Source organism: Acanthochromis polyacanthus, chromosome 8, assembly GCF_021347895.1.
Source record: "Acanthochromis polyacanthus isolate Apoly-LR-REF ecotype Palm Island chromosome 8, KAUST_Apoly_ChrSc, whole genome shotgun sequence".
Taxonomy (NCBI): Eukaryota; Metazoa; Chordata; class Actinopteri; family Pomacentridae; genus Acanthochromis; species Acanthochromis polyacanthus.
Genome location: NC_067120.1, coordinates 28,030,335 through 28,170,091, shown reverse-complemented (window position 1 = coordinate 28,170,091; position 139,757 = coordinate 28,030,335). Strand labels below are relative to the sequence as shown.

At 41.9% G+C, this 139,757-nt stretch overlaps 1 protein-coding gene across 1 annotated transcript; it reads left to right on the top strand.

Moving 5' to 3' along the window:
* Positions 1-20,897: 20,897 nt before the first annotated feature.
* Positions 20,898-134,472, top strand: LOC110961801 (anoctamin-1-like). The gene is given in 26 exon segments (XM_022209545.2): positions 20,898-21,261; positions 29,790-30,170; positions 38,726-38,824; positions 41,522-41,673; positions 42,501-42,555; positions 50,222-50,270; positions 61,000-61,049; positions 61,051-61,056; positions 61,304-61,345; positions 63,532-63,596; positions 72,658-72,792; positions 78,330-78,490; positions 80,880-80,962; positions 87,001-87,012; positions 92,827-92,901; positions 102,861-102,929; positions 103,046-103,247; positions 104,437-104,548; positions 104,694-104,751; positions 112,334-112,434; positions 115,324-115,466; positions 122,329-122,481; positions 122,649-122,701; positions 128,309-128,493; positions 129,271-129,376; positions 132,766-134,472. Coding segments are annotated over 26 exon segments (2,940 nt in total). The 5' UTR covers positions 20,898-21,156; the 3' UTR covers positions 133,054-134,472.
* Positions 134,473-139,757: the final 5,285 nt, after the last annotated feature.

Sequence of the window (139,757 nt, the reverse complement as noted above, 5' to 3'; positions counted from 1 at the left end):
AAATGATATATATTTAAAAAATAATCTACCAACTGGTACGGCTCTGTAACTGTCCACACCATTTGTTGGTAGGGCCTTGAGAGGTTTCTCAAACACCCAGTCATGTTTACATCCTTTTACTTGACCAAACCGAACCTATGTTTACACATCCTTGAGCTTTCATGTGTTGTACAAGCCATAAAACATTTATACAGCAGATTTTTTCAAGTGTTTTAAACCTTGCACTGTTTGTAAGTGTTGTATTTGCTCACTATGGACACTGGCCACTAGCCTAGCCTAGCCGCGCTAGACCCAGCTCTTAAGACACAAGGGTCTAGGAACGCTCGACAGGGAGGGAGGCGGGCTTAAAGGTTGTCTTTCAAATCACTCTGCAGCAATTGGGTAGGTATACAACCAATCAGTGCAACGAATAGGCTGACATAGTTCCTAGAGCGCCAGCGGATTGTGGCTAAGTCCCATTAGCTTCCCAACCAGCGGAGCCAACTGGTATATTAAGGATTTGCCATATCCCGTCGGCATCCAAATACGTCTTTCTTCTCAATGAAACACTTCAGTGCCGTCCTTTGTTTATCTTTCAAGTTGAATTTTAGCTTCAAATCTTTAAGGGCTGTGGCCAAAGCCGAGTCGGAAGATAACTGTTTATTGTGCACTGGTTGTTTCTGTCAGAATCGTCGCGCCTCTGTCGTCACTTAGTTATGCCCGCCTTCTGACTCTACACTTCATGGTGATTCATCCGGCCAGTTTTAGGAGCATCCAACCTCAAGCCTTATGGAGGGTAACTAGACCCACCCTGGCAGAGAATTAAATTCGTTGCCGTGGGTTGTCTAGCGCGGCTAGGCTAACTGGCCACAGTTGCCCGGAGACAACTGATTGATTTTCCATAATTTCAGATGGCTGTTACAAATCTATACATGGGGTGCCCCTGTAGCTCAACAGGTTGTGCAGGCGACCCATACACAGCTGCTATAGTCCCGATACAGTAGTTGTGTTCGAGTCTGACCCATGGCCATTTGCTGTGTGCCTTTCCCTCACGTTTCTTGCCTCTCTGTCAACTGTGCACTATGACAAAAATAACTTCAAAGTATAACTTAAAAGTAACTTTATACATGGTAAGACAGGGCCTACCTATGACGCCTGGTAAAGTGGCTTCCAAGTCACAAGCTTGGTTGCACCTCTTGATCAGGCGGAAAAAAGTCTCCATGGGCGCAAAAAACACTCTGTGCGCGTGAGGCAATGTCTCCATGCGCGAGGAGCCTCTTACGCACGTGGAGACATTGCTACTCGTCTGTGTATGGTGCCATAATTATCCGTGGAGCTCTGATTTACACGCGCGGGGAAAAGACTTTTGACCCTTTTGGGCAGATACCAGTGCTCGCCACAACCTCCCTATGATTGGCTGTCTGCGACAGCAAGAACTCACCACCCACGTGGGATGCCACGGTATACAAGAGAGGAAATGACACAGTCGGCTGGAGCCCCTTTCATGCTGCTGCCGCTGTTCTGCAGCTCCGCCGAACACACACAGAACCGAGCCCGGATCTCCAACTGCCGGTGGGTGAGTGTCTCCACATATTTCTGCCCCTTAACGGGAGGTCTCAGTGCTCCGTTGCGGGGCTGTCAGCCTTTAGTACAGCGAAGTTAGCTCCATTGCTAACGGCAGTTACCCAGGTGGACTGACCAGAATCGGCCCAGAAGCCCAGGGTGTCTACACCCCATGGACTTGAAATGTACCCCTAATTATAGAATCACTCTTAAACTCCCTGTCAGAATCACTGGAGTAGACACGTTGGGCTTCTGGGCCGATTCCGGTCAGTCCACCTGGATAACTGCCGTTAGCAATGGAGCTAACTAACGTCTAATCGCTGTACTAAAGGCTGACAGCCCCCCCGTTTAGAGCCAGAAATACGTGGAGACACTCACCCACCGGCAGTTGGAGATCCGGGCTCGGTTCTGTGTGTGTTCGGCGGAGCGGCAGCAACATCAAAGGGGCTCCAGCCGACTGTTCCCACGTGGGGGGTGAGTTCTTGCAGTCGCAGACAGCCAATCATAGGGAGATTGTGGCGAGCACTGGTATCCGCCCACAAAGGGTCAAAAGTCTTCTCCCTGCGCGCGTAAATCAGAGCTCCACGGATAATTATGGCACCATACACGGACGAGTAGCAATGTCTCCGCGCAAGTAAGAGGCTCCTCGCATGCGGAGACATTGCCACGCGCCCGTGGAGACTTTTTTCCGCTCGCGCGGGGTACGTGTTTCGCGCGTGCGACTTTTGACCCAAATTTAACGCCATAGTTGTATCTGTTTTTTTTTTTTTTTTTGTCTTTTTAGTAAATTTAGCAAAAAGTTTCAATTATCATACACATGGACATTTTTTGTTGACAGGATCTTTATTTGAGCAAGTAATACACATCGCAACATTTGCACTTTTAAAACGGGATGCGCTGTACACCAACAGATGCACAGTATAATCTTTTGTAACAGGACATGGGTGCTGCATTCGGATGAAGTTCAATTGTGTTGCCATTTTCAGTCCTCCTCTTGTGGGTCTTTTTTTCTATTGTTTGTTTGACTTTATTGTATTTACAATCATGAATCCAATTTCAGTGTAGCCAAATAAATGGGAGTCTCGGACGTGCTCTTCCGAAAGTTGTCCTTATAATGTTTATTGCATGGAAGCTAATCAGTCCCACCAACTCAACTGATCAAAATTATTCCTTTTCAAGTATTTTCCAGTGCACACAATTTCAGATTCAAAATTTTTTGTTTAAAAAATTCAGTGCATGAATATTCAAGTTACCTAAATTTGATAGGCTGAACTCAGAGTCCAGAAGTCAGGCCACAAATTCAGTGCTAAAATTTGTTCTGATTAAGTATGAAGTAATGACTGATGCACAACCCATTACAACTACATATTAAGTGGTGATCGTGTTTATTTGTGAGGTTTGTTAACATATTCCTCTTATTGTGCTCAAGATGAAGCAATTTACAAGTTTGTTTCAAGTAAACCTGCCTTGTGTGTCTGTGAGGTGTGACAAGATTTTGAAGGTCTTGCTGAAAACAGCTACCCCCACCCCTGAAATGTCAGTGGCTGCCCCAAATCTACTAGGTCAAGTTACTTCCCTGAAACTCTGATGTCCAAGTGTTGGTGAATGCATATGGTGTCTGTGTGCAGGTGAAAGGAGAAGAGTACCTGTGTGGTTGTTTTCTCTCAAAGTATTTTTCATCCATCCATCCATCATCTATACATCGTTTAATCCACATTAGGGTTTCAAGGGGGTGAGTCTGTCGCAGCTGACTTAGGGTGAAGGCAGGGCACACCCTGGACAGGTCACCGGTGTATCACAGCGCTACACACAGAGAGAAACAATCACACTCACATTCACACCTATGGACAATTTGAATACCAGTCACAAATTAACCTCAGCATGTTTGTGGACTGTGGGAGGAAGCTGGAGGATCAGGAGAAAACCCACATTGGGAAAACATGCAAACTCCACACAGGACCTTCTAGCTGTGAGGCAACATTACTAACCACGCTACCACCACATAATGTGAGAACTGTAAAATCCGAACAACTTGCAGACAGCTGTATGGTTGAAATAGTTTAGGAATGATTTTATTGCCTATTCTTTGATCATATAACTCCCATCCTCCAATCCCTCTACTGGCTCCCCGTGCACCTCTGTACTGATTTTAAACTTCTTTTATTTGTTTTTAAATGCCTTCAGAGTTTGGCCCCCATGTACCTGTGTGACCTGCTGGTTCCCCACAACCCATCTTGGTCACTGAGGTCGGCAGATCAAGGTCTACTGGTGGTGCCAAAGATCACAAAGAAACTGAGAGGTGATCGTGCTTTTTCTGTGGCTGCTCCTAAACTGTGGAATGAGCTCCCACTAAATATCAGACTGGCTGATTCTCTCCCTATTTTTATATCTCTTTTAAAAACACATTTTTTTTAACTTGGCCTGTGGCTCAGCTTAGAGCTGACTTTTACTGTACAACCTGAGTCTTATGTCTTATTTTTATACTCAAACTATTTGTATTTTTATTTATTTATTTTGTTTTAATGTGTACAGCACTTTGGTCAACGGTGTTTTTAAAATGCTTTAAAAATAAAGTTGGATTGGATGGATTCTTTCGCACCGATGAGGGGTTTTCTCGTGTAGTCTTTGCCGAAGTCTAAACCAAAAGCTGACGTTTTCATTTTAAAACAGCTTCCATCCAAATGCCATTTAGTACCATTTTAGAAATCACCTCCATACATCCATACCTGTAAATACTTACCACATGACTGCTCATGTACACTAAGCATGTAGATACTTGTATGCAAATGAAGCTTATTTTGAGAAAATATAACGGACAAACAGCAATGGTAAAAAGTAAGACAGTTGTGAACATAGGCATGAATGCTAGCAGCACATTTCATTTGTAGTCCTTGTTGAAATAAGCTGTCTTAGTCAAAGCTGATGTCTTAGAAAAGGATATGAGCTTGTCAAATCATTGAACGGCATGAACTGTTAGGATCAAATTGTCCACATGGTCACTCACTATTACATCCAGTGTACTAATGGCTCTCATATAGTTTTAAATTTTGTCCATCAGTTATTTAATGAAGTGAACATTTAATTTATTCAAGATGCATTACATGTGAACTGAAAATTTTCAAGTCTTTTATGTTTTGATTTAGATGTTTATGGCTTAAAGCTCATGGAAATCAGGAACCCAGTATGACAAATTATTAGAATACATTGTTTTTAAACGCATTTACAATACAGAAGTGTTAAACTTCTGAAAAGTATGTTGCTTAATTTATACACTCAAGGCTTGGTTAAGGCTCCTTTACCACAAATTTCTGCATCAATGCAGTACAGCAACTTGGAACTTCCCCAGCATCACAACATGACAGACCTCAAAAGGTTTCCGGGGATGGTCAACTATCTGGCAAGGTACGTGCCAGAGCTTTCAACTGTGGGTAAGCCATTTTATGATCTACTTAAAACAAAGATGGAGTGGTTGTGGGGGGCAGCACAACTGGAGGTGTTCCAAGAACTTAAAGCTGCATTAGCCTCTGCTCCTGTACTTACCTTCTACAATATCACCAAGCCAACCGTGGTATCGGCAGACGCCAGCAGTTACGGGCTGGGAGGCGTCTTACTCCAGCAACATGGGGATCACTGGAAGCCCATAGTCTACATGAAGAGTTTATTTGCAAAAACAGATAACTCTGTTTTGATAAATTTTCAGAAAACTTTTTTTTTATTGTTTACTTGAGATAATATCAATTAAACTTAAGTTGAGTGGATTTGACTTAGTAGAAAAATACATGACAAAATAGAGAAATAATAAATTATCATTGTTATTATTATCTCAAGTAAACAAAAAAATGTTTTCTGAAAATTTACAAAATGAAGTTATCTGTTTTTGCAAATAAACTCTTCTACTGTTCCAGGCACCTGAGCAATGTTGAGACCAGGTACACTCAAAAAAAATTTAAAAAGTGTTTGACCAGTGTTGGGGCTTGTGAACATTTTGGAAGTACTTATACCACCTTGATATGTTCAGGCTTGTAACTGATTATAAGCCTCTTGTTTCCCTTATGAACAATGAATACCTAGACAGTGCTCCCATCAGATGTCAGAGACTGCTGATGAGGCTTATGCATTTTTAATGCTGTTGCTGAGTACTCTCCAGGCAAAACACTAACAGTGGCAGATGCTCTCTTCTGGAGCCCAGAGCAACGGTTCGGGGACGGAGCTTCTCATGAAGATGTGGTGGCACACATCGATGCTGTCATGAAGCAAGTACCAGTCACACCTCTTAGGATGAGGTAGATTCGGCAGAATGCAGGAGAGGATCCACAGCTCCAGACCATCTTGGGCTTCATCAGGCACGACTGGCCTTATTATGCCGAGAGAGCGCCTGAGTCAGTCAGAGACTTCCATCAGATGAGTGGAGAGTTGTCTGAGACACAGGGCTTAGTCACTAGAGGGAGCCGCATAGCCATTCCTGTAGTCATTAGAGAGCTGATTTTGGAGAGAATTCATGATAGGCACCAGGGCCTAGTTAGGAGTAGAGAGAGGGCTAATCAGTCTATTTGGTGGCCCAAAATGTCAGAACACATCACCAGGAAATTTAAGCAGTGTGCATTCTGTACACAGAACAAGCACACACAAAGGAAAGAGCCATTAATGCCAAGTGAACTTCTGTCCAAACCATAATAAAAGGTTGTCATAGATCTATGTGAATTTAAAAAGCAAAGCTATTTGATAGCGTCTGACTGTTACTCAAGGTATTTAGAAATCCTACATCTGCCAACAACCACAGTAAGGTAGTGGCCAGGCTCAAAGTCACATTTGCACACCATGGCATTCCAGACGTGCTTGTCAGTGACAATGGCCTCCAGTTAACACCAATAGAGGTGAGGGAGTTGAGCAAAGTGTACAATTTCAAACATATTACAACAAGCCCACATCATCCTCAGAGCAACGCACCTGCTGAGAGGACTGTTCAGGTTGCAACAGGGATACTTCGACAGGAAGACCCCCTCCTTACTCCAAGCCACACCTACCGCTTCCACGTGAGTCAGCCCAGAGGAACTGTTGATGGGGAGGAAACTCAGAACTACCTTATCTACTTTGCAGGACAACCTTAACCCAAATCAGGCCAACCAAGATGTCATGTCACGGAGCTCAAGAGGCTGCGTCCAGGTAAAGGCCCTGTCACACTCTAGCGTATAGGAGCCAGCGTCTGAGGAACGTATGGACTTTTTGGGAATACGCTGACATACGCTGAAACACGCTAGGGGTACGCTGGAATATGTTTCTACTATAGGTGTACGCTGACGGCCAAAACATTTTTTGAACATGGACAAAAATTTTCAGCGTATGCCGACATATGAATTTTACGCTCCTCATACGTTTCTCATACGCTGAACATGCTAGAGGTATGCTGAAGGTACGTTACTCATATGTCAAGTACGCTTCTCATATGTTGAAATTGAGTGGGGCAGGAAACCTAGCGTTAGAGGAGCGTATAATGAACGTGTGTCTGACGTGTGTCTAACGAATGGCTAACGTTATGATGGTAGTTCTAACGACAGTCTAACGCACTCAACTTATGCCTAACGTGTTCTGAGCGTACAGCCAACTTATCCCATGCGTATTACATGCGTATTTCCAGCTTATGGGGGGTATATAAAGTCTCACATTTCCAAATCTGTATCAGTTTGTACCAGCAGTTCAGAGATGAAGGTTGCTGTGCTGCAACATCACCAAGATTTGTTACAGTTGGCAGTTGAGTATGCTAGACACAGAAGAAGAAGGCGTAGAATGAGACGTGCAATCTGGGTGAAACCTTGGATTGGAAGGCGGCGTCAATTTGGCCTTTATGACCAGCTTATGGTTGAATTGAGAAATGAAGATCAGAGAGCCTTCAGGAACTTCCTACGCATGCCTCCAGAAATGTATGATGAACTGCTGGACAGGGTTGGTCCCAACATCACCAGCTGTGTATGCTCCTCATACGTTAGGCTGACGTTCAGCACACGTTTCTCATACGTCGGAGGTACGCTGATATATGTTACTCATACGTTGGTATACGTCCAACTCAAATACACATCACATCACATACGCTCACATACGCTGACATACGCTATGTGTACGCTACTCATACGCTGACGGTACGCTACGCTCACGTTACTCTAACGGTCATTAACCGAAAATCAACCCCATACGCTGAAAAGTTGTGCATGTAAACAATTTGTCGAAATATTCGATACGTTCCTCAGACGCTGGATCTATACGCTAGAGTGTGACAGGGCCCTAAGGCGGTGGGGCCGGACGGTATTTGTACAAGACTGCTGAAGGACTGTGCAGGAGAGCTAGCCGAACCCCTCCGGTATCTATTCAACATGAGCCTGCAGCAGGGGAAAGTACCGGTTCTGTGGAAGACGTCCTGCCTTGTGCCAGTCCCTAAAGTAGGGCGCCCGGTACAGATGAATGACTATAGACCGGTGGCTTTAACATCACATGTTATGAAGACACTGGAGAGGCTGCTACTCCGTCACTTGAGGCCTCAGGAGGATATGTCAGAATAATGTTCTTCGACTTCTTGAGTGCGTTCAACACCATCCAACCACTGATACTCCGGGGCAAACTTGAAAAGATGGGGGTGGACAGCTATCTCACCACCTGGGTCTCTGACTACCTTATGGGACGACCACAGTACGTCAGGCTTGAAAACTGTGTATCGGAGACAGTCCTGAGTAGTACGGGAGCCCCACAAGGGACAGTACTGGCACCATTCCTATTTACACTGTACACGTCAGACTTTCAATACCACTCTAAGTCCTGTCATGTTCAGAAGTACTCTGATGACACGGCAGTCATGGCATGTATCAGGAAGGATGGTGAAGGGGAATACAGGGAGCTGGTGAGGACCTTCAGTCAGTGGAGTGTAGAAAACCACCTCCTCCTTAACACCGCCAAGACAAAGGAGATGGTCACTGACCCCCGTAAGTTCAAATCTCGCCCCCTGCCTCTTAACATAGATGGTGCTGACATTGAGGTGGTGTCTAGCTATAGGTACCTGGGTGTCCACCTGGATGAAAAGCTGGACTGGTCCTTCAACACAACTGCCATCTACAAGAAGGGACAGAGTCTGCTTCACTTCCTCCGCAGGCTGCGCTCGTTCAGTGTGTGCAGTGACATGCTACACATGTTCTACAAATCAGTGGTGGAGAGTGCCCTGCTGTCTGCTGGGGTGGCAACCAGATGAACAAGGACAGGAGGCGGCTGGACAAGCTTATTAAGAGAGCTGGTTTAGTGATCGGGAGAGGTCTGGACGATGTGGGGACAGTAGTTGAGAGATGCATGAGGGGCAAGATGCAGAGCATCCTGACAAATCCCACCCATCCTTTGTACAGTACTGTCTCCGTACAAAAGAGCAGCCGCAGCAACCGTCTGCATTCAGTGCGTTGCAGGACGGAGCGCTTCAGTTGATCCTTCATCCCTTCAGCCATCAGAACCCATAACTCCTCATAGCTCCCCTACTCTCAACTCGGTTGCCCTTTTTTTTTAATGTTTTATGTTTTTACATGTGACGATGTTTTTTTGTGTTTTGTTAGGTGTTTTATGTGAGCTGCCGGATACAACAATTTCCCTATGGGGATAAATAAAGTATCTGTCTATCTCTATCTCTATCTCTATCAAGCAGGCTGACGCCACCGCCAAACAGAGAAAGGCATCCTTCTATAACTGCAGGACTCTCCCTCCACTGAACCCGGGAGATGCAGTTCTCATGAAATTGAGTGGACAAAAACAATGGCCAATGCCAGCTGTTGTCCATAGCCCTGACTCCACGCCCAGATCCTACATAGTGGACACAGCCCAAGGTGAGTGCTACTAGAGGAACAGGTCCCACCTGTTGGCAATGTCTAGGCCATCACCCACGTCTGTCAGCCAAGAGGATGAAGATGTTGAAACAGCGCAGGTTCAGAGCACCGCTGTGACCCAAACCACAAGGACACCGGTCGCTGCAACACCAGGGACTGGTCCTGTTACTCCCTCTGGCAAGAGTGAGCAAACCAGTAGTCAAGCTGGATTTATAAGGACTGTGAACTGTGAGAGATTTTTTTTCTCCTCTTCTTGTCGTGATTGTTTTCCTATGTAAAAGGAAGGCATATGCCAGATGAAGAGCAGAAGAAATAGTGCTGCTCAGTTAAAAAGTTAACTGTGAAAAAAAATTGTTTGCTTATGAGGCACACCTGCCAACAGTGCATGCAAAGAAACGTTATTGTGTAGCTTGTACAATTAAACATTGTTGAGTACAATTCAGTTGTGTTACAAGCTGGAAGCTGATGTTAGGGTCTTTGCATCAATAGAGTTTTTCTTACTTGATGGCTGTTCCAAGATGACGATGCCAAGATTCATTGCGGATGAGTGGATCAGGAAGACTGAGACATCATTTTCACACATGGATTGGCCTCCACAGAGTCTAGACCTCAGCCCCACTGAAAATCTTTGGGATGTGCTGGAGAAGACTTTGCGCAGCGGTCCAACTCTCCCATCATCAATATAAGATCTTGGGAGAAAATGAGTGCAACTCTAGATTGAAATACATGCTGTGACATGGCAGAAGCTTATCAAAACAATGCCATGGCAAATGTGTGTCATTGTCAAAGCTAAAGGCGGTTCAATGAAATACTACAGGGTGACCCAAAAGTTTTGAAACAAATGAAGTCTATAATCCAAATAATATAATGATATTTCAATAAATCAGTACCACAGATATATTCAGAAGAGTATAAGATTAGTGTAAAACAAACATATTTCGACATGTTCATGTTTGTTTCTTATACAAAGTTGTGAACGTTTCCACCAACTGGTTACACTGGTATTTCTGGAATGTATCTTCATTCATGCTTATGAAGGTTCCTCAAACTGGCCAGTAAATGTTGCCTCATAATACTTTTGGATGTTTAAAAAAATTAAACTGTCAGATACTTTGCCATCAAGAGTTTTGAAATCTGACACTGATGGCCTGCATTTTGAAGTTATGCTCCAGCATACCTGGACCTTATGGTTCTATTAATTTTCTTCGGAGTTATTGCACTCGGCAAATACTATGCTTTTAAGTTATTTTATTATGCTATAACAAAAATGGGTAAAAATAAGAGTGAATTCATGCACCCCCAACTCAAATAGATACTGCAGTTAAACTTTGTTTCCAAACTTTTGGGTCACCCTGTAGAGTGTGTGACTTTTTTTGGTGAGCACTGTAGTTCCTAGGAAAGCCAACTGTGGGTGTGTCTTTCAGGGTCTTGATCTGATATTGTTCCTGTGACTCTAACAATGTTTTTAAAATGCTAAAAAGCTAAAGAAATTTGTTGTAGTATTTTCACCTAACAGGAGCATATACAAATTGAACAGCAGATTTGTGGAATTCCTTGCCTTCTTAATACGGTTGGGACCATCAATTGGGTTGTGCAGAAGTCAGGTTGGTACACAGCTGACAACCCTTTTTGACAACCTTTTAGAATTCATATTATGGCAAGAACCAATCAGCTAAGTAAAGAGAAACAAACGTCCAGCATTACTTTAAGAACTGAAGGTGAATTAACCTTGCCAGCAAGTTGATTTCTCGCGATATTTGTGAGTTCACAAATCTCTCAAGAAAGCATCTTGTACCGCTCCCGCTTTCACTGTTCGGACAGAGCCAAGTTGGCACGGGCCAATCACGCAGCAGTATTCGTGTGTGGGGCGGGATATCCGGGTGTGAAGACGACAGCACTCTAGACGACACCAAGCGCCAGTAGATCAAAACAAACATGGCAATGGAGGACAACAATCGTGTAGATGCTGCTATTAAGTCAGTTTTAGCCGAATCTCGTATCGCTTCTTTGAAGGAAGAACAACGAGAGGCTCTTTGCGCATTTCTGGGTGGTAAAGATGTTTGTGCTTTTTTACCAACGGGTTTTGGTAAGAGTTTAATCTACCAATTGGCTCCGCTTGTTGTGAAGATCCCGCGATTGGCGAAGAACAAACCTGTCAGAGGCGGGACATACTGTTGCATTGTCCAATCCGTGCCTCTTTCCTCCAAACGGATTTACATGGAGCGGTCCCAGATTGATATTGTGGAGTACTATCAAGTACTACACAATTATTAATCTGGCTATTGCCAGGTTAAAGGTGAATCAAACTGGAAAATTGCTAAAACTTTGAATGTACTGTATCTCCAATTGCAGTTGCAAAAACCATTAGGTGTTACAACAAAACTGGCTCACATGAGGACCGTCCTAGGTAAGGAAGACCATAAGTCACGTCTGCTGCTGAGGATAAATTCATCCGAATCACTAGCCTCAGAAATGGCAAGTTAACAGCACCTCAGATTAGAGTCCAGATTAATTTCACACAAAATTCTAGTAGCAGACAGATCTCTACACCAACTGTTCAAAGGAGACTGTGCCAATCAGGCCTTCATTGTCAAATAGCTGTGAAGAAACCACTACTAAGGAAAAGCAACAAGCAACAGAGATTTGTTTAGGCCGAGAAACACAAGGAATGGACATTGGACCAGTGGAAATCTGTGCTTTGGTCTGATGAGTCCAAATTTGAGATCTTTGGTTCCATTTGCCATGTCTTTGTGTGACGTGTCACAGTACCAGTTGTATTTTTGTTAGAGTTTGTATTTTAGTTGCATGGTTTGGAGTGGTTATTTTAATTGTTTAGTTTTTATTTTATAGTTGCATGGTTTTGTTTGCAGTGGTCATTTTGTTATGTTTCTATTTTGTAGTTGCATGGGTTTATTGAGTGTGCATGTTTACTAGGTGGAGTGATTTTCTTTCTTTGTTGTGAGTTGTAATTAGTGAATACAGCTGGCACTGATTAGTGAAGACTGCAATTGATCAGCCCGATCTCACGAGGATTCGTGAAACTGTCACGTAAGTTTTAGTTTCGGTTTCGTGCGCACCAACACGATTTCGTCATGTTTTTCGTGCCGCTCACCACGAAATGCGCACCAATGTATTTTAAACGGCGGACTTTTCGTGCCACTCAGAACGTATTTCAAAAGAATGTGTATATTATATTTTTAATGTAAAACCGTGGCGAATCCAACGCTATATTTTGCATGACATCGTTCCTAAACATAACCCTAACCATAACCATAACCATAACCTAACCATAAGCCGGTGGTACACTTACCAATTTGCATAGGAATTTCAAGAATGTCCGGCGGCCGGCGGCCGCAAACGCGATCACACAAGCAGTATACGCCGATGGACAGCTTAGATCGTCATGAATCCGCCGGTATAAACCACTTTCAGATGTGATTACCACAGCGAAAAACATTTCGTGGTGAGCGGCACGAAAAACATGACGAAATCGTGTTGGTGCGCACGAAACCGAAACTGAAACTTACGTGACAGTTTCACGAATCCCCGTGAGACCGGGTTGAATTGATTGGACAGAGCTACCTGAGCTGATAAAGAAAAGAGGGACACATGTGCAAGAAAGGAGAGGACTAACAGAGAGCGCACAGGGGGAAAACAAAGCAGAGGAGTAACAGGGCGGCCGTGAGTAGAGCTGGGGACAGACAGGGAACAAAGTGGAGCGACACAAGAGTGGACCGAGCCAAAGAAACTCCACGCTACATGCAGTAAGCAGCGCTGGTTCGAGGGGAGAGGACGGAGGCGGACTGAGTCGGGTCGTGGCTGCACGGAGGCAGGAACGGAGGGCTGAAGTGAGCGACGGATGCCAAGGAGGATTGATACAACGCAGATTCCCAGAGCGCTGCATCACGTCGGACCAGCCGTGAGGAGGACTCGGAGGTGCGGAGGCCAAGGAGGAAGTGTGCTGCCCTGCGTCACCTGTTCCCCGGAGAAGATTCCCTTTAAAGGACTATTACACCGGCCAAGATAAGCATAGCCTCAAAAAGACCAGTGTGCTCTGTTTTACTGATCTGATGCCCCCAACGGGACTTTTTTTTTAATAGATTTTAGTAGGATTTTAGTCTATTCTTTTTAAGAGATTGTTTTGTCTTGTGTTGTTGGTTTTAAATTTAGGAAATAAATTTCCTTCATTGCTCACTGCATTTGTGCATGTTCTTTTTAACAGTGGAAAATCAAGTCTTTTGACTGCTGGTAAAAAGTTATTTGAATCTGTGCAGTCCATGTGACATGACGCAGAAAAGGTGAATGGGCAGTCTGTACATGCATAGTTCCCACCATGAAATATAGAGGAGGAGTTGTAATATTGTGGGGTTGCTTTGCTGGTGACACTGTTAGAGATTTATTCAAAACTGAAGGCACACTGAACCAGCATAGTGACCACAGCATCCTGCAGCAACCGGCAGCAAGCCCGATGGGAACTCTCTGGAGGCCGAGCTGGGAACCGGCAGCTGGACCGACGATGGAGCCCCTCCGGTGGTTGGGCCGGTGGCCGGACTGGAAAGCGGCGACAATGGGACCCCTCCGGGGGTCGGGCCGGTGGCTGGACTGCAAACCGGCGACGATGGGACCCCTCCGGGGGTCAGGCCGGTGGCCGGACTGGAAACCGGCGACGATGGGACCCCTCCGGGGGTCGGGCTGGAGCCGAGGGCCCCTCCGGGGGCAGAGCTGGAGCCGAGGGCCCCTACGGGGGCAGAGCTGGAGCTGAGGGCCCCTCCGGGGGCTGGACTAGGCTTGGAATTGGGGACCTCTCAGGGGACAGGACAGGAGGCAGAACGGGAAAAGGGACAGAAGAGATTGGAAGCACTGGAGGGACAAAAAAGGACTGGAGGGACTTGAACTGGACCAGGTTAGAACTAGACTGACTTAGAGCTGGACTGGACTCGAATTGGACTGGACAAATACCGGGCTGGACTAGTTTAGGGACTGGTAATTTTTCAGGGAACAAACCTGGGGACTGAATAAAACAAAAGGCTGAGGACTGAACTAAACAAAAAACAGGGGACTGAGCTAACCTAAGACCAGTGGACTTCTTGGGGAGTTGGACTGGGGACAGGACTGGGAATTTCACGGGGTGCAGGATTGGACATGAGACTGAGGAGACCACCACTGCAGGAGGACCAATTGGGAAGGTCGCTGCGGGGGCGCCACTTGGTGTTGCTGTGGCGTGACTCCAATTTGGGACTGGTGGGGAGGCGCTAAGCCTCTTCCGGGTTAGGGGGGAGGCGCTACGCTTCCTCAAGGCTGCCGAGAAGGAGCTATGCTCCCACACGGCTGCCGAGGAGGTGCTACGCCCCTTCAAGGATTCGGGGGAGGCGTCTCGCCACCCCAAGGCTGCCGAGGAGGAGCCTAGCCCCCTCAAGGCTGCCGAGGAGGCATCACACCTCTTCAGGGATTCGGGGGAGGTGGTTTGCCTCAAGGTTGCAGGGAAGCGTCCCGCCTCCCCAGCGGCCCTGGTGAGGCGGGACGCTTCACCAAGGATGCTGGGGAGGTGGGACGCTTCACCAAGGACGCGGGGGAGGCGGGACGCTTCACCAAGGACGCGGGGGAGGCGGGACGCTTCACCAAGGACGCGGGGGAAGCGGGACGCCTCGACAAGGACACGGAGGAGGCTGAATGCCTCCTTGAGGCTGCAGAGGAGGCGGAGCACCTTCTTAAAGCTGCAGAGGAGGCGGAGCGCCTTCTTAAAGCTGCAGATGGAGCTTTTTGCTCCCTAGACACTGCAGCGGGAGCCTGTTGCTCCTTTAGAGCTGTGGGGGGAGCCTGTTGCTCCTTCAGAGCTGCGGAGGGAGCCTTTAGCTCCTCCAAAACAGCAACAAGAGCCATAAGCTTCTTCGAAGCTGCAGAGAGAGCTTCTAGCTCTTCTAAAACTGCAGGGGAGGCTGGGAGCCTCAACACTGCAGGGCCCACATGGACCGGAGACGGGGCGATGGGCCCCACAGGAGCAGGAGATGGGGCGATGGGCCCCACGGGAGTAGGAGACGGGGCGATGGGCCCCACAAGGACAGGAGAAGGGGCGATGGGCCCCACAAGGACGGGAGACGGGGCGATGGCCCCCACAAGCACAGGAGACAGGGCAATGGGCCCCACAGGAACCGAAAGTAGTGAGGCGGCTTGGGGCCTCTCCTCAGCTGGAGGGAGTGGAACGGCACAAGGCCTCTCCTCAGCCGGGAGGAAGGCGGCACGGGGCCTTTCCTCAATGGCGACTACAACCTGCTCTGGAGTTGGAGGGTGCAGAACCCCTCTGGAGCAAGAACCGGGGAGCCACAGCGCTTCCTGGCGCCGCGCCTATGGCGACCAGGTTTCTGCTCAGTGGGTGCTATGGATGGCGAGGAAACAGGGTTGGGCTGGCTACAGGGTGGATTGCTAGGGATAACTGAGCCAATTAGTTTAGGAGTAGGCAGACTGGCAAACTGGGAACAGGTGTGGTGAGAGGCGGGAAGGGTGACGTATGGTAAAGGCGTGTCTAACAATTCTCTAATGTAATCTGGCAGGTGGCACATGAGCCAGGGTTTCTAAGCTGCCAATTTTCAAACCCGAGTGACCAGAATATTTTTATGGTCCCCCCACCAGTCCCAGTACAAGTCACTTAAAGCATAAACATACTGCTTATTCTCCTCGCAGGAAAAAAAATATCTCCAGGGAGGCACTTGGGGACCTCCCTGGAGATTTTGGCCAGGAACCCTTTCCTTGGGACCCACGTTGTCCCCTGGATGGCAGCTTTATCGCTAGCCGAGTTCCCCAAAAGGGAGAGTTCTGGGGCCTCATTTATAAAACATTGCGTAGGATCCATACTAAAGTTTGCGTACGCCGATAATACGAAAAGGGCGTATGCCCCTCGCCCCTGATTTATAAAACTTTGTGTAAGCACAGCTGCATGCAATTTCTTGATAAATCACACACCAGCTGGAACATTGCACAGGTGGATCCACCTCACATTCCGCCCACAACACACCCACATTTTACCATGAATGGTCAATGCAAAGTAACTCATGAATGTATCTGTATATAAATAAGCTGCTGATCCACGGCATTTCACGCAGCGCCGGCCGGCAGTCTTCACTGCTGTGTGTCAGGATGAATGAATCATGTGTTGACCCAGGCCACCCTGCCACTAAATTTGTTATGATCATGTCCGATGTACACATAATTTGCACACTGATTGAATGTAGATTTTTTCGGTTCACATAGAGAAATTCATTTTCACTCGGGAGTTGTGGTGTGAAGCATGTGTGCCTGCGTGCCTGTACAGGGCTGATTAATGGTTGGACGCTCATCCCATTCAACCGCATATGGATAAATAAACAAAATTCTTTACTTTTTTTTGCCTTTTTACTGTGATAGTTGCAGTGAAGAGTGACAGGAAATGGGGAGAAGAGTAGGGGGAAGACATGCATAAAAGTGCCGCAGGCAGGAATCGAACCCGAGCCACTGCGTCAGAGACCACCCCTACAAATGGATGAGCCATACAGGCGCCGGGTGATCAGTAAACAAAATTATTTAATAAAGATCACCGCACCGGCCCCAGATACCGGCCCTTCGGTCAAACGACCGAATGAAATAACGTTCAATCCGCTCCTGTTAATATATGAACATAGTTCTGCAAATACAGTCGTCAGCCGAATGGCGCACTATAGGAACATCTACAACAATGAGGGTTTATGATTATCAGGCTCTACAAGTCTAATATGTGATAACAATAAAGGTTTGAGATCAATCTGGTTTCAATTCGCCACTTCATCCTCCGGCACTGCCGTTCCCTCTGTCTCCAAAATGTGCTTAAGCAAGCATCAAAGTTGGCGCACCGGTGCGCACATTCTCACGCCAAGTTTTTTTTAGAAATCACAACGAACACAGCGTATGCCACTTTCTACGCAAAGTTTGTGATTTACGCCCTGTTTTGTGCGTAAAGAAGCATCAAGAATCAAGGTTGGTGCACCGGTGCGCACATTCTCACACCAAGTTTGTTTTTATAAATCACAACCTTTGCGTAGAAAGTGGCGTACGCCACTTTCTAGCCCTGTTTTGTGCGTACGCAAGCTTTATAAATGAGGCCCCTGGTCATAATTAGACATGGTGTTAAGAGAAGAGAGAAAGAAAAAAAAGTCCGGGGTGCCTGCTGGGTTCTAGGGTGGCTGCATCATTCTGTCACGCAACAGGCAGAGTAGAACCCAAGCAGCAGGCACAGACAGGAGGGGGCATTTATAATGATTTAATTGAGTTACAAATAGACCAACAGAAAACTCTTAATAAATAAAGCAGGAGGGGAAAAAGCAAAGGAGAACTGAATTAACAGAGGGCGGACCCGAGGGCCGAGGTAAAAAAAACAACAACATAAAACTAAACTAAATCGAAGGGGAAGGTGGCTTACGGATTGTCCCGGGTATGGAAGATGGAAAAGGCAGAGCTGACAGAGCAGGTCAGGGAGTGTGGCGATGGCTGGGAAACAGGGAAGATCATCCGGGGGGGTGACAGGGTCAGAGGAGTGGGGACGTAGCAAAGGTTATCCAGGGGAGAAACAGAGTCCAGGGAGAGACGTGCAGAAGACTGTGAACGGCGAGTAGCAGGGCGCGTTGTGTAGCGTGGAAGATGGATCAATGATGCAGCTGAGGAGCAAACCAGGCTTTATACTGAGCTGATTGTTCATCGCTCTCAGCTGTGCTTCACACCAGCTGCTCCCAATCAGCAGAGTCAGAGAGCTGGCATGGGAGGGCGTGACAATGTCTAATATACTGCATATTTAGTTTTCTCATGTTGCCAATTCTATTATAGAGATGTTGTGTACTGGAACAACAAACACTTACCCGCAATGCAAATTTTGTTTCAGTGTAGTGCATTGTCTGGCAGTTGAACACAATCAGACATCTAAACATAATCAGTCCTTACTCCACCCCTCAGTACTTACAATTGCTTGTACCCACTTCTCTATTGTTTAAAGCCTGCCGATAGCAAATTCTCTTGTCAACAAAACTGCTAAAGAAGTGTTAAATGTCACCTGTAAAATCATAATTTGTCACACCATAATTTTACTGATTCACACAAAGTCTTGATCATTGTATTAGAAAAGCTTAGTTACAGTATGTGAACATAAACACCACTTCCTCCTGTTTCCTGTGAGAACTGACCTTCGACTTCAACATTTTGCTCCCATGTATGTCCTAATAGTCAGACACGTGGTATCTCTTGGGAGCTTGACAGCCTGTGCTCTACAAAGTCTCTGCTTTCCTTTGCTTGATTTTCTGTATATTTTTTTAACTCTTAAAGTCTAAAAATACACTTGAGTGCGGATGTTGCTGCTATGTTACATAAGCTAATACGACTGAAGTGTCAGGAATGTGAGGTTGTACAGAAACTTTCTGGATCTTAGTTCTTACAAAAGTAAACACTTATGGACGAAAGGACAGTTTCTTGGAACAGCTTCACAGAGGAAAATCTAGACAGAATTGCCTTTACGTTTTGTGTTTTGGTTACTTTTTAACAAACTTCAGGAAAAATTTATCAGCTATCGCTAAAAAAAACCCTCAAATTATTTAGTCTATATTCCATATTTTATATACCACAGCAGTATAATTAATCCTGCTGTCAACGAGAATGGTTCTTATTCCTGTGAATCTTGGAAAATGTCAAGTTTTTTACTTGTTCTCCATACAACTACAGATTTAAAAACCAAATGCTATTATGACTTATATTACTATTACAGTATATATGTCCTCCTATGTCATCTTATGAATAAAGATAATGGGTAACACAATTGCTGTTTTTTTGTTGAAGGCTGTACTACAAAGCCAAATTAGTGGCAAGTTATGTTGAGCTTGAAGTCAGAGTTTTTGGTGTCACAAAGGTTGCTCTTTTTACCTGGCTAGATCTCCACGGCAACTTGTACCGTGGAGGTAACCTGGTAGCAGGTTATTTTCACAGTTTTGGAAACTGGCTGGAAGGACTGTCTCCTTTTTGCCAAATCATTTCCTGATGATCCTCTATGAGCAGTACAGATTCTCAGATGAAGGAAAATGTTTTATGTGCAAATATGAGCTGTGCATTACTAACATCACTAAACAAAGCTGTGTAGTAACTGTATGCATAACACACTATATCCATTGGGCTGCACAGTGCAGTAGTGGATAGCACTTTCGCCTTGCAGCAAGAAGATCCCCGGTTCAAATCCCGGCCTGGGCCTGGGCCTGGGATCTTTCTGCATCGAGTTTGCATTTTCTCCCTGTGCATGGGTGGGTTTTCTCCGGGCACTCCGGCTTCCTCTCACAGTCCAAAAACATGCTGAGGTTAATTGATTACTCTAAATTGCCCATAGGTGTGAATGTGAGTGTGATTGTTTGTCTATATATGTAGCCCTGTGACAGACTGGTGAACTGTCCAGGGTGTCCCCTGCCTTCGCCTGAGTCAGCTGGGATAACCTCCAGCCCCCCCTCGATCCTAATGAGGATAAAGCGGTGTATAAAGAAAGGATGGATGGACTATATGTATCGCGTTAACATCTGAACCTGACATGTAGTCAGTTGGTGATGCAGTGATTGCATAAATGGGTTTTAACGTTTGGTCTCTGTGCGCTGCTGGTACTGCTGCTAATAGAACACAGATTGGAAAACGGATTATTCTGCTATTATGCCCCTTTTATATGAATGTGCACACAGTGTAAGGCAGAAAGTCTGAGTTATTAAAGGGATCTTGGCAGCATCCCAACAGCCTCTATATATATATGTATATGTTGTGTGAAGTGAGTATCTCCTGGTGTGTGACAGAAATAGTAGCATGTCAATGTCACAGCAGAGAAAAACAGAATACAGGCACCTCTGTTACTACAATGTCCTCCTGCATACTTTTAAATGTTAGCAGCAGAAGCCCAGAGCTAGATATAGCAATCAGAACAGTAGTGACAGTGGTCTCCTTTCTGGTTTTTATTTCTGGGTGTACTTCAGCTATTTAACTGTGAAGATAGAGTTTTGTAAAGCATTTTGTGGCAGCATTTGATAAATTATAGGGTGTTCGTTACAAGACAGTTTGTGCATTTTAACTGCTAATCAAGCAGCTCAGCAACAGCTTGAACCCAGTGCCCAACCCAAGCGTCCACCACAGAAAAGGTTACAATCATCCGTCTATTTTCTTGTATGGCCACTGATGCCTCTGGATCACTGAGCTGCCACTAATTCAGCCTGAAGCCTGATACTATTTAACACACATGCAAGCCTTCATTGACGAAGATTGTTGAGAAATGTTTTCAGATCATGAGCCATGCTGTCATTTCTTTTACATGTAATGCATCAAATTTGACCTTGCAAGTCGTAGGCCTTGAAAGAGTAGGATGATGGCTATACTGAGGTGGCTGATATTTTAGTGATTGAAGTCGAGCAAACATTGAGAGACAGAGGGAGGGAACTTAGCGTTCATCAGTTTTATAGTTGTCTAAGTTTAGATCTTGGCTAACAGATGCCTTCTCAAGTAACAAGACTGCTGGCTCACTTTAGAGACCACAATCCAGAAAGAGAGCTCCACACAGAACTTTGAAGGGGGACAGGCACAGAAAAAGTGGCAAGTCACAGGAAAATTTAAGACAGAGGAGGGGCTATTAACACCAGACACTGTCACTAAAGAGACATTTCAAACAGGAGACACAGAAGAGACATAGGGCAGGAACAAGGCCATTCTTGCTGGAAACAGTTCTTCACCACATCAGTGATCTCTGTTTTATAACTGGACAATGACAGAGGAAGCAGAAGTGGAAATCGACCCGCATCCAAAGTCTGGATCTGAGCAACAAGCTCCGCAGTTTCTACGAGATGTCATCTTCCACGGCAAGTTCAAGGTGAGTGTCTTGACAAGAGAAAAAAGAACAAGATACTGACAAAAGAAAAGTAAAAGGAAAGATAAGGGAAGAGCCACTGAATTAGATTTTTTAATGCAGAGATACAAAAGTATGGACTGTCCACAGACAATATATTTTCAGTGATGCTATTACAAGTATATTTTGATTAAAAATATGGGATTGTCCAACATACTTGTTTTATTGTAAGTTAAGAGCCAACAGACCATCTGCATTGTTTTTAACATTACATGAACAGGTCCATTTCATTGATTTTACTCTCAAACCTCACACACCCCCAAAAAAAGAGGATGTTGTCTGGCCACAAATTAAGACACACAAAACTAAACTCATTAAGAATTATAGTGGATATCCCACAGATTTAAGCAAAGACAAATATGTTAAGTTGATTTTTGGGAGAAAAAAAGGATTCATAAGGCATAAGATTCCTCTATTTAACTGCAGTTGCAGTTGTGCGGCCATTGAAACTACTTTTGAAAAATATAATAGTACAGAGGATTTACATATTACTGATAATGAAAAATAGCAATATGCGTTTTAGGTCTTGTCCAGAGATGATTCCACCACAGTTTTGCTCACATGCAAAGAGTAAGCCTGAAGTAATTTGCCTACCGATTCCCTGGACTGTGTCGTGACCTCGGCACCATCACTGCTACCTCATCCATGAGGAAGAGCAAAACAAAGTTTTTTCTACTTATTAATAGAGGAACACACTGTTACAATTAAACATTTAACTGTTTAATTGAATGACCTCTCAGGTAGTCTGAGAAGCAAAGAATTCCTAAAAGCAGAACTGATAAAACATCACAAAAATAAAGTTTGAAGTAAAATAACTCTACAGAAATAGAACTGATAAAATGCTGTAGGTGTAGAGCAAAGAACAAAAAAGATAAAGGTTTTCAAAAATAGATCATGATCTCCATCCCAGGTGGCAACGAAACATGTACAATCCAACAAAAGCTCACTATCTCAATGAACCTAGCTAACATAGGCTGCTACTGCATCATAAAAAGTCTGCCCATATACAGTGCCTATATAAAATATTGACAGCCTTTGGAATTTTCCCCTTTTATTGTTTTGCTGTTGATTTACTGAATTGTGATCAATATAATTTGACTTTTTACACAGGAATTGACAAAACAATAATCATACAAGGCAAAATAAATGATTACATAAGTATTCAACATGTTTAAAGTGACTCACCTAATTCAACACAGTGCAATCAGAAGTAGAAGTCACACACTTCGTGAAATGGAGATCATCTGAGTGCAATGAATGTGTCTCAAATTACTAATTAATTAATGACCTAATTTTTTGTCAAGCTTGAAAAGAAAAGGTCTTTAATAACCCTGTCTCTAAACCAACATGGGAGTACAAATAAACTAAATAAGTGTGATAACACTGTAAGATTTTACATTTACTTAATCATCTCTGTTTTAATTATCTTCAGAGAGTATCCTGGACACTTCAGCAATTCTTTCAAATCTCCACCACTTGTTGTGGATTTCCTTTCAGTGAAGTTTGATCTGTAGACATGTTGCCTCATATCTGTCGCCTGATGTTATAAGTAGGCTTTATAAAGGGAAACATGACCAGAAAGGCTCAGGTCTTGACACAGCTCATAATTCACACACTATTTATGTCATATAGAATTTTCTTGGAAACGCTACAGTGAACATAGCAGTTGCCACCCCTACTATTACATACAACTGGTTTTGATGAGATCATGATGATGCTATATTGCATGGTGTTTGAGTGGTTTCATACTGTGGTCATTGTGCTTTTGAATGGTTTTTATATTTTGCTCAATGTTCAGTAAAATTGAGTTGAGCTACAGTGCTGTTCTTCAAGCTCGTGTCCGGAGTTTGAATCGCAGCGTCTCCCAAAACACTGTTGGTCCCACCCTCCCTCTGATTTCGCCCCTTTATTTGTGCACGCGCGCAGTACATGAGAGAAGTGCCCGGAGTGCTGCAGCGTCTTGCCTGTTTTGCTGTTTTCCACTCTTCTACATTTAGTACATTTAGTAAATAATAAAGGAATTACGTTAGAATTCTGTATTGAGTCTAACTTGTCCTAATACCAAAATAACATGAATCTGCTAGGACGAACGAGTAAAGTTTCAATATGTGATTACACTCGTGTATCCCTCTCGATGATGTTTTTATCAAACTTAGTGCATTTACGCGTGTATATGTGTTACATTGTTTATTTATTTCTATCTAGAGTTCAGAATTGCATGACTCCTCTGACGAAGAGTATGTCCCAGACGCCCCAACATCTTCCTCCAGAGATCGGGCATCTAAACGAAGCCGTCAGGCGGGCTATGGAGGCCGTGGCACCCCGAGCCAAAAAACGTCCTGTAGTCTCTTGGGCTGACAAGCCGTGGGATTGGTAACTTTTCTGGAAGTTGCTGATCCCTGATGCTCTCTCCTCCACAAGCAAAACAAATGTGCGTGCGGTTGCGTAGTGCGTAGCTCACGCACCTCTGCATGGGCATGCTTGCTGTGCGCGTAACCGTTGATTGACAGCATGACAAAGCGGAAGCTCGAACTTGATTGGCTAGCTGTCGACCGGCGGTTTTTGGAATAACATGGGGGTCTATGAGAGGAAGGCGGAGCTCATGAATAAATTTTCATATCGCGTCATACTAACATTATATTATAGTATCGAACTAGACTAACACATTTAAGCTTTGTTAAACAATGATACATAAATTGAAAACAAACGGAAACTCCGGACACGAGCTTTAAGTGCTGTGTTGCAAAGGCTTGTGCTGTTGACAGTTGTCCATGAGAATATCACATAGTGTTGGATAATCCCGTGTGTTCTCTTCTGCTCCATGAAGTAGCAGTGCCTGTATTTGCAGTGAAGTGAAAAACCTGCACAGTGCAGCCCACAATGACTAAGACCCTAAAAAGTACAACTGTGCCAAACATGAACTGCACAGTTACTCTGCCAGCCAAAAACTGACAGTATGCTGCATGACTAAATCTGAAACTCAGCATACATGTCAGAGCAGACTGTATATATTAAGACTGACAAACCCTCTATGACTGCACCCATAGGTTTCCAGTGGTTTTAAAATACACTGTGGTGACTTAGGCTGTTGCCATTTTGGCAGCGTCTGACCTCATTTAACTCCTGGCAATCCAAAAGTGAGCAAAGAAATGAATTGGGAGTGGAACTGAAGCGAGCCATGCAAATATTCCTGGGCTACAGACTGTTCTGTGATTCCACTCATACATAATTAAGGGGATGACCACTTATAGTAATAGATGACTTTTTGTCGAAATAGAAATTAAAGTGAGTTCTATAAAGAATGACCTCCCTTGCAGTTGTCATTAGAAATCCTTTGGAAACTGACTTGATTTTGTAGCCGGCCTCATGTGGCCATTGAAGGAGCTGCAATTTTGGGGGCTTTCATGTGGGCTTCATTTATGAGCCCCGAAAGTTTCTGCTTGGTTAAAAAGTGATGGATTTAATTTATTGTATGCTACAATGGATGGTTATTAACATTAAATGATTCAATAATGCAAGTACATTCATCATTTACATTGCATTACAGAAAATGTAAATCGCAAAATATGTTTTAAAACACTGCTAAAGAGCTAAAGAGAGTATGTCCAAAGTTGTAGTGGTTTAGACATTGTATTTGATGTAGTGCCAGAAGGTTTGAGTGTCGTTTACCCACAGTATTTATAGGCTCTGGACTTCTAAATGCATTGAGTATTCAGTTACTATTTAAATTTTTGAGTCTTGGGTGTCATATTCCTTGAATGCTTTAAAATGTAGTGCCCACCTAAAAGTGATACAGGCTCCCAAATGCCAGTCGAAGTAAAGTAACAGTTACATTATCCTTCCAAAGTATGATGCTGTTTTGCACTTACATATGCATCACTCTGACCCTAGGCAGCTCGCTGTCTGAGCTGAGAATTGCCTTTACTACTGGCCCTGGAGGCCACTTATTTTGCCTTGCTTGAGCTTCCTTTATGAAAGACACATCACCATCCATCCTGAAGGTTGTGCTGCTCTCAGCATGAGTTTTATTTTTAAGCTCCTAGAATATGTATGTTTTTTAAGAATACAAAATGACATACAAACACATTTGCTTGTACTTGACTAACTAGTTATAATTCGGAACTTCTTGTTTGGCAATGACATGGTAATCAGACTATGGTTAAAATTAAACGCAATGACAGTAAGGCAAAGGGCTGAAGACTGAGATCAGAGCAGAGCAGAAGGAAAAAACAACAACTACAATGCAACAAAGTGGATGTGGCAGAGCCGAGTTTTTGTAGGAATCTTAATTGCAGAAATAGATTCAGCTGACAATCACTCATACACAGACACAGGAAGGGATAGAAAGAAAGCTCATCTGATTTCACTGATTTCAGCGTCCTCTACTCCTCAGTCCTTCTGTCTGTGACCTAAAAATCTATCTTGGTTCACCATCACAAAAATTGTCTTACTATGTACAAAGCATCTTGAGGACAATGAATAGAGGACTGACGAGGCTTGCTGGAGAAGCGAGGAGGCACAGGTGTAGTCTTAATGTGTCCTGACTGAAGTCTTTTCTTCCTTGACATCAAAGAGGTGTGGCACAGCTGGGATAGGTGAACCATGTTAGGAACAGGACTGACAAATGTGTGTATATGATATATATCATATAGTTTATCAATCCAAATATGTCTTACTTTAAATTTTATAGTACTCTTTTGTGTGCCACAACATTTTTAAACCCTACAGCGCATGTGCAGGCCAAATTAAAAAAAAAACTCTATACATGCTTGTCCCATTCTGGTCTGCTGTAACTTGAATTAAAAGTTAATATATACTGTAAATTGTCATGAACACTGTTCTGCTCATCCGACAGAGATTAGAAAACACAATGGTAGATTATAATAACAAAGGACAGCTGACACAGCTGTGACACCTGTCATATTCCACTAACGCAGCTTTAAAACAACAGTTGCGAGGTGAGGATGTCTCACTTTGTGAAATGCTTGTTGCCTCAACTCCTCTATCTGTGACTCCTCTAATTAAAGAATTCCTATTCAAATTATGACAATTTTCACACAAGTGTCTCATAGTACAATAGTATGAAATGATCATTTCAGAGCATTTTGTTTCCAAAATGTCAAAGATCATTTCATTGTGACATGATAACATTCTGTTAGTTCTGTTTGTGGACTGCACAGTGGCTTGGTAGTTAGCACTTAGCATTGCAGTGAGAAGATCCCTGGTTTGCTTTCCCCCCTTCCTGGGACCTTTCTGCATGGAGTTTGCATGTTCTCTCTGTGCATGCATGGGTGTTCTCCGGGTTCTCTGGCTTCCTCCCAAAATCCAAAGACATGCTGGGTTAACTGGTGATTCTAAATTATCCGTAGGTGTGCATGCGAGTGTAATTGTTTGTCTGTATATGTAGCCCTATGATAGACTGGTTACCTGTCCAGGATGTCCCCTGCCTTCACCCTAAGTCAGCTGGGATAGACTCCAGCCCCCCCCCCCCCCCCCACACACACACACACACACACACACACACAACCCTAATGAGGATTAAGCAGTGTATAGATTATGGATGGATGGATAGTTTTGTTTGTTTTTTAGGCACAAACCTGGTGTGTTTTTTAAGTGCTCTTAAAGAAATTTGATCTTGACCATGAACTTGTAAATATATTAGAGACACATAATCCTATGAACTTCCATATAAGGCAGTCCAGAATTTATTTTCGGTTCTTGAAGGTGTTTGTCTGTTTCATTAGAGAGGCTTCTTCAGATCTAACTTGCTGAAGTCCCAGATATACCCCCAAATCAACAAATCTTTACAAACCCGTTCATTTCCTGCTGGATAGCCATGACTTGGATAACTAAGAATCTACACAGACAGGTAAAAAAAATTTCAGAAACAATCTGCCATCTTAGCCATCAGCAACATTTTGAAAACATTTTCTGAAAGTTGCATTTCAAATGTTCTGTCTCTCTCTTTTCTTGGGAGCTTCAATAGAAATCAATTGAACTTCTCTTTAAGGTTCTTGCAGAAATTTCACTTCTCATTTGAGAGGCTTCTTCAGTGACTCTCCAGCTCACATGGCTAATGGCCAGTTTAGAACTCAGAGCTCACATGCCTCAAGGTGTGAATTGTTAGGAAGTTAGGTGGCCCAATGCCAATGAGAGAAACATAAATGGATAAGAGTCTGCCTTGTCAGGAGTGATTTGCATTCACTCCAGGATCTTTGCTTTCGGATTGGAGTGTCTACATTACTGTCCCCAAAGGAATGTCCTTCATCCTTCACATGCAGCTGAGTGTTGTCCTGATGAGCTGCTCTCCTGTGTTGAGACATGCGCTTGTGGATCTGCTATTTCGTCTCCCATATGTACAAGTCTGTGCACTCTTTGCTGCATTTGACTGCATATACAATGTTGCTTCATTTGTGTGTTGGTGTTTTGTCCTCGTTTTTTTGTTTTGTTTTGTTTTGCCTCAGAGTGTTACTGGGTCTGAAGTACATTGGTATATGATGTTTGGAGAAAATCCTCCTGAGTTGCTCAGGGACACCACATATGGTATAACAACGTTGTTCCTCCTGTTCCTTTCATTTCTATTTGCAGCGATGCTGTGTTTTTCCAGATCTTTGTCATGACTTGATGAAGGCCCAGTTGGGATAAACACAGTTTATCAGTGCTTTCTTAAAGTGTGTGTTACTTGTCTTTTTCCCTGCATTAGTAGGGACATCTTGGGGAGTATTTTCTTTTGTTTCCATGTAACATAATCTGGCCCCCACACCCTCATATTGATGGTGGTGATGGTGATGGGAGGTACTGGCGATGGGCCCTTCCTGAAGTCTATTGTCATTGCCACTGTCTTCAGAGCATTGAGCTCCAAGACGTTTTGCCTGCACCAGGTCATCAGATGATCAATTCCCCATCTGGAGGCAGAGTCGTCCAAACCGGAGATGAGTCCAATGAGGGTGATACCATCTGCTAACTTCAGGAGCTTGACCGACTAGTGACTGGAGATGCAGCTGTTGGTGTACAGGGAGAAGAGCAGAGGTGAAAGGAACTAGCCTTGTGGTGATCATTTGTGGATGATTCAGTAGTCAGAAAAAAATCTTCTTTTGCTGCCCCCACCCCAACTTCCACTACTTCACCTACCCACTACTTTCTAGGTGAAGCACTTTGAGATTACATATGCTGAGAATTGCCGCTATATAAATGAAATGAAACAGACCTTAATTGAATTAAATTGAATAAAGTGATAGAAACTGCATTTTGTAATTCAGTGAACAGTGCAAATGCAGCAAATGTTAATACCCTGTGCATATAAGTATAGATTTACTGCACAGCCTTATTTTCTTGGTGGGCATCTTTAGCTTAATAAATTTTGCTTCTTGACAGAGAATGTTCCAGGGAACATCAATCTTCACAAAGCCAATCACTGGAATCTTAATCTAAGAGGCATACAACATAGAAAGACAAGTGCATACAATTTTGATGTCATATTCAGTATTCGACACAAGAAAAAAAATGAATTAAACCTTGCATCTCAAACACCTTCGTACGAGCTGTGACAAACAAAAATGCCCTAAAGTACACTGTGGCCAAGTAACTGAGTAATTTGAAACACGAAAGGAGAAGGTTATGTAGAGAGCAAGTTTTGCTCATCTGTGTTTCACTATTTCACTATCTTCACTGCCTTTACATGCAGGCACACCACAGAATTTGTCCTGGGGAGTGAGAAATTCAGTAGGTAAAAAACAGGTTTGATGTGTGTGTGTGTGTGTGTGTGTGTGTGTGTGTGTGTGTGTGTGTGTGTGTGTGTGTGTGTGTGTTCTTGTACTTGCTACATGGTGAGTACCATTTTCTGCATTTAACTATCAAAGTGAGGACATTTTTACAAAGTGAGGACATTTTGGCCGGTCCTCACTTTGAAACACCCATGTTTGAGGGTGAAGACTTGTTTTTAGAGAACAGGTATGAATTGAGGTTTGGTTGGGGTAAGGATTAAGTTTAGGCAATCAGTTGTGATAGTTAAGGTTAGGGTAAGGCTCTAGGAAATGCATTACGCCTATGGATGTCCTCACTAAGATAGAAGTACAAACGTGTGTGTGTGTGTGTGTGTGTGTGTGTGTGTGTGTGTGTGTGTGTGTGTGTGTGAGCATCAATATCATTTCCAGCTTTTTCCCTTTCATTTCCTGTCATCTGCTCTCTAATGTGAACTTAAGAAAGCCATGTTTTCCTGTACATGTGCAGAAAGGCTTCAAATCTTTTTCCATACAAATAGGAAGAAAGCTTAAAAGCTTTACATTGTATTGTCCTTAATCAACATCTGTATATCATGCTGAATTTGCTTGACCATGTGTTGATCTTTATTCCCATCCTAACAACAAAGCAAAAATCATTCATCAATGAAATTTGAAAGAAATACAACTGTTCGCATAAACAAATACCTACAAGCTATTTCCTGTATCCTAACTACTTATTCCGCTTGCCTGTCCCCATGTTCATTTTGTCAGCTGCTGAAGGCTCTAACCCCAGAGGAAAACACCCACTGCCAGAATGGCCTCTTCTTCCAGGATGGTCAGCGGCGTGTTGATTATGTTCTCACCTACCCTGTGAAGAAACCAGGTGGGGGCCGCTCCAGTCGGCAGTCAGTGCAACTACTTGCTGAAAATGCAGTTGCCTGCAGTCTACGCCGTGGCCCTCACAACTGTGGCGAAGATCTCCGACATCATCAGGCACAAAGGGCAGGAAACCCATCATGCTTGCAGTCACTGCCGATGGCAGACATGGAGGGAGGAGCCCTTAACGGCCATGAGGATCACAAGGCATTCCGGAGGGAAGAGTTCGAAGGGAAACTGAGAGACATGGGCCTAGAGTTGGAGAAAGAGGAAGTTGTAAGTTTGTGTCTTTTTCTAATATATTTTTCCTGACACACTCAACTGTACAAAACAATACTACAGAGTGTCCATTAAGTCTCTTTACAATTTTAAGACTTTATGACAGAGGCAGTTGATAAGATATCTTAACCAGATTTGTTCTATTGTAAACAGTAGTTGTAAAAGTTTTTTCTACCTCATTTAATACACCTCTATATGGGCACCATTAGTTGAATGAAGCACATTCAATTCAATTCAATTCATTTCAATTCAATTTTATTTATATAGCGTCAATTACAGTTAAATTGTCTCAAGACGCTTTACAGAACCCATATGCCTGACCCCCAGACCAAGCCCAAAGGCGACAGTGGCAAGGAAAACACCCTTTTAACAGGGAAGAAACCTCGAGCAGAACCCAGCTCTATATAGGGGGGACCCATCTGCCTGCTGGCCGGGCGGGTTGAGAGGGACAGAGGAGGGCAAGGGGGAGGGATGGGAGAAGAGGGAGGGGTGGGAAAGCAAGGAAAACACAACACACATTTGGATACATGTAAGACAGGATATGTGACTCAAACAAAGTTAAGCTAACATTGAAAACTGACTCATAGTTTACTCTTATGATGTACGGTTCTAACATTAAACATACTCCATATATAGCTAGCAGTAAAATTCAAACAGTATGTAAGTTAGCATAACAAGTATAGTGAAGGCGATGCAGAGTTGACTGGTGGAAAAGGGGAGTTGGAAGCGGAGGGCTGGAGGAAGGTCAGCAGCAGCATCCCACAGTGGACATGGTGGAGACTAGACCAGTTGGTGGAACATCAACCGCAGATCTGAAGCATCCAGCTCTGGGACCAGGGACACTCGGAGAAATAGCACAGGGGGAAACAGAGTGAATGTACTGCAATAACGGTATACATATTAAATGTAAAGGTAGATAGAGAAGGGCTCAGTGCGTCAAGAGAAGTCCCCCAGCAGCCTAGGCCTATAGCAGCATGACTTCTCTACATCAAGACAGTACTTGATTTCTTGCCATTTTCACGGTAGAATTGCTTCATCAATGGTGGCAATGGCATCAAAAATCTTTCGCTTCAAGTCAGTAATGTCCCGTATCTTTGTTCGATACACGATATCTTTAACACAACCCCACAGAAAGAAGTCCAAGGAAGTGATATCTGGTGAATGTGGTGGCCAAGGAACTGGCCCATCCCTTCCAATTCACCAGTCTGAGGAGTAGCCATTTTTTTAGGGTTTCATTAAACGGTACCTTTTTCACCCACAGAATACCTGAAACACACAGTTTCAATGTGGTTACAAACTTTAATAAACACTAATAACAATAAAATAAATGTGGTTAAGATATCTTACCAACTGCCTTTGCAATAAATTCTTAAAATTGTAAAGAGATTTTATGGACACCCTGTACTTCAAACTGTTTGCATAAATAATGCAATATTTCACTTAAGATGATGTACTAAAGGAAAAAAAATGAATGTTTAGAGGTAATAACCCACCACATGTGAAGAAGAGAAACTAAGCTCCACTGGAAACAGTTGTTATTGTCACCTTTAATGTGTCAGCTATGTGTCTGTTGTTACTGCAACACAGGTTGTGGAAAAAAAATGTTGTCACGTGATAGGATTGCTGTTTCACCCCAATGATTATACGTCAAACTAAAAAGTAAATTCACACGTTGGCATCAGAAGGTATTAAAGAGTTTTAGAATATGAAGTATTGTTGCAACTGAAGTATCACTATTGATTTAAAATAGGTGAATAGGTTTAAGAAAGGACAATTAAGTAATGAAGGTGAAAAAATAAGCTCAATTCTTCTATTATCCTCAAATATTACTAACACATTTTACCCTTGGGGTCAATCTGACAAATATCTGACAAATATCCCTTGGGGTCAGATATTTGATATATGATTTACATAAAATTGATGACCACGTTTTTGTGTCTGGTCCTCTGTTTATTTATTGAATACATAAATAAACCCTTGACAATGAAACCTATCAGTGAGTTGACCTGTTCTCCAGCACCACCATCAGGGAAAACTTTTACATGAGAAATAATGTAACTTGAAAAGTTTTCATACAAATCTTATCAAATTTACTGACAACATTAATGACCACAGGAGTTTGCACCTTATTGGTTTTGGTCAGAGGTTGGCGACCCAGGGCTCCATAGCCACATGTGGCTCTTTCAACCCTCCATTGTGGCTCTCATTATTTATCTTCCCTTCGGCAAATAAATAATGAGCATTTAATTCAAATTTGTTTCATTTTAGTTCATTAATTTTTAGATAGTAATTCTAAATTTAGAGATTATGGTGATCTTGTAACAACAAAATGAAATGTGTTTAATTTTTTCGTTGGTCAAAATATACGTCGCAACAGTCAACGTGTGACACTCACCAGTGCGTAAGTAGCCTGTGGATTTGTAGTCTGTCGACGTTCAGATCCACATACAGTGCCTTGTGAAAGTATTCGGCCCCCTTGAACTTTTCAACTTTTCGCCACATTTCAGCCTTCAAACATAAAGATATAAAATTCTAATTTTTTGTAAAGAATCAACAACAAGTGGGACATAATCGTGAAGTGGAATGAAATTTATTGGATATTTTAAACTTTTTTAACAAATAAAAAACTGAAAAGTGGGGTGTGCAATATTATTCGGCCCCTTTACTTTCAGTGCAACAAACTCACTCCAGAAGTTCAGTGAGGATCTCTGAATGATCCAATGTTGTCCTAAATGACTGATGATGATAAATAGAATCCATCTGTGTGTAATCAAGTCTCCATATAAATGCACCTGCTCTGTGATAGTCTCAGGGTTCTGTTTAAAGTGCAGAGAGCATCATGAAGACCAAGGAACACACCAGGCAGGTCCGAGATACTGTTGTGGAGAAGTTTAAAGCCGAATTTGGATACAAAAAGATTTCCCAAGCTTTAAACATCTCAAGGAGCACTGTGCAAGCAATCATATTGAAATGGAAGGAGTATCAGACCACTGCAAATCTACCTAGACCCGGCTGTCCCTCCAAACTTTCACCTCGAACAAGGAGAAGACTGATCAGAGATGCAGCCAAGAGGCCCATGATCACTCCGGATGAACTGCAGAGATCTACAGCTGAGGTGGGAGAGTCTGTCCATAGGACAACAATCAGTCGTACACTGCACAAATCTGGCCTTTATGGAAGAGTGGCAAGAAGAAAGCCATTTCTCAAAGATATCCAAAAAAGTCTTGTTTGAAGTTTGCCACAAGCCACCTGGGAAACACACCAAACATGTGGAAGAAGGTGCTCTGGTCAGATGAAACCAAAATCCAACTTTTTGGCCACAATGCAAAACGATATGTTTGGCGTAAAAGCAACACAGCTCATCACCCTGAACACACCATCCCCACTGTCAAACATGGTGGTGGCAGCCTCATGGTTTGGGCCTGCTTTTCTTCAGCAGGGACAGGGAAGATGGTTAAAATTGATGGGAAGATGAATGGAGCCAAATACAGGACCATTCTGGAAGAAAACCTGTTGGAGTCTGCAAAAGACCTGAGACTGGGACGGAGATTTATCTTCCAACAGGACAATGATCCAAAACATAAAGCCAAATCTACAATGGAATGGTTCACAAATAAACGTATCCAGGTGTTAGAATGGCCGAGTCAAAGTCCAGACCTGAATCCAATCGAGAATCTGTGGGCAGAGCTGAAGACTGCTGTTCACAAACGCTCTCCATCCAACCTCACTGAGCTCGAGCTGTTTTGCAAGGAAGAATGGGCAAGAATTTCAGTCTCTCGATGTGTAAAACTGATAGAGACATACCCCAAGCGACTTGCGGCTGTAATTGCAGCAAAAGGTGGCGCTACAAAGTATTAATGCAAGGGGGCCGAATAATATTGCACGCCCCACTTTTCAGGTTTTTATTTGTTAAAAAAGTATAAAATATCCAATAAATTTCGTTCCACTTCACGATTGTGTCCCACTTGTTGTTGATTCTTGACAAAAAATTAAAATTTTATATCTTTATGTTTGAAGGCTGAAATGTGGCGAAAGGTTGAAAAGTTCAAGGGGGCCGAATACTTTCACAAGGCACTGTATGTATGTGAGCAAGTCTTCTCCAGCATGAATAATATTAAAGATGACAGCTTACAGCCCCTGATGTGCAGATACCGAGGTTCAGGAGCAAAAATCACATCAATCAAATAAGATCAATATTAGTGGTGGGACGATTAATTACTGGCTTTGTGATTGATTAATCACATTTTGTCAAATAGCAAAATTTAGCACAATAAGCAATGGTTTTCAATTCAAATACATTTTGGTTGATGACTGAATCGATGGGTATACATATATGTGAATGTAAACAGCAAAAGTGTTTATTTAATTTATATCTATCTGTGCATTTTTTTTAATCTGTGCATCTGTCTACTACATTCACAGATTACTACAAACTCAAAGTGCAATTGTAGCTGTTACATTCAACATTTTAAGACTTTGTAAATGCAAGCACTTTCAATTTCTTGAAAAGTGGTCTACTATAGGATGGCTACACTGTTTGACGATACCAGGACTGTGGTAGCTAATGTTACCTCTGGTGCTCGCAGCGACATGTTTTACATTGAGATGATCAGAAAACTCTCCGTCGCACAATTTAGCACACAGCCATGCTTTTATCAAAGCTGCCATCGGGAAGTTTATTGTATGAAAACTTTCTGCCCAACAAGCTCAATGCGGTCTCATTTTTCTTCAGCAAACTTTCTTGTGTGCTGATATCAACAGATTTTATGTTCATTACTGCCACCTACTGGGCTGGAGTGTTCATCAGTGTTACCGGTGTGTCAGAAATTAGGAAACTGAGGAAGGTGCGATTAAATTATTTATTTTTTAAGTAATTAATCAAAATTTAATGAGTTAAAGCCCCAGCCCTAATAAATATTTTAGTTGCCTATCATTTTGCATATATTCATAGGGTTACAGTTAATGTAACTTCATATTCTCTGTATAAGTTCATTGATTTCATAAATGCAACACTATAGTTTTTTATACATAGCATGAGGATAACAAACTATACAGTGTTATCTTCATTTTAAATGTCAGAAGAGTTATGTTGCTCCCGGTGTTTTCTTTTATGTGGGAAATGGGTCTAAATTTTGAATTTCCCTCAGGATTAATGAAGTGTCTGTCTGTCTGTCTGTCTGTCTGTCTGTCTGTCTGTCTGTCTGTCTGTTTCTTTGAGTGTTTAAGGTTGCTGACCTCTGACCATACAACCAGTTGTTTTAAAACATGATATATACAAGTTTACTATGAACATTTCACATCAAGCTTGTCTAGAATTAGGTCATTCTCACAAATGAACTGCATTTATAGAAAAGCTTGGACATGGACAAGCTTTGTTTGTAAGTAACTACAAGAAGTTAGGGCACATCCACTCCTTAATGTCTTCAACAAATTAAGTGGCAGCCAATTTCTATGAAACTATTTGCAGGGCTGCAGTTTTACACGTATCTGTGTATCAGGCATGTAAAAGTGTAAACTGATATTCTGTCTATGTATGAAATATCGTAATGCCAGGATAAAAATAGAAAATAACCCTAGTCACAGCAGTGACTTGAAATGACTGACCTTGAAAGTCAACACAACCCATGCATGACCAACAATTTTCTAATGTTTTGGTGATCAGTGGTAGATCAAATGAGATTTAGTCAAATGTAGAATAAATAAATAAATAAATAGAAGGATGATTTAATCACAAGGTGGAGTCAAGGTTCAATAATGGCCCATGAGGCCCTCTCATCCTCTTAAAATCAGTATACAGATTAAATTAGATTAAAATTCAATTCACTTCAGTAATTTATTTTTAATTTAAATAAATTGAATTCAGTTGACTTTAATTCAGTTTTAAGAACACACATTATCTATAATGAGGTGAAAACCCTACAGTATTTTATTATAGAGGAAGGTCCAATGACTCACAATTCCCTTTGAGCAACAATTTGACAAAATAGAGGGACAGATTGTGAACTCAGTTTTCATGAAGGAAAATGCAGATGGTGATGCGAGCACAAGTCTAAACACTAGACACATTCCCATTTGCATGAAACCAGTAATTTTGCAACTTTAGTGGTCACAGGTGTTGGCACAAACCAGACGTACATCGGCACAACATGGATGACAGACTCAGTGCATTATTATTAGCATTGGAAACACTGAATTAGCAGATGGAGTCGGGACATGTTTTCTGCAGTGACCAGCCACATGAACTCCTCTCATGCCCTTTCAAACAAATTATATAGAAACAGATAACACAGATCCCAAAATTTAAAATCAGAAAATCCCACATATACTGTAATATGCGTCACCAAATGGTCCATGTGACACTAGAAGGGTCAGGTGATTAATAATTGCACTCTCATTACTCTCATTGCTGAGAAATACTATTTTATTAACAGTGTTATGACAATATGTAAACAAATGAAACACAGCTTCTTCAGGTAATTGTTAACTGAATTATGCAGAGTAGCACAATGCAAACAATATGATATGACATAGACCTCATATTTGCATATATGGTTTTATTTAACTTAGATAAAATGAAATAAAATAAAGACTCAAAAATAAAATTTAGATTTAAATAATAAAAACCATTTACATTATGACATTAATCAAAAGCCACTGAAGTTTTAATTCTACTGTATTTCACATCATAAATGGCACCATAACATTGTAAGATATGAAATAAAAGTGTTTTATCCTGTGTCCCATTGCCTCCTTCCACCTTTTTAGCATTGTTATATCATTTAATGGAGCAATGCACCTCCATAATTCCAGTGTCTCTCACATTCAAATCAAATCAAATCAAATCAAATCAAATCAAATCAAATCAAATCAAATCAAATCAAATCAAACTATTTTTATATAGCACTTTTCATGCAGCTCAAAGTGCTTTACAGATTAAAAACAATGCCTCACCATCCGAGTATTGAACCCCCCCTCCTCCCGATCCCATACAGTACAGGAACACTCATACCTCCCCACCACCCATGCCCGCCCCCAACCCACCCCGCAAACATGCAGTGGAGCAACAGACATTAAAATAGTTGACATAGGGCTGGGCATTCAAAGCAAACCAATGCCTTCTCACTGATCAGTCTAATGTATATGGAGGAGTGTATGGTTATTTTGTTGGCTGTGTGCTATCCAAGTGGTAAAATAAAAATAACCTAAAAGGAAGACTTTCTGTTCTGGCTCCACACTTTGGTGTCACACTGCTCAAATGAGAGACTTCTAATTAATCACTATATGTGTCTTGATATCGTCAAACGGCTGCAGCTATCTGCAGTACTCAATATAGAGTAAATCCCTTTTAGATGGCGGATAGTCTAATAATTTCTTACTATGTTTGGATTGTTACAGCCCCAGAGCCTTTGTCTGCTGCTGCTCTAGTTACAGGTCTCTGTCTGGGTGTGGCTGTAATCATCTAACCAGCCACACCTAGGAAGTGCACCAGGCTGTATAAGCCAGCTGGCTGAGCTAGAGCTGTCTCTGCCTCTGCTGTGCTTTGCACCGCTCAGCTCCTCACTGCTCCACTCCACACCTCCAGCCAGCCACGAGGTCCTTTGTGGTATTCGGTTTTGTTTTACACTGACAACATGCACTGCACATTTTCCACTACCACCACACACCCTCACACACTATTGATCCCAACTACCACACCCCACTCCTATGTACTTTATTAACAAATAATCTTGTGGTTCACTGAAAACCCTCTGTGCATTTCCTTCTTTGTTGTGGCCTACAGAGCTGGTCGTAACAGGATAAATGCAGACTCATGCACCAGCGTTTTGCTTTTACCCCATTATAGGTTAATTTTGATTTGAGGAATGCCATACTGGAATGTAAAGCCATTGCATACAACTGACCACTGATCAAATCACATGGAAATGACACTCTATAGCTGGGTGATGAGATGCTGCAGTGTACAACATGTGATAGATTAGACTTCTGATTATTAATCAACCCCCATTCCCAAAACACACACACACACACACACACACACACACACACACACACACACACACACACACACACACACACACACACACACACACACGTTTGTTTATCTATACTGGTGGGGACTTACCATTGACTCCCATTCATATCTAACCCCTAATCCTTACCCTAAGCCTAACCTTAACACAGACCAAAACAATGCCTAACCCTAAAGAAACGTTTTTGCACTTTTACATTTTTTAGTAACAACAACATGGCCAAGAAAACACTGTTGCCACCCGTGGGGACCTCATTTTAGGTCCCCACCGTGAGACGAGTCCCCACCTATATAGCAATATTCAGGTTGAAGTCCCCACCGGGTCCCCACCGTTATAGATAAACACACACACACACACACACACACACACACACACACACACACACACACACACACACACACACACACACGCATGCAGGTGCGTGCAGACAAACAGACAGACACCTTATCTCACCTGGAATGAAGACATTTGAAATGCAAAGTTGAATTAATTTTTATGCTTTTTACGTTGTATGTCTCTTAGACCAAGATTCCAGGTGTGGGCTTTGTGAAGATTCATGCTCCCTGGAACGTTCTCTGTCGAGAAGCTGAATTCATGAAGTTAAAGATGCCCACCAAGAAGGTAAATTTTATATCTATATTTTCGTTGCTTCATTATTAGAATATCTGCATAAAGCAAATCTAAATTCAACTTGTAGGTGTAAATGGGGTAAATAACATCTTGTCTTTCACATAAATGAATTTGGGAACTCACTGATAAAAAATCAGATTCAGTGCTGTTTATTAATACTCCACCTGTCATACTGTAATACAGTATGTCAGCCTTTTTAGGTCCAAACAGGCATTATTTAAACAGAACATTTTTGTTTTCACTTTGTTGTCATGCTTTCTTAAGATCAAAATGACACCAGAGAAGGTAGTTTCTACTTTCAATATTTCCCGCTCCATGAAATGCACTAAGAGATGGAAATATCAAAAATGTCAACAAGCAATACTGCAAAGAGCTGGGGAGCTAGCTCTCATGTCAAATCATTGAAATTCTGAATGATTGTTTAAAACTTTCGAGATCATCAACCTAATATTTACATTTTTTAAATATTAGACAGGGAGAAGCCACAAGACACAAATTGCAGTTTATAAATGATATGTTTAAAAAAAATTAAAAAAAAAACTCTATCACTTCTTTCAAAAAAAATAATTGCCCCCCTAAACCTAAGGACTGTTTTTTCCCTTGGCAGAAACAACTACAGTTAAATTACAGCTTGTCATCAGTCTTTTACATCACCATGGAGGTGACCCACTCTTCTCTGCAGAATAGTTGTATTTCAGGCACATTTAATTCAGATGTTTTCAATCATGAACAGCCCTTTTAAAGTCTTGCCACAGAATCTGAATTGGATTTAAGTCAATCCGGTCAATCCAAAACCTTCATCTTGTTCTTCTTGAGCCATTCAGTGGTGGACTTGCTTGTGTGCTTTGGGTCATTGTCATGCTGCAGACTCAATTTGTTTTGAGCATTAGGTTATGACCTGATGGTGGATATTCTCCAGGAGGATTTTCTGACAGAGAGCAGAATTCATGGCTCCATCAATGATGACAAGTCGTTCAGGTCTTGTGCAAGCACAGCAGCCCCAAACTATTACACTACCACCACCATGTTTCTGCAGAATGCAGTATTAGCTTTACACCAGATGTAATGAACCCATGTCTTCAAAAAAGTTCCACCTTTGGCTCATCAGTTCACAGGGCGCTATCCCAAAAGTCTTGAACCTCATCTAGATATTTTTTTTTTGCAAATGTTCTTTTTGGTCAGGAGTAGTTTGAGCCTTGCAACTCTCCCATGATGTTTTTACACCCAGTGTTTTTCGTATAGTGGAATCATGTAGACGGATCATAACTGAGTGATGAGATGGCTCATTTGCATGGAGTAGACTCGACTCTGGCGTGCAGAGATCCCACACATCGTGAAACTGTCCTCAACTACTTTTCGCTGATATGTTTTTGTAATATTAGACAAAGTTTGCAGCTGAGTCGCCATGTTGGTCTGGCTTGAAATCCAGGAGCAGACCACCCCCCGAGTTGAAGCGTTTGTGCAATCAGGGGCAGGCAAGGTGCTTAAAGAAGGTGTTGAACACAGTTCGCCATGGAGGAGAAGTTTATAACCGCTGTATCTGCGCACGCATCGTAACCATTAGTGTTTTCGAAATAAAAGGGAAAGTTTGCAGCTGAGTCGCTGTGTTTATCCGATGCATCTGCTGGACTGTCAAGCTAAAAGCGCAATCACATGATAATGTTGTGGCCCGCTCGCCGTCTGTACGATTTTCAAATGCGGTGCATTGCCGTGCAGGAAAATCGCATCTGGCGGACATGCACCTTAAGTTCAGCTGTTGAGACTATTTATCACGACATTTTGATTAAGAAACATAGGCAGTGTTTCGGAGTGGTTCATGTCTTATCTTTCAGTATCACATTCTCCCTATATTTCTGCTACTGCTGCCCTATCTTGTGGTGTTTTTTCTGAGATATCTCCTACCACTACTATGCCGATGATATTTCGCTGCATGTTTCCTTTAAACCTGAAGAGACCGATAAACTGATGAACTGCTGAGGAATCGTCTGAGTGCTATGGGATTGGACTGGATGGCAATCAATTATCTGCAGTATAATCTGGACAAAACCCAAGGTTTTCTTTGTTGGTTAAGACAGCATAACCTCTAAGATAGGTCCCTATCTTTCACATTGCAGTTTTAGAAACCCTGGTGTCATATTTGACCCATTATTGCAATAATCAATTACAAAAAAACATATAAAATTATTAACATATATATGTTTCCTTCACTTCAGAAACATTGCCAGACTCAAGTCTGTTGTGTCACAGTCTGTGTTAAAATAGTCGAATTGATGCTCCTATATCATCACAGTTAGACTACTGTAATTCCCTTCTCATCTGCCTCAGCAAGTCATCTTAGACTATCATCAGTTAATTCAGAATGCTGCTGCAAGGCTGCTAATGAGGTCCAGCAAGATGTCACACAAGTAATTAATCATTATATTATTTGTAAAAACCACTTTACTTGACTGGCCTATACCTTACTTGTACAAATATGAAACACTGTGAAATGTTATTGAAAATACTATCGAGAAACATTCATACAATTAAATTTAAAGTACTTCATGAGTAAAATTGCTTATATTTTTTATGTGTTCATTCAGTATTGCTGAAATCAAACTTGCTCAAATATTTGCAACAAGGTGTTTCTGTGTTCTAAATGTGTGATATATATGAAGAAGATTTGATTTATTTTGTTGGAATTTGTAGGTGTATGAAGTCAAACAATCAAGCGGTATTGTGGAGAAAATTAGCTCTCTGGTCAGTAAAGTTCTGGAGCCCCTCCACCCTCATGTTGAAGAACATCAACTCAAGAACATCAAACACCTGTCACATACATTCTCCAGGGAAAAACAACACCTGTAAGTAAACCTTTTATACTTTTGTGTGTGTGTGTGTGTGTGTGTGTGTGTGTGTGTGTGTGTGTGCATGTCTGGTTCTTATATCCCCGTGGGGACTTACCATTGACTCCCATTCATATCTAACCCCTAATCCTTACCCTAACCCTAACCTTAACCCAGACCAAAACGATGCCTAACCCTAAAGAAACTTTTTTGCACTTTTACTTTTTCCAGGGACTTTTCCAGTCTCCACCAAGCCCCACCGGTATAGATAAACACGCACATGTTTATGTGTGTGTGTGTGTGTGTGTGTGTGTGTTTCTGCTATCTCGGTGGGGACTCGTGTCACGGTGGGGACCAAAAATGAAGTCCCCACGGGGGGAAACAGTGTTTTCTTGGCCATGTTGTTGTTACTGAAAAAAGTAAAAGTGCAAAAAAGTTTCTTTAGGGTTAGGCATTGTTTTGGTCTGGGTTAGGGTAAGGGTAAGGGTTAGGGGTTAGATATGAATGGGAGTCAATGGTAAGCCCCCACAGGAATAGCAGAACCAGACGTGTGTGTGTGTGTGTGTGTGTGTGTGTGTGTGTGTGTGTGTGTGTGTGTGTGTGTGTGTGACTGGTGTATGTATGACTGATTAAAAGAATATTTAGAACTTTTATTACTAAGTAATTTCTGCAGTAGCACTGAGAGATGCAAAAGCCAAACAACATTTTTGAACAAGACTTGAAATATTGCCATATTTCTGGAAGGCTGACATTTTTTTGTTGTGTGTTGACTGTAGTCTGCACAGTGAATTTAAACAGACATAAAAACAAACAGTGACATTTTGTGTTTTTGTGTATGTTATCAGGTTTGACCTCTCAGACAAAGATTACTTCTTTGACAGTAAAACCAGGAGTTCAATAGTAAGTCCAAGTTTGTGTGTGACCCATCATTTTAAAATATCTCTATACATGACTGTGGTTTGTGGCTAACTTATTTTACTGACACGTACAACACACTAAACAACAAAAATAATTGACCTCGTGGTAATATCAGTATAAATGTGTTTAAAACTATGGTCACATCTTCATCTTCATCTTTGTCTTGTACATAAAATGATTATGTCATTTTAACATTTATTGTGCAGGCAAAAAAATGTGTACTCTTATTACTAAATCAGATGTTAAGCACAGCCTGAAAACTGTTTATTGTTCATGATGAGAGATGGGACTGCCATCCATTCTGTTTTGATGTGTCACTTTAATGCATAGCACTGACATAATTTATTATGATATTTTAGTCAATAGGCAATCACATGCATACGTGTTTACACTGTACAGTGCAGTATTGTTAACAGACCCAAGTATGAATTCATTTGACATCACTGGTATTTAGGAGTATCTGTGTCACATAGGTGGCTTCCTTGACTTCTCTCTTAACCATATGCCTTCTCTATTCAGAATGTGTGCATTTCTTTTCTTAAAAGAGTGGCCCCTATGCTTTGGATGCAAATATCAATGAGACAATCTTGAGGTCCCTCCCCAGACAGTCAAACGTAAGGTTACGTGTGTAACCAAGGTTCTCTGAGTGAAGAGGCTTCCCCTCCACCCAGAGATATATGGAATATATATCTCTATTGGAGTGCCTGAACCCTTGGGTCAGGTGACGTGGATAATTTCTTTAAGACACCCCACCTGTGGTCGTGGCTGACAGCCTATTTAAACCCCTGTCAGTCACTCCCCCAGTGATATTAATCTGATGGAACGAATCCCTGAGCGGCCTTGAGGTGGAGGGGAAACCTCTTCACTCAGAGAACCTTGGTTACACACGTAACCTTACGTTCTCTATCGTTCAAGGCTTCTCCTCCACCCAGAGATATATGGAATATATATCTCTATTGGAGATCTGTAAGACACACCGCAATGAGATAGAGCAGCCACATCCCATGCTGAGATATGTGAGATTCGAATGAGACGTCCCCGCCACCAAAGTGCTCTACAACAACAGTGTGTGCAAACAAACTATATACATTATATACACACCCCCGGCCCGCCAGCTCCTCAAGACGCAGGATGCTGCAGCCTAAAGCCTTGGTGCCAGACGCTACCAAGGGCTAGCTGGCCCTGCAAGTCACAAGGGCCAAATCAGGGAGGTGAGGAGGCCACTCAACCAGCCTACCCAAGGCTGACTGACAAGAACCTTACTGATGGGCTGCACCAAGCACTCGCTCACTGAACGACGTGCCTGCAGCCACATTAAACTGATAGAATCTAGTAAACGTAGATGGGCAGACCAGGTGGCCGCCGCACAAATGTCACTAAGAGATGCACCGCGCCATAATGCCCAGGATGTTGCCATGCCTCAAGTGGAGTGTGCTGGCACCCCTGCTGGAAAGGGCACACCTGCCCCCTTATACGCCTGCTGAGTAGTCCCCACAATCCAGTGGGACAGACAAGCCTTTGACAGAGGCTGCCCCAGGAGATCTGGCCAAAAACAAACAAACAACTGATCCGTCTGCCTATGGACCCTTGTCCACTGCAGATACACCCTGAGGACCCTGACAGGGCACACAAGCAACTGTCTATGCTCTCCACCCTCTGTCGATGCAGAGTAAAAAGAGCGTATCACCATGTCCAAAGTGGGCTGAGAAGCAGACAGGATCTTTGGAAGGAAAGCTGGGTTAGGACGCAGGATCACCCCTGCCCCTTCAGGCAAGAACCTACACAGGTCCTCATGCACCGAGAGAGCGTGGAGTTCACCCACCCTTTTTGCTGTGGCCAGTGCTAAAAGAAGCGCAGACTTAAATGACAGCCACTTTAAGTCCACTGATTCCAAAGGTTCAAATGGAGGTGCTTCAAGAGCCCGCAACACCAGCTCCAGGTCCCAGGGTGGGAGTGAAGGCTGAGACCACAGGCCAGCCCGCCTCCTAGCGCCCTTAAGAAACTGGGACACTAGTCTCTCTGCCTCTTCAGGCAACTGGTACTGCCCCACCCGAGCTGCCTTAATTGCCGCAACCATACCCCTCAGAGTGGAGGGCGACTTCCCCGCATCCAGCAGTCCTTGCAGGAACTGACGGACAGCCGGAGCAGAGGCAGCCAGGGGGTCAATATGGCGTTCTTTACACCAGCACAAAAAGACCCGCCACCGACGGGCGTAAAGTGCCCTTGTTGACGGTGCGCGTGCATCCTGCATAGTGCGGACCACCGAAGGGGACAGCCCCATAGCTAGGAACTCAGACCCCTCAGGGGCCATGCGCATAACCGCAGGTCCTGGGGAAAGGGATGAACCAGAGTTCCCTGCACCTGAGATAACAGGTCCCGCCGTACTGGGAGTTCCCACGGAGTCCCGTCCAGCAATGGTGGGATTTCTGAGAACCAGGTCATGTGTGGCCAATTTGGAGCAACTAGAATAAGCCTCATTTGCTCCATTCGTACCCTCTGCAGGAGGGACGGAAGGAGGACAAATAGGGGAAACGCATACAGCAGAGTCTGTGGCCATGGGTGAGCTAGAGCATCTGCTCCAAGGGGAGGATTGTCTCCCCCTAGGGAAAAGAAAAGAGCACAGTGGGTCGATTCCTCTGACGTGAACAGGTTGACCTCTGCACGTCCGTAGCGGAGCCAAATTTCCAAGACCACCTGTGGGTGCAGTCTCCACCCCCCTGGGTCTGGGCCCCCCCTGGACAGCTGATCTGCTGTATGGTTCGCCACCCCTGGCACATGGACCGCCCTCAGGGACAGAAACCTGGGGTGTGCCCAAAGCCACAAGCGGTGTGCCAACCTGCAAAGGCGAGGAGAAACCAGCCTGCCCTGCCTGTTGATGTATGCGGATGCGGTCACACTGTCCGTCTTCACCAGCACCTGCTGGCCCTGGAGATACGGCAGAAAATGTCGCAGAGCGAGATAGACTGCCATCAGCTCTAAGCTGCTGATGTCGTGGGGAGTGTGGGGAGTATCCCAGTGGCCGCTGACCCCACTTCCCCTGAACACTGCACCCCAGCCCATCAGTGAAGCATCTGTCATTACTAAATGATGATGTGTCACCGGACCCAGAACGCTGCCTTTGGCAAGATTCTCTTTGTTGTTCCACCAACGTAGAGACACTTGCAACCGTCTGGTGACCAGGACTAATGTGTTCAAGTGACTCCTGGGATCCAAACCACAACACATGAGGCACCTCTGTACTGGGCGCATGTGTAGGAGGGCCAACGGGACTGCCTGGACTGAAGACGCCATCAGACCCAAGAGACAGAGACACAGCCTCCCTGTGACTCTGGCCCCTACTCTGAATTGGGAGAGGCATGTCCTGAGGGACATCTGTCTCTCCTCTGTCAGCATCAACAGCCCTGCCTGGGAATCTATCACTAGACCCAGGAACTGCGTCTGTTGAGACGGCACCAACATGACCTTCTCCATGTTGAGTCGCAGGCCAAGGTGTCAGACATGATTGAGAAGAATAGGCAGATGCGCCTGGCACTGGGCCTCTGAATGAGCACAGAGGACCCAGTCGTCCAGGTAATTCAGCACCTGTATCCCTTTCTGCTGCAGTGGCACCAGAACTGCCTCCATACACCTTGTGAAGGTTCGTGGAGCCAGAGAGACACCAAATGGCAGGACCTGAAACTCGTATTCCCTGCCCTCAAATACAAAACGGAGAAAGCGCCAGTGCTTCTCCTAGATTGGAATCTGACAGTAGGCATCCTTCAAATCCACTTTCACAAACCAGTCCTCTTTGTTTATGGACTGTCTCACCCGTGGGATGGTCAGCATCTTGCACGGTAAGCGTCTGAGATACTGATTCAGACCTCTCAGACCCAGAAAGGGGGTGCAGTTTCCCATCCCACTTGGGGATGAGAAAATAACGGGAGTAAAATCCAGCCTATCTGTTGCCGCATGGTATTTCCCTGATGGCTCCCTTTTCCAGCAGGGTACCAACCTCTGTCTGAAGGACAGCCTTCCTCTCCGCATCCACTACTGTGACCACTGTTGGTGTCCTTGATGTAGGGGGACGCTGAGCAAACTGAATATGATACCCCTGGGTCATGGTTGAAACCACCCAGGGGCTCACACCCAGCGACTTCCAGGCTGTCGCTCGACCTGAGTCTGGCTAAACCTCGGCTGGAAATAATATAACGTCAGGAAGAAAACAGGGGCTTCGGCTTGTCCCCAGCTGTGCCAGATTTATTCTTGGCTACTCCTCTGGCAGCACCTGCAAGCCCACGCCGTGCCTCCAGAGTAGCCCTCAGGTCACCAGGGCCCCAGCCTGACCCTCGTGGCAGCATGGGAGCTTCCGCTCTCTTACTGCCAGATGGACCCGACCACCTAGCCCTGGGCCTAGCAGTCAATGCACTAGAAACCTCCTTAGCACAGCGGCGGGCCGCCTGCGCTTGCTGCAAAAGAGTAGTGGCACCAGGGCCGAACATAGCTGTCGGCACAACAGGCAACTTCAGGAGGACCCCTTTATCCTCCGACTGAAGCTTTGACTTAGATAGATACAGCTGGCGCCTGGTTACCCAGAGCGACGACATGCTCTTCCCAGCAACCAGCGCCTGTTCCTTCATCAGTGCTGACAACATAGACGACACTACCTGTATCTCTGAAACAAGGCGGGCCTCTGTCCCAGAGTTCAGCTGACGAACTAACTTCCACTGATACAGAGCAAATATGGAAGCTGTATTTGCCAGCTGTGTCTGAACAGCCATTGTTCAATACAGTTTAGCCAGTGAAGCATCCAGCATTTTGCATTCACCAGATGGACTAGCCGGCCCCAACACCGAGCTGGACGGAAACAAGAGAGCAGACACAGTCTGGTCCAACTGAGGCAAGGAACCACAGCCCACCTTTTCCTTGTCCTGCATGGCAGACATACGTTGGGCAGTAGCCGAAAAACCCAGCTTAGCGGTGGGATTCTGAAATGATTTCTGCATCAGGTCCACCATATCAGGAAGGAGAGGCACCCCAAATGGCACCTCTTCCTCTGTGAGATCCTCTTCATCATCAAAATGTGACGGGGGAGGACCTGACCTGACACCGGTCCAAGCCCCAGGGCCTGAGAACCCCTATGAACCAGACCCCTAAATTGCTGGCGTTTATTTTCCTTGGTCTGTTCATCCTCCTCAGTCATTCCCTCAATCTCACCATCATCGGATATTCCTAACACATTAATTTCACAATCTTCCTGGTTATCGGCTTCAAGACCCTCCTCGCTTCTTTCACCAGGCATGGGAGGAAACTTTAGGTAGGGATCCATACAGGAGCCACCTTCAAGTTCCTCCAACCTAAGGCATTTGGTCTGCTGGAGAACAGGAGGTGGCGCAACCAAACTGCCACGCTTGGGTCTAAAAACACAGAGCCGAGCCTCCAAGGATCGTTTTGGCAGGATCAAACAATCCATACATGATGATGGATTGTTTACAGCTGTTGCCACATGTTCCTCTCCCAGACACCGCACACACACATCATGACCATCCTCAATGGGCAGCTGAATCCCACACACCACACAGCGATGGCCCAAGGATGCCATGACATTAATGTGTATATATATATACCCGTATGTGTATATATTTATTTTTAATTTATATATATATATATATATATATATAGCCAAGAGAGAGGGACACACAAAGAACTGCACAGAAGGAACAGCACCCAGATCTCGTGAGAATCCCGCACGAGACCACCATGCAGAAGTGTGCCGAACGCTTTTTCCTCTCTCCCAACTGTACTTATTAGCCTACGCTGTCCATAAACTCACGGAGCCTTCTCCCATCGCCCAATCAGGACCGGGAAAAAGGATCCTTGCGTTATCTGGCACAAAAGCTTCTCCACAGAGACGTTTTGCCAACACAGAGAATGTGACAGGCAGCACGTCACAAGATAACACACACAGCCACCACGAGAGACAATCACTCTCTCAAACTCACTGAAGGTAAGCGGCACAGACTGTGCATATCAGACGCTTTTGACCAGCTCTGTCCACAAACTCACGGAGCCTTCTCCCATCGCCCAATCGGGACCGGGAGAAAGGATCCTTGTGTTATCTGGCACAGAAGCCCCTCCACAGAGACCTTATGCCAACACAGAGAATGCGACAGACAGGACGTTACAAAGAGAACGCACACAGCCACCACGAGAGACAATCACCCTCTCAAACTCACTGAAAGTAAGCGGCACAGACTGTGTGTATCAAACGCTTTTGCTCAAAGAAACTCAGCGATTACACGCCACGCTGCTCCAAGTGGAATCAGAAAAATCACTGGGGAGTGGCTGACAGGGGTTTAAATAGGTTGTCAGCCACGACCACAGGTGGGGTGTCTTAAAGAAATTATCCACGTCACCTGACCCAAGGGCTGCACAGTGAAGCAGTGGTTACCACTTTCGCCTTGCAGCAAGAAGATCCCAGTTCGAATCCCGGGGTGGGCCTGGGATCTTTCTGCATGGAGTTTGCATGTTCTCCCTGTGCATGCGTGGGTTTTCTCCGGGCCATAGACTGTATATAAAGTGGATGTAGCATCTGGCTCCAAAATTGAAGCCCACCCAGAAGTGTCAAAAACTTGCAATATCACGCCGTCCGCTAGGGTTGGCTCCAAAAAGCTTTTGCTCCATAGACCCCAATTCATTTTTGGAAAAATAAAATTTGATAGACCGATTTTCTACAGCTCAGGATTTTTTTCCCTTAGTTTTCATGGTCACAATCAGAGATCAGGTGGCTGATCTTAAATAAATCAATACTGAATTTTAAATAAATCGTTAAAGTTGGCGGAGCCAGGGGGCGTGGCTATACTTGATTGATAGTCCCATTGACTGGTCCTGCCCCGAGTTGCTCTCCGGTCCAGCCTGTTTGATGACACTTTTTACGTCACTGGCTCCAAAAAATCCAAAATGGCGACCAGGAAGTAGCAAAATCCGGGCTTCATTTTCTCAGCGTTGAAACCAACGGGTGACGTCACGGTTAGTTTACGCCTGCTCTCCGGCTTCCTCCCACAATCCAAAAATATGCTGAGGTTAATTGATTACTCTAAAATTGCCCATAGGTGTGAATGTGAGTGTGATTGTTTCTCTGTATACGTAGCCCTGCGACAGACTGGTGACCTGTCCAGGGTGTCCCCTGCCTTCGCCCGAGACAGCTGGGATAGGCTCCAGCACCCCCGTGACCCTTGTGAGGATAAAGCGGTGTGTAGAGAATGGATGGATGGATGGACCTGACCCAAGGATTCAGGCTCTCCAATAGAGATATATATTCCATATATCTCTGGGTGGAGGGGAAGCCTTGAATGACAGAGAACCGGCTTTCACAATTTGAATCAGACAGAGTTGTTCACATTTTGAAGAATGTGAGTCTTAAGTCATTAAAAGTTCATGATCCGTGAACCTTGTTGGTGAGAATAAATACCTGGAACTTCCCATCAGCCAGTTAGAACTGAGGAGGCCTTTTGCAGGAAATGTCTACAGTAGAAGGCAACTGCCCTTTGTTTTGGCCCTTGGAATTCTTAGGATGTGTTGATTACTAAAATTACACTTCAGTATTCTCTATGAAGATAATATTCTGCAGCATGATAAAACAAGTTAAGTTCTGTTTGTTCACTCTTTTCAGGTATTTGAAATACTTAAAAGAACTAAATGCAAGGCCAAGTACAGCATGGGTAAGTTTGAATCAATGCAGGACAAGCAATAAAAAACAAGTTTTTATTACTGTGCCATTCTGTTCGCTAATCTAATCATAACTCAAGTCACTAGTATCTGCTTACATTTTAAGTTTGTGTCAAATAGAAGATTGGATTTTGAATTAACAAACTGAAAACAAAAATTTCTAAAATTCAGTTGTTTTCTTAAAGTGTACTTTCATTATACTGATGCGCGATAAACATGCAGTAAATATACACTTTTAAAAATTACATTTGTTTTGATAATTATAGTTTGAGATGAGCAACCAATGAAATGTGGGATTTAAAAATGGAAAATTAAGAGAAAGATATTCTGTCAATGCGTTGATTCAGAGGGCGGGATCTGAGTACCTGGCCCAACATGATTCTGATTAGCCACAGGGGGCACACTAACATGGTTGTCAGTGATTTGCTTCTTAAGATCTGTTCTCAGCTCCCAGTTGTGAGGTGACAGTGCTAACCACCTCCCACTGTGCCGCCTCCTCAATAGAACAGTAAATACAAAACTATATATCAACTGTGACTGATGCAGGAGTATGAACAGCGTTTATAGTCTGAAGAGAAAGTGCTATGTACTTGATAGAGGTTTGATTGTGGTTGCAGCAGGTGGATTCTGCTCAAATCCAGAGCAGCTGTCTCCACTGCTGCAATCTAGCACATAAAACAGACAAGGATAGAAAGGATAGAAAGAGACCGTTGGGTAATAGTTAACAAGTTATATTAATTTAATGATTTAAGTAAAGACAATAACTGTGAAATGCCGACAAGATGGATGCAACTCTTGAAATCACTAAAATTATTGAGGCATTACCACAATCAAACATTGTGTTGTGAATAACCACAAGTGTCACAAAAGCACAAAATGGTGGAGAAAAGGCACAAATAAATGACAACAGACTGAAAAAGTTCATGGTTGTGCAGTGAAATGGTGGTTGGCACTTTCGCCTTGTAGCTAGAAGGTCCCCAGTTTGCGTCCTCACTTCTGGGATCTTCTGCATGGAGTTTGCAGGTTCTCCCTTTGCATGTGTGGGTTTTCTCTGGGTTCTGTGGCTTCCTACCACAGTCCAAAATATGCTGAGGTTAACTGATAATTCTAAATTGTCCATAGGTGTGAATGTGAAAATGAGTGTGATTGTTTGTCTCTATGTGAAGGCCTGTGATAGACTGACCTGTCCAGGGTGTCCCTTGTCTTCACCCTAAGTCAGCTGGCATACTATCCAGCCCCCGTGACCCCAATGAGGATTAAGCTATGTATAGATAGTGGATGGATGGATGGATGGATGGATGATGGATGAAAAGTTCAAATAGAAGCCCTTATCTTCCAGGACTATCAAATTCCAGGTGTACAAAATAGCTAAACCTATAAAATGAAGTTTTAAAAAAATGTGAATACAAGAACGTTTTTAGTTCCTGTGTCCAATTTGGTATATCTATATCATGTTTCGCATGGAAGACAATTGCCAAAGAAACTGAAAAAATCAGAAGGTGAGACTTCACAAAAATGGAAAAGGATACATGAAGATCTTTGATAAAATTAGTCAAAACACAACTGTAGCAGCAATGGGGAAGTACAAAACAATCCATAGTACCACTAATGAGAGTCATCTCCTAAAATGATGCAACAGACATTGTGCTCGAAGAAGAACAATAATCCAAACTGTGACCTGACCATGTGTTTTGCCTGATTTGAATCCAACAGAACAACTTTAGGGCATTTTAAAGAGAACAATAAAGCAACACAACCTCTCTAGCAAAACTGGAAAAAATGTTAACAATGACAGCATATCTCCAGAAACTAGTGTAACACTGGTGTCCTCTGTGAACTGAAGACTGTCACCAAACATAAAGGTGGACATATAGAGTATTAAAATATTTAAAACATTACTGACTTTAGTTGCATTGACTTCCTACTGTGAGGCTTGTGTTTGCCAATAGTAGATGACATCTAAACTGTCAGCTTTATTTATTTACAGAAGAGTTTAACTTAGTTGCAAAGCAATACTATACCTGATACAGAACTCATTCTGTTGTATACTTATGTACATGAATGAACAGATACTTAGACAGATTTCTACACTGTTTTGTAGTCTGTTTCAATGTTAAGTTATACTGTTTTACTTCATGTCTAGCTGTGGTAGATCAAGTTGTCTAATGTTTAAAATTATCAATGGCTTTTAATACTATAAACATAATGTTGGGTTAATTTATGTTACACTCATGGAAACAGCTCTGCTAGCTCACCTTTCACACACCTACAGCCTTCTCTCTCTTGGCCAGACTTGCAGTGATTTAGATCTCTTAATTTTAAGTGCCAAAGTAGTAGCCATATTAGTGTTGGTTATGCATGTATATAGAATGAGATTACAGATGTAGTTTGCTGAATCGTTTCACACAAAATTAATTTAGTATATCACTGTTACAACTATTTTCAACTTTTAACCCCTTAGTCCCTACAGCCCCCGCCTGGCTGTGGAGGTGCCTCAAAAACGGCTCAGGGACTAAAGGTTAAACTGAAAAACACCATATCTGCAATTCGTGGAGCAACCTAAATCACAAAAATATTTTCTCTTTTTGCAATTGACTGCTGCACATTTTTTTCTGAAAAAAGGTCACATGAGACACACCAGAGAGGGCAGGTCTGTGCCTCTCTATGACCATTCTGACTGAAGGAAGGAAAGAACATCCTGTAACAGGATCAGTCTGATACATTTACAGTATCAGACTGATATTATATACAGAAAAAATCTAACAAAATAAAACTGACAGTACTGTACTCAGCTGGGGCTGCACAGGTGGTAGCACTGCACTTGGCAGCTAGAAGATCTCTGGTTCACGTCCCAGCCTGGGCCTTGGAATCTTTCTGCATGGAGTTGCATGTTCTCCCTGTGCATATGTGGGTGTTTTCCCAGGCTTCCTTCCCACAGTCCCAAAAATTATGCTGAGGTTAACTGGTGCATCTAAATTGTCTGTAGCGTGGAATGTAAGCTGTTGATTTGTTTGTCTTTATTGTGTAGCCTTTTGATTAGAACTGGTGGACCTTGTCCAGGGGTTCCATGTCTTCACCCTAAGTCAGCTGGGATAGACTCCAGCCCCCCATGACCCTAATGAGGATTAAGCGAGATGATATAGGTGAATGGGATGGGAGTACTCCAGCTGTATGCAACTGATCGCTTAAAATTTGTAACTAGAAGACCAGGAAAAGAACCATGGTGAATGCGTCATAACATCAAGATGGAAAAAATACAAAATAACTATAAGATCTCATTGATATTGATCTAACTGATATGATATTTCAGCCAATACATCCAGGTAGTCTTGTTTTTTGCAGTTCTTTTTTCCCCTGGTGCCAACATTAATAGCTGAGAAATTCACAAAAAAAAGTATTGTAACTTTCTCAAACAGGTCAAGATAGAGAACACATTTTAAAAATAAGCTGTTCAACAAAAAATGTTGAAATTTGGTCAATTTGGAAAAAAGCCCATGTCTTATAGCAGGTGAATAAAAACTCTACTACATCTTAATCTATGATAAATGTGTTAGGGGCCATCTAGTGGCAAAATGTAGTATGTGACACTTGACGACAATACACAGTGCACCTCATACTTGGCATATGTGAGGTACACTGACAAATTCTGTGATGGTTCACATCTTTAGAAGGGCCAAAGCCTGTTCCAGAAGTAGAACCACTGCAGAGTTGTTTATTGTGTTTTCATTTATTGACTGTAGCTGGTTCCATGACCTTAGGTCTAGATGCCACAATGAAACATGCTATGAAACAAGAACATGGCAGTGTGCATGTGTGACTTGCATACAGGACAGGGCCTGCTGTCCCTGCAACAATGTCTCTTTTCCCTCCACCTAGAATGGGCTGGTGCTGCTCTGCACATAGCAGTGGCAGCCAGCCAAGGTAAATTGTAAATCATCTATAGCGCCCATATAATACCTTTTTAACCTGAGCTAGGTTCTACAAAGTGCTTTTGTCATTCAATCATTCACACACCATCCTCACATACCACCTACCATTCTTGCCCCAAAGAAACTTGGCATATGGAGGGGGCAACGATACTGACCCACTTGGCTAACAATTAGTAGGTAACACACTCCACCGTGGACAGCCTGTTCTCCCACCTAAGTCATGGCTGCCCCATAAAGGGCAGCACAAAATAAACCTGGTGTGAGTCATGACTTGATATCTTGTCACAGACACACAGTCAATCACCGAGTCTCCTTCTCTCTGGTGTATGGGGGGTTTAGCATTCATTTTGAGACTGAAGTGCAAATTAAGAAAGGAAGCACATTGTATGGTGGGCTAAATGTTAAGAGTGGTGTTAGCTGATGACTGAACAATGGAATGGTTAGTTGGTGAATGTTTTAGTCTATGATGAAGATCAAATAATTCAAAATCTCTTCAGATATGGGGCATGAAAATGTTTCAGCATGCTCAGCAATCTGTTAAGGTGACGGCATTCCAGTATTTCTGTCACGGCGTAGAGAATGGAACCCAAGTGAAGGTGCATGGAACAGGAGACAGATGAGGATGCAAAAAAAAACAACAAAATTTATTCCAAAGAATTTAAGCTGAACAAACCAGGCTGGTGAGAATTATTAAAATGAACTAACTGTGGGAATAAATGGGATTAGCTATGAATTCAATAATAAAAATTAACAGTAGGCTAAGATAACTAAGGGAATAAACTAAACTCCAAACGGGGAAGGAATAGTGGGGTTGGGTGCGGGCTTCCAGGACCGGCAGTCCCAGGAGGACGCTCTGCCGACGCTGCGGCAGAGAGCGGCAGAGGCGGAAAAATAGTGGTGGCGTCTGGAGCATGAGCCAGAAGAAAGCCGATCCCTCTTCAGGAGAGGGAGATGCGGCATGTCCGGCGAGCAGCCGGCAAGACAGAAGTGGGCAGGGAGATCCAGAGGCAGAAGCAGGATTTTCACTGATCATCTGGTCCAGTGGGCTGGACCAGAGCCAGGCAGAGCAGCCAACAGAACTGTGGCAAGAGAAAACAGCGATTAGACAGGGTTAGAAAAAACACTGAGCAGAACGTGCATAAACTGTATAAAGCCAAGCACTAACTGCAGGAGGCATAAGCAATGATCTGGCAGGGAGTGAAGAACCGGTCTTCATAGCAGAGACGATCATACAAGTGTGCTGTGCTGCAGCTGCAACAAAAAAGCAGCACAGAGGAGAGCAAGAGCAGAGCAGAGAGGGAGGGGAAAGGGATGGAAAAGAGGTGAAGGAAAGGGAGGGAGTCAGGTTGGGGCAGATGTTGGGACTGGTGAGAGGGCCCTGACAGTACCCCTCTCCCTACATGCGCCTACTGGCACATGATGGGCACCTTCTGGATGTTGGCGGTGGAAGTCAGAGATCAAGCTGGGTTCCAGAATCTGCCGGCGAGGGATCCAGCAATGCACCTCGAGTCCATAGCCCTCACAGTCCACGAGGTACTGCATGCCCTTGCCACAACGGTGCACATCCAACAGTCTTCAGACAGTGATGTGGTGATCCCTTAGGGTCCTGGGTGGTGGTGGCATAGGTACAGGGGCGAGCTAAAAGCTTATCTGGACGGGTTTGAGCTGAGAGACATGAAAAATGGATGTACTCGCTGGAGCAGGGGAAGTTTAAGCTGGACAGCGGCAGGGGTTGAACACACACTCGACTTCAAATGGTCCGATGAAGTGGGGAGCGAGTTTCTTGGATTCAACCCACAGCATCAGGTCCTTGACCCTGAGCCACACCTTCTGTTCAGAAGCATAGTTGGGGGCTGTGGAGCGGTGCCGGTTAGCCTGCGTCCTGGATCTTCCTAGAAGTCCTCAACAAGGTGGCGTGTGCCTGGCACCAGGTCCAAGCGCAGCAGCAGAGATGAGCAGCTACTGATGGGACGGCAATGTCCTCCTCCTGGTGTTTGGGAGAGTGTTATGTGCATACTCCACCCAAGGGGATCCGTGTGCTCCAGGTGGTCGGGGTTTTTGGTAATGACACAGCGCAGGGTGGCCTCCAGCTCTTGTCCAGCCGCTCCATCTGGCCATTACTCTGGAGATTTAATCCAGAGGTAAGACTGACCCCGCCAGCCTGAGCAGAATGCCCTCCAGACCTGAGAAGTGAGTTGGGGCCCCTCGATCTGAAGACAGTGTCTACCGGGATGCCTATGAGGCCGAAATACATGAGTTACCAGGAGGTCGGCTGTCTCCTGAGCTGTTGGAAGATTGGGCAGAGGCAGGAAGTGGGCAGACTTGGAGAAATGGTTGACTATCGTCAGTATTTACAGTGTTGCCATTGGAGGGGGCGGACCAGAGACGAACTTACGGTATCCTGGGGTCCGTAGAGGGCCATTCAGAACCTTTGGCACAGCACAGAGACAGTGTGGGATACCCCTGGGTGGCAGGTTAGGTGGTTGGAGTGTGCTCACTTGAGTACAGTGGATCGGGAGATGTCCAGAATGAACAGGGTTTTTTTGGGGGGGTGGGCTCCCAGGAGTCAGGTTGCTGTTCCTGAGCCTGCCGAACTGTGGATTCAATCTCCCAGGTGAGACCTAGGTACCAGGAAGACAGGATGGGTTCCGACTCCTCAGTGGTCTCTTCTTTGGTGTACAGGCGGGACAGTGCATCTGGTTTTATATTACTGGAGTCAGGACGGTAGGACAAGGTGAAACTGAACCAACCAAACTAGAGGGCCCACTGGGCTTGTCAGGAGTTCAGCCTTTTGGCTGTTTGGATGTATTTGAGATTTTTGTGATCTGTCCACACCAGGAATGGCTGCTCTGCCCATCCAACCAGTGCTGCCACTCCTCCAGCACCAGTTTCACCGCCAGGAGCTCCCTGTTGCCAATGCCGTAGTTCTTTTCCGCAGGCGATAGCTTCCTGGAAAAGAAGGCACAGGGTGAAGCTTGTTATCCACTGGCGATCGTTGGGAAAGTACGGCCCCATCTCCGGTGTCTGAGGTGTCCACCTCCACCATGAACTGATGGCTTCGGTCGGGCTGTAACGAAGCAAACTTTCAGCTCCAGGAAGGCCTTCTCTGCTTCCGGGTTCCACGAAAACCTCCTGGCTGTGGAGGTGAGGGCCGTAAGTGAGGCTGTGATTTGGCTGTAGTTCTGAATGAAGCGGTGGTAGAAGTTGGCGAACCTGAGGATACCGCTGCAGTTGTTTCCGGTTCTCAGATTGGGGGCCACTCTTCAACTGCCACGACCTTGGCAGGATCTATCCTGATCTCTCCCGCAGACACGGATGTATCCTAAGGAGGAGACAGTCCAAGCATGGAACGTGGAAGCGTGGAACGTGAAGTGTGGTGGTTCCTTAAGAGGCGCTCCAGGACTTGTGTGGACGTGTTGCTTGTGAATTCCTCCAGGCTGCGGGAGAAGTCTGGACATCGTCTAGGTCAGGGGTCGGCAACCTTTAACACTCAAAGACCATTTTGACCCGTTTCCCACAGAAAAGAAAAACACCGGGAGCCGCAAAAATCCTTTTGGCATTTAAAATGAAGACAACACTGCATATATCGCTTTTTTACCTCTATGCCTTGTAATCAGGTCGTGATTAATTAATTACAAAGTCTCTAATTAGATAGATTCATTTTTTAAAATTGTGTCCTTCCACTAATATTTATCTTACTTGGGTTAATGTCATTTTTGCTCCTGGACCTCATACGTTACGTAATGTTAGCTGAAAATCACTATTTGCGAATGTCTATTTAACTTGTAAAATCTATTTATCTATTTATCTTAAGCTAATAACTTTTCTCCGTAAGTCGCTGCCCTATTTCCAAGACGACACTCCTCTGACTCTCTGGACCTGCTGCCGTGTTCTTGCGAGTAACGTGTATTACCCTATCATGGGTACTTTGACCAAAGACAAGACGTGTCTTCTTGGAGTGGAGCTTTAAGTATACAGGCTTGCCATTCTTGAGTACAAAACGATGTGAAACTACAGGCGTTTGCTGTCTCCAGGAGTTAAAACAGAAAAAAGGCATGAAACGTGTGGGAATCGGAAGCTCCGTGTTGTCTCTCTGCATCAGCTTTGCGCTCTCACTCACAGGCACAGCACATCCGGTGGAGTGACACGTCAAAATAGAGCGGGTAATTTCACAATAAAACTCTCTATATTAAAATACATTGAAACGCGCCTGAAAGCAGAACACTTTATTTCCAAAGTTACAGGGAGCCGCAACAGAGGGCTGAAAGAGCCGCATGCGGCTCCGGAGCGCGGGTTGCCGACCCTGGTCTAGGTACACGAACACAACATCGGTTTAGGAAGTCCCTAGAGGGACATCATTCACCAGGTTTTGGAAGACGGCGGGAGCGCTTGTTTAGGCCAAAGGGCCATCATGAGGATACTTAATAATGCCCCAGGCGGGTGTAAATGCCGTCTTCCATTTCATTCCCCCTTCCTAATGTCGGACCACGTGGTAGAGGTTCCGGAAGTCTAATTTGACGTGAACACTGTGGCTCCATGGAGGTGAAGGCTGCGCTGATCAAAGGGAGTGGGTATTTGTTTCTCTTTGACCTGTTAGTTGTTGTTTAGACCACTAGTAGTCAGTGCAGGGATGGAGGGTCTTGTCTTTCTTGTCCACAAAGAAGAAACCGGCACAGATGGGATGAGGAGGGGCAGATCAGGCCGGCGACCAGGAAGTCTTTGATGTAGGCCTTCATGGTGGCGTACCCGGGCTTGGACAGGCTATATAACCGACTGCAGGGTAAGGTGGCTCCAGACAGCAGCTCAATGGCGCAGTCATATGGGTGGTGTGGAGGTAGGGACAGGGCCTGATCTTTGCTAAACACCAGGGCGAGGTCATGATACTCCACTGGTACTCTGGAAAGATCTACAGGAATCGGCAGGACCTTGGGGACAGGGTTGGCTGGGGCAGGATCTGAGTGAAAGCAAGTTCCATGGCAGTCCTTGCTCCAGGTCAGAAACCACCCCTAGGCCCAGTCGATTTGGGGATGTGGTGTTGCGGAGCCAGGGGAAGCCAAAAGCCAGGGGTTGTTCAGGGCTGGAGGATGCAAAAGACAGGTGCTCCTGATGTTGCCAGAGAGGGATGATGGTCAGTGGGGGTTTTCCTCTGGACGTGGGCCATGCATTTGCCCATGGAGAGCGTCAGGCGAACAACGGTTGGGCCAAAGGTTCAGTGGGAGACCCAGGCCACGTCATTTCAGCCACTCTCTGCCGCCAGTGGTGTGGGAACTCCACTACATACCTCTTGCCGTACTCTGGGAGCCCTGATGGAGAGTGAAAAATCAGTGGCCTGCGTCCCAGCCTCGAACGGGGTGATCAAACACCTTTTTCATCTCCCAGACGAAGGCCGTATAGCAATAGCAGAGATGTGACTGCGCCTTCCAGACCCCTGATCCCTAGTCATGAGCCATGCCGATTAGTAAACCAAGGATATAGGCAATGCAGGAGTGGTCTGTGCTGACAATTTCAGACATTGGTCATTTTTCTGTTAATGTTCTTCATCGTTTCATGCAGAAATAGTCCCCACAGTGGTGAGAGAGTTGTGGTATGCATGTGAAATTTGCGAATAATTTGCGATTAGACAACACAACAATGACATATAATGCCACAGCAATGCAAATAACAGACTAAATCTAAATAGCACTTATCAAACTTTCCAAATAACTAACAGTCAGTTTATCCTGATTTCTTAACTAGTGAACTGAAAGCTCAGGGCTCACCTGAGGATGGCTGAGACAAAAACAAAATATTGAACTGCTCATCTGTCTGTGGTGAAGAAAAGCACTCAATGTGATGTGTCTGATGTAAAGATAGGTAGGCCTACATAGTGTGACTGGCCATCAGAACCTGACCTGGACTTTTTTGTTCTGCGTGCTCTCTTCGGGATAATTTTTAGAATTTAATTAGGTTGCTGCTTTTGTTGTTCCATGGGCAAATACAGCAACTCTCTCTTTTTTGAAGATGCACATATGGATCCTACTGCTGCCTGATGCTGCAGATATTTTTTAAGGGTGGGGTGGGGGTGGGGGGTGCATGATGAGTATCTTTAATCTTTCTTAACTGCTTAGCTGTTAGTGTCTGTTTTCATTGCCAGTAAAGTTTTTTATGGACCTGTAATTTTGCAGCCAAATAGATTGAAATTGTGTGGCAAAGTGAGTGAGAAAGGTCTGTTGTGATTTTGGCACACAAACTATGTAATGTGTCTCTGTGATATTTTTGGAACCAATACTGATGCTGAAATGTGGAAGATTTTCCCTAAATCACTTCATTTTCATTTCATTGTCATTCGTATTTATTTGTCTTATTTTCTACATTGTAGATTAATACTGAAGATTAACAACTTTTTGTTTACAACATAATTCCATGTATTCTTTATAGTTTTGATGTTTTGATATCTTCAGTGTTCTACCATGTTCTACCATCTACCATGTATAAAATAACTTAATAAAAACCAATAAATGAGAAGATGTGTCCAAATTTTGAACTGGTAGAGTAGCTCCAGCTGGCTAGTTAAACTAGTTACTCAGTGCAACAGTTTGAGAGTTGCTCTAAAATGAGAAAAGCTTTTAAATGATGCAAAGTTGTGCCACAACCTACCGAGGGTAGGTGTCATTACCAGACAAACATTCTGATCACCGTTGATCAATGGGCACTGGCCCAATGAGATAAATGCTTCTGAAGAATATGCAGGGAGTGAGACATCGAAACAAATGCTTGGAACGAGAACCATATCAATACCCATGTTATTCTGCAGGTATCACCAGTCTCCTTGGTAGCGGTGTATATACAGCAGCTTATCCTCTTTCATGACGTAAGTAGCATTCATGCTGCACAGATTATTTTTATAGATACTTGTAGTTCCATATCAAGAGTGGCATGGAAGCTGTTGTAATATATCACAATTTTGTAATCATTGGAAGATGAAACCAAACACCTGACTACTGTTTGTTGTCTTGAAAGTTAGTCCATCTCAGACGATTAAAGCTTGTCTCTGACTTCCAGTCACTGTGTACAAAAACATGCTGTAGTTTTTTTTTTTCTTTTCTCTCCTTTTTCAGGGGGATATTAATGAGGAGAGTGCAGAGCCCAATGACAGAAAAGTAAGAAAGTATTTCTAAATTTACGGTAAACTAATGTTTACTTTTGTACAGCTTTATTACACATACACATTGCACATGAAGCAGAACACACTGTACATAGTCTCTTACACCACAGCATATATGTTGTGATTGGAGTTTTAAATTTAGAATACATACAATTGGGTCAGCTTGGAGTTGGTTATTTGTGTTTTTAAGCATAAATGGGAAGTTCACATGACTGATATTGGCTGCCAAATTGGATTCTTACCAGAAATCATTCTTTCTGGTCCAGCTAAAACACACATAGAGAAGAAAGTGAAGGAATGATTGGGGATAAAAAATAAACAAATAAAAAACAATAACTATTGTAAAAGAAAACCACTACTAAAACCCAACCTATAGATGACCACACCCCAAGTAACCACCACACATCACACCACTTTTAAATCTGAAGCCACTACATAAAACCAAAATTTATCTGATTCCTCTGCCTGTTACCAGGAAAACTTATAGAATACTCATGGTAAAAATAAAACTCTTACACATTACTAGTGGCCAGCTGGGGTGCAGGTGGTAGAGAGGGCTGCCCAATAATTGCAGGGTTGATGATCTTGTATACCAAAATGCTGAACTTCAAGTTGTTCCAAACGGGAGGCTAGTACCTTGCATGGCTGCCTCTGGCGCTACCTTACATTCTCTCCTCCGTGGTACCTACCGTTAAGTATGATGGTAATAGTGTAAGGTGTCCTTAAAGTCTGGACACATAGGAAATCTCATTAATATTATTAATTTGTCTCCACAGATTCATATGGTTACTATAAAGACCATATACATATATATATATATATATATGTGTCTTGGTGTCAGTGGAGTCATGTGCAACGGTTGTCTGGCATTCAAGCCAAAGCGGTGGAGTCAAATGGTTTGTCTGGAGATACTAGTACCCCTCACTTCTCGTAAACGTAAACAGACCTGCAGCTGTGTGGCAGTTGCATAATGGTGTCTGAGTACATAGCTCCTTAGGTACTGGTCATCATTGCGGTCCATCACTCGTGATATATATATATCACGAGTGATGGACCGCAATGATGACATATGTGTGTGTGTGTATATATGTATGTACAATATATATATATATATATATATATATATATGTATATATATATATGTGTATATATATATATATATATATATATATATACATACATACATACATATCAAGTGGTATATATATCAAGTTGATCTTTTGCTCTCTGAATTGTGACTGTTGCCTGTTCCATGTGTAGCCATAATGTAAGTCCGTCTGTCATTTTCATTCTCTGTCTGCCTCGTCCTCTCTTCCCGTTAATTTTTCCAGATGTGATGATATATTCCAGGGTCTCCTTCCTTAAGATGTGTCCAAAAAATGTTGCTTGCCCTTTCCAAATTTTGTTCGGGAGTGTAAATTTGTGTTTAGTGTTTTTAAAATGTCTTCATTAGTAATTCTGTCCATGTAGAATATATGTAGCATGTCTCTGTAAAACCACATCTCTGCTACAGTGATTTTCTTTGATATTTTATTATTTGTGTTCCAAGATTCACATCCGTACACCAGAACTGGTAGGATGTAACAGCTGAGAGTCCTCATACAGATGCTAATTGTTATTTTCTTATTTGTCAGTATATTTTTCATTTTTGTAAATGCTGTTTCACATCTTCCATCTGCTGTTATCCATGAACCTAGATATTTGAAATGATGAGATATTTGTTTTTGTTCTTCTTGATTGGTTCTATTTTACACCACTTCTGCCACTTATCCTACGCTCTCATGGCATAATGGGTAATGTTTGTCTTGATTTTCTTTCTTTGTTTACACAGATTCCTTACTCACTTAAATATGTAAAAGTGAACAAACAAAGATTCAAAAAATGTAAAGAAAATAAGAAATGTGTCAAACCAGCTTTCCACTGAGTGTGTCAGTGTCTCAGTGTGTACACCTCAGACGAGAGCGTGACAAAAGGGGGCATACTACACTACATGCCATGTCTTCAACTGATGTTTAACAGTAGGGAACAATTTACTGACTCAAACAAGAACTCTACCAAACTGTTGTTTTATTTTTGGTTTATTAGTTTTTTTTGTTTTGTTTTGTTTTAAAAATGTAATAGAAAGGCTAAAAGAAAGCGGTTCAAATAGTGCAATTAATTTTTGTTAATTGTCTTCTGCAGCTTTTGTATGAGGAGTGGGCAAACTACAGTGTATTCTACAAGTATCAGCCCATCGGACTTGTGCGGTAAGAAGACATTTATTTAGGTATTGAATTTATGGCCAGTCATGCTGTCAGATGCTGTGCACTAACCATAAATACCCCGCAAGGGTACCACACCCAAAAATGGTAAAGGTTCATTATTTAGCATCAATTCAATTCAATTAGATTTTATTTATATAGTGCCAATTTCAAATCAAATTGTCTGAAGACACTTTACAGAATCCATATCCCTGAACCCCTAGAGCAAGCCCGGTAGCAAGAAAAAACTCCCTTTTAGCGGGAAGGAACCTTGAGCAGAACCCAGCTCATTTCGGGGGACCCATCTACTGCTAGCCAGCTGGGTTGAGAGGAACAGAGGTAGATTGGTGTAAATGGACAGCTGGAAGCAGTGGGCTGGAGGAAAGGCAGCAGCAACATCCCACAGTGGATATGATGGAGATTAAGACATTTGGTGGGACAGCAACCACACATTAGAAACATCTAGCTCTGGGACCAGGGACACTCGCAGAAGGACATTTGAAATGTCTAAAACGTTTACACAGAACTGTGTATAAATTGGAAGACACTGGGTAAATTTTTGTTTTCAGTATGTATTAACCGTATTTTTTACGGTACCAACAGTACACCTTTCTTTTGCTCATCATGGAGCAGGAAGAACTTCTTTCAGGCCAAAACAGTCATTAGCATTGAGTCTACCAGGGCCGATCAGAAGCATCCAGCTCTGGGACCAGGGACACTTGGAGAAGGACACAGGGGGAAACAGAGTGAATGCAATGCTAAAATGGTATAGATAGTAAATACATAGGAAATGAGGGAAGGTCACAGTGCATCGAGAGAGGTCCCCCAGCAGCCTAGGCCGATAGCAGCGTAACTAGGGACAACAAAGAGACATTGACAAAGAAGTCGGTTGTGCATGAGGACTCCACCTGACTCCCTCGGGGTCACCCGAGTCAGCAATAACTACAAGCTTTGTCTTTAAGGAAGGTTTTAAACCTGGTCTTAAAAGTAAAGAGGATATCCGCCTCCCGAAGTCAAACCAGAAACTGATTCCACAGGCAAGGCGCCTGATAACTGAAGGCTCTGCCTCCCATGCTACTAGGAACCACAAGTAATCCTGCAGTCTGAAATCAAGGAGTTCTGCTAGGATAATATAGTACTATAAGGTTTTTAAGATACAGTGGAGATTGGTCGTTCAGACTTTTATATGTCAGGAGAAGGATTTTGAATTCTATTCTAGATTTCACGGGAAGCCAATGAAGTGAAGCCAGTATAAAAGAAATATGATCTTTCTTGCTAATTCCCGTCAGTACTCTCACTGCAGCATTTTAGATCAACTGTAGGTTTTTCAGAGAGCTATTGGGACATCCTGTTAGTAAGGAATTGCAATAGTGAAGCCTGGAAGTAACAAATGCAGGGACTGAGACAGGATGTTCCTGGTTTTTACAATGTTTCTCAGGTGAAACAAGGAAGTTCTACAGACTTGTTTTATGTGCAAGGTAAAGGACGTGTCCTGATTTTTAAAAAAAAGAAAAACCTAAGAGGTTTCTCACAGTAGAAGTGGAGGCCAAAGTCATGCCATTCAGAGTAACTATATGCTTTGAAAGCGAGTTTCTGAGATGTTTGGGGACAATACAATAGGTTCAGTCTTGTCTCAATTTAGCAGGAAATTACTGGTCGTCTGGGTCTTTTTGTCCTGAAAACAATCCTGCAGTCCGGCTAGCTGATTAGTTTCATATGGCTTCACAGATAAATAAAACTGAGTGTCATCAGCATAACAATGGAAATGAATACAGTGCTTCCTAATAATATTGCCTAAAGGAAGGATGTATAATGTGAACAGTATCAGAACCCTGTATCAGAACCCTGTGGAACTCCATGATTAACCTTAGTTTTCTCAGAAGAGTCATTGTTAACCTGAACAAACTGGAACCTGTCTGATAAGTAAGATTTAAACCAGTCCAGTGCTGTCCCTTTAATGCCAATAGAATGTTCTAGTTGATGTTGTAACAATATGTGATATTGTAAAGCATTGTTCACATTAGACCCGCCACTAGAGGGCGAACGAGTGCTTATGTATGTGAACAAGCCACCGGAGAGGAAGGCACTGATTTAATATTGTGCACGCAATTCAATAAAAGCCCACCACGTTGGGTCGGGGCAAAGAATATGGACTCATTTTTTGTATGAAAAACCACACTTTAACATGGTGACAGCGGCAGTGGTGGCAGCGGCCCAAGTTTTCAGTTGTTTGCTGCGACGGCACAGGAGAAGTCCAAGGACGGTGAAGTGCTAACAGTTAGCCAAGATTAGCATTGAGTGCATGGGCTAATGCTAGCAGCATGGACGGACTAAGACCTCTGCAGACGTTGTGTCTTGACTCCAGTAACCTGGCAAAAACATGGAAATCGTGGAGAGATGAGTTTGAACTGTATGTTGGATTAACTGTGGCCGAGGATGACGAGAAGAAGAGGGTCAGACTCTTCGGTTATCTGGTCGGTGAGAGTGGCAGAGAGCTACTTGACACGTTAATGGGAGACACAGCGCAGTCGGACTGGAAGATAAAGGACATTATCGAGAAGTTTGACCACTACTGCAGTCCTACAGTGAATGAGACAGTGGAGCGGTACAAATTCTTCACAAGAAATCAAGGTACCAGTGGATCCATTGATGGCTATGTTACTGAACTCAAGTTGCTAGCAAAAACATGCAACTTTGGGATTTTAATAGACTCACTCATTCGTGACAGAATCGTGTGTGGGATTAACAACAGTAACATGTGAGAGAGACTGTTGCGGGAGAAAGCCATGACTTTGGACACCTGCATTCAACTGTGTAGAGCAGCGGAGCTGTCGCTGCAAGGCCATTGCGGGACACGCGGTGGAAGAAGTTCACACAGTGCAGGGAACTTCGCACTTCAAGCAGAAGGACAACTCCGTGGATTGCAAGTTTTGCGGCAAGACACACGAGAAGAGCAAAGCCAAATGCCCAGCATTTGGAAAGAAATGCAAAAAGTGTGGTAAGGATAACCACTTTGCGGCTATGTGTAAAGCCCGCATTGAACCAAAGAAGAAAAAAGCAGTGCACAAGGTAATGGAATATGAAAGTGATTATGAGGACATACTGTGTGTTACAGATGTAACAGAAAGTGAAAAATGTTCATGTTATAGACTCTAACAAAAGTAAAGATACTCAACTGTTTGCAGGCATGCTCCTCAGGAAAGAAATGGTAAAATTTCAGATTGATTGTGGAGCAACATGTAATGTTTTGCCTATTAACATGCTAAACACAGATGTTAAATTTGAGGATACAAAGACTGTGTTAGTGATGTATAACAGAAGCAAAGTGAAGCCACTAGGTACATGTAAAGTGAAACTAAGAAACCCCAGAAATCAAAAACTGTACAGGTTAGAGTTTCAGATTGTTGACAAAGGTTGCACTGTGCCACTCATTGGTAAGAGGGCTAGTGAGGCTATGAAACTCATAAAGGTGCAATCTGAAAAAATTATGGCCATTGACAGTATTGTGACAACAGAGAAAGACACAAAGGGACAATGGACAATGGAACAAATAAAGAAAGACTATTCAGATGTGTTCACAGGAGACGAGTGTCTGGAAGGAGACTACAAAATGCAAGTGGATGAGAGTGTGAAACCTGTGCAGCTCCCAAAGCGACGTGTTCCGGTTGCCATGATGAAGCCACTGAAAGAGGAGCTTCAGGATCTGCAGCACAGAGGTATTATCACACCAGTGGACTGTAGCACGGACTGGATCAGTAGCATGGTGGTTGTGCAAAAGCAAAACGGTAAACCCAGAGTATGCATTGATCCAAAGCCCCTCAACAAGGCACTCAAGCGCAGTCACTTCCCACTACCAACCATTGAAGATGTACTCCCAGACATGTCAAAAGCTAAAGTGTTCACAGTGTGTGATGTCAAAAGTGGATTTTGGCATGTTAAGCTCGAAGAGAAATCCAGCTATCTCACTACATTCTCCACTCCATTTGGCCTCTACAGATGGCTAAGAATGCCCATGGGAATAAGTCCGGCACCTGAGGTGTTCCAGCGAAAACTGACCCAAGCACTGGACGGGTTACCTGGTCTGTACATTATTGCTGATGATGTGCTCATTACAGGTCAGGGTGAGACTCAGGAAGCGGCAGAACAAGACCATGATGTGAAGCTGAAACGGTTCCTGGAGCGGTGCAGACAAAAGAACATTAAACTGAACCCAGACAAGTTCAAACTGAGACAAAGTGAGTGCATGTACATTGGGCACCGCCTGACAGCAAATGGACTGAAAGTGGATCCAGATAAAGTTCGTGCCATAGAACAAATGCCGAGACCGACAGATGTAAATGTCACGGCCGAATGGGGTATGTGTCTCAGATTAAAGCCTTTAAAATAGAATTAAATTGGGAAGTTTGGATTACAAACAATTAAAACTGACAACGCCACCTAGTAAGGGACTAGGACCCGTTTTAAAAGAGGTTCTTAACCCAGAGGTGAGCAGTGCATATCAACAGAGGGTAAAACAATTTTTCTCTATTCCAATCAATTTATTTATCCAAAAAAATAACGTTAAAAGTACCAATAAAAAGCTAACAGGCTAAAAGTTCTTAAAATCAGGTCACTACGGAATGGGTGACCACTGGACTCGTCATGCAGGGCCTTCTCTCTGACGGGGGTTGAGGGGAGCTTCTCCAGTCCTCCGGGGCCACGGCGCTGCGCCTCGCGATCACGCAGGCTCTGGAGCCTGGGAGAAAGAGAGGATCTGCCAGTGGGGGAAGTAATAACAGGACCCACGCGTCTCCCTCCCGTGTGTGGCGACTCACCGGGTCTGGGCGGCGATATCCAAGCCGCCCAGTATGCCGCAAACACGCGTTGAGCACCGCCGTGCGTTCCAGACCTGGCCCCACTTTACGGCTCCCGTGCGTCTCTCTCTCGCTCTTCGGTCGTCCTGCCTCTGTGCCGGTGCTGTGCGCCCTTGTTTCAGCCTAATGGTCTTCCATGGTGCTCGTTACAGACCGCCATTCACCGTCGCTTCTGCCCGGTTATCTATCATGCTGCCCATTGCACGCTGTCGTATACCGCTGCTTCTGCCGCCGCTGCACTGCCTGTCCGTCTGCGGCTCGCCACTGCGGCTCACACCGCCACGCGCCCTGCGGCTCACCCCGCTGCCACGCTGCCCATTCCTCCTCTCTCTGTCCTTTCCCGCTCCTGCTCTCCAGTCTTCGTCTGATTGTCTCTTTTGTTTGCTGTCATTGCCCCAGGTTCAGTCCTGCGTAATCAACTGATTGGCACCAGGTGCGCTCAATCAATGTCCACAGTCTGTTCTGCTACATGCCGGCAGGTAGTGGGCATGGCCTAAACTCATTAGAAACAAGGGGAAAAAAAAAAGGAATATGCAAAGAAAAACAGCACAACAAAACATGCAAATTGACAAACTAACACAGAAATCAAGCAAATAATTTCACAACAAACTGCAAAAAAAAAAAACACACCAAATAATCATGCAAATAAAGAAAATCAAAGTAAATAAAAGGCCACATTCCCACATAAAAGTAGTACAGAGACTGTTAGGTATGGTAAATTACTTGGCTAAGTTTTGCCCACACCTTTCAGACCATTGTGAAGTATTAAGACAGTTGACCCACAAAGACGCGGATTGGGACTAGACAGAGCAGCACGAGAATGCTTTTGTGACACTAAAAAAGACTATTGCAGATGCTCCTGTTCTGAAGTACTACTGCCCGGAGGAGGACCTGGTAGTACAATGTGATGCATCAGACACTGGTTTGGGTGCAGCACTCATGCAAAAGGGTAAGCCTATAACCTATGTGAGCAGAGCCCTCACACAGACTGAGCGAGGCTATGCCCAGATTGAGAAAGAGTTTCTAGCTGTGGTGTTCAGTATGGAAAAGTTTCATCAGTACACATATGGACGTAAAGTTACGGTCCAATCTGACCATAAGCCATTCGAGACCGTAGTGAAGAAACTGTTGTTGACCCAAGAGACTTCAAAGAATGATGTTACGGATTCAGAAATATGATGTGACTGTAGTGTTTGTTCCTGGCAAAGACATGTTACTGGCAGACACCTTAAGCAGAGCATATCTCCCAGAAAGCTCAAACCAAGGCTCTGTGGAAGGGGAAATAGAGACTGTTAATATGGTGCAACACTTACCCATTTCAAGTGACAGTCTGAGCCAGATCAGAACAGCTACAAAAGATGACAAAACTCTTCAAGCTGTAATACAAATGATGAAGCAGGGTTGGCCGACAGACAAAAGATTGTTGTCATGGGACCTCAAACCTTACTTCTCATTTCAGGAAGAACTAAGTCACCAGAATGGCATTGTGTTTCGTGGTGAACGTGCAGTGATTCCCTCTTCCCTGCAGAAAGACATCACCCGCCGCCTGCATTTCTCTCATCTAGGTGCAGAAGGATATCTTCGGAGAGCCAGAGAATGTGTCTATTGGATTGGCATGAACGACCATATAAAGACACATATTGCTCGTTGTGATATCTGCAGGTCAGTAGACGACAAGCAGCGCAGAGAGACTCTAAATCCACACAATGTGCCAAACAGGCCATGGGCCAAGGTCGGTGTTGATTTATTTCAATTTGACAACAAGAACTACCATGTAACAGTTGACTATTATTCCAACTTTTGGGAAATAGATTTTCTGCCAGATACAAAATCTACTACAGTGATTAAGAAGCTAAAAGCACATTTTGCTCGCTATGGCATTCCAAACACAGTAGTCTCTGATAATGGACCTCAATATTCATCCCACGAGTTCCAGAGATTCAGCCAGCTATGGGAGTTTGAACACAAAACCTCATCACCAGGTTACCCACAAAGTAACGGCAAAGCAGAGTCTGCTGTGAAAACTACAAAGAGACTGTTACACAAAGCCAAAGCTTCTGGACAAGACCCCTACCTTGCACTCTTGGACCATCGCAACACACCTTCACAAGGACTGGACAGCAGCCCAGCGCAGAGACTGCTGAGCCGCCGCACAAGGACGCTTTTGCCAGCAAAGAACAGCCTTATCCTGCATAAGTCACCCACACAGAACAGGCATTGTTCGACAACCAAATGCGTCAGTGTGACTACTACAACCGTTCTGCTAGAGATCTAGATGCTCTACAACCAGGTGACATTGTCAGAGTACAGCCATTTGAGCCTCACACTAAATGGAGGCTGGGCAAAGTGAAAAGACCTGTGGACTTGAGAGCCTATGAGATTGAAATGGATTCGGGAGCAGTTCTCAGGAGGAATCGTAGACACCTCAGACGTGCTCACGGTGTACCTCGAACAGGACCTGTCGATGTAGAGACTGTGGACCGGCAAGATACCCAAACAGAGGATCAACCGTCCCAACCAAACACTCAAAATGATACCTCTACTGGATCTGTGACAACCAGAAGTGGTAGAGCTGTCCGTCAGCCGCAGCAGTACAAAGACTTTACTACTTAACAGAAAGAGGGGGAAAAGTAAAGGTTAAAAAAAAAATGTTCAGAAACAGCATTGTTTATTTTTGAGAAGGTATTTAAAGTACATATAGAAAAAATGCACACGTTGAAATGCACTTTTATTGCATTGTCTGTTTTGGTCATGTGTTAAAAGACAATGTTTGTATATTTGTTAATGTTTGTTAAGAAAAGCCAATACGAACTTGTTTGCGCTCTTTAATGTGGCCATAAAAAGAAAAAAAAAGTTTTCAAAACGACAAAGGATGTAACAATATGTGATATTGTAAAGCATTGTTCACATTAGACCTGCCACTAGAGGGCGAACGAGTGCTTATGTATGTGTACAAGCCACCGGAGAGGAAGGCACTGATTTAATATTGTGCACGCAGTTCAATAAAAGCCCACCTCGTTGGGTCGGGGCAAAGAATATGGACTCATTTTTTGTATGAAAAACCACACTTTAACAGATGTAATGAAAGTTTGTCAGTGTTTGGTCAGTGGTGTTGAATGCCACACTAGTGTCCAACAAGTACAGGGACCAGTCCATTATCTGATGCTATGACAGGGTCAATAGTGACTTTCACCAGAGTTGTTTCTGTGCCATGATGCACTCTGAAAGCAGACTGAGACTCTTCAAATAAACTATTCCTTTGTAAATGTTCACATAATTGATTTGAAACAGTTCTCTCAAGAATTTTAGAGATAAATGGGAGGTTGGCTATAGATTGATAGTTAACTAAAACATTTGGATCAATAGTCTTCTTTTTAAGTAAAGGTTTGATTACAGCAACCTTAAAAGCTTGTGGTACATAGACTGTTACTAGAGAGAGATTGATCAAATCTGAGATAGGAGAAATGATTAAAGGTTGAAGCCTGTTTGAATATTCTAGTTGGGATAGGGTCTAAAAGACATGTCGATGATTTAGAAGAAGAAACTGTTGAAATTAGCTCAGAAAGACGTGAAGGAGTGAAGAAGTGTAAATATCCATCAGGTCTTACAGTCAATTCTAAAGCAACTGTACTCGATGATACATCTGTGACAGTTGTAGGAAGGGCGAGATTAATTTTTTCTCTGATTGCAACAATTTTATCTGTAAAGAATCTCATGAAGTCGTTACTGCTCTGAGTTAAAGGAATACAAATTTCAAGGAACTTTACAGAGTTGGGCCAAAATCTTGCAATATTTTAAAGAAAAAAAATATCTCCATGAGGAAGTAATTGGGTGAGGGGGAAGGAAAAACTCCCTTTAAGAGGAAGAAACCTTAAAAAGAATCAGACTCAAAGTGGAAAGAGGAGAGAGGAAACAAATGTGCTTTTGAGAGACAACAAATGATAACCTAGTTAAATTTTTGTCTTGTGCAGATACCCTTAGAGTTACAGAACTACGTCTCTGAGTACAAGCTATAGTGCATTGTTCGAAGTCTTTAAGTATGTGGCTTGTTTGTTCCGTCAACTTGCTGGATAGTACTTGTCTCTACTACATCCAACAACATTTGCTCAGCACTGCCTGCTACATTGTTTTAATGCTGAGCTTATTTCACATGTTCATACACCTATTTAGTATATATAATCAAAATTATTCCCATCTTTTTGTCTGTTGTCTAGGAAGTACTTTGGTGAGAAAATTGGTTTGTACTTTGCCTGGTTGGGTCTGTATACCCAGATGCTGATTCCTGCTTCTGTAGTGGGGGTCATTGTCTTTCTTTATGGATGTGCAACAGTCGATGACAACATACCAAGGTAAACAGATATAACTGCACGCACACACACACACACACACACACACACACACACACACACACACACACACACACACACACACATATACACACATGTTTGTTTTTCTATACCGGTGGGGACTTACCATTGACTCCCATTCATATCTAACTCCTAACCCTTACCCTAACCCTAACCTTAACCAACACCAAATCAATGCCTAACCCTAAACAAACGTTTTTGCACTTTTACATTTTTTATTAACAACAACATGGCCAAGAAAACGGTGTTGCCACCCGTGGGGACCTCATTTTAGGTCCCCACCGTAAGACAAGTCCCCACCTTTATAGCAAATAGTCAGGTCAAAGTCCCCACCGGAATAGCAGAAACAAGTATACACACACACACACACACACACACACACACACACACACACACACACACACATGTTTGTACTTCTATCTTAGTGAGGACATCCATAGGCGTAATACATTTCCTAGAGCCTTACCCATCACAACTGATTGCCTAAACTTAATCCTTACCCTAACCCTAACCAAACCTCAATTCATACCTGTTCTCTAAAAACAAGTCTTCACCCTCAAACATGGCTGTTTCAAAGTGAGGACCAGCCAAAATGTCCTCACTTTGTAAAAATGTTCTCACTTTGATAGTTAAATGCAGAAAATGGTACTCACCATGTAGCAAGTACAAGAACACACACACACACACACACACACACACACACACACACACACACACACACGCATGCACAAGCACAGAAATGATTTACTTATTCAGATCTTTCCTGAACTCCTCAATGAGTGTATCAAATGGGGTAAAGAGAAAGGAAATATAAATGTGAAAAAAGCAGAAGAGGAAGAAGAAATACAAAGAGCTGGAAGCAGAGGAAAATGTTTGATGAATTTGTTAAGAATTTAGGGCCTCCTGTCCTTCCTTCGCCTGCTTCTTATCATCCAAAGGATATTATGACATGCTGCCGGTACTCAGTTGTACATCAGTTCATCAGTGCAATGAGTACCAGGAAGTTACCTGCTTCAGTGCAAATGTCAGACATTTGTCCTTGGAATTTTTACTCCACTTTCAAGTTTCTCAGTTTTCATCATTTGAATGGTCAAAAGTTTTACAACATCCAAATTTTTCCTTTTTTTTGTTTATGGGAAATTCAACTAGTTCAAGTCCAATGGATAACTTGAAATGGTACAAAGATAAGTGGTGAATTGCCATTAAAAAAGGTAAGGTTACCCAAAACTGAAAAATAATGTATATTTTAGAATTAAACAAAAAGGTCTTTTTCAGGGAACAAGGAATAGGTTAACAACTTAAAGCTGTTCTGCAGCAATGAAGGTTGATCAAGCCTTCAAAATTGCTGCTACCAAATCCTACAGGTGTCCCAACTTTTCTTGATTACTTACAACCCCCTCTGTCTGCATAACAGTAGTGTTGGAACACATCATATAATACCCTTGAGAGCATTATTTGAACAGTATTGCACTGCAGCAAGTAGTGTGTTGCTATATAAATGGTGAGGAAAAGGCAATTACCAATAGAAGACAGACAGACCATCATAACACTGAAATATCGAAGTCTTCCCTACAGAGAAATTGTGAAGAAAGTCAAGGTGTCAGTCAGTACAGTTTTCTTCACCATCAAAAGGCACTCAGAAACTGAGGGAAACTCTGGCAGGAAGAAGTCTGGAAGACCCAAAGATGCAAAAGAATGAGAACACAAGTTTCTGAGCATCAACAGCTTGCGTGATAGGCTGCTCACAGGACAACAGCTTCAAGCACAGCTTAATAGTGGTCGTAGTAAGCAAGTCTCAGTTTCAACTGTGAAGAAAAAGACTTGGAATTGCCAAAATGCCAGTTGCAAGCCAGCTTAGCAATGAAAATGTTTATTAAATATTTCACAGTCTAAATGTATCAAGTAAACTAGAGCAGAATACATCATTCATCGAATCAGGTTTTTTAATTATTGCTTTTCTTCACATACATTTAGGACAGTCGTTCTCAAATTTTTTTCTGTTGGTCCCCCCTTAGGAGGACAAAAAACTTCCCTGCCCCCCTATTAACTTGGCGTGTATATATATATATATATATATATATATATATATATGTAAACTGTTTTAATATTAAAACGTGAATATGCAGGGCTGTGTTTTTTTTATCTGATTTCATTTTGTTGTTTTTCACAGTAAAGATCAGGAATATCAAACTCATAGTGTGCAGTATGTCCAGAGACCACATAAAGTCCAATCTGATCTCCAGTGGGCCCTGCCAGTAAAATCACAGCATAATAACCTAGAAATAACCGCAACTCCAATTTTTCCCCTTTGTTTTATTTTTTAAACAAAAAAACATCCTGAAAATGTTCACATTTAATGAACCATCTTTTTACAAAATATTATGATCCTGAAATTTCTTCAGAAAAACAAGTTCTGTTTCAACAGTAGCCTATTATGCCTCAGTTCATCATTTACACATCCATTGTAACTGCCGGATTACAGTTTATCTACAAAAAACACAAAACATTCAGTCACAGCTATCTGGAACTGAACGATCTAGTATTTTACTTTATGATCAAAACAACTTGTCAAGGTCTAGAAATTATTTTGAATTTCTAATTTTACAAATTGTACACAATTTACAGTTAATGTCATTTAAATTTTTGTCCTCTGTAAAGTCGCCAAAGCCGACAAGCCAGGCAGTCCATTTTGGCCCACGGGCATCGCTGGTAAAAATAATAGTAATTATTATTATAAGTAGTTGAGCTGAGTACTTGACGTGATCAAGTACACCGGTGTTCCGACTGCACACTAATAATGCATTCTCCCGTTCTCCGGAGTCCGTACTTCCGAGTCTGAACAGTCTTTGAGTCAGCGCAATTTCAGTATTGTTGTGCACCGTGAAAAATAGGCCGACATTAAAACAATATTTTAGTTAATTAGTTCCGCATAGACAGACCTTTTCCTCCCAGTCACTCGCACCCCCCTTGACATGCCTCTGTGCCCCCCAGGGGGGCATGCCCCACTATTTGAGAAACACTGGTTTAGGGCAACCACTCACTTATTATCATTCCATTAAATTTAAACACCTGACTTTAATTTTCACCTTAAAGTTAACTGCTAATCCTAGAGGTTCACATATTTAGGCTGCAAAGACATACATAATATTAGATTATTCTCTTCAATAAATGATGACTAAATTTGACCTAAAATATACCTACTGTATATTTTGTCACATTTCATTAATTTGGTTTTCTCCATGTACTTTCAGAACCTGATGATGTTTTGGGTCATATTTATTAAGAAATGTTGATAATTCTAGGGGTTCACAAACTTTGTATCCTCTGTAGATTAGCATCGCTTTTATGATCGTAGTGACAGGTGACCAAGATGTAAAAACCATAATCTGTTCTTAAAATGAAACATTAATAAAATGCTCAATGTCAACATCAAGTAAAAGAATATCCCTAAAAACCTGCATTTAGCATCGTAGCAGATGTATTCAGTCACAATTAAAATAATTATAAATTAGACTACGCGTGCACGTGTGCATGCACGCACGTGCCTGCGTGTTTTGGTGGGTTATGTGGAAACAGGACTGGTCATTTTGGGTCTGCAGACTGACCAATCAATTCTTTTGGAAAATGACATCACCATTTCTACAAAATCCCATAGACATCAGTACAGAGATAGTGAGGGGGTTTTTTTCTTCAAAAGATGAGAGTTTTTAGAGCTGTAAGTAGATTCAAAGCAATTTAATTGTTGTACAGGCCGTTGTGTTATGATATAATCCCAAAATATAAATTGACTAAAGCAATGAAGCCTTGTACCCTTGTTATCTTGTAAAGTATATAAGTACACCTACTTAATAGTTTTGATTATGTTTAATATTTGTGTGTGTGAATGGGCAAAGGAGAGGTGCTTTGCAGACCCTAGCTATGTTTAAAAATAGGATATATCTGATGCATATAATCCTAACTACAGCTATAACTACTCAGACTTAACGGTGGTGACACTGATAAGCCTATTAACTCACACATTCACACAGTCAGCAATACTTTACATTTTTTGTTAGCTTTGCCTCCTGGCTTTGACTGCAGCAGCTGTGATGCTTTGAGCTTTGTATATTGGATTAGGATTTTAATTTGTCCCTCATCAGAAATATGCATGGCCTTGTTTGTAATTGGTAGCTGTGTATGACCTCATAAGAACATGGCTGTAATCCTACAAGTATGCGCAGGACAGGAGAAATACTCCTGCAAAAGTACAGCATGTAAAAGAAGTGAAGTGTTAGAACCAAAATTTAAGCTACTGAAAGTAGAAAAAGTAAAGGATTCCTCATGCCAAGTGGTCCAGTTCAGAATAATGTATGTGATGTTATGCGATTGTAATTACTGTAATTACTGAGATTTTAGTATTCACTGCTGAATAGTTTGTAAATATCCCCCTGGGTATAAATAAGGTTTATTCTTCTGCATCTGTTTTATCACTGCAGTACTTTTGGGAATTAATAGGCTACATCATAATTTATTTGTTGAATACCGTTTGAATTATTAACATGAATATGTAACTAAAAATTAAAGTGATCAAATAAATATTGTGGTGTGTATACTAAATTAACCTCTGAACTGCAGTGCTTTTGTAGTGTGAGTGTACTTTGCTACATCACTGCAATCTGACTTGTTTGTAAAAAAAAAATGTTGAAAATACTGAAAAGAAAATGTTGGTATATTAGTTGTAAATTTTAACTTCTTCTTCAAGTAGGCACCTTTTCCTAGCTCTGGGAGCCTGAAGTGGTCCACTATATTTGATACACAATAATCAATCAATCATTCAATAAATAATAGAAAAGATGTCAGTGCTCAACAGTTCTCATAGAGCCAATTTGAAGAGCGGCGTTATCAGCCACTGTCCCCACCTACAGGATAATGATTTAATCATCCATAGGAAGGTAGGGAAGTGGAAGTGTGTAAATCTTTGACATTTGCATTCTTAAAATATAAGACAGTATAGATAATATAACAATGTCTCCGGTGGGGCAGTTGACAAATCGCACAATTGGTCTACTCGAGAGGGAAATGTGGAGTTCTCCAGAAATCACGTTGAAAGCATTTTTAATAGTCTGTCAGCAATTGAGGTTCCACCGTGGACCTGAAAGATCCGCAGCCAGACAGCACATTAGGACCTGTATCCATAGTCCAATGGGTCACAGTAGTTTTGGTGGTAAGGGGCCAACAGCGTATCAGACCAGGGGTTTTAATTTCATTGCTGATGATTATAGTTGTCACATTTCATGTTTTCAAACAAGACTGTTCTCTGTAATGAAAGAAGCAGAGACAACCTCAAACAGACAAGTTTTTGTAGGAATCTTGCAACATATCCAATAAAATCTCTTTTCACTAGAAATTCAGATATTTTGTAGTACCATAAACTAGTTAAGACATAAAGTGTAATTAATGACATGTTAGTGTGTTGTCCTAACTAATAGAAATACAACTCTTTGTGTATTTGTGTTCATGTGCATATGTGTGAATTTCAGCATGGAGATCTGCCACCCAAAGAACAACATCACCATGTGTCCTCTGTGTGACAGAGTGTGCAGCTACTGGAAACTTAGTACTGCCTGTGGAACGGCCCGGGCCAGTCACCTGTTTGACAATCCTACCACTGTTTTCTTCTCTATATTCATGGCTTTGTGGGGTGAGTGAACACATATCAGCTCTTTCACAAATTGACAACTACAACAAGTGTCCATTTTGTGAGTTCTACCTATAAAACTTTGTGGTCATTTTGGAGGATGTAATTTGCAGTGCTATGGAATTGATTCATTATTAGAAAAAAGTGTGTTATTAAAAAATTACCTTAGCTACTGTTACATGTTTTTGTATATATATATATATATATATATATGTCCATCCATCCATTGACTTCCGCTTATCCGGGGATGGGTCGCGGAGGCAGCAGGCGAAGCAGGTCATTCCAGACACCCCTCCCCCCAGCGATGCTTTCCAGCTCTTTCTGGGGGATGTCAAGGCGTTCCCAGGCCAGACGAGATATATAATCCCTCCAGCGTGTTCTGAGTCTGCCCCAGCATCTCCTTCTAGGCGGACATGCTTGGAAAACCTCCAGAGGAAGTCTCCCTGGAGGCATCCGACTCAGATGGTCAAACCACCTCAACTGGCTCCTTTCGATGCGAAGGAGCAGCGGCTCTACTCCGAGATCCCTCCAGATGTCTGAGCTGCTCACCTTATCGCTAAGGCTGAGCCCAGCCACTCTACTGAGGAAGCTCATTTCAGCCGCTTGTATCCACGATCTTATTCTTTCAGTCACTACCCAGAGCTCACGACCATAGGTGAGGGTTGGAGCGTAGATAGACTGGTAAATTGAGAGCTTCGCCTTACGGCTCAGCTCCCCCTTCACCACAACAGTCCGATACAACACCTGCATTACTGCTGATGCTGCACCAATCCACCTGTCCATCTCATCCTCCATTTTCCCATCGCTAGTGAACAAGAGCCCGAGATAATTGAACTTCTTCACTTGGGGAAGCAACTCCGCCCCCAACCCAGAGGGCGCAATCCACCAGTTTCAGGCAGAGAACCATGGCCTCAGACTTGGAGGTGCTGATCCACATCCCCGCTGCTTCACACTAGGCTGCAAACCGCTCCAGTACGCACTGAAGGTCATGATGTGAGGAAGCCAACAGAACCACATCATCTGCAAAAAGCAGAGATGCGATCCTGAAGTCCCCAAACCAGACACCCTCCTCACCCCAGCTGTGCCTTGAGATCCTGTCCATGAACACCATGAACAGGATCGGAGACAAGGGACAGCCCTGACGGAGTCCAACACCCACCGGAAACGAGTTTGACTTTGTGCCGAGTATGTGGACACACCTCTCACTTCGGTTGTACAGGGACCGAATGGCTCGTATCAACGAGCCCGGTGCCCCATACTCCCGCAGTGCCTCCCACAGAGCCCCTGGGGGGACACGGTCATAGGCCTTTTCCAGATCTACAAAACACATGTAGACTGGCAAGGCCGAACTCCCATGACCCCCTCAGCAGCTCCGCAAGAGTAAAGAGCTGGTCCACCGTTCCACGACCAGGACAGAATCCGCATTGCTCCTTCTGAATCCAAGGTTCGACAATCCGTTGGAGCCTCCCTTCCAGCACCCTAGAGTAAACTTTCCTAGGGAAGCTAAGAAGTGTGATACCCCTGTAGTTGGAGCACACTCTCCGGTCCCCCTTTTTGAAAATGGGGACCACCACCAGGCACCGTACCCAATGCCTACGCGACACTGTAGAGACGTGTCAACCAAGAAAATCCAACAATGTCCAGAGCCTTCACCTCGTTCACACCTGGTGCCTTGCCACTGAGGAGCTTCTTAACTACCTTGGCGACCTCTGCTGCAGATATGGCCGAAGATTCCCCCAAGTCTTCAGGCTCTGCCTCCTCCACAGAGGACCCGTTTACCGGGTTCAGGAGTTTCTAAATGTGTTCTTTCCACCGCCCGACAATATCCTCAGTACGGGTCAACAGTTCTCTGCTCCGACTGTACACAGCCTGAGCAAAGCCCTGCCTCCCCTGAGGCACTGGATGGTTTGCCAGGACATCCCTGTAGCTAACCGAAAGTCCTTCTCCATAGCCTCCCCGAACTCCTCCCACACCCGAGTTTTTGCTTCCGCGACTGCTGCAGCTGCCGCCCTTTTGGTGAACCGGTACCTGTCGGCTGCTTCAGAAGATCCCCGAGCAAGCCAAACCCGAAAGGCCTTCTTCTTCAGCCTGACGGCTTCCCTCACCACCAGTGTCCACCAGCGGGTTCTTGGTTGCCACCGCTGCAACAGGCACCATTGACCTTCAGGCCACAGTTCTTAATAGCTGCTTCTGCAATGGAGGCTTTGAACATGGACCACTCAGAATCCATATATGTAACAGTAACTAAGGTTTTCTAATAATGAATCAATTCCATGCTGATAAATATAATTCCATACACACACACACACATATATTGTGGTATATGAGTCAGTAGTAATTAGTAATTAAATGTTACCTCTGTTGTTCTAATCATATTCTTCCTGGTTTAAAGCTGCCATGTTCATGGAGCATTGGAAGAGACTGCAGATGAGACTAAACTATGAATGGGACCTTACTGGTTTTGAAGAGGAGGAGGTAAGTAGTTCCAAAAGACACCATTTGTTATCAAAGCATTCACATGAAATAATAAAGTGTACATTGCATATGTTCTTAACTCATTCGCTGCCATTGACGTCTATAGACGTCAATTAAAATCCGAACGTTCGCTGCCAATGACATCTATAGACGTCAATCATGTTTTTTGACTGGGGGGGCTGCAGGATAGTCTCTCGGAGCCTGTCGGTGAAAATTCTGGAGTTTTGGAACGTGAGAGTGTTGCGGTGGGGCAAAAGAATGACAAAGACAGTGATCATGGTGGGGCGACAGCAAAAAGTGCCGTTGCCAACAGCCGCTGGCGATCAAAGCCGCGCTAGTTTTCAGTTTCGGTTTCGCCACCACCGCTGTCTTGAGCTCATCTGACGAAGCCGAGTCAGATGAGTTTAGAGCGAGCACACATACACACACACACACACACACACACACACCTAAAAATAGGTTGTTTATATTTTGTAAGATGTATTGTTCTGAACCAAAATGTTGACTTGTGTTGTTTGTTTGTAAATAAATGATTTAGCAAACAAAAGGTTAAAAAGTTGACCTCAAAATGCTTTTTCCAAGTTGTTTTTGTTGTTTCATATAAGTAAACAACTGTTCAGTTGTGTGGGATGTCACTAAACCAAAAAATATTGGCATCAAAGTGATTGATGTGCCTCTCTGTACAAAAAGCTCGTTATCTCTGTTTTTTGGTCAAAAACAGGTGTTTTTGCTGAAACGACCCTATGTTCTGCTGCCGATAACTTTAGAACCGAAAATGCTAAAGCAAACTTTTTTTCCTGATGAAAGAAAAGAATCTACACTTTCTTTCGATAGTTTCAATGTTTATGTAGTCTTAAAACTTGATATTCTGTAGATCTTGAAAAATCTCTCAAAATTCTTAAAAACTCTGGCAGTAGGGGGCTCTTTGCTCTGAAAACAGCTGGCAGCCAATGAGTTAAAAGGTATTTGTATACATAAAGGTTTGACAAGCGATAAATCATATTTTAAACATAATTCTCATATTTCAGGGTGTCATAATGTTTAGCTATGTGGTTTTACTAGCTAAACATCATGGATTTCTAGGCTTGTGTCCCATCATTGGATTGCCTTAAGCGTCCATAGTTTTTTTTTTTTTTGTAGGATCAAAGTTAGACTATCAAAAACCAAAGACAACATTATGAAAATGAAAAATAAGAACAAAACAGTATCATATCCAACAAACTGTAAAATTTCAAAAATTAAAAATCAGCTGTTTAGAGCATCATTAAGAAGAAAGAGCACAGCATGAAAGGAGGGATTTTCGTCAGTAAACAGCACTGTAAATTGCCATGGAATTTCAAGTTAATGGCAGTAAATGGCAATCCACAGGCAGCACAGAAAACTACTGAGAATTGCCGGGAATTGTCGTGGGCGGCTGATCTCCCAGCCCCCAGGACGGGGGTAGCTTTTCAGTGTCAATGGCCAGACCTTTAATTCCTCTTTAATTCGGAATTAAAGTTAATTCCGCTTTAAGATCTCCTTGTTAACACTTAATTAATTAAAAAGCTAATTCCGAATAAACTGCCTGGTTTATTCCGATGGCAATTCCGAATAAAATAATTCCTGTGTACTTTCTATTCATGCATACAGTTAATTTCGTTTTAGTTAATTCCGGTCATTCGGTGCATGCTTGGCTCCTCATGTAGCGATGACGTAGCGACGTACACGTTCTGCGACCTTACTGAAGCAACAGAAATAGTACACCATTGTCGAGTTGCTGTTTCAAAACGACAATAAAAAGCAAAACGAAAAGCGTGATTATTAGTTGTTCCTCCATGTTTTTGGGGAAAAGAAATGCCCATGCGGCAAATGGAGTTTGTTTTCTTCTGGTAAACAGGGATACATCACGTCCACTCCCTGTGCAATCAGAATCCTCTCCAACACCCAAGCGTTAAAGCGGAATTAAGGGATGGGAATAAATATGCGGGCCATGTAAACCTTAATTCAGAATTAATATTTCCATGTAAATGCGAAGCACAAAACTTTAATTCTGAATGAGTGAATTCCGAATTGATAATTCCAAATTCAAAAACTTCAGGTAACTGTGGCCAGTGAAAATGCTGTGAGCTATACAAATACAAATCAGAGTTGCGTGTGTGTGTGTGTGTGTGTGTGTGTATGTATGTGTGTGTGTGTGTGTGTGTGTGTGTGTGTGCCCAGGTTCTGGCTATACTTGTGAGGACCAAATGTCCCCACAACTATAGGAAAATCAAAAAACATGTCATTTGTGGGGACCTCATTTGGGTCCTCACAAATGGAAACAGTGTTTTCTTGGCCATGTTGTTGTTACTGAAAAAAGTAAAAGTGCAAAAACGTTTCTTTAGGGTTAGGCATTGTTTTGGTCTGGGTTAAGGTTAGGGTTAGGGTAAGGGTTAGGGGTTAGATATGAATGGGAGTCAATGGTAGATCCCACAATGACAGGAAAACACAGTGTGTGTGTGTGTGTGTGTGTGTGTCTGTGTCTGTGTCTGTGTCCGTGGTGGGGGGGTTGGTGGGTGTGGAGGGTGCAAGTTAGGGGGCTTGGGGGTGGGGGTTGACTTTACACACTTGCATTGTTTTTTTAAGAGAAAACGTCCACACAAACAAAACTATACAGTTTACACTTTATTTGAATAAGGGTTTATACAACTTTTATAAAAGTAAAATCAAAGCGCATCACAGGCATTTAACAGTGTCAAAATCCTACATCTCAAACACCATGCAGAGTAGCATGACAACAGTCACCTTTTCTCTTATGTTGCAGTGGATGTGTTTCCCACACATCTTCCAGCAATGCCCTCAACAGGGAGAAATGATGATGGAAATGAGGTGTCTGTTCCAAACTTCTACTCACTCTCCATACAAATGTCTGTCTGGATGGGGATGAAGCAAAGAAATTCCTGCAATTGCATTCTAAATGTAGCAGTCTTTGACATGAGATTAATAGCTATGAACTGCTTCATATTGGCTGGTCTGGTTCTGTCAGAGGGTCAAGGATGAGTTCTTTAAAACACAGCATCTAGCAAATACATATGCTGACCTTTCTGCTCTAGTTCCGTGATTCATACATGATACAAGTTTGTATGAAATGCAAAATGATCAACTGTAGTTACAGTGTTCAGAGTACATCTAATGATACATTGTCAACATTGCATGCACACTACCAGTCAAAGGTTTGGACACACCTTCTCATTCAATGGTTTTTAGTTATTTGTGTTAAAGTGAGTGAGAAAGGTCTGTTGTGATTTTGACACACAAACTATGCAATGTGTCTCTGTGATATTTTTGGACCAATACTGATGCTAAAATGTGGAAGATTTTCCCTAAATCACTTCATTTTTGTTCATTGTCATTCGTGTTTATTTGTCTTATTTTCTACATTGTAGATTAATACTGAATATCAACATAATTCCATGAATATATATGTATTGAATGAGAAAGTGTGTGCAAACTCGTGACTCGTAGTGTACATCAAACTCATGCAAGATGATAGTATGACAGTGGCATCACTGTAAGGGGTAGAACCTTTTCTTCTCTTGATCAAAGAAATTCATCTTGCAGGCATAGAGAAAATCTGTGACCTGAAGGAGTCAACATGCTGCGTTACTGACGTTTTCATGATAGAATTGCTCGTCCAATCACGCGCGTGATCTTGCAAAAACCACGCGATACACGAACCGACAAAGAAGTCATCTTTGTTGTGTCAATTTCTACAATGGTGTCCCGGTATTGCCAGTCTGACTCACCGCGTTCCCAGTGGGTTGTCTGGCCAGAGAGCACTGCTGAAACAGAAGCTGGAGCAGTGTCAGAGCTGCAGGAGAGGATGGCCGCCATGGAAGCCAAATTAAACAGCTTCTCCAGCGGGGAGGAAGTTTAGCGGAGAAGAGTGCACAATCCTAAAATTACGGTAAGAATATATTATATTTGTAGGATATTTCTAGTGAGTTTTGAATTGATAATGTTAAGCACTGATATCATGTAGTCCTTCATCTTTGTTCACAAACGAGACTCTTTTTTTTCTTTTGCTTTTTTGTAGTTTTAGGAACAAGAGTGAGACTGTTCATTTTTTCTTTTTCGTTTCTTTTTTGTGAGAAAAAAATATTTACTGCAAGCATGTATAATAATTCTTTGTCAGCTGAATGCACACAATTAAACTGTTGTACTGTAGATTGTAAACCATTCATTCATTTATTCATTCATTCAAATTGTGTCTGCAATTTTAAAACTATTTTAAATGACTTTACAGTTGACTCTACAGTTATTCTGCTGTGAGTAGTAAAACAATGTTCTGATTTATTTTCACAGACTGGGCTTACCTCACAATGAGGCAGTCACTACATATTTAGTACAAAGTCTGGCTGCAAGTCCATATGTGGAGACAGATGTCCTTCTATGCGAGTATCCTGTTTAAAATTGTTGTAAATAATCTGACTTCATCAACAGCAGCAAAAGCTAACATTGGTTGAAAATAGCAGAAAATAGTAATAATAAAAAAGCTAATAACATATTCATTTATCTGTTTTTCAGCCGCCTGTAAAACATAATTTCAGGAACTTCATTATAGCCAACCTGGTCTTCTGCCCAGAGTCACCAGAGAAGAAAGAAAGAGATATTAATTTGATTTATTACATTCTTAGACCAGCTCGGAGTGAGAGACCAACTTGCCCATTTTTTATTTTTTTATTGATCTTTGAAGAATTATATTTAATTTTTTGTAAATTTTCTTTTTTAAAAAAAAAAAAAAAACATTTATCTTTTTTTAATTTTAATTTTTGAATTTTGGGAAGTCTTGCAATCTGTACTGTTCAATAAAGCTCTTGTTTTTCAACATGTCTCAACATTTCATATTTTTTCCCTCCCAATAAATTAATGTCATTGACTGTAGGATAGCTCATTGGTTAATAATAACAAGTATGTAGGTTAACTAATTATACACTTCACATGGCCCATGTTTATTGAAGTCTTATTGAAATATTATTATTAATAATAAGCATATTATCATTATTGTATGAGACTGGGGGTGAGGAGGTGGGGGGGGGGGGGGGGGGGGGGCGGATGTCATGGCCCAATAGTAGCAGCTGTATCAACCAATCATGACAGTTTTTTTCTGTTGCCATGTCTTGTTTCATCCAATCAGTGTCCTGAGTCACGCTAGACAGGCAGCGTAGATGCTAATTAGTTTTCACACCTCTGCCATGCCCTAGGTATGAAGTCTCACTGCCCCCCTTGCCCCACACACCCACCCCCGTACCCCACAAACATGGGCCGTTTATAATAATAATAATAATAATAATGGATTAGCTTTATATAGCACTTTTCGAGGCACTCAAAGCGATTCACAATGGATCCATTATTCATTCACTCACACATTCTCACCCTGGTGGTGGTAAGCTACATTTGTAGCCACAGCTGCCCTGGGGCAGACTGACGGAAGCGTGGGTGCCAGTCCGCGACTACGGCCCCTCCGACCACCACCAACATTCACCAGTGTGAGAGCAGCACTGGAGGCAAGGCGGGTAAAGTGTCTTGCCCAAGGACACAACAGCACATGACTAGGCGAGAGCGGGAATTGAACCGCCGACCTTTCGATCATTGGACGACCCGTTCTACCACCTGAACCACAGCTGCCCCAAATATGAAAATTTAGTATGGCAATTTACGGCACCCGCAAACTTGGAGTTCACAGCCCGTGAACTGCCGATAACTGCCGGGAACTTGATAGGTTTTCTGCAATTCACAGGCCCAATAATCTGGCTTTTCATGCAGCGGAGTGTACTGATCAGCTCAATAATCCCAAAGGGAGTTGTAGGACATTGCTGACAATGACAAGGAAAAACTGTTTTTTTTTTTATTATTATCTGTTCACATGCATTTGATTATGAAACATTTAAATTCATTTCACTACAATTTGCTCTTTAACATTCTGAAGACGTGGTGGCATGATGTGATATTTTTAATTAAGGATGTGTGGTTGTTTTTATTATACTTATTCTTTGTCATTCTGGGTTTGTTTTTCACAGGAAGCTCTAAAGGTTTGGATTAGTTCGTATTGTTAATAAGCTGCTCTCTCCACGCTTCATTGCCTATCATCTGCTGCTGCCAACCTCTGGTCATTACAAATTGTGCATGATTTGTGTGTTACTTTCAATGGTATTTGCAAATGCTTACACCATGTGCAGCATTTACAATGATACCTTCAGTTCACTACATAGTATCTGAAAGTTTGTAATATTATAATTAGAGTTCCATTGAGGCTAAATAGACCTAAGAACTGCTTTAATGTGACCCTGAGTGACTTAGGCTACGTTCACACTGCAGGCTAAAGTGACCCAAATCTGATTTTTTTTGCCCCTATGTGACCTGTATCTGATCTTTTCATGACAGTCTGAATGACACAGATCCGATTTTTTTCAAATGCGACCCAGGCCACTTGGATATGTGGTCCTAATTCCGATAGGTATCGGATCTTTTGCCATGCGACTTCAGTCGGAACGGCCAGGTCAAATTTATCCGACCTATACGTCATTGGTACATGACAGACGTGTGTCTTGCCGTGTGAGTGTTAAAAAGAGGCGCTCACATATGTATGTAAAGGTCACCGTTGTCATTTGAAAATTCTGAATGAAGTACGCATCTGTGAAGCCTCTAACATCACTATCCTGCGACTCCGCACCCACACAGTTCTCTGGACAGACGTTGCTGCCACTGCCCCACAAAACGCCAGGGCCAAAATCCTGGCTCTATTCCTTCTTGACCTTCTCCTTAAAATGATTAAGTTATAAATATGCTGGCTCCGGCTGGACAACAGCTTTAAAATGGCCAGACATGCTCTACTGTTCGCGTCCATGTTTACTTCCGTAAACACTGAACACACTCTCTGCATGTGTCGTTGTGTCCTCTTCTGCGCATGCCGGACACTTTTGGGTCATGTGAGGTTCACACAGGAGATCACATACAAGTCACATTTAATTGGAAATATGAATGAACTTGCAAGAAAAATCGGATTTCACAATGAAATCGGAATTGAGCATTAAGCCCTGCAATGTGAACGTAACCTAAGCTAAACAAATTGTCTGACATACACCTGCAGAGTCTGCATTAAACTTTTACAAGCTAAAAATATATATACACCCTATTTTGGTGAAAATGATGAAGCCATGATTACCTGATTCAGTTTTATTTTTGAAGTGCTTCTTGATAAAATCTAACATACATACACTCACTGGGCACTTTATTAGGTACATATTGCTAGTAAAAGGTTTGACCCCCGTTTGCCTTCAAAAATTCCTTAATTGTTTATGGCATATTTTCAACAAGGTGTTGGAAACATTCCTCACAGATTTTGGTCATTGCTGACATGATAGCATCACATGGTGTTGTCAGCTAAACATCTACAATGTCAGTCTCCTGTTCTACCACATCCCAAAGGTGCTCTTGTGGAGGCCATTGGAGTACAGTGAACTAATTTCCATGTTCAAGAAGCCAGTTTGAGATTATGTGAGCTTTGTGACATGGTATATTATCCTGCTGGAAGTAGCCATTGGAAGATGGATAGTCTGTGGCCATAATCAGGTGGACATGGTTAGCAACAATACTCATGTAGCATGTGGCATTTAAATTATGCTCAATTGGTACTAAGGGGCCCAAAGTATGCCAAGAAAATATCCCCCCCACACCATCACACCACCTGAAACTGTCTGAACCGTTGATACGAGGCAGGATGGATCCATGCTTTTATGTTGTTTACGCCAAATTCTGACCATCTGAATGTTGCAGCTAAAGTCGAGACTCATCAGATCAGGCAATGTTTTTCCAATCTTCTATTGTCTGATTTTGATGAGCCTGTAGCCCAATTTGTAGCCTCAGTTTCCTGTTCTTAGCTGACAGGAGTGGCACCCGGTGTGGTCTTCTGCTGCTGTAGCCCATGTTCTTCAAGGATTGACATGTTGTGCATTCAGAGGTGATATTCTGCATTCCTTGGTTGTAACCAGTGCTTTGTTTGTGTTACTGTTGCCTTTCTATCATCTTATCCATTCTCCTCTGACTTCTCATATCAGCTAGACATTTTAGTCCATACAACTGCTCCCCATTGGATAGTTTCTCTTTTTCTGACCATTCTCTGAAAACCGTAGAGATTGTTGTGCATGAAAATCCCAGCAGATCAGCATTTTCTGAAATACCCAGACCAGCCTGTCTGGCACCAATACCAACCATCAGATCATCTCAAACTGGTTTCTTGAACATGACAAGGAGTTAACTGTACTCAGATGGCCTCCACAGTTACCAAATCTCAATCCAATAGAGCACCTTTGGGACTTGATGGCACGGGAGATTGGCGTCATGGATGTGCAGCAGAAAAATCTGCAGCAACTGCGTGATGCTATTATGTCAACATGGACTTACATCACTATGGAATGTTTCCAACACCTTGTTGAGAGTATGCCACGAAGAATTAAGGCAGTTTTGAAGGAAACAGACGGTCCAGCTTTTTACTAACAAGATTTACCACTATCTATACACCACTTAATCCTCATTAGGGTTGCAGGGGGTCACAGGATAGATCTGAGTCTATCCCAGCCAACTCCTGGTGAAGGAAGATTTCACCTAGACAGGTCACCAGTCTATCACAGAGCTACACATAGAGACAAACAACTAGTCACACTCACAGTCACACCTACAGACAATTTAGTATCACCAGTTAACCTCAGCATATCTTTAGACAGTGGGAGGAAGCTGGAAAACCCGATGAGAACCCACGCTGTACTGTTAGATCATGCAAACCCCAAACAGAAAGATCCCAAGGCCCAGTCTGGAGTGTAAATTGGGATCTTCTCGCTGTGAAGCAGCAGTGCTAACAACAGAGCACTGTGCAAGTACGATTAAAAAAATTCCCATTCAGTACTAAAGGCTTGGTATCAATAGGCTTCAGGATTGCTTCATTTCAAAATCACTTTGCTAACTTTATCACATTTGCCTCTTTCTGGCAATTAAACTGAGTGGAACCTGGGATGGATCTAGGAAAACTACATACTACAACAGATGTAACAATAGTCTGAGCAAAATAAGGGAAATAGTATTGCTTTATATCAACAGAAATATATTGGACATATTAATAAAGATAGCTCTGTCCAATACGAAAACACACAGTCTACAACCTCAAAAAATGGTTGACAAACTAGTTGTATTTATTTATTTTGATTATATTATTTTATTTATTTTTGCTTGCGAAAACAAACAACTGTGCCTGTCCAAAAAAAAAAAAATGCCACCTGGATTTAACTTAGCAAATAGATAAGAGCCTTCCTTTGGATAATTGCTACAGTGATGAATATGTTTTAGCTGGCAACAACTTATTTAACCCTATCTGATGCAGTGAGGAGCTTCTCATTTCTTCACCAACAATGTTGGAAGACATACCTGTGGTCGTAGAAAGGATGTTAATCTGTTTCAGAAGTGTCAAATTATTGGCCTGCATCAAGTAAAGAAAACCACTAAGGAGATTCCTGAAACGACTAAAATCAGGGTAAGAACCGTCTAAGAATAGTGGTGAACCACCGTCTTCAAGGAACAAATGTAGTTGGTCATGTGGTCTGATGAGTCCAGATTTACCCTGCTCCAAAGTGATGGGCACATCAGGGTAAGAAGAGGGGTGGATGAAATTATGCACTCATCATGGCTAGTGCCTACTGTACAGCCTGTAAGGGTTAGGGTTTGATCTGGGGTTGGTCAGGTCCAAGTTCAGCTACGTTATGTTCCCACAGAATGAGGTCAGCTGACTATCTAAGTATGCTGACAAAAGAAAATACCAGATCTTTCCATTAATGGAGTTTTTCTTCCCTGATGGCACGAATATATGCCAAGATGACAATGCCAGGATTCATTAGGGTCACAGTGGGAATGAGTGGATCATGTAACTTGAGACATCATTTTCACACATGGATTGGCCTCCACAGAGTCCAGACCTCAGTCCCATTGAGAGTCTCAGGGATGTGTTAGCGAACACTTTGTGCATCGGTCTGACTCTGCCATCATCAATACAGAAAATTTATGCAACTCTGGACGCAAATAAATCCTGTGACATTGCAGAGACAAAACAATGCCACAGTGAATAAGTGCTGTTTTCAAAGCTAAAGGTGAACCAACAAAATATTAGTGTGTGATTTTTTTTTTTTTTGGGACGGGCAGTGTATGATTATATGTTATAGTAATATGAGCCAATTACTTACATAATTCTTCACAAAGAAACCTCACTCCCAGGTTCCAAGAGCAGCAGCAATTTAACTCCTACCAATCTTTACAGGAATATTTCTGGTCTTGCGGACTGCTCACCTCACACTTTTTCTCTTCCACTCACTTGTACGCTTGGCATGAAAATTCACTTAACTGTCTCTCTCTCTCTACACACACACACACACACACACACACACACACACACACACACACACACACACACACACACACACACACACACACACACACACACACACACACACACACACACACACACAAAATTGTTGGTACCCCTCGGTTAATGGAAGAAAAACCCACAATGGTCACAGAAATAAATATAAATTGAATCTGACAAAAGTAATAATAAATAAAAATTGTATGAAAATTAACCAATGAAAAACAAACATTGCTTTTGAACCATGGTTTAACAGAATTATTTTTTTTAAATGAAGTCATGAAACAGGCCTGGGCAAAAATGATGATACCCTTTACTTAATATTTTGTTGCACAACCTTTTGAGGCAATCACTGCAATCAAATGATTCATGTAACTGTCAATGAGACTTCTTCACCTCTCAGCAGGTATTTTGGCCCACTACTCATGAGCAGCTCCAGTTGTCTTAGGTTTGAAGGGTGCCTTCTCCAGACTGCATTTTCCATCTCCTTCCATCCATCCATCCATTCTCTATATACCGCTTTATCCTCACCAGGGTCGCGGGGGGTGCTGGAGCCTATCCCAGCTGACTCGGGCGAAGGCAGGGGACACCCTGGACAGGTCGCCAGTCTGTCGCAGGGCTCATCTCCTTCCACAGATGTTCAATAGGATTTTGATTAGGGCTCATAGTAGGCCACTTCAAAATAGTCCAGTGTTTTCCTCTTAGCCATTCATAGGTGTTTTTTAGCTGTGGGTTTTGGGTCATTATAATATATATATATATATATGTATATAGATAGATAGATAGATAGATAGATAGGCTTTAAAAGGGCTGTTCATTCTCAAAAACCATCCAATATAAAGAGAAAAAATATCCTGCAGAAAAGATGGCCAACATTCATCCATGGTGAAGTAAAAGACTGATAACCAATTATCACAAATGCTTAACTGCACTTGTTGCTGCCAAGTATGGACCAAACCAGTTATTAGGTTTAGGGGGGCAATGACGTTATCACAGGGGTGATACGGGTTTTCTAAAAATCTTCAATAAACCGTCATTTATTAACAGTATTTTGTGTTTTGTGGGTTATCACTGTGTGATCATCAATGAACATAAATATTCACGAGATCGAACATTAAAGCATGAGAAATATGCAAAAATAGGAGATTTTGGTAGGGGCGTAAATACTTTTGCATGGCACTATATGATTCCCCCATTCTGCCATTTTTGGTAAACATTTTGGATGAAGCCTTTCCCCTTTTTTCACCATTTGTTCTTCATTAACTTGTTAGCACTAAAAATGAACATTTTTTCCAAGTTAATTGCTGTTTTCTTGCACATCACATCTGTGAAACTTGTTTCTTCAAACACTGATGTCCCTGTCTATCTTGTACATACATTTTAGTTTGTTAATGTGTTTCACTTTTAATGCCTGTCCTTTTTCTTTTTCTAACCATCATAGGACCATCCCAGGGCCGAGTATGAATTCAAAGTCATGCAGAAGTCTCTGAGGAAAGATAAAAAATCACATCACAAGGTAAATACTGTAGACTGAACATGAAGTATTTGAATCTTGCAAGATTTACTGTTTGTGTTAAAAAATAATCTGTTTTGTTTTCTAGCACTTCATATTGCATTTCAGTTGCTTTCACCTCTATACTTTAATCGCTGCACAAAGAATGTTTCTGTTTCTGTAGGCCTAAATCTACCTGCCAACTATCTGAAAGCCACACCTATTATTTCTGCAACTATGCCCTCTTTTCAAGTCTCTTGATTTGGTAGCACAACTCATTTCTGTAGCAAATTAAATTGCTGTGCCTTGACAGTGTCACAGTAGTATTAACATGGACAATTCACAAACACACTAATCTGTTAGAACAGGTTTGGAGTCACCTCGACAGTTTCATGTTTTCCATGAAAACTCACACATTTATTCATGCGTTAACATATTTGCACAAGGGTTTTCTAATCATCACTTACCCTAATCATCACTTACCATTTTTACATAAAATCTCCATGTTATAAAGAAGAATACACAGACCTTCCAATTGCTGATCCATTCATACAGAGGTGAAGGGTGGATATTAGTTATTGGGTACAAATGTCTGAGATGATAATAGCAGTATGACAGTACAGTATACTGGAAGGTGATGTGATTTGATACATTTTTACTCGGTGTATTTAAGTCAGTGGGGTCATGAACATGAGCCTTTATTTAGTCTATGACAATTTATCCATGCTAGTTTGAGAAGAGAAGCAGGGGTGCTTATAGACCTCTGACAGTTTCCTCTTAAACAACTGTATGAACCAATAAATAGGCAAAAATGAGAAAAATAATGCCGATTTCAGTGTTGTCTGACTTTGATATCCACTGTGTCTTACAGTGCCAATAAAAAATATTCACTCCCCTTGCAAGTTTACCCCTATGTGAGCACAGTGAATGTGTCTCACTTAATTTGTTGGTTAAAGGCACCTAAAGTGGGTACGGAAAGTATTCAGACCCCTTGAAATTTTTCACTCTCTGTGTCATTCCAGCCATTTTCCAAAATCAAAAAAGTTCATTCTATTTCTCATTAATGTACACTCAGCACCCCATCTTGACAGAAAAAAACAGAAATGTAGAAATGTTTGCAAATTTATTAAAAAGAAAAACTGAAATATCACATGGTCATAAGTATTCAGACCCTTTGCAGTGACATTCATATTTAACTCACATGCTGTCCATTTCTTCTGATCCTCCTCGAGATGGTTCTGCTTCTTTATTGGAGTCCAGCTGTGTTTAATTAAACTGATTGGACTTGATTAGGAAAGGCACAGACCTGTCTATATAAGACCTTACAGCTCACAGGGCATGTCAGCGCAAATGAGAATCATGAGGTCGAAGGAACTGCCCAAGGAGCTCAGAGACAGAATTGTGGCAAGGCACAGATCTGATCAAGGTTACAAAAGAATTTCTGCAGCACTCAACGTTCCTAAGAGCACAGTGGACTCCATAATCCTCAAATGGAAGAAGTTTGGGACGACCACAACTCTTCCTAGACCTGGCCGTCCAGCCAAACTGAGCAATGGTGGGAAAAGAGCCTTGGTGAGAGAGGTAAAGAAGAACTCAAAGATCACTGTGGCTGAGCTCCAGAGATGCAGTCAGGAGATAGGAGAAAGTTCCACAAAGTCAACTATCACTGCAGCCCTCCACGAGTCAGGGCTTTATGGTAGAGTGGCCCGACGGAAGCCTCTCCTCAGTGCAAGACACATGTAAGGCCGCATAGAGTTTGCCAAAAAACACATGAAGGACTCCCAGACTATGAGAAATAAGATTCTCTGGTCTGATGAGACCAAGATTGAACTTTTTGGTGTTAATTCTAAGCGGTGTGTGTGGAGAAAACCAGGCACTGCTCATCACCTGCCCAATACAATCCCTACAGTGAAACAGGGTGGTGGAAGCATCATGTTGTGGGGGGGGGGGGGGGGGGGGGTTCAGCTGCAGGGACAGGACGACTGGTTGCAATTGAAGGAAGGACGAATGTGGCCAAATACAGAGATATCCTGGAGGAAAACCTCTTCCAGAGTGCTCAGGACCTCAGACTGGGCCAAAGGTTCACCTTTCAACAGGACAATGACCCTAAGCACACAGCTAAAATAACAAAGGAGTGGCTTCAGAACAACTCTGTGACCGTTCTTGACTGGCCCAGCCAGAGCCCTGACCTAAACCCAACTGAGCATCTCTGGAGAGACCTCAAAATGGCTGTCCACCAACATTCACCAACCAACCTGACAGAACTGGAGAGGATCTGCAAGGATGAATGGCAGAGGATCCCCAAATCCAGGTGTGAAAACTTGTTGCGTCATTCCCAAGAAGACTCATGGCTGTACTAGCTGAAAAGGGTGCTTCTACTCAGTACTGAGCACAGGGTTTGAATACTTTTGACCATGTGATATTTCAGTTTTTCTTTTTTAATAAATTTGCAAAATTTTCTACATTTCTGTTTTTTTTTTCTGTCAAGATGGGGTGCTGAGTGTACATTAATGAGAAATAAAATGAACTTTTTGATTTTGGCAAATGGCTGCAATGACACAGAGAGTGAAAAATTTCAAGGGGTCTGAATATTTTCCGTACTCACTGTATATCTGGAAGGTCCCGTCACTGGTGAATCTGTGCTCACTAGAACTACACCATGAAGACACAAGACCACTCAATGAAACTCTGTGAAAAGGTTATTGAAAAGCATAAATCGTGGAATGGAAACTAGAAAGTTTCTAAGTCCCTAGAGGCGATTGCGCGAAAAAAAGAAGAGGCTACTGAGAGAGACCACTAAGACACCTATGACTCTTCTGAAGAAGTTACAAGCTTCAGTGCCTGAGATGAAAGAGACTCTACGTATAACTGTGCCTGTTTTTCACCAGTCAAAACTTTGTGGCAGAGTGGCAAAGAATTAGCCACTGTTGAAAAGCAGCTTATATTAAAAATTAAGAGTTCATTATTAGGCCTTTCGGGGACTCGGAAATCAATTGGAAGAAAAATCTTTGGCCTGATGAGAACAAAACTGAACTCTTTGGCCATCCAACGAGATAGCATATTTGGCAGACATCTGTACTGTTGTGGCATTTTATGATTAAACAAATGATAAAAGTAGATAAATAGGATGTGTAAAACAAATCTTTTTGTTCAAATGTATTTATTGTGCAGACTTTAAAAGGCATCATGAACAGTGTACAAAAATATCTCCAAATGAGAAGTCTGACATTTTTTCTTTTTCTTTTTAAGACATTTCCCCAACATCTTAACAAAAGAATATTGAACAAAATAAAACCTGAGTGACAGACAAAACACAAAATATCCCTCCATCCCCGCCCACTCACCCACCCAGGTGTGCTATGCTCACTGCACAGGATAAGTAAAAGAAAAAAAAATAGAAAATAATAATAATCATAATAATTTTGGGCAAAAAATAATAGTAAAAATTAATAACAAACAAAATTAAGTGATAATAGTGGTAGCAACAAGAGTTATAGCAGTAAAAACAATGATTGCCATAAATGAAAACGATAATAAAACATTCATAAAGTAAAATGAAATTAATAAATACAAAGTAAGTAAGTAAATAAATAAATAAATAAAAGAGAGAGAGAGAGGAAAAAAAAGGGTTGCAGTTAACTTTGGAAGTCTAGTAAAGTTAGAGAGTTAACATAGGAAAGAAAGGGGTCCCAAGTTCTGTGAAATCTCCTCACTGATCCTTTGACTGTGTGTTTGATTTTTTTCCAAATGAAGAAAAGACATAAATCTTTCAACCAGGAGGTCATGTCGGGTGGATTAGGACTCTTCCAGTGCAGAAGTATATGTCACTTGGCTATGAGGGCAGCAAACGCAACCAGGTCGGCTTGGTATTTATTGAACCTGTCCACCGGTGATACACCAAAAATTGCTATTAAGGGGCATGGGGACAGGGGAGTGCCCAAAATTATAGAAAGGAAGCTGAAAAATGACGACCAGAAGGGGCCAAGCCTAGGGCAGGAGAAAAATGTGTGTGTGTGGTCTGCAGGGGAAGGAGAGCACCTGATTTTTTTTTTTTTAAATCATGAAAAGAGACCAGTCCCTTCCCCTTCCACAATTTAAAAGCAGAGTCTAAAGATGAAGGTAAGAAAAGGTGGTTATTACAGATAGGTGACAAGACGGAGGAAGACCTTAATCCAAAATGTTGTCTGCACTGTTTCCAGATTTTAAGTGAAGAAAGAACGATCGGACTGTTGGTATACTGAGAAGGTTGCGATGTGAGTGGAGCAAAAAGCAGTACAGGTAAAGATGAAGTGCAGGAGCTAGCTTCTATGCGACATCATATGGTGTCAGGGGAGTGATACCAAGTTTCAAGCTTCTGGAAGTTGGCTGATCAGTAGTAAAACAGCATATTAGGAAGTGCCAAGCCCCCATCACGTTTGGGTCTTGGGAGGATCGATATTTGAATCCTGGGGGGCTTGCCTGCCCAGATAAAAGAAAGTAAAGAGGCGTTTAGAGATTTGAAAAAGATTTAGGGAGGAAAATAGGGAGAGTTTAAAAGAGAAACAAAAGCCGAGGTAGTATGTTCATTTTAATTGTTTCGACGTGGCCGACAAATGACAGAGGCATTAGTCCGATTTGATCTTCTCGGTCAGTTCCACAAAGTTGTTCCTATGTAGTGAGCTGAAGGAGTGGGAGATGTTGACACCTAAATATTTAAAGCCACTAAGAGATAAACAAAAGGGTAGTCTATCACCGGAAATCAGCTTTGCTAATTGGTTGATAGGAAAACGTACTTTTTGCAATATTTAGTTTGTAGCCAGAAAACACTCCGAAGGTCTCTAGCAGGTTCACCACTCCATCTACACAGTTCACTGAGTCCTGGACATACAACAATAAATCATCAGCGTACAATGCTACTCTATGCTCAATGCCTCCTCTGATTATACCTGAAAATAATGTGGACCTCTTCAAGGCTATGGACAAAGGTTCTATAGCGAGTGCAAAAAGCAGGGGCGAAAGAGGGCAGCCCTGACGCGTGCCACGGGAGAGGGGAAAAGACGGTGAAATTTCTGAGTTCGTTTTAACTCCAGCCACTGGAGCAGAGTATAAAAGACGGATCCAAGAAACGAACTCAGGGCCAAAACCAAATTTTTGGAGGACTGAAAAAAGGTAACTCCACTCCACCCGATCAAATGCCTTCTCTGCATCGAGCGAAATAACCATGTCAGGATTCGGAGAGGCAGAGGGAGTTAGAATCACATTCAGAAGTCTACGCACACTGGATGATAGTTGGCGGCCCAGAATAAAACCTGTTTGATCATCCAATATGATGTCAGGAAGGCAGGTCTCCAGCCGGCGTCCCAATGTCTTTGCTAACAGCTTGACGTCGTGGTTAAGCAAGCTAATTGGTTTATAGCAGGGGTCGGCAACCCGTGGCTCCGTAGACGCATGCGGCTCTTTCAGCCTTCTGTTGTGGCTCCCTGTAACTTTGGAAAATAAATTGTTCTGCCTTTCAGGCGCGTTTCAATGCATTTTAATATAGAGAATTTTATTGTGAAATTACCACTCTTATTTTGACGTGTCACTATGCTGCTGGGGTTTTCCCCTGGGACATGAGAGTGCAAAGCTGATGCAGTGAGACAACACGGAGCTTCCGATTCCCACACGTTTCATGCCTTTGTTTGTTTTACTCCTGGAGAAGCAACGCCTGTAGTTTCACATCGTTTTGTACTCAAGAATGGCAAGCCTGTATATTAAAGCTCCACTCCAAGAAAGACACGTCTTGTCTTTGAGTCAAAAGTACTCGTGAGTACTAAGGTAAACTACGGATAATTGTCTTGCTCAGTATCTACTCTTTGATAGGGTAATACGACGTTATTCGCAAGAACACGGCTCGATGTCACGTCCAGCATCCAGGCAGCAGGTCAGTTCTGATTTGTAAAGGTTAAAATAAAAAGAGGAGAACTTGGAGTTTATACTTGTTGGGTCTGTAGTTAGTTTCTGGTTGGAGTCGTCTAATATTTGTGAAATATAATGGGAGGCGTGTTGATGTTTAAGCTGTGAGGCTAAAAATAATAGTATGTAGCTCTTGTACGTCGTAAGAGGTATTCCGCTTTATTTGTTGATAGGAGGTCAAATTCGGTTTGTAGCTGCAGATGTTTAGTTGCCAGGGTAGGATTTGGCGAAGAGGCATATTGTCTATGTCTAAGATAGACTCCATAAGTTGTTGCTGTTTCATCCTTCTGATTCTAGATAAACGAGCACTGAAAGAGATGATACATCCATGTATAAAGGCCTTTACTGTTTCCCATAGGAGCGATGGGGAAATGTGATCAGATCTGTTGGTCTCTAAAAAGAAATCGATTTGTGCAGAGATATAGTCACAGAACTCTGCATCAGCCAGCAAGCCTGTGTTCAGCTTCCAGCCTCTGGGGTGCCTAGGTGAACCCAAAGGAAGACGCAACTCAAGTGCATGAGGGGCATGATCGGAAATTACTATGGCAGTGTAGTCTGTAGATCTAACGAAAGGTAGAAGGGCCTTATCAATAAAGAAGAAATCTATGCGGGAATAGACATGATGTACAGGAGAGAATAAAGAAAAATCTTTTGCATTCGGATGGAAAAAATGCCATGGGTCAACACATCCCACTTGATCCATTAATGTTAATAAAGTTTTGGACATTGCTGTTGGTAACTCTGAATAATCCAATGTTGTCCTAAATGACTGATGATGATAAATAGAATCCACCTGTGTGTAATCAAGTCTCCGTATAAATGCACCTGCTCTGTGATAGTCTCAGGGTTCTGTTTAAAGTGCAGAGAGCATCATGAAGACCAAGGAACACACCAGGCAGGTCCGAGATACTGTTGTGGAGAAGTTTAAAGCCGGATTTGGATACAAAAAGATTTCCCAAGCTTTAAACATCTCAAGGAGCACTGTGCAAGCAATCATATTGAAATGGAAGGAGTATCAGACCACTGCAAATCTACCAAGACCTGGCCGTCCCTCTAAACTTTCACTTCAAACAAGGAGAAGACTGATCAGAGATGCAGCCAAGAGGCCCATGATCACTCTGGATGAACTGCAGAGATCTACAGCTGAGGTGGGAGAGTCTGTCCATAGGACAACAATCAGTCGTACACTGCACAAATCTGGCCTTTATGGAAGAGTGGCAAGAAGAAAGCCATTTCTCAAAGATATCCATAAAAAGTCTCGTTTGAAGTTTGCCACAAGCCACCTGGGAGACACACCAAACATGTGGAAGAAGGTGCTCTGCTCAGATGAAACCAAAATCGAACTTTTTGGCCACAATGCAAAACGATATGTTTGGCGTAAAAGCAACACGGCTCATCACCCTGAACACACCATCCCCACTGTCAAACATGGTGGTGGCAGCCTCATGGTTTGGGCCTGCTTTTCTTCAGCAGGGACAGGGAAGATGGTTAAAATTGATGGGAAGATGAATGGAGCCAAATACAGGACCATTCTGGAAGAAAACCTGTTGGAGTCTGCAAAAGACCTGAGACTGGGACGGAGATTTATCTTCCAACAGGACAATCATCCAAAACATAAAGCCAAATCTACAATGGAATGGTTCACAAATAAACGTATCCAGGTGTTAGAATGGCCGAGTCAAAGTCCAGACCTGAATCCAATCGAGAATCTGTGGGCAGAGCTGAAGACTGCTGTTCACAAACACTCTCCATCCAACCTCACTGAGCTCGAGCTGTTTTGCAAGGAAGAATGGGCAAGAATTTCAGTCTCTCGATGTGCAAAACTGATAGAGACATACCCCAAGCGACTTGCAGCTGTAATTGCAGCAAAAGGTGGCGCTACAAAGTATTAATGCAAGGGGGCCGAATAATATTGCACGCCCCACTTTTCAGGTTTTTATTTGTTAAAAAAGTTTACAATATCCAATAAATTTCGTTCCACTTCACGATTGTGTCCCACTTGTTGTTCTTGACAAAAAATTAAAATTTTATATCTTTATGTTTGAAGCCTGAAATGTGGCGAAAGGTTGAAAAGTTCAAGGGGGCCGAATACTTTCACAAGGCACTGTATATTCAGGAAACTGAATGAACTGAATATGTCCCTGCAGGGCAAGGACACCAGCATCCTGAACCTGTATGACAAGGTGGGTGGTTTCCTGAAGAAAACAGAGATGTGGAAAAGGGCATGTGATCAGGAGGATTTCACCTGCTTTCCTCAACTGGATGCTTTTCTCTCCAATGAGGATGTGGCGACAGCTCCGGTGAAATTAGCCATAGCGGGACATTTGACTAACTTGATCAGTGGTTTTCACTCCTACTTTGCTGACATGGATGAGAAATCTGCACAGCTGAATTGGGTGAGAAACCCATTTCTCTTGTCTGAAGCAAACAGAAGCAAGCTTCCTGTCAGTCATCAGGAAAAACTGATGGAAGTAGCATCTGACCGTGGCCTGCAGACGAAGTTTGGTGCATCCACTCTCGCACATTTTTGGGTGTGTGTGAGGCAGGAGCATCCTGAACTGGGACAGAAAGCTTTGGAGCAGCTGCTACCCTTTGCATCCACATATTTATGTGAGGCCTCCATCTCAGCAATGATGCTGATCAAAACAAAGCAAAGAAACAGACTGTGCCTGGAGAAGAGCTTGATCACTGGAGTTGCGTCCCTGCCACCAAGAATGACAAAGATCCTCAGTGGGGTGCAAGCCCATATTTCTCACGAACTTTCACTTTTCCTGTTCATAAATCACTGCCTGTTACATGCTGTTCAAATCAAATCAAATGTTCAGTGCAAAGTGATTTAAGTGCAATCTTCTATTTTTTATCCTAAAAGAGGTAACATTAATTATTTTTTGTGAGCAAATCTTTAAGTTAATTTGTTTTGTAAACAAAATATTATTTATTTTTATTAAGTTATAGATTTATTTCTGTGAACACATTTTACTTATTTATGTATATTTTTTATTTTGAACTATTACAGAGACCAATATAAATTAGCAGCATTTTGCATATTTGAGTTTTGACTGGTTTTATGCCTTCCTGGTGGTCACCGTCTTCTGTTTTTCTTTTTTGTTGTTTTGTTTTTGTTTGCAATATGAATGTATTTGTTAGGTTCACTGATATAAGTTGTTTGGCTTTAATAAACCAGACACTGATTTTACAGCACTGTACCTCTTTTTTCTTCCAAAAATATTTTGCCCGTGTCAGGGGGTACTTGACTAAAAATATATTTCTAAGGGGGTACATCACTGAAAAAAGTTTGAGAACCACTGATGTAGAGGGTGCTGCCACCACCACCACCATCAATTGGGATGTGTGAAAAAAAACAAAACAGAATTTCGCCTCTGGGGATTAATAAAGGTAGGAATGTGGCAAAGTATAGCAAAATTCTGGAGGACAGCCTGATGAAGTTTGCAAGAAAAATGCTACTTGAAAGAAGTTTTGTTATCCAGCAAGACAATGACCTGAAGCATACAGCCAAAGCGACACAGAAATGGTTTTAAGACAACAAGGTGAACGTTCTGAAGTAGCCATGACAAGGCCCAAACCTCAATCCAATTGAGAATTTGTAGCAAGACTTGAAAAGGGCTCTTTACTCACAATACTCACAGAACCTGACAGAGTTTAGACAGTGTTGCGCAGAAGCATGGGGATTCTGTGGATTCATCCAAAGACAGGATGGCAGCATATTTTATTGGCACTGTGTACATGTCTACTCTGGATGGATGGATTTTTTACACCTTTCAAAATATCCTCTTTGAGTGCCTCCAAGTGTGGAGACGGATGCACTCAGAGAGCGTCAGGTCCATAAATTCTTCAAAACAAGCACAAATCAGCATTTAACTAGAATGCTTTTACTATTTGGATTCAGTTGTATGTATTCTATTTGTTTTCAATTCTGCCAAAATTCAGGCTGCGTTCAGGTTGCTCAAAAATTCACAAATACTGAGCATGTCACACTTCTCTAAATTTACATGTTGCAATTACATGATTTATGTATTTATTTATTTTAGATGGAAAAGCTCACATGTCGAGACCGCCTCCCTGCCTACATGGCTAACATTGTTATGATGCTGTTAATGGTAAGAAAAGTCTTTGCCTTTCACTAATGCTTTGTGGAAAGTTTGTGCCTTTCTTATATTCGCCACTTTCAGTCTGCCTGTTGTATTTGTAATCTTTTAAACTTTTCCACTGTCAGATTGGTGTTACATTTGCCATTGTGTTTGGTGTGATCCTCTACCGGATTTCCACTAAAGCCGCCCTTCATATGAGCTCCAGTTCGATTACAAGAAACCATGTTCAACTGACGGTGAAAACCACTGCAGCCATCATCAACTTGGTGGTCATCCTCATACTGGATGAGGTATATGGAGCTGTGGCACGATGGCTTACTATGTTGGGTGAGTAAGAAATTAAAATTACTTGAATTAGGTGTCCAGGCAATCTTTTTCTTTATATTCTTTTTTTTTTTTTTGCCTGATACATTGCCACATGCCAGACAGAAGAACAACATCCACCAACTGAAACTGTCTAACACAAAATTGAAGGTAGACAAAGTACTTTTATTAATGTTTATGGTTTCAGTAATGCTTTAAGTGTTGTGCCATCCACCGCCACCTCTCCTTTAGAGCAGGTCTCCACCCTTTTCATTCCCCTAACCACTCTCCCATTCTTGACTATCTAAGTAGATAATTTTGTAGCTTGCGCTCATCAATTGTTGTAGTCACTTTCGTTTGATACTTGTGTGTGTTGTGGGGCTTAAACTTGTTGTGTTTGTTAATCAGTATACAACAATGATCCCACATACACTGATTACACTGATTACACTGATACACTGATTAGTAAACTGCTCAACCTTGGTCTTCTCCCACCCACCTGCTACTGGATTAAGGACTTTTTAACAGGACATCCTCAGACAGTCAAACATGTACCCCACTGCTCCTCCACAATAATACTCAATACTGGTGCACCGTAGGGTTGTGTGGTAAATCCAATGCTCTACTCCCTGTATACCTCTAACTGTGGTATACACCAGCTCACTCATCCAGCTCCATCATAAAATTTACGGAAATGACATTGCATTCATTTTCAATAAGATGGTTGTTCACTATGGCATTGTCTTAAAAGTTGGTCAAACTGTTTATGAATCTATAAAAGGTTAGAAACATTATTTCAATGTTATATCCTTGTGCAGTTGTGTGTTCTGCTTGTGAGTCAGTTTTCCACGAACTGCAAGGTTGGTGGTTTGGTCCACAGCCCCTCCATGGGCCAAAGTGTCTCTGAGCAAAACACTGAACCCCAAGTTGCTCCCAAGGGAGAGCTAGCACCTTGCATGGCATCTTTGCCACCACTGGCGTGTGAATGGATCAGCGAGAAATGCATTTTAAAACACTTTGGAACGCAATGTTTAAAAAACCCATAAGTGTTACCTTTTCACTCACAGTTAGGAAATTACGCTATTTTGTTTTGTCAAAACTGGATGACTTACAGGTTTTAATATAATCTTTAAAAGAGGAAAGTACTCTTAATGGTTTATTTTTTGTTAAGTGGTTGTTTATTTTTGATTGCAAATTTTCTGTTCACTTTTAGAGATTCCTAAAACAGACAAAAGTTTTGAAGAACGTCTGATCTTCAAGACCTTCATTCTCAAGTTTGTCAATGCATTCACACCAATCATCTACATTGCTTTCTTTAGAGGAAGGTTAGTAACTTCACATTTATATCAGTGTAATTTTATGGTTCCATTTTCTGTAATTCTAGCAACTGAATAATATGTATTTTAATATGAATAAAATCATCAAAGACAAAGAACACTTCTCTTCTTAAATCTTCAATTTTCCCTCTAGGCTGGTAGGCAGACCAGGAAGTTACCTATATGTGTTTGAATCTTACAGGATGGAAGAGGTAAGGTTTACATTTTTACAGATTGTTTATATATTTTTATATATATATATATATATATATATATATATATATATATATATATATATATATATATATATATATATATAAAACTTTCATAATTACACACTGCGGTTACACTTAATCAATGAAAGGAATTATGTATTTACAGTGCGTATAAAAACTGTTTACCCTCTTTAAAACTTTCCTTTTCAACACTGAATCATGGTCAATTTCACATTTTTTCTGTTTGTTTGCTTTTGCTGAATTTTATTTTTACAATAATTTAGAAAAAAGACTCTTCTGTGTCCAAGTTTTTTTTTTTTAAAAGCAAATCAACAAAGTAATGTTAATTATTGTCAGATTACAAAGGGGTTCATGAGTGCAGCTCTTTTCAAGTCCAGCCATCAAGTCTCAATTGGACTTAGGTCCAGGCTTTGACTCTGTGACTCCAGAACATTAATCTTGTTGTATCTAGACAGTTCCTGTCTAACTTTGGCTGTATGTGTTGAGCGATTGTCTTTCTGGAAAACAAATCCTCTCCCTAAGTTGTACATCTCTTCCAGAGTGCATCAGGTTGTCCTCAAGTGTTCCCCAATATTTTGCAACATTCAGTTTATCCTTTATCTTCACAAGCATTTTAGGACCCACTGCTACGAGGCATCCCCACATTCTGATGCTTTCCCTACCTTGTGTGATAGGAATGGTGTGTTGGTGTCTGCCAAGCATAGCATCTGATGGTCAAAAAGCTTACTTTTGGTCAAATTAGACCAAAGCAACTTCTTTCAGTTGATTTCAGATGACTCATTCATGTATGTTGTCTGGTAAATTCTAATAAATGCTTATTATGCTTTTTTCAATTTAGGTCTTCTGTTCATAAAGCTTTGACTGGTCAAGAACTCAGGCAACAGTTGTTGTATGCACAGTCTCTTTCATCTCAGCTGCTGAAGCATCATCACGCAAATGTGCCATATTCCTTCCATTTCTTAATGATAGATTTAACTGTAATTGTGTGATATTCAGGGACTTAGAAGCTTCCATCTATCCCATGACCTATGCTTTTCAATAACCTTTTTACAGAGTTGCTTGACATCTTGTGTTTACACTACAGTCACTTTAGACACATTCCCTGCAATCAAATAATCTCCATTTCACTAATTGTGTCACTTCTAACACCATTTGGCTGCACCTGGGTTAGATTGTGTGAGTCACTTTACAAGGGATGAACACCTATACACATACCTACTGTACAGTCTATATTTTTCATTTATTTACATTACTTTGAAGAAATTCTTGCTCAGTGATTCTAAATAAACTTGACTGTGATTCAATGTTGAAAAACAATGAAAGTGGAACATTTTTAGGGAGGGAAAGGTTTTTATACACACTGTACTTTTCAAACTTCTACAGTTTGAGGCACTTACTTGGCCCATTGTCCAGGTCTTTCATGTTGATTTGGGAAACCTGGGGATTTGTGATCAGTTATCGGCTTGAACATGCCAGTTAGATCCTGGGAGACAACACATTTCAAGGAATCTGAGCATAGCAGCTTTGTGAACTCATCACAATTCAAGAGCAAAAATCAAGGCTTCTTAGCCTAGCCGCGCTAGACCCAGGTCTGAAGACGCAAGGGTCTAGGAACTCTCGACAGGGAGGGAGGCGGGCTAAAAGGTTGTCTTTCAAATCACTCTGCAGCAATTGGGTAGGTATACAACCAATCAGTGCAACGAATAGGCTGACGTAGTTCCTAGAGCACCGGAAATCAGAGGATGCGGTAGTTCGGTGAAGCCTTATTTATACAGTCAATGGGTGAAGCTTAAATATATTACAGACATGTTAACAGAAAGATTATTCAGAGTTGGTGCTAGTGGAGCTCAACGACTGTTGTCGTTTTTGTTGTCACCCTGGCAGAGAATTAAATTTGTTGCCGTGGGTTGTCTAGCACGGCTAGGCTAGTTGTTTCCGATTGTTTCTGTTAGAATCGTTGCGCCTCTGTCGTCACTTAGTTACGCCCGCCTTTTGACTCTACACTTCATGGTGATTCGTCGGCCAGTTTTAGGAGCATTCAACCTTGAGGCTTATCGAGGGTAACTAGACCCACCCTGGCAGAGAATTAAATTCGTTGCCGTGGGTTGTCTAGCGCGGCTAGGCTAAAGGCTTCGAGCAGTCATCATTCTTATACAGGAGTAAAACATACACAACACAGATAATTGCTACTAACACCAACTGACACCACTGTGGGTCTTTTTGGATCCTAATATGCTAGTATAGAGTGCTGAAAAGCTTTGGCTTGTGGCTGGTGATAGGTTCCAGTGTGTTGGCTTTAAGTGGATCATACAAGTGGGATGTACCTCCTTGTGGGGATATGGAGTTTTTTTTTTCATTTGTCAGTGCACTTACCTCTGAGTGAATGAACAACAGACAATGAATGAAAGCATACAAGCAAACACTAATTAAGCAAACACTAATTAATTAACCATGACCATCACTGGAAGTAGTTGGTACAGCGGTGAGCAATGTAGATTTACTTTGTAACTGAAGAGCCAACTTTAATTTCTGAATGCACCAGTTTAGCAGAAGGAAAGTGACACTTTCATAATGGTGCTTCAGGACTAACATGCAATGTCAGTGGGAGGGAGAGGAATGCAGCAGGATGTGAGGATCTGCTGAACGAGTTGGTTCAGTAACGCAGAGACAGGGCAAAACTTTTACATAGCTATGTTTAAAAGTGCACTGACGTAAATGTAGTCAAAGCTAATAGTTACAAAGAAAAATGATATCACAAAATATAATGAAGAAGCCCGTGAAAATGGTAGATAAGAAATCAAAGTCAAATAGAAGAAAAATCCCCATTTAAGTAAAATCAAGTAAAATTATACAGCTGTATTCCAGTGTTGTTGTTTTTTTATATACCAAAGGTTTTTGGGGACAAAATTCAAATCAGCATCTAGCCAATCATGGACGTGTTTATCCCAAGGAGTGGTGTTGAGGTTCACTGTTAGAGGCCACGACAGAAGCAAAATTCCTTTAGAGCTTCATTTCAGTTTATGACTTAATGTAAAATCCAACACTTAAATATTTAGTGACTGCACATTTGGAATAACACTGAACAGATTAATGCAATAATATCCAACATAATCTGTTTGTCTCTTATGGTTCCTAAAACAATAATGACATATTAATGATAATTGTTTGCATACATGCATACAAATTGGGAATTTTAGGATACATAAAAGTCAATTTTTAATATAACTAAGAATACAAGCATATACATTTAAAAAAAAAGGCTTAAGAATTATACATGCAAAGGATAAAAGTCTCTGTCTTTTATGGCTGTGACAGAGAATGGCTTATTTGTGTTTTGCTTGTGTTCATTCTCTACAAACAGTCCGGTGATGTTGAATTTTCTTAATTTTTGAATTTATAACTGTTCTGTTCATTTTTTGTATAGAAAATCTTGGGTATTAGGAAGAGAAGAAGGTCAAAAGGTCACCATGAAGAATGCAATCTCCTCTTTTCCAGAGGAGCGGTCATCTTCAGAATAGGCTTTGTGACTTAAAGGGTCGCCTACCAATTTTATAGCCGTGAGAAATGGTCTCTGGATTATCTGTGTGTTGATTTGGAATGTCTCTGGTAACAAATTGTTGTTTTGCTTCTTACACACTACGATGCTGTGACCAAGAATGAGGAAAATGAGAAGGGAGAGAACACAACATTACAACGCAACATTATTGTGAATATTCCGATGTAATACAGCGTTCTGAGGACAATTAGACCACACACTAATTTGGTAGTAGGCTAGTAAGAAATTTCGTGGGAGTTTAATTTTGGAATAAAAGAAAATTTAAGAGTTGCACAAAGTTTCAGTGAATGAAACTTTCTCTTTTGAACATTGTGATGATACAGCTGTGATTCTGCTGATGGATGGATCTGTTGATGGTTGAATCGGTCTGTTGATGTGGGTCAGAAGAACTGTCTCAGAGAACTCAAACGATTTATTGAGAGAGCTGATCGCACTCATGACTAGCTTGAGAGGGGGTGAAGAAAAACTTCAAGCGGTGCTTTCAGGTATGGTCTTTTAAAGGGACTTGTACATATTAATAGCTCAGGAAGGAGGTCTGCTGCAACCTCTGTCAGGGAGGGTTGATGTCCAGATGTCCCTCACAGAGTTACACTTTTCAAATATTTTCCAGTTGTTTATATGGCTTCAAAACAGCACAGTATTGTGACACATCGTTTACATGCGTATACTCAAAACAAAACTAAATACATGAGGCATTATTAGAGAATGAGTGGACTTCTGATGTGGTTATCAAGATTTTGACCACCACTTCCTGCAAGCTCAAAAGCCAATCAAGGTGTTTCTAGCGTCCATTTGGTCCTGAGAGTAACTGATGATATGGGTCAGTCTGATGGTACCATGCAAAAAGATTCATTATTTGTGAGCAGGCTGCTCTCACTTTGCAGTGGATACTGCCAAAAAACACTACTGGTAGCAATTGGTTACATTTTTCACTGTGTAGTTTTCAGGAAAAGTTATTTAAAATCCTCCACCTTCTTTATCTCTACTCTCTATAACCTCACACTTACACTTGGGTCCCTCTCATTCACACACATGTATTCTGTCTTGCGGCGGCCAACGTTCATTCCTCTCCTTTCCAAAGCATACCTCCACCTCACTAGAAGTTCCTTCACCTGCTCCCTCTTCTCACTACAGACCACAATATCATCTGCAAACATCATAGCCCATGGAGATTCCTGTTGAACCTCATCTGTCAGCCTTTCCATCACCACAGTAAACAAGAAAGGCTCAGAGCTGATCTTTGATGTAGTCCCACCTCCACTTTGAACTCATTTGTCACACCTACGGCACACCTCACCACTATCTTACAGCCCTCATACTGTACTTGCACGACTCTAACATACTTCTCTGCCACTCATACCTCTTCACACAACACCACAGTTCCTTTTTTGGTATCCTGTCATATGCTTTCTCTCGATCTACAAAGACACAATGCAGCTCCTTCTGACCTTCTCTGTTCTTCTCTATCAACATCCTCAAAGAAAATACTGCATATGTAGTAGTCTTGTAGTACCATTTTGCTGCTCACAAATGTTCACTTCTGTCCTTAGTCTTTCCCATAACTTCATTGTATGGCTCATCAACTTTTTTCCTCCGTACTTGCCACGACACTGCACATCTCCCTTGCTCTTAAAAAATCAGCACCAGCACACTTCTCCATTCCTCAGGCAAAATCTCTGAGATCTTGTTGATTAACTGAGTCAAAAACTTGACTGCCACCTCTCCTAGACACTTCTATACCTCTGCAGCTATATCATCAGGACCAGCTGCCTTTCTGCTCTTCATCCTTTTCAGTGCCCTCCTCACTTCATCCTTACTAATCTTTGTTACTTCCTGGTCCATAGCAATCACTTCTTTTACTCTTCATTCTCTCTCATTTTCCTCATTCATCAGATCTTCAAATTAGTCTTTCCATCTTCCCATCACACTTCTGGCGTCTGTCAATGCATTTCCATCTCTATCCTTTATCACCCTAACCACCACCTCCTTCCCATCTCTTTCTCCCTTCCTTGCCAGCCTGAGAGATCAGTCTCTTCCTCCCTACTGTCCAACCTAGCATACAAGTCATCATATGCCCTTTGTTTGGCCTTTACTATGCCTATGCTATGCTTTTATCTTACGCTGCATCTCCCTGTACTCCCGTCTTCTCTCTTCAGTCCTCTGTGTTCTACTTCTTCTTGGCTAATCTCTTTCTTTGTATAGAAGCCTGCACTTCCTCATTCCACTACTAACTCTTTTTATCTACTTTCTTTCCAGGTGACACACCAAGTACTCTCCTACTTGTCTCCCTGATCGCATTAGTTGTAGTTGTCCAATCATCTGGAAGCACCTGCTGACCACCAAAAGCCTGTCTCAGCTCTGCCCTGACACCCACACGACATTCTTCCTTTTTTAGTTTCCACCATTTCGTCCTCTGCTCTGCCTTTGCCCTCTTCATCTTCCTCACCACCAGAGTCATCCTACACATCACCATCCTATGCGGCCTGGCTACACACTCACCCACCACTACTTTGCAGTCATTGATCTCCTTCAGATTACATCATCTGTACAAGATGTAGTCTACCTGCATGCTCCTACCTCCACCCATATGTCATCCCATGTTTTTGCCTCTTCTGGAAGAAAGTATTCACTACAGCCATTTCCATCCTTTTTGCAAAATCTGCCACCATGTCCTTCTGCATTCCTATCCTGGATACCAAACCTGCCCGTCACTTCCTCATCACCTTTGTCGCCTGCACCAATATGTCCACTGAAGTCTGCAACAATCATCACTTTCTCACTTCTGGGGATACTCTGCATCACTGCATCAAACTCCCTCCTTCTCGTCTTGCTCACATCCTGCCTGTATGGCAGGATGTGAGCAAGAAGAATATCACACTTTCATTTTCCTGCTCCAAATTCATCTCTCTATCTGACAGTCTTTTTACCTCCAGAACATTCCTAACAAATTCCTCCTTTAAGATAGCTCCTACTCCATTTCTCTTACTATTTATGTCATGATAAAACAGTTTGAACCCTGCTCCGAAATTTCCAGTCTTGCTACCTTTCCACCTGGTCCCCTGAACACACAGTATATCCACCTTCCTCCTCTGCATCATGTCAACCAACTCTCTAGTTTTTCCTGTCATAGTCCCAACATTCAAAGTCTTTCCTCCGAATCCTAGACTCTTGATTTTCCTCTTTTCTCTCTGCTGACAAACACGCCTTCCTCCTCTCCTTCTTCGACCAACAGTAGCCCAATTTCCTGCGACACCCTGTGGTCAACAGTGCTGATGGCGGTTATTGTTTACTTGGGCCACAACTGATCTGATATGGAACTTGTAGAATTGATTTGCATATCTGATTTGGCATTGATTTTTACATTGGATGCCCTTCCTGACACAACCTTCTGCATTTATCCGGGCTTGTGAAAAGCACAAGGAGGACACTGGGTTGTGTCCCCTTGAGGCTGCTTTAAATAAATAAGATTTTTTAAAAATGTCAAAATTTAAATGTGCTGTAAATACAAAAAACACGTTACAAAAACTATGAGCAAATACGTAAAATAAAAACAAATACAGAACAAAGCGCAAATACAGAAAATACAGCACACAAGTATGAAGGATGCAAGCAGGTAAGACAACAAGATTTTTTCTTGTCTTACCTAAAACATTAAAAAGTGATGGACATGACTGGGGCATAGTTGTTGTTGCATACCTTTGTCAATCAAGAGATCTCTCTCTTTCATCATTGCATCTTACAAGTCATGCTTGAATATTCACATAGCTGGTTCAGTGGCCTTCTTTCTTTCTTTCTTTCTTTCTGGATTGCATTTATAGTACACACATTGTTACTACAGCCTGTATCCAAAGAATCTGAAGAAAACACAAAACGTGCTGTTGGGTTTATTTTTTAACTGTCTGTTTTCTTTTTATATTCTTGAAATCTTGACATATAATGTTATTTTGTTTTAGGTATACTTGTTTAAATGCCTTTTTGCTTTAGTTTGGGACTGTTTTGCAGTGTGCTCATGGAGGCTGTCTGATGGAGCTGTGCATCCAGCTGAGTATCACCATGTTGGGAAAGCAACTGATTCAGAACAACCTTTTTGAGATTGGAATACCGTAAGTACACAGCACTTTCAATTGATTGATCATCACTACACATTACATTGTCAAAAAAGGGTCTGGACATTAAAAAAAAAACTTTCTTGAATCACTTAAAGTTAAGCAACAAGGTTTCCCTGTCTAGCAACAGCCCTTTGATTTTCCTAAACTGCATGCAATGTGCTTACTCTTACTATTCCCAATTTAGCATCAACTATTAAAGTATGCATCTTTGTGAAACAAAATATTTCTCTTAAATTCATAATACCAATATTTTACTTTCATAGAATCCAATGAGAAAAGGTGAGAAGGAATCATTTCCCCTTTCTCAATTCATACATGTTTAGTGCAGGTTACTTACTACAAAAATAGAAATTCTTTTCCCCCTACTGGCAGGGAATTGTGTCACAACAGAAAAAACAGACTCCATTCATTTCTTGATCCAAGGAAGAAAGAAAATCTATTTCTCAGTTAGGCACTGTATTTGTTATTTATCCAACTGAGAACTTAACAGTGGAAATCAGAAAAATAAGAACATAAAAAATCATCTAAATTTAGTTATTTTCACTTCTACAGTACATGTAAATTGCCGATAAAAGCATTTACTATCATTGAAGGCTTTTCTCATTGTCTTTCAACATTAAATCATTTTGAAAGAAAAACTGCAAAAAAAGAAAGACTTTCATGTCAAAATGAAAACAGATTTCGACAAAGTAATATCAATTGATAAAAAATATAAAATAAGCGACTGGATAAGTATTCACCCATTTCAAGTCAGTATTTGGCAAAGGTACCTCTGGCCACAGTCTTGGCCACAGTCAGTCTTGCACATCTGGAAACTGCTATTTTACTTTATTCTTCTTTGCGAAACTGATCAAGCTCTGTCAGTTTGAACAGGAGTGATGATTCACAGCCCTTTTAAAGTCCTGCTATAAATTCCCAATTAAATTGAGATGTAGCTGATCTGATTCAGCTGCTCCAAACTATTTGCCTTGATGCTTTCTGTGTAGTTTTTCCTGTATGTTTTGGGTTGTTGTCTTTCTTGAAAACAGATCTTCTCCCAATTCAAGGTTCCCTTGCAGCCTGCATCAGGTTGTCTTCCAGCATTTCCAAATACATTCATTTTACCCTCTGCTTTTATAAGCCTTTCAGGGCCTGCTACCACAAAGTATTGAAACATCATGATGCTGCCACCACCATGCAGCATCTATAAAGCTTTGACTGGTGAAGAACTCAATAGTTGTTGTTTGCACAGTTTCTTCCATCTAAGCTTCTGAAGCTTGTACTTCCTTCAGAGGAGTCATATGTGTCTCGGTGGCCTCCCTCATTAATCTCTTCTAGCACTGTCACTTAGTTTTTAGGGACTGCCTACTTTGGGCAGAATTTACACATGCCACATTTTTTCCATTTCTTAATGATGGTTTCTACTGTATTTCATGATATATCTGGTGACTTGGAAATATTCTTGTATCCATGTCATGCTTTTAAATAACCTTTTCAAGGAGTTACTTGGTGTGTTCTTTTGTATTCATTGTGTTGTTGAGTACTGATTTACCAGTTGATGAAACTTCGAAATGCAGCTGTCTTATAGTTGAGATACATTCACTCAGATCAGGGGTGTCAAACATATGCTCCATGGCCCACCAGAGGGTCTGATTTGGCCCGTGGGACGAGGGTAAAAATTACAGAGAAGACGATTACTTCAAATTGTACGGAAATTTGGTAAACTGTAAATTTTAAATAGTTTCTAGACCTTGACGAGCTGTGTTGATCGTCAAATGAAGTACTAGATTGATGAGTTCCAGATTCCTGATACTAAATGTTCTGTGCCTTTGTAGATAAACTGTGATCTGTAAGTTGTAATGTGTAAATGATGAATTGAGGCATAATATTGTTGAAACTGCCCTTATTTTTCTTAAGAAACTTTAGGTTGTTTGTAATGTTTTGGAAAAAAGATGCATGAACATTTTCAGAATTGTACTTTTTTTGCCCTAAAACAAATGGAAAAAAATGGAGTTAATGTTATTTATACATTACTATGCTCTGATTTGACTGTTGTCAAATCAGTGCCCAGTGTGCACTTGAGAGCACACTGGGCTGGATGTGGCCCCTGAACTAAAATGAATTTGACACCCCTGGTTCAGTGATCTCTGTTTCAGAAATTATGTCACTTTGAACACTAATTTGGTGCACCTGTATAGAATTGGATGAGTCACTTTAAAGGGGGAGCATGGTGATGCTGTGGTCAGCACTGTCACCTCACATGCTAGAAGGTTCTTGGTTTGAATTTCAGCCTGGGGTCTTTCTGTGTGGAGTTTGCATGTTCTCCCTGTGCAGCGTGGATTCTCACTAGGTGGTCTAGCTTCCTTCTACAGTCCAAAGACATGCTGAAGTTAATTGGTACTTCTAAATTGTCCATAGGTGTGAATGGGTGTGCGTGGTTGTCTGTCTCTCTGTGTGGCTCTGCAACAGACTGACAACCTTCGCCCTAAGTCAACTGGAATAAGGCCCAGCCACCCATGGCTCTACAGAGGATTAAGCAGTGTATAGCAAATGGATGGATTTCACAGGCGTGATACTTAAGCAATCTCTTTTTTCTGTTTTATATTTTATCCTTTTTATTGATTTGCAGAATTGGTTTTCACTTTGACATTGTTTTTCTTATACATTATTGTCAACAAAGTCATATTGACCATGATTCAAAGTTGAAAGCGATAGAGTAAACTTCTAATACTCACGTATGAATACTTATAGTTGGCATTGTTATATATCACTCAAGGAAAGAGAGAAAATGTATGACAATATGTGCAATTCTCCTGAACGTCTGCATGTGTCTGTATGTGTATGTTGTGTCTTTCTGTCTGTACGTCTGTCTGTCTGTTTACATGTATGTGACATGTTCCTCAGCAAATTGAAGAAGCTGATTCGATTCATTCGGTCAAAACAAGGAGCTTTTCAAGAAGAAGAGAGGCAGAAGAAGTTGCAGAGATATGAAACTGACCACTTCCTGGAACCATTTGCTGGATTAACTCCTGAATACATGGAAATGAGTTAGTACCACAAACATGATATCCCCACACACAGAAACACACATTGTTTCACAGTGAAGGAAACAGTGTAACTACTGCACCTGCATGGGATGCTACCATACTTAGTACTTACACAAATTAGACCTTCATACACATGTATCACTACCGTCACTAAAGCAGTGTTTCTCAAATCGTGGGGCATTATGGGGTGGTGGGGGTAGGGGTGGTGGGAGTGAGAAACTGGGATTAAAAGGTCCATCTACACAGAACTAATTAGCTGAACCATTGTTTTAACGTCGGCCTGTTTTTCGTGGCATACAACAATACTTAAATTGCGCTGGTCCATAGCATAGACATACACTATATTGCCAAAAGTATTCACTCACCTGCCTTGACTCGCATATGAACGTAAGTGGCATCCCATTCCTAATCCATAGGGTTCAATATGACGTCGGTCCACTCTTTGCAGCTATGACAGCTTCAACTCTTCTGGGAAGGCTGTCCACAAGGTTTAGGAGTGTGTTTATGCAAATTTTTGACCATTCTTCCAGATGTGCACTTGTGAGGTCACACACTGATGTTGGACGAGAAGGCCTGGCTCTCAGTCTCCACTCTAATTCAACTCAAAGGTGTTCTATCAGGTTGAGGTCAGGACTCTGTGCAAATCAGTCAAGTTCATCCAAACCAGACTCTGTCATCCATGTCTTTATGGACACAATAAGTATCGTTCTCCTGGCAACCGCCAAACCCAGATTCGTCCATCAGATTGCCAGATGGAGAAGCGCGATTCATCACTCCAGAGAACGCGTCTCCACTACTCTAGAGTCCAGTGGCGGCGTGCTTTACATCACTGCATCCGACACTTTGCATTGCACTTGGTGATGTATGGCTTGAAAGCAGCTGCTTGGCTATGGAAACTCAATCCATGAAGCTCTCTGCGCACTGTTCTTGAGCTAATCTGAAGGCCACATAAAGTTTGAAGGTCTGTAGCGACTGACTCTGCAGAAAGTCTGCGACCTCTTGGCACTATGCGCCTCAGCATCCGCTGACCACGCTCCGTCAGTTTACGTGGCCTACCACTTGGTGGCTGAGTTGCTGTTGTTCCCACACACTTCCACTTTCTTCTAATGCAGCTGACGGTTGACTGTGGAATATTTAGGAGCGAGGAAATGTCACGACTGGAATTTTTTGCACATGTGGCATCCTATCACAGTTCCACACTGGAATTCACTGAGCTCCTGAGAGCGAGCCATTCTTTCACAAATGTTTGTAAAAGCATTTGCATGCCTAGGCGCTTGGTTTTATATACCTGTGGCCATAGAAGTGATTGGAACACCTGATTCTGATTGTTTAGTTGGGTGAGCGAATACTTTTGGCAATATAGTGTATCTCTTGTTTAGAAGCAGGCAACCTGTTATAACATTTGAAGCACCAAGCTTTTATGTCAGTAATATTATCCCACTGTTTTTCAAAAGAAATCAATTTATGAACGATCATGCAGTGACTATTTACATTCAGAAAACTGATGGGTTCAATCCAATAATGAGAAAGTCTACAAGAGTCATATGATCAAAAATCTTTGCCAGAAATTACAGAAATCTTCTATTGTTTGCACATTTCTTATACTCATATGTTTCAGGTTATCAAATTAATATTTATATTTCTTGAATATTATAGAGATAACCCATGAAACACAAAATGCCATTTTTAAATGATGTTTTTTTAAAGAATTATTGAAACCCTGTATCAGTCCTGTGAAAAAGTACCTGAACCTAATAACTGGTTGGTCCCTTGGCAGCAACAGCTTTACTCCAGCCAAAGAACGGTTATGTGACGATCAGCGTACGTTTGTCTGTGAGTCTGTTTGTCTGTCAGTGTGAAACATTATTAAAAAACGGACTAACGGATTTGGATGAAATTTTCAAGGGATTTCAGAGATGACACAAGGACCACCTCATTCAATTTTCACATTTAGATGGCTTATAGTCTGGATCCACAGCTTTGTTAAGGATTTCCCATTGCGAGATATAGCTGCCAACATAGTGTTGCTGTAACCATGATGTGAACACTGTGTCAGTTACCTGATGACGATCACATGATTGCAATTCTACTAAAAAATGACAATGCTCTATCAGTTGGAAATCGTGCAAGGAACAATTGATTAAACTGTGGGGGTGTTTCTGAGTCCCATCAATTCCCGCCGCCCACTACATATTTAGGTCACGCAATGTAGCAAATCCCAGCTAGAAAATAGTGAAGCTCCTGGTGTCTCACAAAGCCTTTATTTACGTTCATCTGTCAGCCTTATTTTGAACACAAATTCGCCTTTCTGTCCTTCACTCCTTTCTTCTGTAAATACAGTAAGAGCTTGTCCCCATTGCAGCTAGGTGCTCATAAGTTTATACACATCCTTTGCTAGACAGCAAAAGCGTGGAACCGTTTTCTTTCATCTTTACGTGACTTTTCGGTCTTCTGGGCAGCGTGTTTGTCATGTCAAGAAAACGCTTCTTAAAGATACACTTCAAATGCCAGTGACACAATAAAAGCCTGTAACATTAAAATACGCCTTCAAAATAAAAGCATGGAGTGAACGGTTATTTTAACACTAGCAAAACAAAGGCTTGCCAAATGTGATGAACTGATCAACAGACTGTTCTAAGAGTAATTTGCATGCAATTCAGTGTCCATACATGACATGCACATGCATAACGCGTCTGTGCTCAGTGCAAGGTCATTTTTCATTACAGATTTCATGATATGTCAACTGAGCAGCCTTGGCAGAGTACTGGGCTTTCTGAGTGCTTTTCTAGTTACAACTCTTCATCAGTCTTTTACATCACCATAGAGGAATTTTGACCCACTCTTCTCTGCGGAATAGTTTTAATTTGACCACATCAGATGGTTTTCAATCATGAGCTGTCATTTTAAGGTCTTGCCACAGAATCTCAATTAGATTCAAGCAGAGAGTTTGACTTGGCCACTCAAAAACCTTCATCTTATTCTTTTTTAACTACGCAAAAGTGGACTTGCTTTTGTGCTTTTGGTCATTGTTATGCTGCATAACCCATTTGTGTTGAGCTTTAGGCCATGAACTGATTATGGTTATTCTCCAGGAGGATTTTGTAATTTTCTGTTGGTATCATGTTCTTCTTGTGGAATGTCTCATTATCTTTACTCCAGATGTAATGGGACCCATTTCTTTCAAAAAAATTCCACCTTTGACTCATCAGTCAATGGGATGGTATCCCACAAGTCTTGGAGCTCATCTAGATATGTTTGTCAAACCTTTATATTCTTTTTGATCAGCAGTGGTTTGTGCTTGGCAACTCTCCGATGATGCCATTTTTACCCAGAGTCTTCCTTATTATGGAATCATGCAGATGGACCTTAAATGAGGCCAGTGAGGTCTGCAGTCCTTTTGATGTTCGTCTGGATTCGTTTGTGAGTCCTGGATAAGGTGTCGATGCACTCTCTGAGAAATGTTGGTAGGTAGGCCACTCCTGGGAAAGTTCACCACTGTTCCATGTTTCTCCATTTGTAGATCATGTCTCTCACTGTGGTTCTCTGGAGTTCCAGAGCCTCAGCAATGGTTTTGCAACCCTGTCCAGACTAATAAATGTCAATGATTTTGTTTCGCATCTGTTCTTGAATCTTTTTGAACATGGTATGTTGCTGCTTTTTGAGATCCTTGAGCTACTTCACTAAGCCTGGCAGTAATCATATGTGGGCGTGGCTGGTAAAATAGAACTCAACTTTCTTTTTCACATAGGGCAAGAGAGGACAGCATTTGTTTCTTCTCCAAAAAACATTATTGAAAAACTGCATTTTGCCTTTCCTTGGGTTATCGTTGTCTTACATTCTAATTTGTTTCATGATGAAATATGAGAAATATGAACAAATAGAAGATTTCAGGCAGGGGGCAAGTATTTTACGCACTGTGTCAGCTCAGCAGAGAAGCATGCAGTTACATGTGCTCTGTGGGCCCAAATTTGTGGAGGCATGCTGAACATCTGGTTATCTCACAGCAGCAGCTTGGAAAATTTTTATGCCATATATACTGAGGATTCAGCTATCCTCATCCATTTTTAAAGTGTTTAGTAGATGTAAAAACAGGCTAGTATTACACTTTTAAAAAAAAATTTTTACATTTTTTTTTTAATTTATCGACTAATTTTTTCATCAAAAAGACTAAAGCTATAAAAAAAAACAGTTCAATGATGACAGTTTACCTTCAGGATTTTGCGGGCGTTTTTCATGATTGTTGCAGCCGAAAATGCCTGAATTCGCGGCAGCTTTTCTAAAAAAATTGCGATAAAAGTTGCGATGTTTTAAGCTTATTTGTTGTGATGAAATTGTGGGAGACAGTGACAACTGCTAAAAAGCTGCATTTTGTCCAGCTTGTAGAACATGTTTCAACACTGCAATTGACAATATTTATTCTGAAATTAATTATTTAATGTTCCAACCCATTTCCACAAAAGCTGACACACCATGGTGGGAAAATAGCAGCAGCCCGATACTGGTTTAGTTTGACAGGGTTGGTAGATTTGCGGCACAAAATGATAATTTACTATTGAATGAATCATATTTGGACATATCTGTCAGTGGCTTAAAAAGTTAATTTCACTTCCTGGCACACATGTGTTCACACACCCCCTCATGGCTTGTCACTTCAATTAACAAGAAGAGAGCACAGTACTCCACCAAGACTGGTGTGTGTTCTGCATGTGTACATACTGAATCGTGTGGCCTAATTATGTAGCGGGCTGTGGGAATTGATGGGACTCAGAAACACCCCCACAATTTAATCAGTTATTCCTTCTGTCATTTCCGATACGTCCACAGTGGTAGATTTGTTGTAGGATCACAATGATGTGATCGTCGGCAGGCCGCTGAGGTTGCGTTCACTTGTTGCCAGACACCGTGCTGCTATGAATCCTTACCAATCCGTTGATCCAAACTTTAAGCCGTACCACTGCCGAAGTCTAATCATTTGGTCCTTGTGTCATTTCTGACCAACCCTGAAAATTTCATTCAAATCCCTGAGTCCGTTTTTGAGTGATGTTGGTAACAGAGGAAGGATTCACAAACACTGATCGTTACATAACTCCGCCGTGTTCTTTGGTGGAATAATTAATCTAATTTACCTCATTCTTTCAGTTCTCTAATGGATCTGGATACAACAGTTTCCATCATAGTGATTTGTCTGGTCTGTTGTCCGCTCATTTCAGTCGTTCTAATATGTTTCGTGTTTTTAAAAAAAAGTATCAATCGATGATTTTTTTCTTTTTTTGTATTCCACCACAATATTACACGGTTGTAAAACAGTTTAGCTCTGCTTTGGTGAAGAGCATCGGTGAATTAATTGTGTATCACGGTCTTCAGCAGTAATTTTTGTTGGTCATTATCACACATTTCTGCATCTTCAAACCATAAACAAGGAAGTGAATTCGGTAACGTACATGCATTACGTTTGTGCTGGGAGCTGCTATGATCGGTGGAACTGACAGGAGACGGGCCAAAATTGCAGGAAAGTTGCGGTGATTGGACAAAATTGCAAGGCCGTGCAAAATTCACAGAGATTGGTTGATTTCGCGTGAATTCGTGCGAACGCAATATCACGAATTCCTGGAGGGACTGGTTTATGATGACAAAGAGAGCAAAGGCAAAATAAAATGCTCACACAAAATGGGGGGCAAGAATTTCCCTATTTAGCTGCAGGTCACCAGCTAAGCTAATAACAGAAGATAACTGGGCAAAAATGGAGGTTAGACTTAAAACTATAGACCTCAAAATAAATGTGAAGAAATCAAGCAACAATTGTGGGAAATCAAAGAAGACAGAAGCCTCAGAGAGGTGGAAGAGCAAACTTCAAAACACAGAGGAGAGGATATAATTAATTGAAAATATCCTGAAGGAATTAATAATGCTCCAGACTTACTTGAAAGAAAACCAATCAGATCAAGGGGGAGACTGAGACAAGTCCGTTTTTGAGTAATGTTTCACTCTGACAGACAAACAGACTCATAGACAAACGTTCGGTGATCGTCACATAACTCCGCCGTTCCTTGGCGGAGTACAGTTGTTGCTGCCAAGGGACCAACCAGTTATTAGGTTCAGGAGGTGCAATTACTTTTTCACAGGGCTGATACAGGGTTTTAATATTTCACAAGATCCATGCTCTTTGATATACCGTGTCATTTAATATTTTCTACAACTACTGTAGCTACAAATGAAATTAATATAAAGTACTCATATAAGAGGTCCCAGGTTCATATCCCAGTTGAGCCATCATTCTTTTTAGGTAGCTCAGGCTTCCAACAAAAGGAGACAGTTCACACAAATCAACCACCATTCACTTTGTTTAGTTTGCCCAAAAAATGTAAGTAGTAAGTCACAAATCAGTAGTGTGATGTTTAGTGATGGGAACATATATGTCTGTAGTTGGAACAGCCCAGGTGCCAGCCATGTAACATGAGGAAATGAGATAGCCTCAGACTGGCTCCTTATAGGGCAAATTATCCCCAGATAACAGTCAGCTGGTGGAGGCCCCTTCCCAGCTCTACTCATGGGTGTCTAAAGAGATAAACTCAGGAACGTTAATACAGCTGAGTTTGGCAAACTAACTGCATTTTGATATGATGAAGATTTTGACTTTATTAGCCTCCTTATGATTATCATTATTATCTTCTTTGCATGAAGTCAGTTTATAAATCATAAATTATCCATGCCGTTTGAAAGCATCTTGACTTACTTGACTTGCCTGAGAGGTTTATACAGTTCTATATATTTTACATCAACCTAGGGAGGATTTAATTATAGACATAAGCTTGTTATTAATAATCATTTTCTAATATATTCTTTTGTATTCCACTTTTTCCAGTCATTCAATTTGGTTTTGTTACATTGTTTGTGGCATCCTTCCCCCTGGCTCCACTGTTTGCTCTGCTCAACAACATAATTGAAATACGACTTGATGCCAAGAAATTTGTGACAGAGTTACGAAGACCAGTGGCAGCAAGAGCCAAAGACATTGGTGAGTTATATTTCCCATACTGTGTATCTTATAAAAATGAGTGAAATCTCACAGTGAAATGAAACATTGCACCTAACACTTCTGTAAGCATATTTATTGCAACAACAGTGCAAGAGGAAACTAAGTGTAGAAAATTTGGTAGCTAAAATATATTGTTTTGTCCACAGGTATCTGGTACAACATACTAAAAGGGGTAGCAAAAGTGGCTGTCATCATTAATGTAAGTAATACATTATTGCATATTATTTATGCACTGCAGGTATTCAAATGTATTATTTTATTGTCTCTGTCATAACATTGGTTGTGAAACAATGCACTCAAAATTCCATTAAAATTTACATTTACAGTTGTCAGCAAAAATTTACATACAGTTGTAAAGACCGTGCATATCGGCAGGTTTGAAATTCCAAGGACTCCGACAATTCTTAATTTTCTGTGATAGGATCATTGAAACTCATGTTTTTGTAGCAAAAAAAACAATCATGCATTTTTGTTCTTTCATAGATCATCTGGAAATATGTCAAAATATGCCAGGTGGCAGAGTTATAGGAAACTTTTGTTTCCAATTGTATGTAAACATACAGTGGGCATTAGGTATAGTGTGGACTGGCAGACTGGGGTGCTGGTTCCTATTTTCAAAAAGGGGGACTCGAGAGTGTGTGCCAACTACCCAGGTATCACACTCCTTAACCTCCTCAAGAAAAAATTACTCTTGGCTGCTGGAAGGAGGCTTCAACTGATTGTCAAACCTTGAATTCAGGAGGAGCAACGCAGATTCCGTCCTGGTCGTGGAACAGTGGACAAGCTCATTACCATTGCACAGCTGCTAAGGCGAGCCTGGGAATTCAACCTACCAGTTCACATGTGTTTTGTGGATCTGGAGAAGGCCTATGACTGTGTCCTCTCAGGGGCTCTGTGGGGGATACTGTGGGAGTATGGGGTACCGGGTTTCCTGATACAAGCTGTTTGGTCCTCGTACAACCAAAATGAGGGATGTGTCCGCATACTTGACACATCCCAAAGTCAGACATGTTTCCGGTGGGTGTCGGACTCTGAAAAGGGTTGCCCCTTTTCTCCAATCCTGTTTGCAGTGTTCATGAACAAGATCTGAAGGCATAGCTGGGGTGAGGAGGCTGTCCAGTTTGGGGACCTCAGGAACGCGTCTCTGCTTTTTGCAGACAATGTGGTACTGTTGGATTCATCAGACCGCGACCTTCAGTACCAAACCGTCTTGGCGTAGAGGGAGCTGAGCCATAGTACATAAAGTCTATGTGCAGTCTTTTCCAGACCTCTCCTGGAAACTCCAATGGATGCAGAGAAACCTGCTATGACATTTTCTGCTCCAGCTAACAGGTTTCACATTCCTTACAGATCCGGTCCACCTCTGAGTCAAGGTTTGGTCACCATATATATTTTCGAGCAAGAGCTTTTGTTTTCACTATGCCTTGATGCGCAGTGTGGATCTCTTTTAACCCTGCTTCTCTTATTCTTGAGGGTAGGATGACTCTGGTGCCCTAATAAACACAACCTTGCTCTGTGGATAGTTCATTTATTTTTGCAGCAAACTGTTTTAAGTTTTCTTCTACTTAGTTGTGTCAGCATTCCATGACATACTTATACCCTCAGGATAGCACACTGTCTATGCGTGTTGCCTTGGCAATATGGAAAGCATTGAGCAGTGCTCCCTGTAGATGCTCTGTTAGCAGTGATTAGTCATAAGCTGATAAGAAAATGGCCTAATGCTGGATGTGGACAGCAGCGAACGCCGACAGATTCTTATGCTCACCAGACAGTGTTAATAGTGGGATGATGGTCAGTAACTAGAGTAGAGCGTCTGTTGCATTAGTACTGATGAAACTTTTTGACACCATTTATCAGTTCAATTGCTTCCTTTTTTGTTTGAGAATATTTTTTCTTTGCTGAAGAGAGCGTTTGGGAAGCATATGTTGTTGGCCGCTCCTCACCATTTGGCATAAGGTGTTGGATAATTGCTCCAATGACATAAACAAAAGCATCACATACTAAGCTGAGCGGTAGAGAGGGGTCATAGTGAGCCAACACTTGGTCACTAGTCAGTAGCTCTTTGCACTTAATCAAAGCCTTCTGTTCAACCTCAGTCAATTTCCATGTTACCTGTCTCTTTAACAGTCTGCATAGTAGTACCGACACTGTGCTTTGCTGTGGCACAAATCGTCCATAACAATTTACAAGTCCTAAGAAAGCTTGAAGCTCCTTGATGTTGGTTGGAGCTGGAGCCTCCTGTATTGCTCTCAACTTGCCTTTTAAAGGGTGAATACCATGTTCATCTAAAACTTGACCCAGATGCTCTATGCAAGTTCTACTGAACTCACACTTTGAGCATTTCACTAGTAGCTCGTTGTCTTGGAGGCTTTATAGGACATCCTATAGGTTTTTAAGGTATTCCTCTTCTGACCAACCCATGATTAGTAGGTCGTCCAGGAATACGACCACTGGCAGGTCTTTCATCAAATTTGACATTGTCCTCTGGAAAATGGAAGGATCAGAGCTTATTCCAAATGGTAGTCTGTTGTACACAAAAAAATCCTCTGTGGGTGTTGATTGTGATGTACTTCTTTGAGTCCTCATCTAACGGCACTTGCTGGTAAGCTGTTGCTAAATCAATTTTGGAGAAAACTTTCCCTCCATTCACGGTTGCTAACTGCGCCTAGGTATGGTATAGGTGTCTATTTCAGTTGCCTGAGACTTTATAATCTCCACATAAGCACAGTGACTTATCTCTCTTTTTCACTGGCACTATTGCCACTGCCCACTCACAATGTTTCTCTGGAGAGATGATCTTTGCTTCTTCTAGCCTCTTTAGTTCCTCATCCACTCTTTCTTTCATAGCAAATGGAAGGGGTGTGCTAGCAAAAACTTTGGGGTTATCTCTGGTTTAACAATAGTAGAAGCCCTAGTAGAAGCCCTAGTGTCTCTAAGGGTTCCCAACTCCTCTGAATATTTAGCCAGCACTGCCTCAAGTATCCCACACCTTTGCTCCTGTAAATACTTTTATCTGGTCCCAGTTAAGTTGAAGTTTCCTGAGCCAGTTTCTGTCACACAGTGTTGGCCCTTGACCTTTAACAACTACCAGGGGCAAGTTCTGAATGTGTTCCCCATAGACCAGGTCTGCGAATTAGCTGTCAGCCATATGAACATGACATCAGTTAATGTAACAATGTTTGTTGTTCTGTCCCTATCAAATAAACAAATAGACTACTGTAGCTGTAATCTGCCCAAAACAGGGATATAACCTCTATTATAAGCTTTAAGCTTAACTGTTGCGAACTTCTGTTTGCATGTTTCCTGTGATATGATACTCCTAGCTGCTCCTGTGTTGATTTCCATCCCTAAATCAACATCAGCTATTTTAAATGTCTCTCTATACAGTTCAGCATCAATACTAGTGAAAAGTTTTATTTAAAAAAAAATATCTCCCAAATTTGGCAAGAAAATTCTTGTTAATATTTTCAAAAAATGAGTATATATCTTCCAAAAAAAATCCAAAAAATATTTAAAGTGATTCCATATATATCTGTAAAAATTCTTCTTTTCTTTCTTTAAGAACATTCCTTTAAGAACATTCACACAAAAAATCTATCAAAATCCAGCAAAATTCGCTGGATTTTGATAGATTTTTTTGTGAATGTTCTTCAGAAACATTTTGAACATTTCTTTTTTTCTACCAAAAATTGTTCAAAGATTTCACAAAAATGTTGGACATCAGAAGTTTCACTGTGAAAATTTTTTCCCCACCCACATTTTCAGACTTTAAAACGGGTCAATTTTGACCCACAGGACGACACAAGGGTTAATACATCTCAAATTAGAAAAGCAAAAATATATTTTTGAGCGAAAAACTGCATGTTTTTTAGCATATCTGACTTATTTAAGGACACTTAAACTTGGCAATCCTGGTAAAATAAAGCTTAAAATAAGTTGTACCCAGCGAATTTTAAGATCTCAATATTCTAAATATCATATCTTATTTCAAGAAATCTTACCAAGCCATTTTTTACTTGTTCTATTGGCAGATTTAAAAAAAAAAATTTATTTCAAGGTAAAAGTTCCTTGAAATAATTTTTTTCTTGTTTTGAGAGGGGCATTTTTTCCAGTGTGGGGAGGCAGTATAAACAAGATGACATGGTCATCAATATCCCCCGCCACATGTGATGTCTATGAGTCTATATCCAAAATAGTGATAAAGGGCCATAACTCTGTTAAATATTATCGCACAGGTCTCATTTTCGAACTTGATCAAGGTGTCCATGGTGTGAAGCTACACACTAAATTGCTAGCTGTAAAATTTAATGTTCACTCACATTGTGTGCATCTCCTGGGGGCTAAGCCCCCCCTGTCCTGAAAACCTCGTGCCGCCCCTGCAGCAGTTTACAGCTTGTCAGCTGCAGTCGCGTTCTGTCGCTAATTACGGGCTAACCGTGAATGCTAGCTCAAAAGTAATTTCAATATCGGCAGACACTCAATTATAAATGACACACATGCACATACACATGGAAATGGAGATAGAGAGAAAGCTGCCAATTAAGCAGAGGCAGAAGCTGAGGACATGACATTGAGATACAATTGAACTTGGTCCTTAAGAGCTTTGTATATGAGAAGCAGGATTTTAATTTCTATCTGCATATTCTTGGAGTCAATAAAGCGAGGCTGATATGAGAGAAATATGATCTCTCTTACTGGCTACTATCAGAACTCTGCCTGCAGTATTTTGGATCAGCAGGGGGGGTTTTGACAGAATTATTGAAACTTCCAGTAAACAGAATAGTCCAGCCTATTGCAATTTTTCACTTGAATCAAAGTGAAGCTGGCGCTGAATGAATATCGGGACGACAATACAAGCAGCTAGCAACCTGGAAGGTTTACGTGTTTTAAAGGCCACTAAAACAAAAGTATAATTTTAATGTGATTGATCTGTATTGAGTCACTGGTCTGTTTTAGTGCTTAAACACTGTTGACTGAATTCTGTTTTGCAGTGCAATACTTTTCAGCCAGCCCACCCACATCTGGAGATAACCTTGTTCACTTTAATTTGGATCTGTACTCAATGCAAATGTCATAGGAATCTATGTACAGAATTGGGTCTGTGGCAGGAGACACCCTGGATAGGTCACCAGTCTATCAAAGGGTTACACAGAGACAAACAATCACACTCACATTCACACCTATGGGCAATTTAGAATCACCAACACTTGAGGTTATCAGATGTTTTTGGACTGTGGGAGGAAGCCAGAGAAGCCAGAGAAGCCGGAGAAAACCCACGCATGCACAGGTAGAATATGCAAATTCCATGCAGAAAGATCCCAGGCTGGAATGTGAACCATGGATCTTCTAGCTGCAAGGTGATCCACTGTGCAGCCCCAGAACTATTAAATTCATAGATTTAAAAATAAATAAATTAATAAATCACTGTTTAAAAAAATCACTCTGTAGATACTTCTTCCAACCTTAATTCCTTGGTTCCCTGCCTTTATTATTACTATCACTTTCGAAAATAGCAATAAACTATCCATCCATTTTCTATAACCACTTTATTGTGTAGAGGATTACATGGTGGTTGGGAGCATATTTGAGGTGACATGGAGCATAAGGCAGGACACACCTTGGACAGGTCACTAGTCAACCACAGGAGTCATTTCTGTGCTAGCCCCTTTGATGTATAGAGTGGATTGTTTAATTTCAACTTGGCAGTGTTGTCACATTGAAATCTTATTTACATAAGACGTGGACTGTTTATTAGCATTCACCTAACTCACCATTTGTCCCTAATGTTCCCTACCACTATTCCTAGGCATTTGTCATCTCCTTCACTTCAGACTTCATCCCTCGGATGGTCTACCAGTACATGTACAGCCCTGATGGCTCCATGCACGGATTTGTCAACCACACACTGTCCTATTTTAACGTCTCCCACTTCCAGGAGGGCAAAGAAACCTTGGATCCGTTGCATCTTGGCTACCCTGTGGAGATTTGCAGGTGGGAAATGAACGTTAGTTCACAGTTGACAGTTTCATAGCAAAGTAAACATACTAAGAACACATCAGCAAAATGATGTAGGTGCATGCTCGATGTCATTGTTACTTTGTCCTTACTCTGTGAGATGCTGTAAGCTATCTGTTCCACAAGTAAGGCTGTCACCCCTTTAGATTAAATGACAAAGTAGGCTGGACAGTGTCATCTGGCAGGAGACTAGCTGGCAAACACCAGCCTTGAGTTTCAGGAGATGAGCCTTGAAGAGAGGGCAGATCAGGGTTTAGTTTGGAATAGCCACCTGTTGAGGGAATTTATGACACAGCCAGAGTTACACAAGTTTGTATATCTGGTCGTCCATAGCTTCTTCATGATAAAGTCAAGCTGCATCAATGGAAAAGTGTTTGAGTGGAGTATTATCTCAAGGAGAAGCTGCTTCAGAGCTGGTGTCCGCTACTATGTCCGCTACTATGTCCGCTACTATGTCCGCTACTATGTTTGCAAGCCAAACACTAATGCCCTTACCCCAGATGGTCAACAAACAAGTTTGCAAACAGGAGGCCAAACACATGACAAAACAGGGCACAAAACTTAAATACAGAAACCAGGCACAGAGAAGGATCACAGGGAAGATTAGGCAGGTAATCAGAAGGTAAACATGAGAGTAGCAACAATTAGGATGAACAAAGACAAAAGAAAAGACTATTTATACAGCAAAAAAATGTTTAGGAAGACAAGATATGAGTAACTGTGTAACTGTGTCACTCTGTTTTGTCTCTAAAGATATAAGGACTACAGAGAACCTCCTTGGTCAGCCACACCATATGAGATCTCAAAGGAATTCTGGGCAGTCCTTGCTGTCCGACTGGCCTTTGTAATTGTTTTCCAGGTAAGGTAAAACATGCAGAAAGAAGAACATTTTTAATGCTGTGGCCTGTCATCTGGAAACACTAAAGGTAGTTTCTTTTGTATGTTTTTAACCATTATGTGATCTAGAAGTTTGCTTGAGATCTCTTGTTCGAGGGAGAACGGGTTAAAACCAAACACCGTTATTAGAGTGACAAAAAATTATAACATCAAGCAACAGACAAGGAATCAAGGAAGGAAAGGTTCATTCAAAAAATGTCCAAAATAGAAATTACACTCTTTAGCTACACATTTTTTTGATCAGAGTGATGAGTGATGAACTCTCCCAGGCAGACAAAATAATAATTTGAGCCTGCTCACATCGCTCCATCTCCACTGTCTGAGCCTGTTGACATCATTTGATCTTCAGCATCTGAGCCTGTTGACATCATTCAGTCCTACAGCTTTAGTGTTCACAATCCCAGCTGGGCCCCATCTGTACCTGTGTCTGTCTTGCCACCTTAACCTGCCTCCTGAGGGGTTCCATCTCTTACGGCACTAGCCTTCTATCCGGCCTCCTGAGGGGTTCTGTCTCTTCCGCCGCTGGCCTACGCCGCTGGCCTACGCCGCTGGCCTACGCCGCTGGCCTACGCCGCTGGCCTACGCCGCTGGCCTTCATCACCAGCCTCCCGAGGGGCTTCATCTTTGCCCACCTGCTCATCTTCCAGAGGGGTTTTGCCTCCGATGCCATCAACCTGCCCGTCCTTCTGGGTGATCCTGCTGTTTCTCCCAGCCTTCAGGCCACCTTCCAGAGTGGTCCTGCCAGTCCTCCCAGCCTTTGGGATGCCCTCCAAAGCAGTCTTGTCAGCTCCACCCTAACCCTTGTGAACCATCAGTAATATCATCATTCGGGCAGGAGTGATATTATCACAATTTACAGTTTATTTGGCCCTTAGCTTTTCGATCTTGGGAATATTACTATGAAACATAGTACAAGCATATACTTTAGCATTTAGCACCTGAAGTCATGCCTATGACAGAGAAACCATCAAAAGTTTTTACAGGTAATCATTACACTTGCTTGAGGTTTGGTTTATAAGATACTACCATGACATTTAAAGGAAACAGGTAGTTTAGCGTTTTGGAGTCTTGATTCATGGTTATTTTATTGCAACTCTTTCCAAGTGGCAAGTCACAGCATTAAACAAAATATAGTATTTCCATGAAACAAATGGAAATGTCTGAACCACACGGGAGGATGAATTTCAGCATCATAATATGGTAATAACAAAATCTGACTTCATAAATTTTCAGAAATTCATATTGCATGAACATACCTATTTTATTGTTAACAAGTTACCATATTGTTACCGAGTATTATTATGAGCATTTTAATACTAAATTGCTTCATCTAATTCCATCCATCCTTTCATTCTCTATACACCACTTTATCCTCACTAGGGTGGCGGGGGGTGCTGGAGTCTATCCCAGCTGACCTGGGCGAAGGCAGGGGACACCCTGGACAGGTCGCCAGTCTGTCACAGGGCTACATATACAGACAAACAATCACACTCACATTCACACCTACGGACAAGTTAGAGTAATCAATTAACCTCAGCATGTTTTTGGACTGTGGGAGGAAGCCGGAGTGCTCGGAGAAAACCCACGCATGCACAGGGAGAAAATGCAAACTCCATGCAGAAAGATCCCAGGCCCACCCCGGGATTTGAACCGGGGATCTTCTTGCTGCAAGGCAAAAGTGCTAACCACTACGCTCACTGTGCAGCCCGCTTTATCTAATTCTTCTCTTTAAATTATATTGTTATTTACTTTTGTTTTTGGCCCCTTATTTCCTTCTCACAGAAATAAATTTTCTATATAAATTTTAGTCTAATATTAACAATATATGTTCACCGGTTATTACTTAGTTATTACCTTTTTATTTATAATCTAGGTTTTCAGGGTTACGACAGTGGCTCTCTTCTTTCTGAAGAAAGAAGAGGTGTGCAGCATGGTACCAGCATGGTAACAACAGATTTTGTTTAAAACAACAGAACAATGTGTATGAAACACTGCCTACTAGTCAATTAATTTCCTAGCAAATAGCATTATCTTTTCAAGAAGAACTTTGATGCATGTAAGAGTCAAGGTGTCTTTGAAAGGCAAGAGGCCGTCTAAACTTCAGTTCAATTCAGTTTTGCTTCAGTTCAGTTTTACCTACATAGTGCCAATTCACAACATGTCATTGCAAGGCTTTTCACATAGAAGACTTCACCAAAATATACAGAGAAATTGAATAAAACAAAGTTTCCTTTGGATTGACTTTGACCAAGCACTTGCCAGCAGTGGGGAGGAAAAACTCCCCTTTACCATGAACAAACCTCCAGCAGAACCAGGATCAAGGAGGGCAGTGATCTACCTCGACTGGTTGTACTTAGGCTACAAGTAAGCCTGCACTCTCAGAGCAGAGTTCTCTGTTGGGCCATATGATACAATGAGGTCTTTAAGATAAGGTAGAGCTTAATCATTTACAGTGTAGTATGTTGTGTGTTGAATTTTACAGAGGGCCCATGAAGAGAAACTAACATGAGTGAAGCATGATTTCTCTTAATGTTTCCAGTCGGAACTCTATCTGCAGCATTTTGGTCTAACTGAAGTTTTATTTCAGACAGTTACTGGGACATCTTGACATCAAGAATTTACAGCCTAGAAATAACAAATGCATGGGCTAGTTTTTCAACATCAGTCTGAGACAGGATGTTTGAGATTTTGACAATGCTGCACGGTGAAAGATGCCCATATTAGAGACTAGTTTGAAGGACATTGCCTTGCCAAAAATAACTTAAAGGTTCTTAAACATAGTGCAGGAGGCCATGACAATGCCATTTGGAGTAACAATATGTAGCAGTTAGACAGAGTGATTCTAAGGTGCTTTGGGTCTATTTAGGAGAATAAAATGGCAGGTCATCCATGTATTTCTGTCCTTAAGACATGCTTGATTTTTAATGAACTGATTTGTCTCTGTTTGATTTGGTTTGATGTAATGTGACTGGATGTCATTTGCATAGCAATAAAACTTTATGCAGTGTTCCCTTATGATGTTGTGCAAGGGCAGCAGTTACAAGGTGAAAAGTATTGGTCCTATCACAGAATCTTGTGGAACGCTAACTCTTTTGTTCCCAAAACAATCTTGAAATCTTAAAATTGTAGTACTTGTAGTACTCAGTACAGGTTAAACCCATTTCAGTATGTCACAATTTCAATAAACAAACATTTTTTTTCATAAGTATGTTGCTGGATTCTGAATAGTGTGAAAACATTGTCTACCAGAGCAAAACAATGGTGATATTGTTTCATGATCAGTTAGATCAAGGAAAAATGCTGATTCATAAATAAATTAATAAATTATTCCCTTTCATTTATCTTTGCCAGAATATTGTGATGCTGATGAGTGACATTGTGGACTGGCTAATCCCAGACATCCCGAAAGATATCAGCCTGCAGATTCACAAGGAAAAGATTCTTTTGGTGGACCACTTCATGAAAGAAGAGCAAAGGAAGAGCCATATCCTTGAAAGCAGGGTGTCAACAGGCAGCAAGGAGGCCTTCAGCAGTAGCAACAACAACATCAACACAATGACTCACTCATGCTCTCGACTGCACAGCAAATGCACAACAGCTTCTAATGCCAGTAACGATGTTTTCATAGTTCAGTCTTAGTTACAGTTTCAAAGCTTGCTAGTAACTTGCTTGCTTAGACCAACCTAAATATTGTGTCCTTGTTCATGTTCAGAACATTCCAACAACTGGGAGAGCAGCTGGCCAATGTGGTGTCGCCAAATGTGTTGCACTGTGCTTTGTGTATAATGTCCAAGTGTGCAGTCAAATTTGTGAATGTGTACAGGAATCTGTAAATGTGTTTTCAGCTTTGCCTGCATAGTGATTCAAGAATTTGTAAATGTCAACATATGTACATCAATGTGTACAAAATCCTTAATTGTACTTTAGATTATTACGTGTGTATAACAATCAAATAATGAGTATTCAAACAACTGTTTAACTGAGTCAAAGGTTCAGTTGAGACATTTAGCAAGTCTGCTGCAAGTTAATGTCTGGACATTTGTCATTACCACGATTTCTCATTCTACTTTTTCCTAGGGCTAAGTCACAGTTCTGATCTCTACTCGCTGCGAAACAGTGGCTACAATCTAGAATTGAGTAGAGGTCTGAGCAGGGCTTCTGTAGTTGAGGTGGATGGTGACCTGGCCTCATGTATAGCTGTCTTCACTCTGCAGTGAATGTCCTCACTCACAACAGGCACAAAGGAAGAGGGAAGGGGATGTTTGTCCCTGGGCACTCTACAGCTGGTCCCTGGGTACTCTACGACCAGGGACCAGCTGCTGGGTCCCTGGTCGTAGAGTGTAGTCAGTTCCTTAATTTTGATGCAGGAAGTGTTATCATAAACAGTTTTTTTCATCAAATATCCTTTTATTTTTGTTAAATGAAGTTGGAGAGGGAGGGAGGCTGTTAACTAGGCAGGAGTGGAGGGTGTGACACAAACAGATTGAAAAGACAGTGGCTTTGGAAATTTCCAAGATCATGTAGCTCTGATTTCCTCTGGGTAACCATTCTCTAGATTTTTTGGGCTGTAGGTGATGAAGTGTGCTTCTCTTTGAATCATTTTCTTGAACAATACCATCATGGCAGAACAGAACACTTTGCCTAACCTCTGCAGCATAATCGGCAGCATGCAGAAACCAAATTGACTACTTTGACTGTGGTCATATTTTGTGTATCTTGCTCCAGGCCAATGACAGCCCTGAACAAAAGGAATCTGTGGGGCAGCGGAATCATTCATCTTTTTAATTATTATTTTTTTAACCACAATCTGCCATATTTTTTATCAGTCTATCCACCTGTAGCACATGCATCTAGATGGCTTTGTTAAAACATTTATTTTGACCTTATATTCTCCTGTTTATGTTAGACAAGTAGGTAAAGTTTTGGTTTGCTGATTTAGCTAAGTTCTTGTCTTTTTTTTAAAAAAATCTGTTTGTTATTTGGTTCAACCTGAATCACACATGGACAGAATTTTCAGTATTGAAGAAATTATAAATAAAATAACCTGTTCATTGATAACCACTGTGCAAAGTCTGAAGTACTTTCCCATTTTTGTTTGAGAGCCAGGTTGTGCCAGAACCACATTGTCTGTAGTGCCATTTTAGGATAATGGCCACTGCAGCTCTTAGTGGCACTATGGTTCTGTACCTGATTACTGCTTCAGCCAGTTTTGTCACACTGAGTTTTGACGTTGGGGTCTATATTTTTAAGACAGTCTTTCGAATGTATTTTTTCTGATTGTTCATAAGAGGAATTACTCTGTTGTTAACTTGGAAGTAATGTAATTACTAAAAAGTGATACAATTATGAATCATTTCACATTTTAAACTTCCTGCACAGGTGTGTACGTATGTGTAGGTTTACTGCATACAGTTTACAATGATAGACCAGCAGAATTACTGGTGATGTGTGGGGGGAGTAACAAATATAAAGAAAACCGGGTAAAGAGGCAGGAAAACTGGTCATATGGAAGAGAAGTAGTTTTATTTTCAAAAGAAAAGAAATCCAAATTCCAACACGAGGCAGGCGAGTTTTTTAACTGTGAGAAAATGATCCTACAGTATCACAATTCTTGATGCACAACAGCCGAATTTAGGTACAACATCTTTCACCAACACAGCACTCCAGCAGCTGGTCTGGCCAAAAGGCAACGCTGATCAGGGTGGCTGAGCTATAAACCCTCCAAGCTAATTGCCAAGGAGCCACAGGTGCATGTGGCCACTCCCGCTGAGCATAATTTAAAAAAAAGAGAGAAAAGGGAAAACACAACCTCTACACACACACACACACACACTGGAACGTAAACAGATTGTTTCATAAGATGAATTACTCTGTTGTTAATTTGAAAGTAATGTAATTACTGAGAAGTGATAAAATTACGAATCATTAATTCAATTCAATTCAATTCAATTTTATTTATATAGCGTCAATTACAGTCAACTCGTCTCAAGACGCTTTACAGAACCCATATGCCTGACCCCCAGAGCAAGCCCAAAGGCGACAGTGGCAAGGAAAAACACCCTTTTAACAGGGAAGAAACCTCGAGCAGAACCCGGCTCTCTATAGGGGGGACCCATCTGCCTGCTGGCCGGGCGGGTTGAGAAGGACAGAAGAGGGCAAGGGGAGGGATGGGAGAAGAGGGAGGGGTGGGAAAGCAAGGAAAACACAACACACATTTGGATACATGCATGACAGGATATGTGGCACAGACAAAGTATAAGCTAACATTGAAAACTGACTCATAATTTACTCTTATGATGTACGGCTCTGACATTAAACATACTCCATATATAGCTAGCAGTAAAATTCAAACAGTATGTAAGTTAGCATAACAGTATAGTGAAGGCAATGCAGAGTTGACTGGTGGAAAAAGGGAGTTGGAAGCAGAGGGCTGGAGGAAGGTCAGCAGCAGCATCCCACAGTGGACATGGTGGAGACTGGACCAGCTGGTGGAACATCAACCGCAGATCTGAAGCATCCAGCTCTGGGACCAGGGACACTCGGAGAAATAGCACAGGGGGAAACAGAGTGAATGTACTGCAATAACGGTATACATATTAAATGTAAAGGTAGATAGAGAAGGGCTCAGTGTGTCAAGAAAAGTCCCCCAGCAGCCTAGGCCTATAGCAGCATGACTAGAGGCAGAACGAAGGGACGTCCAAGAGGGAGTCAGCTGTGCAATGAAGACACAAGCCGAACCCCTGTGGGTCACCCAGTCAGCCCCAACTATAAGATTTGTCAAAAAGGAACGTTTTAAGCCTGGTCTTAAAAATAGAGAGGGTGTCTGCCTCCCGAACCCAAACTGGGAGCAGGTTCCACAGGAGAGGCGCCTGATAACTGAAGGCTCTGCCTCCCATTCTACTTTTAGAAATTCTAGGAACAACAAGTAAGCCTGCAGCTTGAGAGCGAAGAGTTCTACTAGGATAATAAGGTACTATCAGATCTTTAAGATATGATGGAGATTGGTTATTAAGAGCTTTATATGTCAGAAGAAGGATTTTAAATTCTATTCTGGATTTAACAGGAAGCCAGTGAAGAGAAGCAAGTATAGGGGAAATATGATCTCTTTTGCTAACTCCTGTCAGTACTCTCGCAGCAGCGTTTTGGATCAACTGTAGATGTTTGAGAGAGCTATTTGGACAACCCGATAATAAGGAATTGCAATAGTCAAGCCTGGAAGTAACAAAAGCATGAACTAATTTTTCTGCATCACTCTGAGACAGAATGTTCCTGATTTTTACAATATTACGCAGGTGAAAAAAGGAAGTCCTACAGATTTGCTTTATGTGTGAGTTAAAGGACATGTCCTGGTCAAAAATAACTCCAAGATTCCTCACAGTAGTACTGGAGGCCAATGTGATGCCATCCAGAGTAACTATTTGCTTTGAAAGCGAGTTTCTAAGATGTTTGGGGCCAAATACAATGACTTCAGTTTTGTCTGAATTTAGCAGTAGGAAGTTAAAAGTCATCCAGGTTTTAATGTCCTTAAGACAATCTTGCAGTCTAGCTAACTGATCAGTTTCATCTGGCTTCATAGATAAATACAATTGTGTGTCATCTGCATAACAATGGAAGTTAATACAATGCTTCCTAATAATATTGCCTAAAGGAAGCATGTATAATGTGAAAAGTATCGGTCCTAAGACAGAACCCTGAGGAACTCCATGATTAACTTTAGTATGCTCAGAAGAGTCATTGTTGACATGCACAAACTGGAACCTATCTGATAAGTAGGATTTAAACCAATCCAGTGCTGTCCCTTTAATGCCAATTGAATGTTCTAGACGCTGTAATAAAATGTTGTGGTCGATTGTGTCAAACGCTGCACTAAGAGCTAACAAAACAAGTATAGAGACTAGTCCATTATCTGATGCTATGAGAAGGTCATTAGTAACTTTCACCAGAGCTGTTTCTGTGCTATGATGCACTCTGAAGCCTGACTGAAACATTTCAAACAAATTATTCCTTTGTAAGTGTTCACATAATTGATTTGCAACTGTTCTTTCAAGAATTTTAGAGAGAAATGGTAGGTTGGCTATCGGTCTATAGTTAGCTAACACATCTGGATCTAAAGTGGGCTTTTTAAGCAAAGGTTTGATGACAGCAACCTTAAAAGCCTGTGGTACATAGCCTGTTACTAGAGAGAGATTAATCAGATCTAACATTGAAGAATTAATTAAAGGTAAAATCTCCTTGAAGAGTCTAGTTGGGATAGGATCTAAAAGACATGTTGATGGTTTGGATGTAGAAACTGTTGAAATTAGTTCAGAGAGACATATAGGAGTGAAGAATTCTAAAGATTCATCAGGTCTAACAGCCAATTCAAAAGCATCTGTGATATTTGTAGGAAGGGCCAGATTAATTTTATCTCTAATCATAACTATTTTATGTGTAAAGAAGCTCATGAAGTCGTTACTGGTTAAAGCTAAAGGAATACAAGGTTCAACAGAGCTCTGACTCTTTGTCAGCCTGGCTACAGTGCTAAAGAGAAACCTAGGGTTGTTCTTGTTCTCATCTATTAAAGATGAATAATAAGTTGTCCTGGCATTACGAAGAGCTTTTTTATAGATTACTAGACTATTTTTCCAAGCCACATACACTTCCTCTGAATTAGTGGAATACCACTTTCTTTCCAGCTTTCGGGATGCCTGCTTTAAAGTCCGCAGCTGGGAATTATACCAAGGAGCAAGTCTTCTCTGAGATATAACTTTCTTTTTTACAGGTGCAACACTATCAAGAGTTGTACGCAGTGAGGCTGAAGCATTATTAACATAATAATCCACTTCTGTGGGGGTAAAATAATAATAATTGCCTTCTGATTTATCAGTAAATGTTGCTGAAGTAAACAGTGAGGGTATTATTTCCTTAAATTTAGATACTGAATTGTCAGACAAACACCTACTGTAATGATATTTGTTCTCAGCTGCTAAACAATCCTTTACTTTAAATTGAAATGTTATCATAAAATGGTCAGAAAGAAGAGGGTTCTGGGGAAATACTATTAACTCTTCAATTTCTATGCCATAAGTCAGGACAAGGTCAAGAGTGTGATTAAAACTATGAGTTGGTTTATTTACATGTTGAGAAAACCCAATTGAGTCTAATAATGAATTAAAAGCTGTTGTAAGGCTGTCGCTGTCTATGTCAACATGAATGTTAAAGTCACCCACAATAATAACTTTATCTGAACTGAGCACTAATTCAGATAAAAAGTCTGAGAATTGAGATAAAAACTCAGAATAAGGAGCAGGAGGACGATATATAACAACAAATAAAACTGGTTTCTGAGCTTTCAAATTTGGATGAGAGAGACTAAGAGTGAGATTTTCAAATGAGCTGTAATCAGGTTTAGGCCTCTGGTTCAATTTTAAACTAGAATGGTAGATTGCTGCTACTCCTCCTCCTCGGCCTGTGATTCGAGGAATATGACAGTTAATATGACTAGGGGGAGTTGATTCGTTTAGGCTAACAAATTCTTCCTGCTGCAACCAGGTTTCAGTCAAACAGAACAAATCAATCTGGTGATCAGTTATCAACTCATTTACTAGCAGAGATTTAGACGAGAGAGATCTAATATTTAACAGACCACATTTAATTTTCCTGTCTCTGTGCTCTGTTGAAATAGTGGTATTAATTTTTATTAAATTTTTGTGGTTACTATTTCTTTTGTATATTTTTGATTTGTGTAATTTATTGAATTTTGGTGGTCGGGGGACAGACACAGTCTCAATAAAGTTAACTGAATTACTGGAGGGTGACAGCTGTGAGGAAACTGCAGAGAGGTGTGTAAGACTACAACTCTGCATCCTGGTCTTAACTCTGGGTTGTCATGCTTTAGGAGTACTAATAAAATCAGCCATATTCCTAGAAATGAGAGCTGCACCAGCCAAAGTGGGATGGATGCCGTCTCTCCTAATCAGACCAGGTTTTCCCCAAAAAGAGCTCCAATTATCAATAAAGCCCACGTCGTTTGATGGACACCACATAGACAACCAGCGGCGAAACGACGACATGCGGCTAAACATGTCATCGCTGGTCAGATCAGGCAAGGGTCCAGAGAAAACTACAGAGTTCGACATGGTTTTGGCGAAAGTACACACCAATGCCACGCTAATTTTGGTGACCTCCGATTGGCGTAACCGGGTGTCGTTACCGCCGACGTGAATAACAATCTTACTATATTTACGATTATCTTTAGCCAGCAGTTTCAAATTTGCTTCTGTGTCGCCCGCTCTGGCCCCTGGGAGGCATTTAACTATGGTCGCTGGTGTCGCTAGCTTCACGTTTCTGACTATGGAGCTGCC